The following is a 138173-nucleotide window of genomic DNA, read 5'->3' on the forward strand; positions in this document are numbered from 1 at the left end:
AAAACATCATAGTATAACAAATTATGTACAATAAATTATGAGTATTTCCAAAAGTTTGCAATATTACAACAAATAGTCAGGTAGTGCAAATATAACATAACCAAATGGTCCAAATATTAGAACGTGGTCCAAATATTACACCAAATACTAAGGTTGACAGGTACTCCGAATAATATATAATACAACATGATCAAAATATAACGTCACATACTCAGGTTGTCCATTAACTCCAAATAACACATAATACAATATGCTTCGAGTATTACAAACATAAGACACCATCCAATTATTAATACAACATGGAAACAATAATCCCTTGTTTATAGTCTCGTTTGAAGGTTTCTTCTTCTTCTTCGCCTTGAGTACCGGGACACGCCTAACCTCCTCGCCTAACGCAAGAGTGTCCACCGGATACTTATCTCACTGCCCCCTCGAATGCGGACCTCCGCATACTAGGCACTTCTTGCGGGGTCGTGCTCCCTCAGCATCGTTCATATCATTCCTGATACACCGAGTCTTGCGTCACCCCTTTATGTTGACCTTGTTGTTTCGATCTAGAATCCAATACGCACCATTTTCAGGTGGGTTCATGAAATCTTTTACCACCCGCCACCCAAGCAACTCGCCGGCTCAAGTGCTTTCTACAGCTTCCTAGCGGTAGTACAGTGACACGAAAAACTACGACTCTATGTTGCCCTTCGCGCAACAAGCAAGCACATGAGAGCAAGACAAATGCATCAGTGATGGCGTATTGCAAGTGCACTAGCACTTGTTGTTTGTTGGCCACAACATGTATTCCATTGTAATTTTCTGTCTTCCGATACCCAGTCCGCCCTTGTCACGCAACATCACCTCGAAGACATGCTGACGGTTTCCAACAACATGAACTATGTGGGACTTGCCATTCCCGCTCTTCTCTTCCATGTAAGTTGTTATCTTCTCCGTATACACCATTTGCGAGTTCCCCATATATAGCGTTGTCTTATTGTAATGCTCTCGAAGATACCGTTGCGTCCCACAAGTGACTTCCTCCATAATTGCCACCAATGGCAGACTTATTCCCCTTCATTACCCAATTGTAAACCTCTGCGAGGTTAGTTGTTATAATCCCATAACGTGAACCATCAATGTCTGCAATTAGTGCCCATTTCTCCAATGGTTCATATCTGATCCAGTCGAAGAAACATGTAACCCTCATTCCACCTTTCCTTCTCCTGGTCACACTCTGCAGCTCAAGTGGTAAAGGTTCTAGGCCTCAGGCTCCTCCTCCCTTGGTACAACTGGCTTCTTCAAAACTTCATCCATGTGCTTACCGGTTAGTTTATCCAGCTCTTCTGAAAGAGCATCAAACTTCCTCCTTTGGTTCTGGTTGCACAACTTCTTAAAAGGATCTATCAACCTCTTGCTCTTAAATTATTTGTAAAAGTTTGCTCCAAGATGTCGCATGCACCAATGGCTATGCAAATCTAGCCACGGTAATACCGTGTCTGCACCACACTACAATGTGTTGATAGCGTTCAACAAGCCTGCATGGTGATCGTGGAGGACACACACATTAGACCTGTTACCAACAACACATATATTTACCCACTACAAGAATCACAGCCAACTATTTGTAGACTCGTGTTCGACGAATGCAAAAGCCAAAGGCAGAACCTGGTTCTCACCATCTACCCTGATAGCTGTGAGTATCTGACCCTTATATTTGCCTATGAGGAATGTCCCGTCCACGCACATCATTGGTCGGTAATGTCGGAATGTCTCAATCATATAGCCGAATGACTAGAACGCCTGCTGAAGGACTCGATCTCCATCCTGATTCACGAAATCATGGGTAGCAATACAAGTGTCTGAGTTCCTCCCCTGAATAACCTCTAGCAATGAAGGTAGGTTATAGTATGAGTCCTTATATGTACCAAACCTCTTCTTTAACACATTCTGTTTCTCTCTCCATGCCATGTCGTACGAAATCTCATACCCAAATCTGTTGTCGATAGCATTCATAATTCCAAATGGGGACATACTAGTCTTTTTCACAATCTCTGGGTACATCTCCTTTGCAACATAATCAACAATCATGTTCCTATGTGCGCGTAGAGGTCGCCTCAAGTTGCAAGTATGCGGCTCAACAATTGACGCTACCCATACAGTGTCACACATCGGCAAGAATCCATAGACTCGGCATGTGCGACATTCACCTAAATATTTCACGTCGTATGTCCGAGGATTGAAAATTACCACCATGAACTCCCTCTGCCCCGAGAAACGCCATCTCTTCACTGCATGCTGCAAATGGACCTTGTCATGAAACACCTAGCCTTTGGTCACCATGATGGAATCGTACTCTCATTCCGACTCATGCCCATCATTCACCGTCAACTTTTTCAATGCAAAATTCAACGATTCCTCCTAGATTCCTGCACCTGAGTCCACAAATGTGCAGAACTTGTCGTCATCTGCCTCCATCTGGTTCACAAGTGCCTCGTCCCGCTCCCCCTGATCAGCACACATCATGACTTGATTATCTTCCCCGTTGTTATGTTCTTCTCTTGCCGTTTGTATCTAAACCAGTGCACCAGTCCGCAGGGCTTCCTTCACAACCACACTCTCCTACACCTCCTCATAGATAACATTTTCACCTACAGCTTCTACGATGCTAGATCTGGCTTCTGACGAACCAACATCGCTCACTTTTACAAGCATGCAGTGGGAAAAACCATGTCTCAACCCCGGTGACACAAATTGTTGCCATTACTTTAAACATGTAAGCTCTCAGAGCTCCCACTGCCAGCCGCTTTCTCGACGTCTAGGAATCAGAACTTTCACCATCAACCGTTGATGTGTTGGACTAAGTTACAGTAGATTATACAACTAACCTAACACTTAGACCCGCCGTAACTCTTCCATACTATTCAATTCTATGTCCACATACTGGAAGTTATTTAAATCCACCCTGTTGTCACAATGCATGACATACCTAGTGCCGTAAAAAACCCTAAACCACACTACATTTGACATCCCTGATTCAATATACAATATCAATATCTCGTTAGCTAAATTAACTCTAATTACCTTACCCATTATACTAAAATAACTATAAAATTCTAAGAAATATTGTGTTCAGCTACCTAATTTTTCCAACCGACAAATCAAATTTTAAACATACCGCATATTCCTATATACTCTCTATATTCCATATCTATAATTTTTACCAACATCTAGTACCTATTGCAAACATTCTCGTCTAGTTTTCTAAATTACCCTAAATATTGTAATCCTAGATTTCTACTAAATCAAAAATGAAGTACTACTACATAATACATTCTAAATAATTTCAACATTTTGAACATACTCCATTGTAACTATTCTACTTTACATATTCTATATTTCCTCTACTGTAAGTCTATGTCTCTATTGCTGTGTTTGTATTTAAATTTCTATAATCCTAAATTTTGTATATACATTTTCTATTCTAACCAAACCTATAAATTAATAATATATCGATGAATATTGATGTCACATTCTAGAATCAATGCTACATAAAATTACCAAATCAACCAAAACTATAAATTAATAATAAGCTGCACCTAATCAATAATATACCTAAAAATATTTTATCAAACACTACCAAATTTATCCCAACTCTTTAAATAAATATACCTAATTTATATTGTACTGAATCTTACCTATCTTAAATATATCAAATATTTCTACTCTGAATATACCAAAATTTCCTAAATTATAGGCCTACACTATTTCCTATTCTACATGTACCATAAATTTCTAAATATTCTACTAAAAAATTTATACATATTGTACCTACAAATTCTAGTCTAAAGATTCTTAACATTTAACTCTAAACATTCTATCTATATTGCGAAAATTCTACTCTAAATTTTCTATCCATACTACAAAAATCCTACACTAAAATTTCTAACCACTCTAAATATCGTACTCTAAATTTTCTATCTATTATTCTACACAACTATATCTCTAACCTAATTTTAATCTACCCGAATTTGTCTCTATTCTACCTACTACTATTCCTTTTCTAATCTAAATACAAAAGAAAAATATACCGGTGAATGTAGACGTACGGTGCCGCCGGTTCCTCCCTCGCGCACCGTCACTCCCTCTCCTGCTGCTGCACTGTAGCTCGCCACCATTGCGTGTCGCCTCACCGCCGCCTCGCGTGCCCGTGTGCGTATGGGGAAGACAGAATGTCGAGAGGGAAATCGGCGGCCGCCTAATTATTAGGTTTGTCGGCATTCTGCGTGCTGACAGGCATAAGCTATCATCTATCGACATGTGAAATGCTGACAGGTTATGAGGTGTTACCTGTCGGTATTACGCATGCCGATATGTTATAAGGTGTTATCTGTCGGCACGCGAAATACCGACAGACCACTACGCTGCACGAAAAGTCTACGTGGCACCCCTTTTAGTTGGACCCACCACCTGTCGGCTTTTCGCGTGCTAACAGGTCCTCAAGCCGAGTGTCACATTGGATGTCAGCATTCGACCAATCGGTACTCCGCGTACCGTCATATACCTATCCTTACAATTTTATAAATTTTACCATTATTTTTGTAATTTTCCAATAAAATAATACTATTAAAAAAATTGTCTTGCATCAGCATTGCTGCCATTCAACGTTCCTTACTCCTTAGAAACAAGAAAGCAGGTGCATTCTACATTGTTGCCAACTTGACATCACCAAGGATTTGCGGCTAGTTCTACTGTGTATCAAATGCAAGGCAAGAGAGATGCCGGAGAGGACGAATGGTTCCAGCCTCCGGCGAGTCCTGCACGCTCGTTCCCCGCCCCTTCACCTACTTCACTCTCCGGCGAGCCTCCATCGGCTGCTGTCCCCGCCCAACGCCTCCCTCCATAGCTCGTGAGAACACTGAAAGACGACGCCTTTCTTGGGTTGCAACGAGGCGGCCGAGGGAATGGAGCAGCGGGAGCATATCAGAAGGATCTAGGGCCTTGAGCGGGGGCCGTGCGCGGCCGGAGGCAGAAGCTGAGCGTGTGAACTCGACGGGGGCTCGCGTGGGACGCATGGCGGCGGAGGTTGCCGACGGCAGCGCGGCCTCGATCGTCGGCTACCATGCCGCCGGCTTCAAATTTTACAGATTAGCCCCGATCCATTATTTTACAAAATACACCCTATATTTTGCAGAAAGCCTCTAATTTAGATCACGATTATTAGGGTTTGTTAGTTTTTTTATTATGATTCTAGGATTCTAATTTTAAAATCAAATCGAAAATAAATATGCCGATTTTATAATGCAGATTCCACAATATAGAGGAAGATTATACCATAATTCATAATACAGGGAAATGCTGCTTTTTGATTGTGAACTGTGAATTATTACATATATTTACCCATATTACCATTACAAACATAATGTTTCGCTTTTTTCCTCCTTTCGCTCTCTCCCTGCTCTCTCTATTCGCTCTTGCTACCGCTCAGCTGAGCTGCCATAGCGGAGGTCGAATCCACCATTATCTACAGCAGCTCTCCACCATCAGGCTGACGCAAGATGGGTCGCTGGGAGTTCCTCATTCCATCCCTGGCCTCAGCTCCCTCTCCCTTACCGTGGGGATCGAGATCGAGGCCCTTCTTCCTCCACTCTGGCCATTAAGCTCACTCTGTCGACGTCGCTAAATCCTCCCTATCGAGCTTTGAGCCAAATCCCATCGCGCACATCTTCCTATCCTTCTTGCGCACCTCCTTGACCACTTCATGTCATGGATCCACAGCTGACCATGACACAGTCACCGTTTTCCCCGCCGTCGTGCTCTGCCAACCACCGTGGAGATGTACACCATAGACCGGCTAGTTTGGATCGTTGCGCATGTCTTCCTCACTCCATTTGCTCTCTCCCTGCTCTCTCGCATGACATCTTTCCTGCTTCTGCTCTCTGGTGCCATTGTCATCGAAGCCAGACGTCGTCGCCCACCATTGCCATTGCCGACGCTGCTCCACTAGTCGTCGTCTGCCAAGATCCACTTGGGAGAGTTTTCCTTGTCACCATCTCCTCCCTACCAGGTTGCATCTGATGCGGGATCCATGATTGCTACGTCAAATGCGGGGTCCCGTTGCCCCCATCGATGTCAGGCAGAGAAGATGGACGTTCCAGTGGTGGAGAGATGAGCGGTGGTGCGGCAATCTGGTGAGTGAAATCGGTAGAGGAGTTAGAGAGGAGCAGAGTGAGGTCATCGCATTAAAAGATATGGCTGGAGCCGCGACAATCGGTGACGACTGTGATGCTGCGTGGAGAGGGAGTTTGTAGGGGAGAGGGAGAGGGAAAAGATATTATAATAATTTGATATTGTTTGTTTTAGATTGTACAATCTAGATTCTACCGATCTAGATTTTAGATTGTTATAATTATAATCTGAATGGTTAGAAACATAGTAAAATACCAACAGTCACTTAATCGCGATCTGATATTTTGCCAAAAAAAAAACTTTTTTTTTGCAGAAAATGTCCTAATTTGGATTCCGATATTTTGCAAAACACCCCCTATTTTGGATCACCATCCGAATTTTTGCCAAAAGCCCCCTGGTTTGGATCCCGACCTCTCTCCTCCCTCGTCGGCTCCTCCTCCCGCTCGTCCGCCGCCCCCGTCCTCTACACCTCCCGTCCCAGCTTGAAGCGCAAGGCCCAAGGCCTCATCCTCCTCTCAAGCCCTAGCGCCAGCTCCCCACTCCACTCCTCTGTATCCCGCAGCAAAGGAGTGGAGGCGCGCGATTCGCCGCATCCGAGCGCCACGGCGGCGACCGCGCGCCCTCCGGCCCCTCCCGCCGCCGCGCACGTAGCACGGCCGCGCCGGATGCTCGGCCGCTTTCCGGTATCCCTCCTCCGGTCTCGCGGGTTACTGCGGGTGAGCAGCCGCCGCCGCGGCCTGTCCGCCATGGCCGGCGGCGGAGGAGTGGGTGAGGAGGGCCAGCTCGGAGACTTCTTCGAGTACATGGAGCGGCTGCGCAACTACGAGCGCTCCGGCGTGCCGCGTGGCGCCGGGACCGACTCCGACGACGGCTTCGACCTCGGTCGCATGCGCCGCCTCCTCCGCCGCCTCGGCGACCCCCACACCCACTTCCCGGTTAGCCCCCCATCGCCTCATCGAAGATAGCGTGTGAAATTTGCATTTTTGCCACTCTAAAGAGTGGACTTTCGCAGATTGGCAAAAATGCAAATTTCTCAGTGAATGCCAGGATGAAGCTGAATAGTTGTGTTTGTAGGCTGTTCATATCGCCGGCACCAAGGGGAAAGGTTCAACTGCTGCATTCCTGTCCAATATCATGAGGGAGCAAGGCTACAATGTGGGTTGCTACTCGAGGTACTCTTTAGTTCACTGTTATGGCTCGTCGATCATTTGTAGTCGTTGGATGAAAATTTTGTGCTAACCAGTATGATAAGGGATGGGGATGCAAATGAATTCGTGATTTTTTTGCCTGAACAACTTAGTCCGTAGGAAATAATTGCATGGAAACATGGGCTGGGGTGTCAACCGACATCAACTTTCACCAGAGAATATAAAATTGAAATTACAAAACATATGCAAGAAAGAAATAGCCTAAATGGGGCATTAGATACTAGATAGTTCAAAGTAGTATACTGGAGCAAAATGCATTATGTTTTAAGTAGCTTTGATCGTGTTCTTAGAGAGCAGGTTCTCGTTTTCTAGCAAATTAGTTTTTAACAGTATCTTTCTTCTTTCATGTTGAGCTGTATGTCAGGTGTTTACTTTCTGCATGAAAGTTATGAAATTGTAATCCTCTGCTCTGAATCTTTTGTAATTGTTCAGTTCCATTGTGTCTCTCTGAGTTTGGTCTGTATAAACAACCGCTATAATTCTGTTTTCTATGTAGCCCACATCTTCTAACAATTCGTGAACGCATTTCTGTTGGGAATGGTGGAGGCCCTGTCTCAGTTGGACTGTTGAGTGATCTGTTCGATGCGGCTAAGGAAACTATTGATGAATCCATAGAATCAGAAAATGGGGCCCTGACACATTTTGAGGTAGTTTGCTTATTGAAAATATATCCTACTTTTTCTTTCTGACTAGAATTTTTTACTGTTTTATATGTCCTAATAAGTGTATGCAAACACTAGGACCTAAAGTTTTATTACACATGCAGAAAGTTATTGCAAACAACTGATGGAAATTTTATTGGTCGACCCAAATACTGTTGGCATTGAATCTGTTCATGTTTTATTTCTCATAGAATCATAGTCATGAATTTCATAACTATCTGCATGCTTTTGCAGGTTTTTACTGCTCTCTCATTTCTCCTATTCTCAAGAAAAAATGTTGACATTGGCATCATTGAAGTAAGTTATTGAACATCTTATTACTACCTTATATCACCTTCCATGGTTTGTGCTCATCGCTGTTGAATGTCAAGGCTGGAATAGGAAGTAATGTTGTTGATAGCACATGATTGAGAAAAAATAAATTCCAATGAGATCTTTGCATGGATAGGCCTTGTCTTGGACCATTTCAAAATGATGACATGACATGTTGCTAACTGAAGAGGTGGTTGATAGCACAGGATTGAAAAAAAATCCGATGAGATCTTTGCATAGTTAGGCCTTGTCTTGGACCCTTTCAGAATGATGACATGTTGCTAACTGAAGACGTGGTCGATTAATTCTGCCAAATGTCATGCTACTGTATTGGTCCCGATAAGGTCTAATACTCTAATGTTGAGAGGGTCTCATAGGATGTTCTCCCTACTTGGATTGTCCTGCCATATTTAAGATAGGGATATGGACTTTATTATGCTGAACTGAAGTCACAAGAGTGCACTGCTAGGAATTTAGAAAGAGCAACTGATGTGTTTTGAGAGTTTAGACCAAATGGCCAATATGCAGAAGCACATGAGACAAGACTGAAAGAAACACAATGCGGGACTGTACTAGACTAACACTCTTAAGCTGAATAGAAACACACCTTTGCCCTGGGTTTTGTTTGTCAAAATATTGTAATAAGATAAAAGTTCTGCTTTGCTAGCACTTCCAATGATTGATTTCTGGATCACTTGTCTTGCTGTTGGAATTCGGTATAATATAGTGGTATCAAATGAACACGTAAACAACAGAAATAGGGAACCAGTTGGTCTTGAATGCAAAGGGCCTTGCTCAGAAAGTGAAACATGGAGGTGATACATACCCCAGTGGTATACGTTTATCAAAGTTGTGTCATATTCTTAATACCATTTGTCCTTGCTGATTCTGATGTACAGCGAACTTTAACTTTCGCGGTTGCAAAACCGACCACTAATGCTTGCATTTGTCTATTTATTTCCTAGGCAGGCCTTGGTGGAGCTAGAGACGCCACAAATGTCATACAAAGTACTGAATTAGCAGCATCTGTCATAACAACAATAGGGAAGGAACATCTGGCTGCTTTGGGTGGCACCCTGCAAAGCATAGCAGTAGCAAAGTCTGGAATCATTAAACAAGGACGACCAGTTATGTAATTCTCTCTTCTTTTTCCATTTGCATGCCTACTAGGATCTTGTTCCTGTTTGTACTTCGAGCTTTTAGTCAACTTTAATGTTTGCAGCGCTCATATTTTTCTTGAATCAAATGGTTGATATGTACGAATCTTGTACCTTAGTTGTTACCAAGCTTATTTGATCAATGCCATGAGAAAGATATCTTTTCTTGATTCTCTCTAATAGATTTTTAATGTCTAGTTGTGTAATATTATCTTTGTGTAAACCTTATATATATTAATGTTTTACATGACTAAACATGCAGCCATGCAGGTGCTTTCCTTATACTTGTTTAATTCTATGCTGTACTGATTGATTCTCAGATTTGTTGCTTTTAGCAATATTGCAGTTATTAGGTTTATAACATTGAATTGTGTGCTATGCCTCAAATTAGAGCTCGGGTGTTGTAATATTGCACTGTATTCAAGGAGGAGCAGTAGGAGGAACCCTTCCATTTTCAGTTTCCCCTAATTCACCTTCCTGAATCCATTCCAAACCTTAGAATTTGTTCTGAAATTTTGATCCTAAATCATTCCTTTTCTTATATTTCTACTTGGTAACATAGCATACATGGTCCAAATGAGGACACAATGCTCGAGCTCTCTACCTTGATACCAGCTTGGTTTCTAACCTGTACAAGTTGTGAGCTGGATATCAAACATTTTCAGGTTGTGATTGGTGGCCCTTTTTCGGCGGATATTGAGCAAATTATTCAGGATAGAGCATTCTTGACACAGTCCCCCGTCATATCTGCCTGTGATCCTGGCATCACAAGCATCACAAAATGTATTGGTTGGGACAACGGAAAGCCTTATCACAGCTGTGACATCAACATAAAGATTTCAAATGATATGCCATTGGTGAATTGCATTGTGAACCTCATCTATTTCATCTAAAATTGATAGGAGATTAAATCTTTTCACCATTCTTTTTTTTAAAACCCTCCCAAATGATTAGTGCAAATTATCCTTTTCAGTTCATTGACTTGCATGACGTAAGACTCCAGCTGCTGGGAGATCATCAGCGTCAGAACGCTGTTACAGCTTCTTGCACAGCTCTATGCCTCCGAAATCTAGGTAATAACACTACATAGCCAATTCGCAGACAGTCCATCCAGTTTCATTAAAGCAAAGTTACTTCAGCGTTAGTGGTGTGTTAAATTTCGATTCTTTACTTGAAGCTTGCTTTTGAATGGGGCTAAAATATTGAAAAAAGGCTGAAAATTAGCTGCTGTCTCTCTCTGGTTCTTTGTTCATTTCTCTACTTTTTGTTTATCACATGCATTGAATGATCTATTTTTCCTCCTATTGCATGGCTTTGGGAAGTTAAGGATGGGATATTTCTGAGGCTTCAATCCAAGCTGGCTTAGAGAAGACACAACTTCCTGGGAGAAGCCAGTTTCTTACACAAGAGGAGGCTTCAGTATTTGGGCTGGATGGATCATCCACCGTACTTATTGATGGAGGTTGGTTTGTGCTGTAACCTGCTCTTGACCTTTTCCCCTTCCAGTAACGTTATTACCATCCGCTTATGTTTTGAACATCTTCCAGCTCATACGGAGGCATCTGCAAAGGCCTTATCAGATGTGATCAAAACTGTCAAACCAGAAGGGCCTTTAGCTCTTGTTATTGGAATGGCTAATGACAAAGAGCATCTTGCATTTGCTGAACAGCTTCTCTCAGGTGTGACTTATCCCTTCTTGAACATTTGAAGTCTACACGCATTGGCTTTCTTGATGCATAATTTAAAGCTAATGCTGAAGCTCATGAATTGAAGAACATGACTTGTTTTCTTCCAAGTTTTGTGCAGGTCCAAGGCCCGACGTGGTCCTACTGACGGAGGCGAGCATTGCTGGAGGAAATTCCCGTGCTATGCCAGCTTCATCCCTGAAAGAAGTTTGGATGGCTGCTGCACAGGACCAGGGCATCGATTACGTGGATATAGGCACGGTCAACGGCATCGAAACTCCAGAGCGCATCAACAATCTGGCCGGTTCATCATCGAGTTCCGGGAAACCCACGCTGATCGGGTGCCAAGACGCGCCGCCGTTTTCGTGTGACCTGATCAAGGCTGCCTCCCAGCTACTCGAGAGCAGAAGAAGCGCAGCAGACGGCGCAGCTCCCGGCCTGATCTGTGTGACCGGCTCCTTGCATATGGTCGCAGGGGTACTGCAACAGCTCGCTCAGCATTAGCACACGCTGCGATTCATTGCATATCATACATACTCTGGTAGGCAGTTGTGCTGGTCAGATTCAGATTGAAGCTGAAGCTGAACAGAGTGGTACCCTTTGGCTGCTGCTCCTGATGGAGAGGATTCGAGATGGATGATGTTGCTGTGACGTGCATTTTGGGCAGTCAACTCTCTGAGCCAGTTAGCATGTGATACGCTTCTGTTTTGTGTTGTGTTTGTCGGAAGGAATCTTGTTGCATGGCCTTTTTTCGGCCAGACACTGCAAGCAAAATATCTCATATTTTGATAAGGTTTCTATGGATGCTTGGTTGGAAACTGTGACAGGTGCCCACTGTTTACGATATGGACGTTCTGGTCTCGTGGGCTGGCCCGCTTCTTAAAAACAAAATATATAAGTTGCCTTCCTTTAAATTGTACTGGTAGAAAGACTAAGAGATACTCCAACTGAAGCAGTGTGCAATCACATATTTTTTTTTTCCTTTTTCCGTGTGCCACGCCATCAACTCTGTTACTACGATAATGATACTTATAGAATAAAAAAAAAACTAAATTGGTGGTATAGAAATGATTATCATTCTTTCAGTGGTAAACTGAAATTTTCGTTAATATTACGGGGAATTGTCTTTTTGATGTTGATACCTATTTTGACCACCAGTTTCCATTGCATTATGTTTATAAAACCCATCAAACTTATAATATTACGAAAGTCAGAGTTTGGAAATTTGACGTATAAAATGAAACTCCAAGTATATGTGACCTATGGCGAGTCCAAGGCAGGTGGCATGCGGGCCCACCTGTCAGCCAGAGTAAGCTACAGCAGCTTAGGGGATAAAGAAACCGTGTACCAGACCCAGCCTCGGACGCCGTCGGTTTTGCCGAGGTGACAGCGACCGCCCCCTGTGACTCTCCACTGTCCATGGATTTGCATCGGTCCAGACCACCTTGCCATGGCACAGCCCACAGTTTTGCTGGAGTACTTCTGCTCCTCGTCTCATCCTCAGCTGCATATAGCCGCGTGCTGCTGCTGCCTTTTCTTCCCCCACCTGCTTGATTCTTGCTTCTTCTTCGATTCGTACGTGGCTCCTGCTGCGTGCGAGGTTGTTTGGTGCCAGAAAGGTCGGGTCTTGCGAGGTTGTTTGGTGCCAGAAAGGTCGGGTGTTGCGAGGTTCTTGACTCCGTGCGTGATCGATGAAGGTGGAGAGGGGCGCGGGGGGAGTGGAGGTGGAGGTGGTGGCGGAGCCCGCCGCCGCCATGGCCGTGGCGGCGGCGGAGGATCGCGCCGCAAAGAGGAGGCGCGTGGCGGGGGGCAGGAGGGCCGGAGGAGGAGGGGGCGTGGGTCGGCGCGCGAGGACGAGGCGCGTGCAGGCGGGTGCGGCGGCCATGCAACGGCTCTTCCAGGCGTGCCGCGCCGTGTTCAGGGGGCCAGGCACCGTGCCCGCGCCCGGCGAGGTCCACCTGCTCCGCGCCATGCTCGGTGCGTCACGTCTGTCGCCCTCTCTCTCCACTACTACTGCTACTTGCTCGCATTAGTAAGCTGCCTATGACTAGTAGCTATTTTGGCGTGGAAACTGGATGTGAAATTTCCTGAATTTTGGTCCATGGACCATGATGCGATAATCCATTCACAAAAGTTCATTTTGCGACTTTGTATGATCGGTAACAAACCGGCATGTTTGGAGGAACAGTATCTTGGATACGCATTGTTTCACTTGTTAGGTTTAAATTTACTGTAAAATGTTGCTTTCTGCTGAATATGTTCAGTGCGAATGGTTTAGTGAAAATTTTTAATTCACCATCTCGTCCTAGAAAACATTACGCATAATGTGATGTTTCAGTATGGATTAACTGAATTTGAAGTGCTGACGGTAATGTTTGCAGACAGAATGAAACCAGAAGATGTTGACCTGAGTCCAGACCTCAAATTCTTCAGGACTAGGGATGCTGCTGAAGGAACCCCAACAATTACACAAACGACAATATACAAATGTCCAAATTTTTCGGTAAGCAACAGTGTTGAAATTAACTGAACTCTGGTTAATAAGTCCTTCATATGTTGTCTAAGGCTCTAAGCTGAATTACGATATCAAAAATCATTTTTCTTTACTGATGCCCTTTGCTTGACAGATGGTTATCTTCTTCTTGCCACCAAATGCGGTCATCCCTCTTCACAATCACCCTGGAATGACGGTGTTCAGCAAACTGCTCCTCGGATCGATGCATATAAAGTCATATGACTGGGTTGATCCTGATCCTGATCCTTCCATGAGCAGCTGTTCATCGTCATCCGATGATCAATGTAAGCTTTTTATCACTGCATATTGTCACCAGTTTGTTTGTCTTTACTGTCATGCACCCTCCATGGCCCAAATGTTCTAAGATAAAGATTTATTTTCTGCAGTGAGATTGGCAAAAGTGGTGGTGGATGATGTTTTTACAGCGCCGTGCAATACCTCAGTCCTATATCCGACAGCAGGAGGGAACATGCACCGGTTTCGGGCCATTGTACCTTGTGCAATTCTCGACATTCTTGGTCCCCCGTACTCCATAGAAGAGGACAGGGACTGCACGTACTACACCGACATACCGTATACACACCATTCGAGTAAGTAGTCCAATTCAGACCTCAGAAATCTGTTGCGGCTTTAACTAGATTTAAAAGGCCAAGTTGGTGGTTCAGGGATTTATTTTCTGAGACATGCAGGAGTATTATATATCACTTTATTGCAAGTTGCAACATGTTGTTAATTGTTGGTTTATCAAAAACAATTGTTTTGCATAGAGCAGCCCACCGGATAGGGTATGCTAGTTAAATAACAACCTGCAAATGGCTTTGTTTGAAATTAAGGTACACTCCATCTTACAACCTACACACGTAATTAGCGGTTTAAGCACATGGTTTCGCGCGCGTTGGATACTTGGAATGTCGAAACCGCTCCAATATAAAGTAATTTAGCTTCACAACGATGATATTAGGTTCATGAACGGCATTAGATGACCACTAATTTGTATTTTGCAATGCTGCTGCTTCTGCTGATGAAATTTGTTCATCGATGCTGCTCGATCATGTGATGTTGCTGTCATGTTTCCTCTTTGACGTGAACCCTGGCATCGTTTTCATTCAATTACAAGCTGCGTATGAATTTTCTGCAAGTATGACTAACAGAGGTCTGATTCGCCTTTCTGCTTGCAGCAGCAGCAGACGGGGTCGGTGACCTCACCAGCGTCGAGCAAGATCGAGGTCGTCTGGCATGGCTGAAGGAGATTGACATGCCGGGGGAGCTGAAGATGTGCAGCGTCCATTATGGCGGCCCGCCGATCTCCGACAAGTGACCGCCGGCCGTCGCCGTGCACGCCCGCCCTCTTTCTCCGGCCGTTCTTCCTACTGTAGATGCAAATGCATGTCTGAAGTCAGAAAGAACACGTGATATTAGCAAAAAAGGAAAAAAAATTAGAAACACTCGTGTTGAAAAACAAATAAATGGAAACACATGTTTCACGCCAATAAACTGTTTTCCCTCGGATTTTTTTTAAAAAAAACTTTTTTCGAGATATACACATCATTTGCTGTTGGATTTTTTGTGTGTGAGAGAATTCACTTGGATGATTAGATTAGGGCGTCCGGCCCAAAATAAATCAGGCTAAGCATATGCAACCATCTCTGGGCTGGCCCAGTTGCTTGCCTTCCGGCCCATACATAATCGCTAACTAAAGGCCCATAATGCAGTTGGTCTCGTCTTCCCTCCACATGTGAAGCAGTCGGTTCTTTCCCTGAAAAAAAGTGAAACAGTCTGTCCCCTTCACTCAACAACAACCACCCCACCGGCAAATGCAGCCTCCGGCAGGCCGGCGTCGCTCGCCGGTGGCATGCCCTGGGCTGATCGGAGCAGCTACGGCCCGGTTCTAGTGGAGGGATTCTTCGCTCCAGGCGACGAAGAGTAGGAGCATGCAGGCGGTGTTAGGAGTTGAATCACTCAACCCCACTCTCTCTCTCTCTCAAAGGCACATATACTTGTGTTTCACACACACACAAGAAGACAAGAGAAAAAGAAGACGCTACGAGGGAGGGTCGGTGTGAAGCCAACGACGACGACCGCTGGGTTGGTGTGAAGCCAATGACAAGGGTGGTGCGGTTCCTCTAGAAGCTAGTGGTGGTGCGGTGCATAAATACAAGAAAGTAACATGTTTCTGCTTGCGTCATCCCAAAATTGAATTATACCTCTTGTTCATAGAATGTGGCTTGCACCTTTTTTATTTTTATTTTTGCACTCGACCAACCTTTGTACACTTATTTCCTAGTGAAAACTTTCAGTAAGTGTGTCGAACATATTCCACCACAAAACTTATGGCTTGTACTTTTTTTTAGCATAAGAAGTGTAACCACATGCGGTAAGTAAGAAGTGTAACAGCCATGACGCAGACAAGGATAAATGGATGGTTGTTTCATCAGATTTGGACTTGATGCGGAGCACCTCATTGATCTAATCAGTCAGCGTCTGAAGGCAATCCAATCCGATTGATATCGTTGTAGGCAATGCCACACTGGACATAACTTTTTGCCATAGTGGCTCCCAGTCGTCCCCACTCTGTCCTCTGCACACGTCTCCACCACACAGCTATCTAGAGGCCTTCTTCATTGTGCATGGCTCTTGATATGTGTTGGTTGTGCCGTTCCAGCTCCTATCGGACGATTTGAGCAAGTTCATTTGTTCCTTGCCTTGTTTGCCGTCTTTCTCTTCTTTTCCTGGCACATCAAGGTACTGTTTGATCTGTGCACAGTTGATTCTCTCACCTCATTGCTGGATTTCACTAATCAGCGTCGGTTCTGTTTGGTTATCTCTAACTTCCTCTCAAATTAGTCTCTTTTCCCCCATTCCATGGATATCTTCACTAGTTGCAGAGTAAACAAATAATTTCTTCCTTCGTGTGTGCTATTTCTTTTGGCTCAGTTCTTATGGAGATGAAATCTCGTAATTGAAGATTAATCATGACTTTCTTCTATCTGCTTGTTCTATACGTTGATGCCGTTTGTATTAAGTTTTTGTTTGTGTATCTGCCGATTTCTCTTCAACAGATCTCCGAATGGGTGGTCTAGCCTACAATTTCACAATTTGCAAGCATGGTGTTTTTAATTTTTGGTATGGCCTATTAAGTTTTTTCGTTCATTTCATTCTCCATTCTAAATGCCCGACCTTGTTCTTGCCTTGTCCAATTGACAATCGTTGGCACAACTCTTGTTTGATTGATTCATTTTTGTTGCAGATACTAGAATCCGAGCCCGTATCGCCTCCTGCTCCTCAATGGCATCGTCGGTGACAACATGGTGGCCCCTAGATCCAGCATAACTTCAAATTCAATTGTGTCATGCGATCATCCTACACCCATCTCGATGGTGAGCTATGTATGGATCTCACAAGAATTATATATATTGTTTCTGGTAATTCTAATTTCCTGGTAGGATACCGAAAGGGTGTTCGGTAAACACATCTTTCTCTCTCCCATGTCGCGCTGCCGGCCCCACCGCCTCACCTCTGCAAATCTGGGCACCATACCACTTTTTGGAATAAAGTTGGCATTCAACCAAATCAAATTGCATAAATACAAGGAAGTAACATGTCTCTGTTTGTTTGATCAAAACTTCATAGAATATGGCTTGCACACTTTTTTTTTTTTGCACACGCCCAACCTTTGTACACTCATTTTCTAGTGAAAACTTTCAACAAGTGTGTCAAACATTTGCCACCACACAAGTTATGGCTTGCACATTTTTTTGGCACAAGAAGTGTAACAATACGTGGTAAACAAGAAGTGTCACAACCATGACGCAGATAAGGATAATTGGATGGTTGTTTGATCGCAGTTGAATGTGTTTCGTGGTGGTTCATGAGGACCTCCTTGATGTGAAGCATCGTGTTGATCTCCTGTGTGTCCTCGTTGATCTAGTCGGCCAGCGTCTGGAGCCAATCCAACCTAATTTAGCCGTACGCAATGCCACAATAGACATGATTTTTTTTTTTGCCATGATGGCTCCCATCGTCCCCACTCTGTCCTCGGCACACATCTGCACCAAATGGTTATCCATAGACCTTCTTCGTAGTGCATGGCTCTGGATACGGGTTAGTTGTGAGGAAATGAAAAATTGTATGGGCTTGAGTACACATGGCTTATCTTAGCTGTCCATTCCTACCACCTGATACTCATCTATCCCTGATTCTTCTCATCTACCTTATAATTTTTTCACCTACTTTTCTAACATGAATCTCAATATAAATAAATAGTCCTGATAAGCCATGTGTGCGCATGCACATGTGAAAAATTCCCTTCCATTGGTTGTGTTGTTCCTGCTCCTATCAGATGATTTGAGCAAGTTTATCCATTCCTTGTCTTTCTCTATTGGTGTGCCATCTTCTTTTCCTGGTCCATCGAGGTACCGTTTGATCCACGCTCCACTGATTCTCTCACCTTGATGCTGGATTTTGCTAGTCAGTGTCGGTTATGTTTGGTTGTCTCTAACTTCCTCACAAATTCATATCTTTTCCCCCATTCCATGGATATCTTCACCGATCGCGTAGCCAATCGATTTCTTCCTTCATGTGTGTTGTTTCTTTTGGCTCACTATTTATGGAGATAAAAGCTTGTAACTGAAGATTAATCCTAACTTTCTTGTGTCTGCTTGTTCTATATGTTGTTGTCATTTGTATTAAGTTTTTTGTTTCTGCCAATTTCTCTTCAACAAATCTCCCGAATGGGTGGTCTGGCCTACGATTTCGCAGTTTGTGAGCATGATGTTTTAAATTTTTGGATTCGTATTCTCACACAAAGGCAAATTTTGCCGTTCGTTTCATCCTCCATTCTGAATGCTCGGCCTTGTTTTTCTGAGTCGTGGTACAAATACGATAGCATGTATGTGAGCCATACAACTTGATTCAAAATAAATGGACATAGATATACACAACATATGCAGACAAACAAAATATTATCATCACTCGAGCAATGAGTGTGAAAATAATAAAAATCATTTATTCAACAACATAGTAAGTATTCTCCATCCAGTATATCGCATGGTTAGGCGTTTCATTTAGGAAAACAAAGCTTTTCAGAATGTGATATTACAACAGTAGCACTTTTCAGGAGTCATTTCTCAACCAAAAGGTCATAGTTATGAGATGTCTAAAAAGGCATACCAGCTTGGGCTAGTGACAAGTAAAGTTCAATTGCACACATTCTTCCTTAGCCTTGACGGTCTAGTTCATTTGTCGAGCATGTCCAGAACGTTCCTAGTAGTATGGTGCAAAGTCATCTCACTCTGTTTTTTTTTTCTTTTGTCAGGGGAAGCCAAATCACTATATTACATCCTTTTGGGTAGAGAATCCAAATCCAATGTCCCCATTAGCGAATTCAGCAGGTTACAATGTTTCAAAATTCTAAAAAAACATGTATGTAGTGCACATAAAGTTAAGTAAACATGTAAAAAATAAGTGTCGAATTCATCCTAGATATCAAGAAACAAAATAGACAAGCAGTCAATCTGGCATTGTTCATCATGTGCTAACAGTACCACTTGTGAATATCTAAGATGAATTTGAATTTGAATTTGTTTCATGTTTACATAACTTTGTGTGTACTACATACATGAATTTTTTGGGATTTTTTAACATGGCAACATGTTGGATTATCGTATTTTTGCTAACGTACTGTACTATCTATAATACTTCAGAAAGGAAACATCTTTCTTACTTGATCATGAAAACATCCATAACAGGCATTAAGAAGTCTTCAGAAGAATACAAGATAAAGACAAGCAACACGATATTAGAAAAAGGCAACACGACACAATTGACATAGACATGTACCTGCCAACTTTGTTTGGTATAGTGCAAAGGGCATCCTATTCTCCATTGGTAGGACTTTCAGATTAGAATACATTGATGCGTGTGAAAAGATGATGGGAAAAAAAGAGAAGAAGGAAGAGGCTGCGTAGTGATGGATTTTTTTGTGCGTTCCGACTCATCATCACACCTTCTCTTTAGCTTTTCCATTTACAGCTAGCAGGTCTGTAAGTACTCTTGATTCATATTCTACCAAAATTTGAGAAATTCAATTAATATTGGTGGACGCATCAAGTGCAGCTTACTAACCCATTCGCACGAGTTGCTACTTGCTACCTGCTGAGGCTTTAGTTTATATTCAGTTTCTTTTGGGCTGATTGTACATGGAAGAACTAGTCTTAGCTATCGATCACTCCTGCTAGCTTAGGTGTTCCATCTATTGTGGCTTCGTTTGTACTACTACCTTGCATGGATAGTCACCATGGGGATTAAGAATTCATTCACTTGAATGGCACAAATTAGAAATGCTTAGATCATGGCTCACCATGCGACCATCTCAATCAAACAAGAACGGGGCAGCATCGACGAGATCATGGCTCACCATTCGACGACCAAACCTGCGCCTTCAGGCAAGCCTACAGCAGGAGCAGGGCGTCCTGATGTGGCTCCGGGCACCACTGCATCCGCCTTGGTTACTATGGAGATCGACCAGGTGGTGGATGAAGGAGATCGAGAGACTGTTAGAGCTGGGGGAAAATCCAAAGCTTGCAACCGTTGTTCCCAGAAAGGTCATGTGGCGGCAGAGTGCACCATGGAGTTATACTGTGTCATCTGTGACGGGCACGATCATGTCAATCATCGGTGTCCACTGCTAAAGCTCCCAAGACCGGTTGCTCACACTGTCGGATATTCGGTGGAGGGGCTGGGTTTTTATCATATCCCACACCCTCCGCTTCCGAGGAAGAAAGATACCAAAACAACTCTTGTCAAGGCCATTGGTAGTAATCTGTCACTTGATCAATTGGTGGCGCAGCTACAGAGAATTGTTCCGGGAAAGTGGAAGTGGGACCCGATGGTGCATGAGGAAAATTCATTCATCATTGCATTCCCATCCAAAGCCGAGCTGCAGCGGTCCATTGCATATGGTGGAACAGATGTTCGCGAGAATGGGGTTCCCACCGGTGTCCGTTTGCAATTCGAGGAATGGCATGTCAAGGAGGAGGGTTTCTTGCTCCCCAAAGTGTGGATTCATGTAACCGGTATACGTAAGAAGCTAAGGGAATTCATGAACCTTTGGGCCATAGGTTCAATGTTAGGGTCCACTCAAACGGTTGATATGGAAACCACTCGCAAGAACAACTTTGGTCGCATTTTTGTTGCCGTTTTGGATCCTAAATTAATCCCGACACGATTGGATGTGGTCATTGGGGACCATTACTTTGAGCTGAAATTTGAAATTGAGTGTCGTGGCTTTGATGAGAAGGGTGACGAAGTAGATGTGAACCACGGGGATAGTGATGACAGAGGAAACCGGGACATGGAGGAGGACACCTCTAATGAGCACCAAAATATGGATAGAGACTCGAAGAGGTCTCGGAATGATAACATGATCATCGAGGATAATGGTAATAGTTCTTCCTTTACCAATGACAGTGCTGCAAATAATCTGTCCATTGGGGTGGGTTTTGTTAACACTATGGAAGATGGGGCTGCTTTAGAAGGAAAAATTCAAAGGCTAGCGGATGAGATTTTGGACATGGCTGTGAACCGCACTTTAGAATTTTGTTGCGACAAAGTTCTATCTGAGGACGATGAGGAACTAGTAGATGGAATGGTGGAGGATGTGCTTACTGATGTGGAAGATAATCCGTTTGGTGCTGCTGAGATACCTGCCACGTACAAGGGAGGCGTTATGGCGGCGGGGGACGATGGCCTATTGCTGGACAAGGAGGCACAGGTGGACGCAGATGGTAATGTGAGCGGGCAAAATGCTGATGCAGCCGTGCACACTGCTGCTGCTGGTCTGCTCCCTTCGGCCTCGCATTCGAAGGACACTGCTGCCGTTATTTGCTGCGTGGCGAGTGAGGCAGCAAGAGACACGGCAGCACCGGTTGCTTGTCATATGGTGTGTGCTGAAGGTATAGGAGACACGATAGCAGCTGCTGGCCGCCCTGCTTTGCATGCTACAGCTAATGCCGTGCAAGCTATGGAAGGGGCTGCTGCAGCTAATGTCATGCAAGCTGTGGAAGGGGCTGCTGCAACAGCCCATGACGATCCACTGCCAGCGGCAGTTGTTGTTGCTGCAGCTATCACGGAGGCTACGACAACACCTACACGCTCTAGTCCGCAGCTTGCTAACAGTGACAAGCACGTGTTGACTAAGGCAAAAAAAGAGAAGAGGGCTGCTTGGAAAAACTTGGACTTCAGTGATGGTAACAAAACAAGTCTCTCTTTTGCTTCCTTTTCAGATTCTCTACTCACTTCAAAAATAATTGATCTAGGTGTAAACTTAGGCAAAAATTCTAGAGAAATATCAGAATCAGTTAGTAATTTAAAATCCCTTGAGTTGGATAGATTTACTTCACAACCATGCAACATAGAGACAGGGACCAACTCTGATTTGAAATTGGTAGATGATGAGGAGAATGATGACATGGAAAACCTCACTCTTGGTTACTTACGTGGTGACTTGATGGAGGAGGTAATGGATGAGGACAGCGATCACCTAAGTTGTGATTTTAAAACTGTCTTTAAAAAAAACAAATCGAGCTCATCCTATAGAAAGAAAAAACACCCTAAGATTAGGATGATAAAAATAAAAATAAAAATGGTTCACGATGAAAGGAATCTTTTGGAATAGCAGAGGTCTTAGTGACTTGGCTAAATTTAGGTTCCTTTCAGACACTTCGAGAGAGCAAAAGCTAGACTTCATTGCTCTTTTAGAAACGGGAAAGAAGGATTTCCCTAAAACCGTTCTGAACAATATTTGTGGTGGACAAGAATTTCTTTGGCACTGGACAGAACCTCATGGTCGATCTGGAGGCATTTTACTAGGTGTGAACCTAGAAGTCTTTGACATCGGTGCTATCGATGAAGGAGACTTTTATGTAAAGTTCCGCCTAAGGAATAAAGTTGACGGCTTCCAATGGATTCTTGTAGCAGTTTACGGGGTTGCACAAATTGAATTCAAGGAAGCATTTCTTGCGGAATTGGTTCAAACCTGCTCCAAGGAAACACACCCAATTCTTATCGGAGGTGATTTCAACATTATTAGGAATCCACGAGAGAAAAACAATGATAAATATGATGATAGATGGCCCTTTTTGTTTAATGCCGTTATAGATGGCTTGGACTTAAGGGAACTTGAACTATCTAATAGGAAGTTCACATGGGCAAATTCTAGGGAGGTACCTACTTACGAAAGACTTGATAGGATTTTGATGAGCACAGAATGGGAAGCTAAATTTCCTCTAGCGACAGTTCAAGCCTTAACTATGGAAATTTCAGACCATAGCCCACTCTTGCTTAGTGTCGGAAAAGGTACCCATAGCAACAAACAACCATTGTTCAAATTTGAACTTGGGTGGTTGTTGCGGGATGGGTTCTTTGAGTTGGTGGCTGACGTGTGGACAAAAGAAAAAAAGGGGAAAAACACCACTACAAAAATGGCAATTTAAAATTCAAAGACTTAGACAATTCCTAAGGGGTTGGGCTAAGAATGTGAGTGGTTCTTACAAGAAAGAAAAAGAAGAAATAATTAGGAAAGCAGATGAATTAGATAAGAAAGCCGAGACTCAACTCCTTGGCCCAATGGAGCTTGATTTAAAGCATTGTTTAAAAGAGAGATTAGTTTCCCTCTTAAGGGAAGAAGAGCTCAAATGGTACCAAAGAGCCAAGACAACTAAGTTGACACTTGGTGATTGCAATACTAAGTATTTTCAATTGGTAGCAAATGGCAAGCATAGAAAAACTAGAATTTTCCGGCTCGAACAAGAAGAGGGAACCATAGAAGGAGATGAAAACCTTAAACGCTATATCACCAACTATTACAAAGAGCTCTTTGGGGCGCCTGAGCGTAATAATTTTTCCATGTTGGAGTCCATGAGGGATGATATCCCTCAAGTGTCTGATACGGAAAACAGTATACTTACCATGGAATTCTCAGAAGAAGAGGTCAAAAAAGCTATTTTTCAAATGGAACATAACAAAGCACCAGGCCCGGACGGTTTTCCGGCTGAGTTTTATCAAGCATTTTGGGAACTTATTAAGGGTGACGTTATGGCTCTTTTTTGTGACTTTCATAAAGGTGATTTACCTCTTTTTAGTCTCAATTTTGGTATAATTACATTACTACCAAAACAAAAGGAGGCTGTACAAATTCAACAATTTAGGCCCATATGCATGTTAAATGTTAGCTTCAAAATTTTCACAAAGGTAATGATGAATAGAATAGCTTTAGTAGCTCAAAAAGTCATTAAACCTTCTCAAACCGCTTTTATGTCAGGCAGGAATATAATGGAAGGTGTTGTCATTTTACATGAGACCATTCATGAGATGCATAGGAAGAAGTTAAATGGGGTAATTTTAAAGCTAGACTTTGAAAAGGCCTATGATAAGGTTAATTGGGCTTTTCTCCAATAAACGTTGAGAATGAAAGGCTTCTCTCCTATTTGGTGCAAATGGATAGACCAAATTGTTAAAGGTGGCAGTGTTAGTATTAAGATTAATGATGAACTAGGCCACTACTTTCAAACTAAGAAAGGACTTCGACAAGGTGACCCTTTATCGCCGATCCTTTTTAACTTAGTAGCTGATATGTTGGCTATTTTAATTGAAAGAGCCAAGTCCAATGGAAAATTCAATGGAGTCGTTCCTCATCTTGTAGATGATGGTTTGTCGATTCTTCAGTACGCAGATGATACTATCCTCTTTATGGATCATGATATATTCCAAGCCAAAGATCTTAAACTAGTTTTAAGTACTTTTGAGCAATTATCGGGGTTAAAAATTAACTTCCATAAGAGTGAATTATTCTGCTATGGTAAAGCCAAGGAATTTGAGTATGAATATGCTCAACTTTTTGGTTGCAATATCGGGGGTTTTCCTTTTAAGTACTTGGGCATTCCTATGCATCGTCGTAAACTTTCTAACAAAGATTGGTTGACTGTTGAGGAGAAGTTCCAGAAAAAATTAAGTAGCTAGAAAGGGAAGCTTCTCTCAGTTGGAGGAAGGCTAGTGTTGATTAATTCGGTCTTAACTAGCTTAGCTATGTACATGCTCTCCTTTTTTGAAGTCCCAAAAGGTGTTCTCCAAAAGTTGGATTATTATCATTCTAGATTCTTTTGGCAATGTGATGGACATAAAAAGAAGTACAGACTCACTAAGTGGAGTGTACTTTGTAGGCCAAAAGAGTTTGGAGGTTTAGGTATCCAAAACTTAGAAATTCAGAATAAATGTCTTTTGAGCAAATGGTTGTTTAAACTTATTAATGAGGAGGGTGTTTGGCAAAGTCTCCTTAAGAGGAAATACTTGTCTAATAAAACACTCACACAAGTAAGAAAACAACCTGGAGACTCACATTTTTGGTCCAGCCTTATGAAAGTCAAGGACCAATTCTTGGAGTGTGGGTACTTCCAAATTCATGATGGAACTCAAACAAGATTTTGGGAAGATACTTGGATAGGAGATAAACCGCTTGGGGTTGTATACCCTTCCCTCTATAGAATTGTAAGAAGAAAAGATGCCACGGTATCACAAGTGCTAAGCACTACACCACTTAACGTATCTTTTAGAAGGGCTTTGGTAGGGATAAATTCAGATGCTTGGTATGATTTGGTATCAAAAGTTATTTCGGTCAATCTTACCTTTGGCAATGACACTTTTGTTTGGAGGTTACATAAAAGTGGTTCTTTCACGGTCCGCTCCATGTATATGTATATGATACAAGAGGGAGTGGTTCCTCATAAAAGTCCACTTTGGACCATTAAAGTACCATTGAAATTAAAAATTTTCTTTGGTATCTCTTAAAAGGTGTAACACTTACAAAGGATAACCTAGCAAAAAGAAATTGGCAAGGTAGTACAAAGTGTTGTTTTTTAGCTCTATGGAGACAATACAACATCTTTTCTTTGATTGTCATTTTGCTAGGTTTATTTGGAATACCGTACATATCACCTTTAGAATTCAACCCCCATCTAGCATAGCGAACATGTTTGATTCTTGGCTTCAAGGCATTCGGCCTAGACTCAAAAATCAAATTTTGGTAGGTGCTGCCGCACTATGTTGGGCTATGTGGTTGAATAGAAATGATATGGTATTCAATGGATCTAAATCTAACACCTTTTTACAGGTAATCTTCAGGGCGACATATTGGATCCAACAATGGTCATTGCTGCATAAAGATGATGCAAGAATAAGCCTCAAGAATGGTTGCCGGATTCTAGAGACGGTTATCATGGAAGTTTTTGCGAAGTTTGGTTGGAAATTTTGGAACAGAATTGAAGCGTAGCCTCAATCCTTTTCCCTTTTATCTAGCTTCTTGTTTTTTTATCTTGCACGATCTCTTTTTGAGTTTGGAGCATATCTGCTCGGATATGTAATGGACAGCTGTGTACTTGCCTACGGGAAAGTAGAAGCTGGAACTTTTTTTTGTTCCATTATCTAAAAAAAAAAGAACGGGGCAGCACAATATCGCACTGTATAAAGAGTAAAAGCCATGACAATTGACAGCGACATGTTGCCTGCCAACTTTGTTTACATTTGGTTTGGTTGGTATCGTGCAAAGGGCATCCTATTCTCCATTATTAGGACTTTAGGATATATCCGATATAATACATTGATTGATTGCGAAAAGATGATGGAAAAAAAAGATGGAAAAGACTCTGTGTATGAGTGTAGATCGAAATTATTGATGGGAGGAATCTTTATGCGTTCCAACTCATCTTCACGCGTTCTCTTTAGCTTTTCTTCCTCCTCCGATTCTTCTTGCACTCATCTTCCTCCTCCCTTCCAAGTTCCAACTCCATCAGCAAAAGTTAACTCCATCCCCGACACACCGGAAGCCACCACTTCTGCGCCATTGGGAGGCCACGCCAAGACGCTACCACTTGCTGCTAAGTAAGCCTTCCCTAACTCTATGTTGATTTCAATGTCCTTTACTTTAGTTCAAAGCTGGTGATTTCTATCTGATTTTCATTTTGACATTCGAGTTAAAAGTTTTTATTTTTTAAGCCAAAAGTTCTGAATCTATTGATTTGATTGTTTCATTTTGGAGCGGAAAGAAAACTGCACGCTAAGCCAAATTGAGAGCAAGCACAAGAAAGGAAAGGCGATGGAGGCTGCGGTGGTGAGCGTATCGCATGGCGCCATGGCCTCCCTGATTGGGAAGCTTGGTGATTTGCTCACGGACAAGTACAAACTGCTCAAAGGAGCTAAGAGACAGATCATGTTCCTTAAAGCTGAGTTCGAGACCATGCATGTGTTCCTGAAGAAGATGTCAGATACAGAGGACCCCGATGAGCAAGACAAGTGCTGGGCGAAGGAGGTTCGTGAGCTGTCCTACGACATTGACGACAGCATCGACGAGTTCCTGCATCGCGTCGAGCGCGAGTCCAACAGCAAGGGGTTCATGGAAAGGATTAAGAACTTTCTGACAACCATGAAAGCTCGGTATGAGATCGCCAATGAGTTCGAAGGCCTCATGAATCGTGTCACGGAGGTGAGCCAGCGACGCAAGAGGTACAAGATCGACGACGCTGTCTCAAAGCCAAATAGCACAACTATCGATCCTCGCTTGTTGGCACTCCATGCAGAGACGGCGGGCCTTGTGGGTATCGATGGGCCGAGGGACGAACTGATAAAGTTGATGGATGAAGAGGTTGCGCGTCAGCTAAAGGTGCTCTCTATTGTGGGATTTGGAGGTCTTGGAAAAACTACACTTGCGAATGATATTTATCGCAAGCTAGAGGGGCAGTTCCAATGTCGAGCATTTGTTTCTGTGTCCCAGAAACCAAACATAAGGAAGATTCTGAGAACTATACTATCTCAAGTTGGTTTTGCACACACCAACATAGAAACATGGGATGAGAATGAACTGATTAGTGCACTTAAAAGTTTTCTTTTGGACAAGAGGTACGCGGCTCTGGAAATAACTGTACCCTTAAACATTCTAACTAGCTTTCGCTTCCCTTTTGTAACCTTAGATTCGAGGAATCAATGTTTTACTAGTACACCTAGTTAGCATACAAATTACAAGGAACATGTTCTATAATCATGTACTTCATCAGATCCTTCAAAGCTTTGATATCACACAAAAACCAGAGAAACCATATAAGCATAAGTTTGGACAGTTAGAATTCTTAGAATTGATTTTTCATTTATGTTCCGCAAGTAACATTCTCCTCGAATCAACATTTCGGTTCTCACTAGCACCTAAGTAAGATTCACTGTTGACAACAGCCTTATACAGATTTGGCCCCAAGCAATATAGCCAAATTTATACTTTGATCAATTGAGTTTTGCTGTTGTTGTTTTGACCATTAGCGAGAATACTTTCATGTACATTTTAATTTGTCGTAGTGCTTGTTATATACTTATACTCCATATGTGCTTATTTGGTAGGTACTTTATTGTAATCGATGACATATGGGAAGCTTCTGCATGGGATATTATTAGATGTGCTCTTCCAGAAAGCATGAATTGTAGCAGAGTAATAACAACCACACGAATTGAGACCGTGGCTAGAACGTGCTGCATGAATCAATCTGAATATGTTCATAAGATGGAGCCGCTTAGTGAGCAAGATTCAAGAAGGCTATTTTTCAAAAGAATATTTGGTTCAGAGGATGCTTGTCCTCCATATTTGAAAGAAGTTTCAGCTGAAATTTTGAAAAAGTGTGGTGGTTTGCCACTTGCAATTATCACAATATCCAGCCTTCTTGCCTGTCAGCCTAACAAATTGAAGGAGCAATGGGAGTACGTACGGAACTCTTTGGGTTCCAGCTTGGGAGGATTGAAACAAATATTAAACCTCAGCTACATAGATCAAATATTAAACCTCAGCTACATAAATCTTCCTTGTTATTTGAAGACTTGCATGCTATATCTGGGTATTTATCCAGAGGACTATACAATTGACAGGGATGATTTGGCCAGGCAGTGGGTAGCTGAAGGTTTTATAAGTAAGGCTCATGGGATGGATCTGGAGGAGGTTGCAAAGAGTTATTTTAATGAGCTCATCAACAGGAGTATGATTCAGCCTTTAAAAACAGACTATAATGGTGAGGTGTTGTCTTGCAGGGTACATGATATGATGCTTGATCTTATCCTACATAAGTCCAGAGAAGAGAATTTTATCAGTGTAATAGATGATATACAAGACATGACAGGACAGCACGACAAGATCCGTCGACTGTCCCTGCACTTGGACGGTGCAATAGATGACAAAGTAGTGCGATCCGTCCAGCTATCCCAAACACGAACACTAGCAATATTTGGTACCTCTTCAGATTTACCTCCTTTTGTACCGTTCAATCATCTCCGTGTTTTAAGAATTGAAATTTCAGTTGGGTCCGGGAATTCGGCGTTACTTGACTTCAACGCATTATGCCATTTGTTTCAATTGAGATACTTAAAGATCTCAGGGGATGGGCATACTATACGATTATCTAGTAACATTGGGGGTCTGCTGCAATTGGAAACGCTTCAACTTGAAGGAGTAAGGCTTGAAGAATTTCCATCGGATTTTGTTCATATGAGCCGCTTACTCCATCTGATTGTTCCAGTGTGGACAAAATTGCCTGATGGGATTGGGAACATGAAATCCTTGCGTACTCTGCACTGCTTTGATTTGGGCATGAACTCACAAGACAACATCAAGGGTCTCGGAGAACTAACTAATTTGACAGATCTTCGAATCAGTTATAACATTGTCGAATACATAAGTGATGGTGAGTTGGCGGAGAGACGTAGGGAAGTTCTGCGCACTTGCCTTGAAAAGTTGTGCAACCTCAAATATCTAGAAATTAAATTTGAGGGTCGTCGCAATTTGGATGTATCGATTTCGGTACCTGCTGTTTTCTGCCGTCTCCAGAGATTCATTTGTTTTGATTGCTGGTTCTCGAGGGTTCCTGAGTGGATTGGCCAGCTCCATAGCCTGCATCAGCTGGTGCTTAAAGTTGAGGAGGTGTTGGAGGATGATGTTGAAATGCTTGCAAAGCTGCCCTCCCTTACCCACCTTTACTTGCCGATCCTCAGAGCTCCTAAGGATAAGATCATTATCCGTGGAAGTGGATTCCCTGTTCTCAAGCATTTTAGAGTTGGCTGTTGCAGGATATCGTGCCTGACATTCGAGGCAGGGGCAATGGCCAAGCTTGAAATGCTCCAGCTAGATGTCAACGCGCAGGGATGGGACAGGCATGGCGCTGCGCCTGCTGGTATCGAGCACCTATCCTGCGTCAAGGAAATCTCTGTAGATATTGGGTGCACTGGTGCCAGGGAATCCAACAGAAGAGCTGCAGAGTCCGCGTTGAGGAGCGTTGTTGACATGCACCCAGGTTGGTTCACATTTGATGACTTCGAACATGATGCGGAAGATGAGCGGGGGGAGTAGGAGGACAATTCGGGGTTTGTATCTGATGACGCGGAAGATGAGGGGGAGGAGGACGACGACGATGGAAGCTGCAGCAGTTGAAGGACAAATGCCAGCCGATATGTATCGACCTACTAGTTTATGTGTATGTTTGATGTAAAAAACAATCATTACTATTGAGTCTTTGTTTCTGTTGTCAATCTCTCGCTGATTTCCTCATGCCCCCTATATTCCTATCTGCATTACATATATGGAGTAGGATCGCTTAGTACCTTGTAATTAAAATTAATGGACGTTGCTTGGATTGTTGTCGACAGGATCATATCTCTGCGTCAAGTGCCAACCATGCCCGATTGTGAACTATTTTATATATCAAGAAACTAGCTGGAGAAGAGCTGCTGCTTAGTCTGCGCTTTTGTTCTGCTGGAGCCTTGTTATCTGCTGGCTTTCGTCTCGTTCCTGTCTTGGAACCTGTCTGTCTGGTTAATTAGTGGTTACTCACAGCAGACCAGACCTTGGTTGCTGATGTTCTTCTTATTTTACTTTTTTTTAAGCTGTTGTGGATTGTTAAGTTCATTTGGCTGTAATAATGGGTGCTTTACCCACACGCTGGGGATTCTTTACTCAGACCAGATCCGGTCCTGACATTTCGGTGGTCTGATACGAGATTAAAAATAGTGCTCTATTATTAAATATAAATCTTACAGACCTAATCTTTTTAGTTTTCTTTTAATCAATATACACAGTATATATATACATATAGGGCCTTTGAATTTTGAGGACTCGGGTCGGCCGCCCGCTCGACCCCCCAGGGCCGGCCCTGACCCAGACACTTGGTTTGGCTATTTATCTTTAGCAATTGGGTCTAGGGAGCCAGAGGAGGACCTTGCCGCCCTAGATTAATACTTCCTCTGTTAAAAAAAATAGTAGATCTATTTTTTTTTAAGGGTCAGTCTTTAAAATTATATTTTGACTAAAATTTTCTCATAAAATATATCATTTATAACTACAAAACTTATATAGTATGAAATCATTTTGAATTGTGAATCTAGTTATGTAATTTTTATATACTACATATTCTTATAATTTGATTAAATGTTAATTAAAATATATAAAATTTGACTTCTCTAAAAAAAAATACAAAAAGAGTAATGTGTTTTATCAAAGAAGATTGCGCCCTAGATTAGTCGTGCCATCATTTAACTCGTTATTGGTTATTGAATCTTAGCTATATCGCTACTGCTCCATGGTCGTCTATACGTTCATGTTCCGCGCCAAGGCCGCGCTCAACTATGACAGAGGCAGATGCCAGGAAGCGTTCGGCGACCAGCTCAAGTACCGCAGCTTCATCCGCGAGTTCCGGCCGTCGTCCGGTGGTGCTCCGCCGCAGCCCACTGGCACATTCACCCCGGGGAGCTCGGACGGCGGCGGTGGCAATCCACTTCTCTGGCCTGAATCACATCAATGGGCCTGGCCAATGGCCGTCTAGCTTCTCGAAATCTGCTATGGCCGATGCATTTAACCCGAGGGAGCGCAAATGGTGGAAGACACGTCGGGTTAGGTGAGAATGATTGCATATGGATAACATCTTCTAATTGAGGTGAAGAAATTTTTCATGTTTATCCTTTTCTGTTCCCACATCCAATTTCCCAGGGGAAAAAAGTGTCACAACGACACCTTTCACTCGCTGTATATCCATGTCTCATTTTTCTTTTTCTTTTTCTTTTTGGCTACATTTGATGTCTTTTCCTTACTTTCCAATTCAACATGCCATTTTCGTAGATGCCTACGCAATAATGCAGATATATATATCATTCGTTATTTATTTATTCCTTGAATAACTCAATTTCCTTTTGCTTCCAGAATGAAACTGTCGGCAGACAATTTTGGTTTGCCATGTTCATTCACCAAGCTAGAAATATGTAGGCAAACTCTGTACCAGAAATAGCCAATGAATGTTTAGACGACATTCTTGAAGCCAATGTTCAGAGGACATGTGTTAGAAGCAATGGAGATTTTCAGAGTAATATAATACAACCGATGAGTTTAATTTGGAGATTGAGCTGCATTTTTTTCAGACCCAAACAATCTGCATGCCAGGAGATTCTTAGAGTAAATATATATGGAGATCTTGCTAGACAAAACGCATAGTAATTATTTAAACAGCTTGAACCTTCCGTACCAATTCTTTTGAGATCTGATTGGTACATGCCGTGTGACACGCACGACTGCACGCAATCAAGCTGGAATATGACAAAACTTCTACGGCTCTACCTTGACTTGCGTTCTTTGATCGTATTATGAGTTTATTTTAAAAAAAAAATAGAAAGGCTTGCGTATTTACAATTTTTCAGAACTACTGAGAATTTCGGTCCAAACTAGCTAGCTTTAAACGCATTATTTGGTGTCCATTCATAACACATGATTTTTTTGGGATTATTCCTTCTGACCTCGAGGACCAATTAATTTGGAACATGTGAGTTTCCCAGGAATAAGAGCAAATTCACGTGTCCCAAACAGGTTTACCTATTTTTTGTATTAAGTTTGTGTGTTTTAAACAATTTCTTTTATTTAGAAGTTGGAACTTTATGTAATGCACTAATACCTAGCTATTTAAGAACCTCTTTCATGTTTGAACTATATTGTCGAGTATTTTGTTGAGTTTTTAATTTATGTTTGAGCTACTTTGAATTGGGATGTTTTAGCCATTTAGAACATATGTTTGTCCTGTTTTCCATTATGGAATGAGCTGACTCGCGAGCTTAACAAGCCGAGCCAACCTTTTGGCTCACTTTCTTAGCGAGTTGAGGCTGAAAGTACATCTAGTTCCTATGTGTGGTTTTGGTAATTAATGATAATACCTATGGACTAACAATGGTGTTGAGTTTGTTAGTAGGTTGTTCCATAGGTGATGCATGGATGAGAGATATGCATAAGCTCTAGGTAAATGGGGAGATTGAAAATGCATCGAGATGAATGAGCTCTAGGTGATGCTCGGGTAAGTGATGACAATGCCTATGTACTAACAATCATATTAAAAATTGTTATTAGGTTATTCTATAGGAGATGCATAAATGATGAAGCATGGATTCTTTGAGAAATGACATGAGTTCAAAGAATTGCATCAAAAGCCATTGAGATTTTAGTGATGCTCATAAGAAGAAGAAGAAGCTCAATAAGACTGACAATAAGCTTGAAGACTAAGTTACTTGTGAAGATCAAGTAACTAAAAGTATGACTTGTCAATAGAGTTTTATGGACTAACCCGTGTGCTATGTGTTTAAGAATGAATGGGATTAGGTTCTATAAGAAGATTGACAATATGCATGAAGACTAATAAGTTACTTGTAGAGATCAAGTAACTTAAGGTATAAATATTGTCATTTATGTTTTATGGACTAACCTATGTGCTTTGTGCTTGAGAGTGAGTTGGGGTTAGGATCCATAAGAAGGTATAAGTTGAATTAAAATCATATATGCCAAGAGTGAAGAACAAGAGTGGACGCCAAGAGTGGACTCCATTAAAATCATATATTCCTTGGAGATGTCGAATACAAAGTGTTTTTCTATGGTAAGACGGTGAAGGGCAAGCAAGACTCGGCTGCGATGGACCATCCGTGGTGAAAGGCAAGCAAATGGCTTGGCGCCGAAGGACCAAGGCGGTGGTGAAAAACAAGTAAAGGCTTTGCGCCGATGGACCGTGCGAGGCCATGGGAAGCTATGGATGATTCACATCAATCATATGAAGAATCAAGTGAAGAATATATGGAAGTTGGCAACCCTCAAGGTTTGAAAGAAAGAAGCGGTACTTGAAAGTTTTCAAATGCTCAAAGTGGTTCAAACGAGTTTTATCTTTGAATTTGAGTATAAGTATGACGCACTATTAAGAGGGATGCAGCGTGAGCTAATTATCGCGTCTCAGTGCTCAAGAGTTCCCAACCAAACCCAAAGTGAGAGTTTCTTATTAAGAGTCCGAAGCGGAAAATGTGGAAGTGTCTAAAATAGGTTTTAGAGTATTCCTAGTTTAATCCTATGTGTTTTAGGTCATGAATTCAGTTGGGATGTGTAGCCATCTGAATAAGCTTTCTATAGAGTCCAAAATCATCAAAATCGGGCTCCGGGATCAAAAGTTATCGCCGTTTTTCGGAGGTCAGCTGTGCTGTACTCGGAGACTCCGGTGAAGACCGGATTCTCCGGTACCTGGAGTGGCTGGAGACTCCGGTGTAGGCCGGATACTCCGGTAAAGTCCAAAAAAGAGCCTAACGGCTAGTTTTTTGAAGTAGGCTATTTATACCCCACTCACCCCATCCTTTGGGGCAGCTGCAAAGGCACAAAAAGAACATCCTCTAGAGCCAAAAGAACCTCTCCCACTCCATTCTAGTGTGTGATTGGAGAAGAAAAGTGAGTTGGGTTGAGAGATTGGAAGATTGAGTGCAAGTGAGCTAAAATTCAATCTTGAGCACTTGAGTTCTCGTCAAGAAGTTCGTCGTCGTGTTTGTTACTCTTGGAGGTGAAACCTCCTAGGCGGCTAGGCGTCGCCGACGAACACCCAAGGTTGTGGGTTGCTGCGGAAGTTTATGAAGGGCTCTATTTCACCTCCGCAAGGGAAGAAATCAAGAGTGGATCGAGGAAAGCGGTTGAAAGAGACCCGGCTCGTTGGAGCTTCCTCAACGGAGACGTAGGATTCACGGTGGTGAATCCGAACTTCGGGAAACAAATCTTGTGTCTCCTCTCTTGTTTCTTTACCTTTGAGTTCTTATTCAAATCTTTGTGCATATTGCTCGATCTACTTGTTTGTGTGTATTTGAGTGTAGGTTCTCCGTGGATCTACTTGGAATTATCTTCGGGAACACACGACATCATTTGGTTTGAGCTAGAACTCTCTACCCATCATTTATATTCAGTTTCGGGCTCAATTTTGTACAGAATCTGGACTTTACCGGAGATTCCAGACCTGTACAACCCGGAGACTCCGGTCTTCACCGGAGTATCCGGATAAACAGTAATTTCAGGTATATGAACAGTGTTTTTAGCTTTTTTCAATTTAAGTTTTATTACATATCTCTCGCTAGATTAGAGTAATTTTTGTCACCTTAGGATTGTAATTTTCACACTTATTTAGGGTGATTGTACACTAGTTGAGTCTAGCATATTTAGGTTTTTTACTTGTGAAAAATCCGTTAATTTATATTCCGCTGCAAGTTTAGATCAACGGTAAAAGGAAACGAATTTTTGTAAAATACTTATTCACTCCCCTCTAAGTGACATCGTTTGTAAACAGAATGTTTGCATTACCAAAGGGGGAGAAATGTATGCACTAAATCACAAAGAAGAATCTTGCATATGAAACTGTGCATTCATCAAGGGGGAATTTTTTAGATCTTATTAAGCTTTTGAGGTTTTTAGCTTCTCTTTACTTCTCTATCGGGCTTTTGTAATCTTTCCTATACCAAGTGATATATTTGCTCTTTCTTGAGTTTTTGATCACTTGGATGAGATTTTCTTGTTGAATTTCTTTAAACCAAAATCTTTGTGCTTTGAGGGTTGTGAATGCACTCATCAAGGGGGAGATTGAGAAACCAAGTTGAAATGTGCCTTGTTTTATATGTAATGAGTGATTAACAAGGTTGTTATTTTTGGTTTGATGATTTTGAGATTGCATGAGCATGCCTATGTACTGCAATTATGATCATGACTAACCAAAGTTGCAAAAAAAAATAAAGTTGGAGATTTTGTCTCTGAGTCCAGGCAAATTAAATCGGACGATCCGACGCTAGATATCTTGTACACGCTGGATGGTCCGGTGCTCAGGAAGGTTTCACACCGGAGCATTTCAATTCAAAGGCAAAAATTGATGTACACGCCGAAAGGTCCGGCGATGAGGTACTGTGCACGCTGGACTAATTTTTCCAGAGAGGTTGCAAAGCTGATCCGCTGAAGATGTACACGCCGGATGGTATGGTGATAGGGTGAAGTGAATTCCGGACTAATATCTCCAGAGAGGATGCAAGATGGCTTGTCTAGTGAGCATGTACACACAGGATGATCCGGTGATTGGATTTGCGAACGCCGGACTAATTCTTGCAAAGAGGTTGCAAAACGGTCTGTCTGGTGTGTTGAACATGCTGGATGGTCCGACGCTCAGGTGGAGTGTACACCGGATCATCCGGTGTTCACGAGTTTTTTGAAATGTGCTTTCAATTGAGGATTTTGATTTTGGCTAATCTATAATGGTGTTGGAGATGCATGTTTGCTTGTCTTACGTTGTGCATATGATGGATGCAACTTAGCGGTCGACGGCGGGATGATCGGGGCTAAGAGGGGTGCTTGGTGCCAGACGATCGAGGAGGCTGGGCAGAGTCGAGGGTTATCCTAGCTGTACACGTGGAGGTCAAGCAAAGCGTAAGAAGGTGGATGAAGACGGTGTGTTGACAAAGTCAAGCTAAGGGGATACCAGTGTAAGTGACAAGGCAACCCAAGAGATTGGAAGCGGGACTTGCCGACGATCAGGATTGCAAGATAGGGTACATGTGTCGACATAGGGAAACTTGCTTAAGGTTTAAGCAATTGATGGTGAGTCGCGCTTTGAGATGCATACAAGGCAGTTTCGCGGTTTGGTCTCAAAACCGTGGAAAGATGGAGTGCACATGGCATCATTGCTAAACTTGTGTTGAGGCAAAACTAAGTCATGAAGGTGTTATGGTCGTCTGATGGACGAGAAAAAAGTTAGACGAAAATACCATTGGTGGTAGGTAGGAGTGTATTGGAAGAGAGGGGTATTTTGGTAACAGTCTAAGAAACTTAGATGTCAAAAAACCTAGGCTATAAAGGGGATGGCTGTTTGAGCCCTTCGAGTCAGCTATATGAGAGCATTGTGCTATAGAGGAGAGAAAGATGTGAGCTTAGCTTATGTATTATGTGAGAGTTTTTGTGAGCAAAATACTTTATAATCTGCTGAAAATTGGGCTGTCCTTTGCAAGGAATGAAATTTATGTTTTATCTCATGCTTGTGTTGATCTCCTTTTAGTTTCCCTCTATTGGCTCCCTTGCTTTGGTTGCAAGTTTTTCGGTTTTTGTTGCATTTTTTATTTTGGTTTTTGAGCTATTTTTTTTCACCTTATGAGGTTATTCTTCTGTTTGCTAAAGGCATAAAATTCACATATAAAGTTGATGTTAAATTCTCTTGACTCTAGATTATCAATTTGGAGAGTTTCTTCCCCATATGCTTTCTTCTTTAGATTGAAGTGTTTTCCATTCAAGTTTCTATCTTTTATGTCTATGACTCTTAGAATAAGATTCAATAGAACCTAGGGTTCATATATATCTAAGAGAACCATGACTTCTTTGATGTTTTTAGTTACAACATGTTTTTCTCTCCGGTTTTGTTTCCGCTATTTGTTTTGAGTTGCATAGGATGAGAAAATAGTAGAAAGCCATCCATTTCGAAACAAATTGGTATGGAGTCTATTCACATTCTTTTAGTCATCGTTCTCGATCCTACTGTTGGTATAGTGCAAAGGGCATCCTATTCTCTATTGGTAGGACTTTCAGATTAGAATACATTGATGCGTGTGAAAAGATGATGGGAAAAAAGAGAGGAAGAGGCTGCGATTAGTGATGGATTTTTTTGTGCGTTCCGACTCATCATCACGCCTTCTCTTTAGCTTTTCTTCTCCACCGGTTCTCTTTAGCTTTTCCATTTACAGCTAGCAGGTCTGTAAGTACTCTTGAGTCATATTCTACCAAAATTTGAGAAATTCAATTAATATTGGTGGACGCATCAAGTGCAGCTTACTAACCCATTCGCACGAGCTTTAGTTTATATTCAGTTTCTTTTGGGCTGATTGTACATGGAACTATTCTTAGCTATCGATCACTCCTGCTACTTTAGGTGTTCGATCTATTATCGATCACTCCTTGCATGGATAGTCACCATGGGAATTAAGAATTCTTTGCACTTGAACGGCACAAATTAGAAATGCTTAGATCGTGGCCCACCATGCAACTATCTCCATCAAACAAGAACTGGGCAGCACAATATCACACTGTAGAAAATGCATTCGAAGAAAGTTGACACCGACATGTTGCCTGACAACTTTTTTACATTTGGTTTGGTTGATATCGTGAAAAAGGCATCCTATTCTCCATTATTAGGACTTTAGGATAGAATACATTGATATATTGCTTGTGAAAAGATGATGGAAAAAAAAGATGGAAAAGACTCTGTGTATGAGTGTAGATCGAAATTACTGATGGGAGGAATCTTTATGCGTTCCAACTCATCTTCACGCGTTCTCTTTAGCTTTTCTTCCTCCTCCGGTTCTTCTTGCACTCATCTTCCTCCTCCCTTCCAAGTTCCAACTCCATCAGCAAAAGTTTAACTCCATCCCCGACACACCGGAAGCCACCACTGCTGCGCCATTGGGAGGTCACGCCAAAGACGCCACCACTTGCTGCTAAGTAAGCCTTCCCTAACTCTAGGTTGATTTCAATGTCCTTTACTTTAGTTCAAAGCTGGTGATTTCTATCTGATTTTCTTTTTGAAATTCGAGTTAAAAGTTTTGATTTTTTTAAGCCAAAAGTTCTGAATCTATTGATTTGATTGTTTCATTTTGGAGCAGAAAGAAAACTGCACGCTAAGCCAAATTGAGAGCAAGCACCAGAAAGGAAAGGCGATGGAGGCTGCGGTGGTGAGCGTATCGCATGGCGCCATGGCCTCCCTGCTCGGGAAGCTTGGCGATTTGCTCACAGACAAGTACAAGCTGGTCAAAAGAGCCAAGGGACAGATCATGTTCCTTAAAGCTGAGCTCGAGAGCATGCATGCATTCCTGAAGAAGATGTCAGATACAGAGGACCCCGATGAGCAAGCCAAGTGCTGGGCGAAGCAGGTTCGTGAGCTGTCCTACGACATCGAGGACAGCATCGACGAGTTCCTGCGTCGCGTCGAGCGTGAGTCCAACAGCAAGCCACGTGGATTTAAGGGGTTCATGGAAAGGAGCATGAACTTGCTGACAACCATGAACACTCGATATAAGATCGCCAAAGAGCTCGAAGGCCTCATGAATCGTGTCACGGAGGTGAGCCAGCGACGCAAGAGGTACAAGATCGACGACGCTGTCTCAAAGCCAAACAGCACAACTATCGATCCTCGCTTGTTGGCACTCCATGCAGAGACGGCGGCCCTTGTGGGTATCGACGGGCCAAGGGACCAACTGATTGAGCTGATGAGTGAAGAGGCTGTGCATGCGCATCAGCTAAAGGTGCTCTCTATCGTGGGATTTGGAGGTCTTGGAAAGACTACACTTGCGAATGATATTTATTGCAAGCTAGGGGGACAGTTCCAATGTCGAGCATTTGTTTCTGTGTCCCAGAAACCAAACATAAGGAAGATTCTGAGAACTATACTATCTAAAGCTGGCTTTGAAGCCCCTAAGAACACCAACATAGAAACATGGCACTCCATGCAGAGACGGCGGGCCTTGTGGGTATCGATGGGCCGAGGGACGAACTGATAAAGTTGATGGATGAAGAGGTTGCGCGTCAGCTAAAGGTGCTCTCTATTGTGGGATTTGGAGGTCTTGGAAAAACTACACTTGCGAATGATATTTATCGCAAGCTAGAGGGGCAGTTCCAATGTCGAGCATTTGTTTCTGTGTCCCAGAAACCAAACATAAGGAAGATTCTGAGAACTATACTATCTCAAGTTGGTTTTGCACACACCAACATAGAAACATGGGATGAGAATGAACTGATTAGTGCACTTAAAAGTTTTCTTTTGGACAAGAGGTACGCGGCTCTGGAAATAACTGTACCCTTAAACATTCTAACTAGCTTTCGCTTCCCTTTTGTAACCTTAGATTCGAGGAATCAATGTTTTACTAGTACACCTAGTTAGCATACAAATTACAAGGAACATGTTCTAATCATGTACTTTATCAGATCCTTCAAAGCTTTGATATCACACAAAAACCAGAGAAACCATATAAGCATAAGTTTGGACAGTTAGAATTCTTAGAATTGATTTTTCATTTATGTTCCGCAAGTAACATTCCTCCTCGAATCAACATTTCGTTTCTCACTAGCACCTAAGAAAGATTCACTGTTGACAATAGCCTTATACAGATTTGGCCCCAAGCAATATAGCCAAATTTATACTTTGATCAATTGAGTTTTGCTGTTGTTGTTTTGACCATTAGCGAGAATACTTTCATGTACATTTTAATTTGTCGTAGTGCTTGTTATATACTTATACTCCATATGTGCTTATTTGGTAGGTACTTAATTGTAATCGATGACATATGGGAAGCTTCTGCATGGGATATTATTAGATGTGCTCTTCCAGAAAGCATGAATTGTAGCAGAGTAATAACAACCACACGAATTGAGACCGTGGCTAGAACGTGCTGCATGAATCAATCTGAATATGTTCATAAGATGGAGCCGCTTAGTGAGCAAGATTCAAGAAGGCTATTTTTCAAAAGAATATTTGGTTCAGAGGATGCTTGTCCTCCATATTTGAAAGAAGTTTCAGCTGAAATTTTGAAAAAGTGTGGTGGTTTGCCACTTGCAATTATCACAATATCCAGCCTTCTTGCCTGTCAGCCAAACAAATTGAAGGAGCAATGGGAGTACGTACGGAACTCTTTGGGTTCCAGCTTGGGAGGATTGAAACAAATATTAAACCTCAGCTACATAGATCAAATATTAAACCTCAGCTACATAAATCTTCCTTGTTATTTGAAGACTTGCATGCTATATCTGGGTATTTATCCAGAGGACTATACAATTGACAGGGATGATTTGGCCAGGCAGTGGGTAGCTGAAGGTTTTATAAGTAAGGCTCATGGGATGGATCTGGAGGAGGTTGCAAAGAGTTATTTTAATGAGCTCATCAACAGGAGTATGATTCAGCCTTTAAAAACAGACTATAATGGTGAGGTGTTGTCTTGCAGGGTACATGATATGATGCTTGATCTTATCCTACATAAGTCCAGAGAAGAGAATTTTATCAGTGTAATAGATGATATACAAGAGATGACAGGACAGCACGACAAGATCCGTCGACTGTCCCTGCACTTGGATGGTGCAATAGATGAGAAAGTAGTGCGATCCGTCCAGCTATCCCAAACGCGAACACTAGCAATATTTGGTACCTCTTCATATTTACCTCCTTTTCTACCGTTCAATCATCTCCGTGTTTTAAGAATTGAAACTTCAGATTGGTCCTGGAATTCGACGTTACTTGACTTCAATGAATTATGCCATTTGTTTCAATTGAGATACTTAAAGATCTCAGGGCATGGGCATACTATACGATTACCTAGTAACATTGGGGGTCTGCTGCAATTGGAAACGCTTCAACTTGAAGGAGTAAGGCTTGAAGAATTTCCATCGGATTTTGTTCATATGAGCCGCTTACTCCATCTGATTTTTCCAGTGGGGACAAAATTGCCTGATGGGATTGGGAACATGAAATCCTTGCGTACTCTGCACTGCTTTGATTTGGGCATGAACTCACAAGACAACATCAAGGGTCTCGGAGAACTAACTAATTTGACAGATCTTCAAATCAGTTATAACATTGTCGAATACATAAGTGATGGTGAGTTGGCGGAGAGACGTAGGGAAGTTCTGCGCACTTGCCTTGAAAAGTTGTGCAACCTCAAATATCTAGAAATTAAATTTGAATTTGAGGGTCGTCGCAATTTGGATGTATCGATTTCGGTACCTGCTGTTTTCTGCCGTCTCCAGAGATTCTTTATTTCCGATTGCTGGTTCTCGAGGGTTCCTGAGTGGATTGGCCAGCTCCATAGCCTCCATCAGCTGGTGCTTGATGTTGAGGAGGTGTTGGAGGATGATGTTGGAATGCTTGCAAAGCTGCCCTCCCTTACCCACCTTTACTTGCCGATCCGAGGAGCTCCTAAGGATAAGATCATTATCCGTGGAAGTGGATTCCCAGTTCTGAAGCATTTTAGAGTTGGCTGTGGCAGGATATCGTGCCTGACATTCGAGGCAGGGGCAATGCCCGAGCTTGAAACGCTCCAGCTACACTTCAATGCTCAGGGATGGGACAGGTATGGCGCTGCGCCTGCTGGTATCGAGCACCTATCCTGCCTCAAGGAAATCTTTGTATGGATTGGGGGATGCATTGAGGGCGCTGGTGCCAGGGAATCTGCAGAGTCGGCGTTTAGGAACTCAGTTGACATGCACCCAGGTCGTCCTACAGTCAACATCAAATGTCTCGGCTTAGTGTACATATTTGACGATGGAAGCTGCAGCAGTTGAAGGGCAAATGCCAGCCGGTATGTATCGACCTACTAGTTTATGTGTATGTTTGATGTAAAAAACAATCATTACTATTGAGTCTTTGTTTCTGATGTCAATCTCTCGCTGATTTCCTCATGCCCCCTATATTCCTATCTGCATTACATATATGGAGTAGGATTGCTTAGTACCTTGTAATTAAAATTAATGGACGTTGCTTGGATTGTTGTCGACAGGATCATGGGATGGATCTGGAGGAGGTTGCAAAGAGTTATTTTAATGAGCTCATCAACAGGAGTATGATTCAGCCTTTAAAAACAGACTATAATGGTGAGGTGTTGTCTTGCAGGGTACATGATATGATGCTTGATCTTATCCTACATAAGTCCAGAGAAGAGAATTTTATCACTGTAATAGATGATATACAAGACATGACAGGACAGCACGACAAGATCCGTCGACTGTCCCTGCACTTGGACGGTGCAATAGATGACAAAGTAGTGCGATCCGTCCAGCTATCCCAAACACGAACACTAGCAATATTTGGTACCTCTTCATATTTACCTCCTTTTCTACCGTTCAATCATCTCCGTGTTTTAAGAATTGAAATTTCAGCTGGGTCCTGGAATTCGGTGTTACTTGACTTGGCTAAATTATGCCATTTGTTTCAATTGAGATACTTAAAGATCTCAGGGAATAATCAGGCTATACGATTACCTAGTAACATTGGGGGTCTGCTGCAATTGGAAACGCTTCAACTTGAAAGAGTACGTCTTGAATTTCCATCGGATTTTGTTCATATGAGCCGCTTACTCCATCTGATTGTTCCAGTGTGGACAAAATTGCCTGATGGGATTGGGAACATGAAATCCTTGCGTACTCTGCACTTCTTTGATTACGGCATGAACTCACAAGACAACATCAAGGGTCTCGGAGAACTAACTAATTTGACAGATCTTCAAATCAGTCGTCACATTGACGGATACTCCAACATAAGTGGTGGTGAGTTGGCGGAGAGACGTAGGGAAGTTATGCGCACTTGCCTTGAAAAGTTGTGCAACCTCGAATATCTACAAATTAGATTTGAGGGTCTTCGCCATTTTGATGTATCGATTTCGGTACCTGCTGTTTTCTGCCGTCTCCAGAGATTCATTTGTTTTGATTGCTGGTTCTCGAGGGTTCCTGAGTGGATTGGCCAGCTCCATAGCCTCCATCAGCTGGTGCTTGTTGTTGAGGAGGTGTTGGAGGATGATGTTGGAATGCTTGCAAAGCTGCCCTCCCTTACCCACCTTTACTTGTCGATCCGAGGAGCTCCTAAGGATAAGATCATTATCCGTGGAAGTGGATTCCCAGTTCTGAAGCATTTTAGGGTTGCCTGTTGCAGGATATCGTTCCTGACATTCGAGGCAGGGGCAATGGCCGAGCTTGAAACGCTCGAGCTACGCTTCAATGCTCGGGGATGGGACAGGTATGGCGCTGCGCCTGCTGGTATCGAGCACCTATCCCGCCTCAAGGAAATCTTTGTACACATTGGGGGCGGTGGTGCCATGGATGTAAAGTCGGCGTTTAGGAACTCAGTTGACATGCACCCAGGTCGTCCTACAGTCAACATCCAATGTCACGGCGGATGGTACATATTTGATGATGCGAAAGATGAGCCGGAGTACAATTCGGGGTTTGTATCTGATGACGCGGAAAATGAGGGGGAGGAGGACGATTCGGGGTTTCTATCTGATGACGCGGAAGATGAGGGGGAGGAGGACGACGACGATGGAAGCTGCAGCAGTTGAAGGACAAATGCCAGCCGGTATGTATCGACCTACTAGTTTATGTGTATGTTTGATGTAAAAAACAATCATTACTATTGAGTCTTTGTTTCTGATGTCAATCTCTCGCTGATTTCCTCATGCCCCCTGTATTCCCAGCTCCATTACATATGGACGTTGCTTGGATTGTTGTCGACAGGATCATATCTCTGCGTCAAGTGCCAACCATGCCGGATTGTGAACTATTTTATATATATCAAGAAACTAGCTGGAGAAGAGCTGCTGCTTAGTCTGCGCTTTTGTTCTGCTGGATTCTTGTTATCTGCTAGCTTTCGTCTCGTTCCTGGCTTTTGTTTACCTATTTTTTTAATTAAGTTTGTGTGTTTTAAACAATTTCTTTTATTTAGAAGTTGGAACTTTATGTAATACACTAATACCTAGCTATTTAGAACCTCTTTCATGTTTGAACTATATTGTCGAGTATTCTGTTGAGTTTTTAATTTATGTTTGAGCTACTTTGAATTGGAATGTTTCAGTCATTTAGAACATATGTTTGTCCTGTTTTCCATTATGTCTTGCTCGTGAATCTAATGAGCTGACTCGCGAGCTTAACAAGCCGAGCTAACCTTTTGACTCATTTTCTTAGCGAGTCGAGGCGAGCCAACTCGTTATGTTAGGGCTTGTTTAGTTGCCTGGCCAAGCGCTCAGGTCAGGTCCGCGCCTGCTATTTCGCTGTGCCGGCCAGGCTCGCGGGAAATGGATTTCGATAGCGTTTCTCACGAGTCTAGCTCAATCAGTCCAACCTGAATACGTGTGTATTTTTTATTTAACTCTTGATTTTATTTAGAGGTACAAAATTAATCCAAAAATTCTAAATGTTTTCATGAGCAAACTAGATCTCACTAGCAACCCATTTTAATTGGTTTGATAAAAAAACCTAAACTAATATTTAATTAAAATTCTCTAAAGAAACCTATTTTTATAACTTATAGCAATTTTTGATGGCTCAAATAAATTCCCAAAATTCAGGAAAATTTCACTAATATTCTTATCATGTAATGTACTAATTTATAAAAATATTTCCAACCCTATGTTATTTGATGAAAAAATAAGTTTCTTTGTAATACAACATATACTCATACGATCAACCAAACACGATCACTTCTCAATCAGATTAAACACATACAACCAATCAAACAGACTCTATTACATCTTGCTATCCTAATTCGAACTCAATATGCCTAACTAGATATGAGCCCACCTGAACTATATGGGCAACCAAACGGTTAAGGACCGAGCTGAGCCGAGCAGGTTCGACACCCAGCCTAGTCTCTGCGCATATATCGTTGTGAGGCTGCCGGTGGGCAGGCAGGCGTGCCTGAGTTTGTGTGGAGTCGGGATGCTCGAATTTAAAAAAAAAAAATGCTGTGGGCTTCAGGTGCATGTGCATGTGCATGTGCAAAGGGCATCCTATTCTCCATCAGTAGGACTTCGAGGATTAGAATACATCGATGTGTGTGAAAAGATGGTGGGAAAAAAACGAAGAGACTATGTGCATCTATAAGTGATGGAGGCCATGGTTGGTTCGCATCTAAATTTGTCATGTTTAAAATTAGTCAAGTGTGACAAGCTAAAAAAATATAGCTAATAAATTTTTAGCCACAAGTATAACAAAATTAGTTAAAAAATTGAGTGTATGACATATGGCACAGAGGGCTAAAAAAGTATGACAAGCCACAGTTGTGACAACGAACCAAACAGTTGCCTAAAAATCTATAATGTGACTAACCTTAGACGTGATAACCTTAGATATGAACCAAACATGCCCGGAATTTTTTACGTTCCAACTTATCATCAGGTCTTCTCTTTAGCTTTTATTCCTCTGATTCTTCCACTCATCTTCCTCCCTTCCAAGTTCCAACTTGATCAGCAAAAGTTTAACTCCATCCTCTGTTGGTGTTTTGATCTCAGCCACCATCCTAACCAAAACCGTTTTCTAAGAGCCACCTCCCGCGCTTTGATCGAAAGCGCAGCAAATCGATGGTTGCGTTCCGTTTCACATGCGCCATACAAATAAAGGGAAGCTGGCACCTCACGATTTAAGGTTCCATGAGGCTTAGCCTCCCCAAACAACCCCAAAACCTAAAACGATCATCAAGGGGTGCATTAGTGAAGCGAAGACCGCCGTCACTGCACCTCGACGTCGACGTCGACATTGACGTCTTCACCAACATGAACAGTACCACGTCGCAGCTCTACACCAACTAAGTCAAGACCCGATGGTATCATCTGGATCAGGCCAGTGCTCACGCTTCTGCATAACGTAGGTGTTTGATCTAAGGGCTAGTGATCACGTGAATTAGTGCACAATTAGACCTAACATTTGGCATCAGAGCATCTAGCCCCTAATCAGACCTAATTAGGCTTAATTAAAGTTAGATTATGTTCGGATGATGCTGTTTTATGAACAATTAGTCCTAATTACTCTCGGTTCAAGTGAATTAGTCATCGATTAGTTGTTTTCAAGTTCAATTAGGCTTGGATCAATACAATTAGGTCACTTTTATGAGCACTTATTCATGAATTGGGGACATTTCGGGCTTGGATTGGGATTTCTAGGGCCTGGACATCAAGTAGAAGGAGAGGATTGGGGAATTTTTAAGAACTTTAAGGTCAAATCCTAAGTTCTATCCCTAAATCTGAAACTCTAGAACCCCTTTTTGCCCAAAATCCCTAAAATCTATCCAAATACCCATTCAAGCCCTAGATCCATGAGGAGAGGCGGGGTTACTTACGTGTTCTTGCTCATGTCATCGATGTTGCCGTCGTCAAAGCCGTTGTGGAGCACCTTTTGCTTTCGGCAGCATGCGGACACCTCAACTTCTGCCGTTGTGCGCTTCCCTCTCGCCACACGCAAGCCACCACCTTCTCATGTGCCATCGCAAAACTGCTCGACGAAGCCGCGCGCGACCTCAGTTGCACGCGTGCGCCAGCGAGCGGATCCATGGGAGCACCGCTCCACTGCTTCAGCGTCGTCGCTTTCTCTCACTCATGGCTGCTCCACTCATCTCTCTCTCTCTCTTTCTCTCTTTCGCCGGTGGCGTTGCGCCGCCAAAGCTCTCACACACGCGGCCATCGGAGCGGAGTGGTGTGATGATTAGGGTTAGTTTTTTTGCCGGCGTTGCGGTTTTGTCGCGGGTGAAATTGATGGCGAGTCGTCGAATCTGATCGGACATCCAAGATCACGTCCTCGTGTCGCTTCAGGCCGGCGTGCGAGGAGGCAGCAGATCATGCCAGGAACTGCCATTGTCGGTCGACGTGGGCACGTGAAGATTGTAGGCCACCACTAGTGTTGCGGGCCGACACGCGTTTTGGGCCGCGCGCGAGGTTCTTGGGTCGATGGGGCGGTTTTAATGAATTGAGGTTTTTCCATTATTTCTAATGTTTATCCCTTTTTCCCTTTTTCCAGTGAATTAAATTGTGTTTAACTGCCCAAATTATGAAGTGTTTTGCACTGAGAAAATTCATGAAAATTATGTATTTAAATTCGAACCAATGGGAAGATTTATTTGGAAAATTTTAATGTTAACTTTATGTAGACTCGTAATTATATTTCTGACCAACGTTGATTGTAATTATATGTCATTTATATGTTTATTAAGTTCTTTTCCGTTTTCTGCCCAACGGTGATACAGACTGGAACTGTATTTTTGCATGATTTTAATCGGACCAAGATAGGGTTAATTTTGTGCAAATATTATTTTATGATATTTTACTAATTAGGCCCAATATTTTGTTCATTTGTTAATGCTTCGAATGTTGCCCACAATTGACGGCATCGAACAGCTCACGGGAAGCAAATTCCCCTCTTAGAAAGAAAAAGTTTAAGCTGTCCTTGCCATTCTGGACCTGGAATATGCCTTGAGAGTTAACGCTCCCACTCCTCCCACTGTTGGTGAGGAAAATTATGATGAGAAAAAGAAAACTTACGAGGCGAATGCTGAAAAGTGGGAGCGATCCAACCACATGTCCTTAATGATTATTAAGAGCTCAATCTCAGTTGGGATGAGAGGAGCAATCCCTGAGTCTGATAATGCTAAGTAGTACTTGGAGTTCGTTGAGGAGCAATTCAAAGGCTCCTCGAAGATTTATGCCGGTACTTTAATTCAGAAGCTCTTAACCACAAAGTATGACGGGTCCAGTAGCATAAGAGAGCACATAATGATGATGACTACTGGAAAGCTAAGGGTATGGATATAGAGATTTCTGAGAGATTTCTTGTCCATTTCATTATGACCTCCTTGCCTTCTGGGTTCATTGCTTTTAAGACCAATTATAATACTCACAAGGAGAAATAGAGCATGAGTGATTTGATCGCTATGTGTGTCCAAAAGGAGGAGATATTAAGGGTCGAAAAGAAAGATTATGTGCATCATATTAGCGGTCCCAGCAAAAAAAAATTTCAAGGGACTTCAAGTCTAAGAAAAACTTCTACGGCTCTACCTTGACTTGCGTTCTTTGATCGTATTATGCGTTTATTTTTTTTAAAAAAATAGAAAGGCTTGCATATTAACAATTTTTCAGAACTACTGAGAATTTCGGTCCAAACTAGCTAGCTTTAAATGCATTATTTGGTGTCCATTCATAACACATGATTTTTTTTTTATTCCTTCTGACCTGGAGGACCAATTAATTTGGAACATGTGAGTTTCGTAGGAATAAGAGTGAATTCGCGTGTCCCAAACAGGTTTACCTAATCTTTTGTATTAAATTTGTGTGTTTTAAACTTCTTACCAGTATTGCAAACTGTGCAAAAATCTTGATGCAAACGTAGTACTTTTTCTCCCATGAGATGGGCATGCAGTGAATTGCAGCCGCTGGAATGATTTTCTTAAATTTGAAGCAATTGGAAGAATTAGGCATAGGGAGGAGGGGAGCATCAGTTAATCAGCTGTAGAGCATGATTAATTCTAATTTTCAAGCAGGCCTATCGGATAAGAATGAATTATTTGACCACGTTGGATTCGATGTTGATGGCTCTCTTGCTTTCTGGGGTATATATATGTTTCTTTTAGCTAGTTTGAATGCTACGATTACTCAGAATCTAGAATGTTGCATTACACGTTATTGAAGTATAAATAAATTATCTAGGTGTTTAGAACATACAGCTCAATACGTGTCATCCCAAGATGACAATTGTGAGACAATGACGTCTCTGAGTATCCTATTATTTCTACAGGAAATTTTCTGGGCATGAAGTTTTCTTGGCACTGTTGGTTGAGTCTGTTTCATGGAGAAATGAAGGGCGCCCTTAGTTTACTACCTTTTACAACATGGGATTTTCTCTCTCTCTTGTTGCATGTAGAAATTCAAACGTGTGCTGTGATTTTCCTTTTCATTTCAAATAGAGCAAATCAAATTGATTATACGCAAAATGAAAATGATGTTTAGTCAGGATGAACCAAGAGCAGAAGATGAGAAGAGACAAATAAGCTGCATCACATAATTTTATTTTGAGGCAGGAACAAATAATAAAGCTCCAACTCCTTCGCAAAAAAATAAAGCTCCAACAAAATTATCCACTGATTACTGATCGAGTAAAGGTTATTTGTATTTTTGTGATCATGAATTAGGAAACTGTTTGGAATGCCAAAATCCAAAAGAATTAAGCAAATATTACAGGGTGCAATCTGTTCTTACAGAAATCTCCTAATGTTCCAACAGTGTCTGAGCTGAGATCCCATGGGAAATTATTCGACGAAACATGTGCACATGCATGATGATGTAAAATGCAGATACATGGGCGTACATCTACACCATTTTTGTATATCAATACATATACATCTACGCTCGTACTCCACCATTTTTGTATATCATTTTGGTATGCATCTGTACCTGTCGGCGGCTGTCACATGGGCACACGAACCTAGCTAGATGAATGGCAAAGCTGATATTTTTTGGCACCATTGCCTGCAATCTTGATGTCTCCAAGCTGATACACTGTTCTGAGTTTCTACGGCTCCAATAAAGAAAAATATCTTTTCTTGCCGTCCTTGGAACACGCACATTGTAGTTTTGGTGAGAGAAGATGTCAACACGGCATTGCTAATGAGCCTTTTGATTGCGTCCAAAAAGAATCAGTTGACCCTACTAATTGGGCAGATCAGACTGTAACGACATCACTAGATATAGGAAGTGAATTTGGAACACAAAGAACTTTTTAGGAATTCTGTAAGAATTTCACATCAAATAGTTCGGTTCTTGTGGCATGTACCGCTACCCACGGTATTATTTGGAGAGGTATGGAGAAATAATTTAACTTTTAGTCTAGGCCAAGTCGAATTTAATTGAGTATGCTTAGATGGCAAACAAAAAAGGAATTTAAGATTGCAGCATTTGAAAATCACAATTGTTGTACAGCTTTGAGAAATGCAAAGTGACAACTTTGAGAAATGCAAAGTGAGAAAATCACAACTGTTATACAACTAATAAGGTCTTTTTGGAATGCAAGATTTTCAAAATGCAGGAATAGTAAAAACATAAGTTTAGAGTTGTCACTTGCAATCCTACTCCAATTTAGAACGCGGGAAAGTTTATAATAAAACGTTTGAATGTAACACGAAAAAAACACAAGAATTTAGGAGAAAGATTGACACAAAGGAAACTTTGTAAGAGGTTGAACCTCTTGCTAGAATTTCTCCAAACTTTCTACGAAACAAGATATTTTATAGGAATTTTGAAAGGATTTGTAGGAACACAATCCTTTGTTTCAAAGGACTCATAGGAAAGTTTTCTATAGAATTCAAATTCTCCAAAAAAAAATCTACTTTTCGTGTGTTCCAAAAAGAGCCTAACATATCTTACTAACATACTCAATATACCACACGCAATATACCATAATAACCAAAGCCACAAAAAATAATATTTTCGAGTTTACTAAGCCGATTGAGCATCGGCACGCCATCAAAGAACAAGACGACTCTGCTCTACTCCATCCTCCCCTCCCAAGAATCCCCTCTGCCCAAGCTCAAGCAAGGAGAGGCGGCAGCGGCAGCCGGCGGGGAGCGGCAGCGCGCCACGCGCGCGAGGACCAGTAGCTAGCTCTAGCTAGCTCGATCCTGCCCTCCTCGTCCTCGTCCCTTCCCCTGATCGAGCTGTGCGTGTGGAAAAACCGCGCCTTTTTGTTGGGTGCTTCGTGGGATCGCGCGCGAACCTATGGGGTTCGAGGAGGCGGCCGCCGGGATGGGCGGCGGGGTCCGGGCGCTGATGCGGCGGAAGCAGGTGGACTCCGAGCGGGCGCGCGCCGCCGGCGGGCACCAGCTCCGCAAGGAGCTCTCCATCACCCAGCTGGTTGCCATCGGTCCGACCTCTCTGCCTTCATTTTTCTCCTGAGCGTTTTTGTTCGGTTAATTTGGTAGATCTTTGCGCGGATTCTGTTGTAAAGCTGCGAGCTTTTTGTGCTTGGATCCAGGTGCTTTTCTGCGTTGGAACCTGTTGTGGTTTTGTGAATTGGCGGTGAACTAACTGCGTTCACAGGTTAAATAGTTACGATTTCCCTGGAAACTCTCAGTATTAGATTTGCCGGCTCCAGTGAACTGCTGAATCCTAGAGCTGCTGATACTGAACTCAAGCTAGAGTTGTAGTATTAGTCTGGAATTTCAATCAGAAAGTTTTTATCTGCACATGCGGCAATTCACTCTTCCAATTTGTAAAATATAGTCTCATTTGATTCATAGTTGCCAATGAATGTTGAGAGGTACCTGAATTCTGAAATGGATAGCGCTGCTTTGTCTAGTTCTTGCTTGTTTTTTTTTTAATACGGGGATACCCCATTTCCATTACCAAGTAACGGAACAGACAGTTTCACGTCTTACAACCATGCAGAAAGGATAGGAACAAGACATAGAAGTTCAGACTGGTAACAGACTAGAACATGGTTTTACAGCTAGACCAATATCAACAGTACCACAAACGGGCTTGTAGCCCAGTGGGAAGGCACGGTGGTGCCTTGGCCACTGCCATGGTTCGATCCCTGGAGTTTGCACGGGAGCTGGTGAGCCGATTTAGGCTCCTGAGGCCAGCTCTCGGGGGAGCGATCTGGGTTCGATCCCCAGCGCTTCCCCCCTGGAGGCGCCCCTCAGTCCCTTTGTGGCTGGGGGGTGTGGCCCCCTTTGTGAAAAAAAAAATATCAACAGTACCAGAAACGGAAGACACATTCAAGTTCAGCCAACAGAGAAACACCAAGACATCAAAGATCACTGGTTCTCCTCATCAGGATCATCCCGCTCTGCTGCTGGTCCTCATCATCCGTTTGATCTTCAGAGACAGTCACCAGGTTGCTTGGGAGAGCTCTAGACGACGACTGGTGTTGATCAGCTAGCACATTCATTACCGTATTCAGCAGACCTTGAGCGCCCTGCATCGATTCCTCCGTACTCATACTCTTAAGCAGATCTGCCCGTGATTTTAAAAAAGAAATAGCATGAAAGATAATCTCAGTAGGATCCTGAATGATCTTTTTTCTCAAAACAAGCCTTATTACGCGCTTTCCAAATTACCCAACAAACAACAGCAAAACCAAGCACATGAAACACCTTCCCTTGAGGAAGAAAAGAGTTAATCCAATTATAGTATTGATTAACAGAACTAGGAATAGAATCAGCACCAATGAAGAGGGCAACAAAACCCCATACAGCCTTAGCCACAGGACAAAGGAAAAAAATGTGGATGCAAGATTCTTGCTGGGTACAGAAATAGCATGTATCATCGCCCACCCAATTACGTTTCAGCATATTATCTTTTGTGAGAAGGGCTTTCTGCTCTAGCAACCAAAGGAAAACTTTGATTTTCAGAGGGATCTTAGCCTTTCAAATATGATTATAAGAAATGTTAGGAGAACCTCTCACTAACCAACGATACATAGATTTGACAGTAAAGATGCCTTTTTTCTCAAAGGCCCATGTTATCAAGTCTTCGGAGTTATTTAAGTGTACTGACGTAACCATATTTTTGACAAAATCCCACCGGGATTCAAGTTCATTACTAAACCATCTTTTAAAAGATAGATCCCAAGATCTATCATAAGCATCACTGACAAGAATGTGGGGATCATTGCAAATATTATAAAGAGCAGCGAACAGCTCACACAAGGGCTTAGGAGTAATCCAAGCATCCTCCCAAAATCTGGCATTTCTATCATTTTGAACTTTCACCCTTCTACCTTGAAGGTAATACTGCCTGACTTTAAGGAGATCATACCAACAAGGAGAATCTCCTTGTTTGTGTTTAACAGAAGGTAAAATGGAAGATTGCAGGTACTTTAGTTTAACAATTTGCTGCCAAAGACCCTCTTTTTTATCCAACTTCCACCACCATTTACAAAGAAGAGCCACATTCATTTTAGCCAAATTCTTTATACCCAAACCTCCTTTTTTCTTTGGCTTACAAATGTTGTCCCATTTTACCAAATGATACCTTTTCTTGGTACCACCACCCTGCCAGAAGAATCTTCTTCTAGCTTTGTCAATATATCAATCGCAGTTTTAGGAAGTAAATACATAGACATATGATATGTAGGAACACTGGAAATGCTAGCATTAATCAAGACAATCCTACCACCAATAGAGAGCAAGTCACATTTCCAAACATCCAACTTTTTAAGCATCTTTTCAACCAATTTCACCCAATCAATGATATGGAGTCTGCTATGACTAACTGGTACCCCTAGATATCTAATAGGGAAGTACCCAATTTGACAATGAAACAACTCAGCATAACAGTTCAAAATATCAGAATCACCACCAATAACAAGAACTTCACTTTTCTGAAAATTAATCTTAAGACCAACATAAGCTCATAAAGGTAAAGTAGCAACTTGAGATTATTAGCTTTAGTCAAATCATGTTGCAAACAAAGAATAGTGTAATCAGCATATTGTAAAACAACAACACCCCCCTCAAAAAGATGAGGAATTAAACCAGTAATACTACCAGCCCTTTGAGCAGCATGTATCATCTTGGACAAACAATCAGCAGCTAGGTTAAACAAAAAGGGTGATAGGGGATCCCCTTGTCTAACCCCTTTGCAGCTCTTGAAGTAAGGGCCCAACTGGTTATTCAACTTCACACTTAAAGTACCATTACTTACAACAGTTTTAACCCACTGTTGCTACTTGGGACTAAAGCCTCTTATGTTCAAACAATTGAATAAGAAATCCCAGTTGACTTTATCATAAGTTTTCTCAAAGTCCAATTTAAGGATAATCCCAGTCTGATTAATTCTTTTAGTTTCATGCATAATCTCACGAAGAGCCATGACCCCACTCATAATATTTCTATTTTTCATAAAAGCATTTTGACAAGTACTAATGAGCTTATCCATAAAGGGTTCAATCCCGAGTCAACACTTTAGTTATCAGCTTATAGGAACAATTTAACAAACAGATAGGTCTAAACTGATGAACCTTATCTGCCACAGCCACTTTTGGTAACAGTGTTATAACTCCATAATTCAATCAACTCACATCAAGAGAGCCAGAATAAAAGTCATGAAAAAGGTTCATCAAGTCATTTTTAATCAGCTCCCAATATTTCTGGAAAAATTTCACAGGGAAACCATCAGGACCGGAAGCTTTGTTTTCATTTATCTGAAAGAGAGATCTAGTTCTTGCTTGTGCTTCTTCTACTTGGTTGTTGTTGGGACAGTTTTGTTAAGGTAGGTGGTTGGCCCCTTACTGTCCCATACCATTGGTACCCTGATGATGTAAATTATCACTGTGTGACGTATGCTAAATATGTAAAGCATCTAGCTCATAAAGTAGCACAAGACGAAATATCACGAGTTTGTCTTGGTGTACAAATGTTTACATGCTTCCGAAGTTCACGAAGTGTTCTCCCTAAAATTTGTAGAGCTTATGTGGATGGCTTGTTTGCTGGACTAAATATAGTATTTTAGACCAAAAGATTACCCATCTTTATTACTAATAAGAGTCTCATTAGTGAAATCGTTGATCATGGTACCTTTGTGTTATGCCGCAGGTGTTGGTTCGACGATTGGTGCTGGTGTGTATGTCCTTGTGGGAACTGTTGCCCGGGAGCATTCTGGGCCAGCATTGACACTTTCATTTCTGATAGCTGGAATAGCAGCTGCACTTTCGGCGTTCTGTTATGCGGAGCTTGCTAGTCGTTGCCCTTCTGCAGGAAGTGCCTACCATTACTCATACATCTGCGTTGGGGAAGGGTAATTTACTGACATGATGGAGTGAACATTGTTCATGCAGAGCATGTCTTGTGCTGTTGAGTTCGTGTTCTCACATTGTTCAATGTTTCATTATCCAGAGTTGCATGGTTGATCGGTTGGGCTTTGATACTGGAATATACAATTGGTGGATCAGCTGTTGCCCGTGGCATATCTCCCAATCTTGTAAGTGGGATTTCCCCTGCATCTGGCTTGTTCACGCGGCATATTGATCAATAGTTAAATTTCTGCATCTCTCCTTACAAACTCTATGTTTTCAGGCCTTATTTTTTGGAGGACCGGATAGTCTGCCATGGATTTTAGCACGCCATGAGATCCCATGTCTTGATGTTGTTGTTGATCCTTGTGCTGCATTCCTGGTTTTTTTTGTCACTGGTCTACTGTGCGTCGGGATAAAAGAGGTTGCTGGCTTCTCCAATTCAGTAGCATCTTCCTTGTTCCTTTCTCAAGTAGTATGGCATGTGATCTTTGTTCTCTTTGATTTTTTTTCACAGAGCTCATTCATACAAGGAGTTGTGACAGTCCTGAATTGCTTTGTGATGCTATTTGTTATTATAGCCGGTAGTTACATTGGCTTCCAAACAGGATGGGTCGGCTATAAAGTCGCTGGCGGGTAATGCAAAAAAAAACTGCTGCTTTTTTTTCAAGCCGGCAAGTGGTGCACTTACTCTTTCCTTTTTTTTCAGATTTTTCCCATATGGGGTGAATGGAATGCTTGCTGGGTCAGCAACTGTTTTCTTTGCCTACATAGGCTTCGATTCAGTTGCTAGCACTGCTGAGGAGGTAAGGAAAGGTCCTATTTCCTAATAGATTTTGCCCTCTTATTTGCTGGATCATTGGCACTGGTGAAAATCCTAATTCTTTCATGTTAACTTCTAACAGGTGAAAAATCCACAGCGAGATCTGCCATTGGGAATAGGAACAGCATTGTCAATTTGCTGTTCCTTGTACATGTTGGTTTCCGTTGTTATTGTCGGTCTGGTGCCATACTTTGCTATGGACCCAGATACCCCTATTTCGTCTGCCTTTGCAAAACATGGAATGCACTGGGCAATGTAAGGACTCCTCCCATTTCACCATAGCTGATCTATTGTGCTTCCCACTGAGACTAAGACTGCTTATCTTGTTTTAGGTATCTTGTAACAACTGGTGCTGTTCTTGCTCTCTGTTCAACCTTGATGGGATCAATACTACCACAGGTATACAGATACTTAATCAGTTTATGATTCAAACTTCTTCTCTAATTGCACTCTACGGAAAATGAGCCAGGTCATATAACATGCTTTACATTATTGACTATGTAGACACATTGGCCATATGAATCAGAATCTGAGTCAAATGGGTAATTTAAGCTAAAACGATTTTCAACAACCCCAGAAGGCCAGAAACTTGATTGCTTCCTATACTCCATGAAAAGCTGGATAAATTGTCCATCCTCTATTCTGCACCCTTTCTGAATACCATGACCCAGACATCATCTAGATAGAGATTCACAGTTCTTGTTTATTTGTTCTCTCAGTTGAAATATGCATGATACAACTTTTCTTATGCTGCTATAGATATTTAAAGTTCTCATTTGACATTTTACTCACAGCCAAGAATATTGATGGCCATGGCACGAGATGGCCTGTTACCATCCTTCTTCTGTGATGTCAACAAGAAGACACAAGTTCCTGTCAAGAGCACAATTGTCACTGGCATCTGCGCAGCTGCTCTGGCTTTCTTCATGGATGTCTCTCAACTGGCAGGAATGGTAAGGATTTAAGAACCACTAAAACAGTTGTTATTTTTATTTTTTTAATGGCTTTGGCTCAAGATGTGATTTAATTAGTGAACCTTGTCTGTAGAGAACAGACGAGATATTTTGTAATAGTATGTGTGAGCATTATTAAAGAATGTAGCGTGTGGAGCTAAAAGGGTTGTTTCTTGTTGCAGGTCAGTGTAGGCACACTCCTCGCGTTCACTATAGTTGCTGTATCCATTTTGATTCTCAGGTATGTTCCTCCAGATGAGGTACCCCTGCCATCTTCCCTGCAAGCATCATTCCGTTTGAGCCAAGAAAATGATGAGGAAAAGATGGGGGGTCCTCTTGGAGATGAGAATCACGAACAGGGGGCATCTGAAATAGATGATGTGATTGTAGTAGAATCAATTAAGGACCCCCTTATCGAGAAGCAGCTATATGCAAGTATGTCTAGGCCATTGCATGTCAACTTAATATGTTCTAAATTTCTGAATATGTGCATTTCAGTTAAGGTGATAATAAATTTGTCTGATAATTCTAGGCAAGTTGAACGAAACAAAGCGGCGCAAGACCGCTGCTTGCAGCATTGCATCTGTCTGCGTAGGGGTTCTGGCCTTCACATCCTCAGCTTCTGTGACATTCTTGCCCTTGTAAGTACGCAAGGTGTGCAATGTGGTAGGCCAGAGCACACCGCAAACGTCCCTCCCACGGTGAACTTTTGTGTGTCCGCATAACACTCATCAGTCTCACATATACATCTCTCCCATGCCATATCAGCCTGGTGCAATGCTTCATCTGCGTCTTTGGTGGCCTGCTCCTCCTGGCTAGTCTGGGGATGCTCTGCTGGATTGACCAAGACGATGGAAGGCACTCATTTGGTCATTCTGGAGGTACTCACATTATGGCACGCTTCTGTGACTCCCGATACTAGATCCTATTGGTGAATTTACTTGGCATTACACATGTTGCTGCTGCTTCTACCCGCAGGATTCATCTGCCCATGTGTTCCATTGCTGCCAGTGATGTGTATCCTCATAAACACATACTTGCTGATAAATCTGGGGTGAGTACCTAATCCACTGATCTGATGATCTATACCCTACTTTTCGATAGCATGTTCAGAGCTGAAACATGAACACATGTCTGAACCTTGTCGATTCTCCCTTGTGTTCTTCAGTGGTGGGACATGGATGCGAGTCGGGGTGTGGCTTGTGATAGGGGTGCTCGTATACATTTTCTATGGCCGCACCCACAGCTCATTGACGGATGTCGTGTATGTCCCGGTGGCACAGGCGAACGAGATTTACGGGTCTTCATCATCTTCAGGGTTTGTGGCTTAAGGAGGCATGGAGGGGAGACATTGTTTCAGCCCATCCTTGAGCTATTATATGTTCCAGAATCCATTTCACAGAACCACGACCCTACTGCGGAGGCCCTGCCACTGCATAGTAGGCATGGATTTGAAGAATTCAATTCAAGTGTCAATTTTTAAACTGTGCGTGTGTAAATTGTAATGTGCAGCTATACGCCTGTGCCTTTGTAGGCAGAATGTAAATACTACATAGATTATAGATGGGACTATTAAGGAAGACGATTGGAAGAGGGGGATTGCCCTAGAAAATTTTAGCATTTAGTTGAAATTTGTACTAAGTTCTAAGGATTTGGGTTATAATCCCATCTCTCCAAATAGGCTTGTATAAAGTGTGTAATGTGTTCAAAGCTTCGAACATGTTTTATACTACCGGAGTGGGTATTACCAAGTGTGGTCTTGTAGGAGGCACCTCCATATCATAATCAGATTGTTGTTTGTCATACAAGCATGTGTCAACATGACATGAATAGAGCTCTTGTTTGAAAATGCAAATCACTTTTCGAACTCTGAGTTTGATTATACATCAACCAAATACAAATTTTGCACCAGACCAACTACATCACAAATTCACAACACACGACAAAGAAAAACTTCATAATAGTACAGTAGTATCAAGCTACCTGTTTTTCAGATTCGATGCAACCTGTTTCTACCAGGTTCATAGTAAGCACCAGACCAACTACATCACAAATTCACAACACACGACAAAGAAAAACTTCATAATAGTACAGTAGTATCAAGCTACCTGTTTTTCAGATTCGATGCAACCTGTTTCTACCAGGTTCATAGTAGTATCAGGCTACCTGTTTTTCAGATTCGATGCACCCTGTTTTTACCAGGTTCTTGGATAACTTGCCTGGGAGTCTTCTCCTTCTGTTTACCCCAGATTTTCTGAAAATTTGTACCCTTCTGTGTTCCCCAAGTTTTATGAAAACCTGCCTAGGAGATGTTCTTGTGTAGGGTGTAAAAGATAGATCCATCAATTGTCTCCATAGTCAATTGATTCAGCCGCAACAGTATAAGCAAGTAGGATCTTCCTTTGCGCCCTACAAGGAACAAAAGCGGAAGGAAACACCACAAAACATTAGCTACATTTAACAGCTGAAATTCATCAAGAGCATGCGTCAATGGAACAGTAACCAGGCAAAAAGATTTTGTTTAGCATGCTATAACATTTGATATTTTCTAATCTACGGGCTAAGAGCAGTAAGTGCACATACCCAACCCAATTGCTCCGACATCATCTTGATTCAATGCAACGCTTCCCTGAGCTTTGTCACCACCGAAGTATGAATTTAGTTTGGACACTGCCTCCTGCAATTCCTGATGTAAGGAAAAGACACAAAAGTAAGAAATACAGTAAATTGCTTTGAGGTAGCATGACTAAGACAACACAGCTAGTGTCATGGCTCATGAATCACGATACCACAGGTAGATTGATGATCAAGAATGCAATGACGAAAACAAGCAACTACTTGTTGAAAAAGGATGCGAAGGCGTTGCAGAATATTTTCCTTCGAGTGATTTTCTTATAGAGTAAAGTAATCTACTAAATTTCAAGGACTGCATGCTGTAATTTGCGACTATTAATAGCCAATATGCAAAAAAGTACTATGGGAAGAACTCCCTACTCCCAAGTAGTTAAATAAATCCAGACCTCCCATGATGCTAGAGTCTTCATGTAAGGAGGAAGTTGCTCATACTCCTCCTTTGATGCCCTTATCGGTACTTGGAAAGCATTACCTTCATGGAGTCAACAGCAGAAAAAAAAACAGAATGAGCAAGAATTAACTAGTCATTAAAACCTCAAGACATTCTTGCCGATCACCTTGACCATTTGTTTCTTTTTGGGGAGGTATGAACTCAGTTTCCTTGGCAATATTTTGGCCGTCATCAGCACTGAACAGTATAGAGCATTAAACAAATTGGTCAGTTTAAAGATAAGACTAAAATAAGAAACATCAGAAGTTAAAAAAAAAAGAACAGTGGGAAAACCGGGAGAGCAGATAGCAATAGATATATGTAAGCAATTCCTTCATTTACCTTTCAGGTTTCTTGTAGAGCTTCTTTGGGCTTCCAGCGAAATCTGTGGCTGCAAAATCCCAACAAATTATCATAATTCAACACAACAATGAGCAGCCAGCAAGAAATACTAATACTAAATGCATAATGCGATTTAACCAGTTGAAGTAGCAAAATTATTGTGTTGCATACCTTCAGAGGAAAGAGTAGCTAGACAAGCATCCGAAAGCCCAAGATTCTTCAGTGACATGGACTCCTCAAATCTTATGAGTAGTCAAGAAAGAACACAATACAGTTCCTACTTCCTAGTGATGAAGAGTACCAGCTAGTGACAGACTTTTGAGAGAAATAGATAATAAGTTATCTCAGGCCTCAGGTATAAGTCCATGATCCATTCAGTTCCTACTTAGTGATAACATGCCAGAATAAATAGCTCCTCAAACTTGTAAAGAGACAAGCTCTTACAATTCAATGCATCGTTGCCTAGTGCTTCAATTTGGAGCCGACGCATGTCGAGATGCAGCATCTACTCATTCCATCAGTTTTTTTTTTTAGATAATGGAATAAAACTCATCCCATCAGTTAGAATGTTGTATTATATGTTCACACCAGAAGCAACCAAAAATCTATTAGTCGGAACAAAATCAAACCCAGCGAGAAGGATACAGTGTATCGTCGTCTTGGAACCGCCCCCTACTGGAGGTGAGCACTGAACTCGACCCACCCAAGCAGCTATTCCCAGGCCACGCAATCTCCCTGACGTCTCCATCTTCAACCTCCACATCGGCCTCAGGCTCCACCTCTGGCAGCGCACCAACAGCTGTTATCAACCGAACGAAACAAACGCCGCGGAGCTTGGACGACGAAATGAAGTGGCAGGATTTTCTCGCGTTGTTACCGGGGGGCTCGTAGCCGAAGGAGGCGAGGCGGGTCTGGATGGCGTCGGCGTGGCGCGCGTAGACGTTAAGCGCCTCGCCGCAGTGGCCGAGGAGCTCCTCGAAGGAGACGGCGCCGAAGGCCATGGACTCGAGGCGCTGCAGGTCGGCGCCCGCCGCCTCCGCCAGCCGGTCCAGCTTCTGCAGGAACGCGCTCGTCGCCGACTCTGCGAGACCCGCCGCCGTGAGCACCCCGAAGAAGTTAAGTATACGGGGAGGGGGGGGGGGGAGGGAGAGGTGCGGTGGTTACCGAGGTGGATGGGGCGGCGGGAGACGGCGTCGACGAGGGCACGGGAGGAGGAGTCGGCGTGGTCGAGCACCGCCGAGAGGGAGCCGCACAGGGCCGAGATAGACTTCTCCATCTCTCCTCCCATGGCGGAGGCGGGGGCGGCGAAGAGGGGAGGAGGGTTTGGGGAATTTCGCTTCAAAAAAATTTGATGAGGGGGACGCGGGTTAAACTGCTGATTTTCTGGCAGGTGGGCCAGCATTAGTAAATGGGCCCACTGGATGTTATTGGGCCGTTACGGGCCAAATGTGATTTTTTTTTTTTTGGGAATTAGAAAAAATTGTACGTTCATTTTGATTTACAGATTTATACGCTTCTTTTGCTAATTCCGAAAAATAAAAATATAAAAATATAAAAAGTTGGCCAAATATTGCTCTGTTGTTTGACTGACATACATCCCTTTTAATATTCTTTGTCGCGCCGTTGTCTTGCCTTGATTAAGACACCGTAACCTACATTAGCGGCACTAATTGATCAGACAAGCGTCTTTTAAAAAGTTAATCACGTATCACCTTGGTTAATCTTCAGCGTAACTGAGATTAGCGCCACTAATTAATCATGCTCGAAAAAGATTAAAAATTCGGCAAGGAAAGTTTGGCTCTAAACCAAATGCTAGCTTGGAAATTTCACCAACTGCCAATTGGCATAGTTGCAGTCACAGGGTAATCAACTGATAACAATAACTTGCTCTTGCAGACGCAATTCACAAGATCATCAACACATGTATCCTAGCTCGCGAGCATTTAACTCGAAACGGAGTGTCAGATCAGATCATTTTTCCTTTTCCAAGCATTAGTAGAAACTACAGATTAAGCAGCAGCAGCAAGGTGCTCATATGCGATGCAAACCCACATGTGATTAAGTTCCAACTGAAACTAGTGGTAATTAACGGAGAAAATGCATGCCTAGTTTAACCAAGAAAGGTAAGGTAATCTATCTTCGTCTTTGATGTTCTTGTGTCTTTCTGCAGATATTCTGTGGACCTGTGTGCTATCTTCTTAGGAGATCAGTTACTGCTAGCTAGTTAACGGTGAGCCAAAACTTCACTAGCGATCCGACGATTCCTCGGAGCTCGTCAGCGTTGGATCAGTAGGAGCGAGTCGCCATCGACAGCGCCAGTTCGGTGCCCACGTTGCCGCTTCCGGCGTCGAGCATCAGCGCCTTCTTCCCGGCTTCCGGCAGGCACGGCACCGACGACGAAGACGAGTCCTGCGGCAGTGGCAATGGCCAGACAGATGAGAGATCGATCCATCACTTTCGTGTTCGTTTGCATGCAGCTCCTGCTTGACGCATACGAGCTACGAGTGGCGCCAAGGTTGAAGTTTGAACGAGAGGAAGGGCGAGAGCGAGCTCACCGTGTGCCGGAGCTGCAAGTCGAGGCCGCCGAAGTAAGGCTGCACTGCCTGCAGGTCATCATCCCAGGCCACGGTGCTGGATGGCAGTGGCGGCGGCTGGACCTGGACTGCCGAGGCCGGGGCGGGCAGCAGCGGGAGCTTCGCAGAGGCGGCGTTGGTGGACGACGCGGACGTCGGCGTGGGGAGGCCGCCAACCGCCAGGTACTCCTCCACGGACGGCGGTGCGAGGTTGTACATCACGGCGTCAAAGTTGGCGACGACCAGGTCCCCGCCGGGTGTCAGCGGCTCTGGCAGCGCTGAGGGGCTGCAGGCTTCACCGTTGACCGTGTCAACAGCCGTGTTCAGCCACTGGAACGTCCCCTGCGGCTTGCAGATGCGCACGCTGCACTTCCTCGACGTCCTCTTCTCGCTGCCACGGACGCCATCGCCACCGTTGCTGCTAGCGGTGGCGTTGCTTGCACCGGCGGCAGCATGGCCCAGCGCGTTGCCGGTACTGGCTTCTTGCTTGTCAATGTCAGCTTTGGAAGGCTCTTTGACACAGAGGTCAGCTTGTTCTAGCAACAGCATGTGTTGTTCTCCACCTCCAGGGTTCTGCAAGAGCAAGTCTTCCTGTACATACAGTCCAATGCAAAATTTGAGCATGTTTTATCAGCTAATTGCTGATTGATACTGCCAATATGCAATCAGACACATCATTCAAAGCTAAGTGAAACCAAGAAATCATAGAGCCTTGGATGCATCTGATGCACTTGCACTGCAGTCAGTAACTAGTGAATGTACCTGAAGGAACTGGAAACAAGTGGATATGGCAACCATCTGCTCCTCCAGTTTGGCATTCTTCTCAACCATACTCTCACATTTTTCCTAGAAAGTAGATTAAGAAGAGATATGTGGAAGACAGATAGCATTCGGTTAAGCTTCAGATAACATCACTGATTAACACTGACGAGGCACAAATTCAGAAGATTGATTTGATGTACCTTCAGGAACAACAGCTCCTCTCTCAGCTCGCCATTTGCCTGTGTTGCATTGTCGTACTTCTCCTGAAAACAAAACCAGCAACATGCTTGAGCATGCCCAAATGAAGGTAGCATACAATTGATTGTATCAGGCAGATAAATCTTGTACCTCCAAGGACAGCACCTCCTTTTCCAGGTTTTCATTGGCCTTCATCATACAGTCATACCCCTGCAAACAAGATCATCATGATTCACGAACATATGTACATGACCAGGCGTAGCTGACTATATACATTGAAATGCTACATATATAGAACAGGGAAAAGAGTATGAACATGGTATTTTTAAAGTTATTCCGGTACTATTGGAAATACGAAACAGACATGCAGATTAATACTCTCTCTGTGCAAGTATTGTTCCAATGTTTGTGCAAAACTACTGATTAACAGGGGATCTGTCTAAACATCCATCCACCTTAAGATGAATGAATCAATGTGAGAAGCAAAGCACAGACCTGAGTATGATGAATGTTCATGCAGTGCCTTCAGACTTGAGAGAGGTGACAAAGAATTACAAATGGACTATTGCAAAGAAAAATCTGCGCCTACTGCCGTTGTCGCTTTTTTTATGCACAGCACAATGTGCATTACAAAATCTAATTCAAGACTTGCCACTTGTGAGAACTCCAATATTAACCAAGAACTAGACATGTCCACACCATTACAAGTGCATAGCATAACCATGTGCGATTGAGTTTCACACATGCATATTTTTCAGTTTTCAGCTTTGCAGTTCACACTACAAGTTTACAACAAAAAATGGCTATCTACGTTGAGACACTACTTAAAACAAACAAAAAATGGATATGATATTCTTCAAGTTCTACCAGTACTATTGGAAACAGACATGCAGATTAATACTCTGTGCTAGTGTTGATCTAGTGTAGGAGCAGAATTGCAGATTAGAAGGCGCTTTGGCTAAACATCGATCCACCTTAAGCTGTACGAAGCAATGTGAGAAGCAAAAGGGAAGAATTTATGTTAGTGTGCTGAAGTTCATGCAGTGCCTTCAGACTTCAGAGAGGTGACACAGAGCTACAAGTTTTGCAATTCGCACTACAAGTTTACAAGAAAAATTGCACATTGTAAGACATGAACGAGTTTCATGTCAAGGGATGATGTATGATCACCTGCCAAGAAATGTAAGCTTCCTTGCTCACTTGAATCAGATTGGAACTGAGCTCCTTCATATGCCTGCACATTATCATGAACATGGTTCACAGCATCACAAGTTAATTTCAGCAAAAAAATAGATTGCAACTTACTCTGTGCAAGAATATAAACAAGATAGTATCAGCAGTGCAGGAAGTAGAAAATGGATTGCAAGAGAAGAGAGGAAGAAAAAGGAGACCTTTTTACGACGGCGAGCTCCCCGGCAAGCTCCTCCACCTTCTTCTTCACCTCGAGCGCGCAGGCCTCCGGCGATACGGGGTCTCCGGGCTTCCACCCGGGCGGCGGCACCCAGTACGGGTCATCCACCCCGGCCTCCCGGCGCACGGCCGCGAGCCCCGCCGGCTCCAGCCAGTACTCCAGGGTGCCGTCCGCGTTGTACCGGCGGCGTAACCGCTCGGTGCTGCCGGCCGGGACCTTGTCGGTGACGTGCCTGAGGAGGTGGTCGAGGAGGCCGGTGTCACCGATGTGCCGGCGCGCCTCCGCCCGCAGCTCGCCGCGCTGCAAGGGCTTGCCTTCTCTGGCGCCGCGCGCGCGCAGGATGTCGAGCAGCGCAACCTCGGCAGCCGCGTACCGCCGGGCCGACCACCGGTCGACCTTGCCGCGCGGTGAGCCGGGCTTGGGAGCGGGAGCGGCGGTCTTGCTCTCTTCCTCGCGCTTGGCGGCGTCGCGGCGACGGCGATGGCCACTCCTCGTCTTCTCCATCTTGACCACCTCGAGCATCTCTGGGCTGCTCTCTTCTGCCGCTGGCGCCGCCGCCTCCTCCTTCGGTCGCTTCCTCTTCCTGCCACCATTCCACTCCTCGTCCTCCCCCTTCAACACCCGCGGGACCTTCTTGGCGCGCCTGGCGGCGTCGCGGCCACGGCCACTCCTCGTCCTCTTCCTGCTCCTCGTCTTCTCCGTCCTGACCACCACGCGATTGTCTTTCTGACTGGTCTCCACCGCCGCCGCCTCGTCCTTCCCCATCTCCTCCAGCCGCTTCCGCTTCTTGGCGCCGCTCGATCTCTCCTCATCCTTGTCCCCGTCCCCACACTGCACCGCCGCCCGCCGCTTCATCTCCTCGACGACGGCCTGGGGAGGAGCACCACAGACTGCCCGGCGCCGGCGGGAGTACTGGATGTGCTTCCTCACGCCCCACCCCGCGCAGCTGCCCTGCAGGGTGAGGAGGCACGGACCGCACGGCGTCGGTTTCGGCTCCGGCGGAGGTGAACGCCGCGCGGCGGGGGGCGACGGCGGCCGCGGAGACTGCTCCTGCTGCTGCTGGGAGAAGTCGTAGAGGCGGGGCGCGCCTGCCCAGAACGCGTCGCCGTCGTCGCCCATGTCCTCGCCGGCCACGCGGCGGCGCAGGACGCGCGCCGCGGGGATGCCGCCGCTCATGGATCGCAAGCGCGCGCCCTGAGCACCGAATGGAAGGCGTAACGGGGAGAGGAGGGACGGGAAGGGAAGGGAGGAATGAGAGAAAGGACAAAACTTCGCAAGAAGCAGAGCTGGAGAAGGAGAAGAGGCGAAGGTGCGGGTGGGCGACAGGGCGAGGAGCGGGGATCAGAATGCAGCAGAGCAGAGCAGAACAAGGGGAGGGTGGTTGGAGGTGGCAGAGCAGCAGAGAGGTTGCTGCCTCGGCCTCCGTGCTAATCACCTGTCTCTGCCCAAGCAACAGCAACACCATTGCACTGGTGACTGCATGGCTGATCCCTGGAATAAGGACAAGAAAACACAATATCTGTTTTCCTTCTCCCGCTCCTTTATTTTCTGGCATTTCTTATTCACAGTATCTCTAATAGACTACTAAATTCTACTTTTTTATATTTTTATTTAATTACTATTTAAAAAAATTTCTCTATGTATTCTTTACACTCTAGCATACTAGCTCAATCTCATTCTCTATATTTCATCCTAATTACCTATAATTATTCGTAACAGCTAGTTTTGTAACTATTATTTTTGCGACAGCTAATTTTTTTCAATGGTTATTTCTTACCATGACTGCTCTTATGCCGAATACACCAGCAGCTCCAGCTCCCCGCGGCCTCGGCGACGGTGCGGCGGGGACGGCGCACGGCGATCCGACATGTGATGAGGCGCGCGCGGCGAGGAGGCGCTCGGCAGGGAGGTGCTCGGTGAGGTGGGGAATGGCGTACAGGGGTGGGAACGATTGCAGGGGCGGATGGCGAGACTATAGTGGACGGCTAAACTTAGCGAGCCGAAAGAGCTAAGATGACGAGACGTATGGCTATTTTACCGTAGCTATGTTTTTTACTTGATGTATAAATTTGCTTATGACGAGTCGGATGGCCACCCTGAAGATGCTCTGATGAGACATGGATTTGATCCCTATGATACGACTAATGAAAATATCTTGGGAAGTGCATCAACACCTAATAAAGACCAACAACGCCCTGATTATTGTTTCATGCGTCAACATTGGATACCTGGACCGGTTGATCGAGCGAGTAAAGTTTGCTGCACTTGTACTGGAGTAGTACTTGGGTTCGGCTGTGGCGGTGTGGCCTGCCCTGTCCGCAGCAGCAGCACAAAAGCCAGCTGCCAGACCCCTGCCATGCCATCAGGCAAGCAGGGGACTTGCTTTTAGTAGCCCATTGACTGCAAGCGTTACCTTCCAGGTTCCAATCCAAACAAATTAGACCAACAAAGGTCTCTCACCAAATTTTAAGCCAGCGAAAAACAAACAACAGGGGTAAACCAGATTGCAAGAGACTGGATGCAAGAATTGTTCTTCTCTTTTTTCAGAACCAGTGCTCCATAAATTACCATCCAAGCGCAAGAGATCCTGTATGATAATTCACACAGGCTCCAAGGCTCCAAAATTACAAAAACACCTGTAGATGATACACAGCAAGTTTTACAAAATGCAGCAGTCCAAGTTTCAGGATTCTTTGACGTGGAGGCTGCACAGACAGCAAAAAAAGCCACCTTCTTCTCCCGCTGAACAGAAGTGGTTGCACTCGCACAGAAGAACCACCCTCCCTTCTCGCTCGGCTACTATGTTTCGGGGTGTTGCGGCTCGAGTTCACACGGTCGTGTACGCGACGTACTCGCCGTCCGTGTAGCTGAGGCGCCGAAGCGAGGCGGAGTGCAAGGACGGAACCAGCACAGCGTCAGGGACGCCGAACGATGCACGACCGTCGGAGGGCGGCGCCTCAGGCGGAGCGTTCGTGCCCATGGAGTTGAGGGCAACGTTCAAGCCCATCGACGACGGCTCAGTAGCGATTCTGCGAGAAACGGAGGAAATTTAGCTCATAACTAGGGGTCCCAACAGGCGACATCAGGGAGGGGGGAATGCGCGTACGTTAGATCGAAGCTTGCGTCTGAGCTCATAGCAGCGCAGATTCCAGAGACAACCCATGGTGGAAGAACCGCGTCCTTTATCTCCAAGCTGTAGCAGATATTGCCCGTCGAAGGAGCAAAGGCTGATCCCAGCTCGGTGTCAAACCCACCGGAATAGAGCAGCCCCGTATCAGCTTTCCTCATCTCCCTGCATTTCACCTGCAAAATGCATGAATTCAGATGATCAGATTTTCAAATCAAGCCTTACAGTTATGCAATGCAGCTTATGACAAATAGACATATCAAAATTGCACGTTCCATTAGGAACCAAAACGATTTTAAAAAAAACCCCATGATGTGGCAGATTCAAAATCAGGTAGATGTCAAAGCAATAAGGACTTCTGCATGAACCAGGTTGCATCTATAATAGTGAGCCACATTAACAAGGTTTTTTTCATAAAACACTTGAAGACTTAAAGTTGTCTTGTAACAAAAAAAAAGGACCTCAAAAAGAGCAGGGGTAAAATAAAGAAGACTACAGAAATAAGATGACCTCTGGAATATGTAGACAGCCATTTTGAAATGGCTGCGGTGAATATAAGACTGGGACGTCTGCAGCAGATAAAGAGTTCAGCAAGGACCTGAAGAATCACAAGATCAGATTATACAGGGAAACTTTTGAGGGAAACAAGAATGAGATAAGGCAATATTAAGAAGCACCCTACTTGTAGTTCAACAAAACATCATATAAGCCGTGAACGCTCTCCTTGCCAGTAAAAGAAAGGAGTGACTGTGTGGTGTTGTCCACATCAGATAAAGCATCTAAATGGAGTGCCTGCAAGTTCAATGATTGTATTTTTTACAACCGGTCGGTGCCTGCAAGCATCTAAATCAAACCAAGGAAAATTGGAAGGAAATTAAACCTGGCCCAGATTGCGCCTTTGGATTTCTGAAAGTTCAATAAGGTCATCTTCAGTAACCTGCTCCACTTCAGCATTGCAAAGAGGCATAGAAAAGCAGACACCCTACAACAATGCAAAGTCATATGGTTACAATGATGAACCTAGCAAACAACATGATTTCAAAGCTGGTACGAAACTCAAAAACAAGTTAGTTTGGCTTGGATTGTCTCCGCTACTTTGATGCAATTAATCCTGTGGAAATGGTACTGAAATAGAAAAAAAAAATCAAAAAGAACAACTCACATATTTCCGTAGTAATGAGCGTAGGCCACGTGTAGATTGTGATAAGTAGGCACTACAGGACTGCTTTTTCTCCAAACACTTTCCACCGATGAAGAGAGCAACAAATTGTGTCGTATAAACTAGGACAACAAAGGTTAGACATAGAACAATAGTCCAATTGAACGATAAAATTCAGAAATGCCAAGGCACACAAAATGGATCTGCAGATGAAGGTGGCCTTGAGCAAAATGTATCAGCATGTGCTCATTCATATTTCGAAGAAAGCGCAAGGCACACAGAAATTCGTATTGTTTACTGAATTACTAATGGAAATGCAACTTCCCTGCATGTAGAAAATAGAAATGCAGTTCGTTGCATACCATAGAGAAACGGTAGGTATTTGCATAAATTATAGTGAGCTACTGCATTTTTGTAACAAAAAGAACATTGCGTTATTTTTTTGTGCATATAGGCATACATATATAGTGGAACAAACAAATAATATGAGTTCTGTGGAGTAAGGGTACCATAAAATATATTCAACATATTCTTCCGGAGCATGTAGTAAAGATTCTGAAACGAATCTTCCCAGTCCTGATGCCTTTTGAGAAGAAAGTCGCTTTCTACATGGCAGAAGAATAAACCACTTGTACAGAATTATGTCCACAAAAAGAAAAATGAATAATTCAGGTCTTGTAACTACCTCCTCGTGCAGTTGATGAGAGCATGACAGATATGATGGAAGAAGGCAACAATGATTGCGGATATACCCATGATTGTAGTGCCTTCGAGAACAAGAACTCCTTTTTGCTCTCAGGTCTTGGGCACTCTAAATTTTGACACCCACGACGACAGCTCTGAGCAATGGCTCCAGTGATGCTGCTCCTACCAAAACTTGTATTGAGCTTGTGACACCTGTTACAAGCAATAGGAGTTATTGACAGTCAGTATTTTGCAAGTCAGTACTGCATCCTAAGAGGCTATAATTGGCACATAATCATTTGTCAAATATACTTTTCAGAATGCCAATTGAGGATATGTCACAGGTTCAAGCAAAATAGACACAGGAGATTTCTTAGGAGTATGATTTCCAACTGGCAAAGTTTGAAGACAAAAGAGAAATGCAAAAGAAGCTAGTGCGCACCCACCATTTCACAGACGATGATGAAACAAACTGCAAAGTAGTTTTCAAGGTAAAATCCAAAGGAGCTCTTTTTCCTGGAATGGTGATCTTAGAAGGGCACATGTCTGATGACTTCAGCACAGCATCACCAACTTGTACGTTAGGGGCATTGAGCCTAGAAACCACAAAAGAATCACGAGCTCCAAACCCTTTCAATACTTTTTCCTATCATAAGGCATTAAAAATATTAGCCGACATGGAAACATATACTAAACAGCAAAAGATGAATGATTATTACCATATCAAATTTGTTAGAACCAGTCTGCTTCTCATCGCCAACATGAAGCTCAGATACACTCCGCAAAGCATTTTCACTGCATTTCTCAACTTTCTTGAAACCTGGTTTTGCCGCCTCCGTCGTTGATGGAACAGAAGACTCCAACTTAGCAGAGTCACCATGACCACTGAAATGATAAACAAATCAAAAAAGAGCTTGAACGTGATAGGCAAAAAAAAACATGCACCTAAAGTTCCAGAGTCAAATCATTACCATGGAAGTGAAGATGATGCAAAATTTGAAGTCGTCGTAGCATCAACAGACTTAGGAACCTTATCATTATTCTGCAAGGTATCCTACAGGATGTTACATTTAGGACCGAACCAATTATCCAACGTGATGCCTTAAAAGACTTATTGAGCATCAATAAGTACATCAAAATGATTAACATCTCAAACTCTAACCTTACAATTTTCCTTTCCAAGGTTTCTTGGTTTTTTCACAGGGAACACCTCCGTAACACGAGTGTTGATGTATTTGGATATCTTTTGTTGTTCTGTATTCCGAAGTCCATTGCTTGACCTACAACCACACAAGATAGTTGTCACCTTTGTCAGGGAAAAACATTAGAGCCTAAGAGGACCATCACCAAGGTTAATTACAAGGAAGCTACCTATCAAATGCAGTAGAAGGCGGTAACTGATCATTCGCTGGCTTTTCAGAAGTGTGCCGCTTCAATTGCTCACCCTGCAACAAATAATTATTGACATATTTTCAGTGTTTATCTGCACTCAGTACTATATTATGCTTACAATAAGATGTGGAATATTCAGTGTTACTGTGCATCTATGTAATGTTCATCTGCAACTCTGTGGTATACGATGCTTACTTTAGGACGTGTTCAAGTAGCAGTGTTTAGTCAGGTTCCTGTGCGGGCTGTCCTCAACATCAACAAATCAAATATGGTGACAAAACATGCATGATGCATTTCCCTCGTATTTCCTATATCTAGCATGGTTATCCAAAATTGCATTTGAAGTGATAATCCAGTCAGATTTTATTCAATCAGCTATATAACCAAGAACGATAAATATCACTTAGATGGCACGCTATGTGCTTGTACATTGAGGACGAATTTGAACTAGACCGATGCAAAATAACAAAGCTAATTCATTAACATTGGGGCAATCCCTTAGAAAGCATGGCAATAAGGATATGGACTACAGAAGGTCGTATTAAATAGCACATTTCTATCACATTTAAGCTCACATAGACTATTAACAGGTGTAACATTTCAGGAATGACTGGAAACATTGTGGTATGGCGATCCGTTTTGGAATTTGTTGCGATGGCATTCACATTTCACGAAGCATTTGATCCGGTTGCATGTTCCTCGTGACAATAAAGTAACCATTGTTGAACCTAATAACCTATAGAGGAAGGGAAGCAAGGCATTACTCTCAGTTCCGAGGGTGTCTTCCTCTTCATCCTTGGAACCACCGTCTGCCTCCCAATCAATGAGCCACCACTCAGAGCGGATTCAACAGCAGCCTGCGCCATTATAAAATCCAATCCTCTATCCCCACATGTCTCCGTCTACCTCGTCGCCTACCCCTACCTTTCACTCCCTGAACCTACACAAGAAGAATAATATAACAAAAGCATAAACTTGGAGATGGTTTGCTTCTCGTTGTAGAATGAAATGAGGAGGTATACACATCGTAAACCCAGTCAAAGGATTTCTTTTATAGAAGTACTATATAGATAGGCGGGCATACTGGATCTGACCCCTAAATCACAGAAATACCCTAAAACCAGATCGCGCCTAAAATGGGGACGAAGGTGCGTTGCGGCATTCGCCGATAGACGCTGTCGAGCGCCGATCCCGTGGCCGCGCGGTGCGCTCCGCCTCCACCGCCGCGGGACCGGCGGCGCCCAACCAGGGCCGTAAGGGCGGCCGCGGGAGCGAGGCTAGGGTTTGGAGGCTGGTACAGTAGGAAGAGGAAGCGACGGCGGCGGGGTGGGTAGAGGAGGCGGAGCAGCGGCGATGCGGGAGCACGGGGGGCAGCCGCGGCGGGCGGGCGGGCGGGCGAGGGGGGCGCGGTGGATCGGGGGCGCCGATGGCGATGCGGGTGGGGAGCCCACCGCGAGGAAGAGCACGAGATAGATGTGCGTCTTGCGATGAGGACTGAGAGAGCGGTGACTGACCTGAAGCCGGGGAGGGGATGAGGGCGCCCGCGGGGCGCGGGAGACGGAGATGGGGATGGTGAGGAGGGCAGAGAAAGGTGGAGGAGGGAGGGATTTGAAAAGGCGGAGAAGCGGCTGTGCTGTGCTGTCCCTGTGCCTGGGGGGTTGCAGGAGGGAGGGATTGGGAACCCCCGGGAGCCCAAAATTTTTGGGGGTTTTGAGTTTTGAACCCCCGCCAGCGAGGGAGCTTTCTGCAAACGAAAATTTCCCTCCAGGCGGCACCCTGGGCTGGGCCGTGGGTGATCATGGGCCTGCAAAACTAGTTTCGTTTCGGTCCAATTCGTGTCAAGAGATCGCGACGGGCCGGCAGCTCGGCAACGGAATCAAGGCCTATTGCGGGATTTTTTCTCGAATTCTGTGTTTTTCCTGTCAAATTGAACTGATTTCCATAAAATTCTTATATCATTTTTATGAAATTCCTATGTTCCAAAGAAGCTCTAAGTATATTTTTATAACAAGTATAGGAAAAAGTTTATTTTGACTCCCTGAACTCTTGGTCGGGTCCAATTTTCCTTTTTAAATCAAAAAATTAGATATTGAAGCTCACGGAACAATTGAAACCGGTTGTTTTTCTCCCCGAGTGGGTTGGACAGTGGTTTCATCCGATGTGGCGCGTGACAACTATCCTCGTTGGCACATACCACTCGCTAAGGTAGCCAGCCGCATTGATTAAAACACGCCGAACCAAATCAAGTCACCATTGACGCGTCATTCCCCATCTCACCCTAAAATCCTATCTGTTTGTCACAAGTGGTAGGCGGTGGCAGCAACGACACAAAGGGAGATTGAGGCGGCGGGTGGATGAAATTGGCTCAGTACACGGTGAGTTCAATGAGCATTAGCTTATTGAAGCACTTCGGGTTATCCTCGGTGCTTAAAACTATTATTATATCAATCCCTGTATCAGTCGCTAGCAATTAAAAGTCTTACAACATATGATATCATAGTCATACAAAATGAGGGGCGGTGAAATAGCACCATTAGCATAATAAAACATACAACACTACACAGCAGTGCACAAACACAAAGGTCCACGACATCAGAGTACGCAACAGAGATAGCATGATGAACACATCACTCCACATGCAATTCGGATGCGGGTGTGATCAAGCCTACTCGCCAGCATCACTGTCTATCTCGTTGAAGTCCGGATCGTCCTCTGAAAGCACAAGCTGCTATCGAGTAGTTAACAGTGGAATCATTGGAAGTTAACACTGTAAAAAGCACCAAACAATTCAATTCCGCATCATTTACAGGTTTTAGAAGGAAAAAAAAAGAAGAAGATTTACAGTTCTATCTGTTGTGGCATCTCTCTACAGACAAGGTACATATCTCATTGCCTATGTATCTACAGCCAGTTGCCAGAGAATTACAACAGTGGATACCATACCAATCCGATCTTATATGGTAATGGTCTCTGTGCTAGCTATCACTTATTTGCATTGTGCTTCTCATCCTTCAGGTGAAGAAGCTTCCATGTAACTCTTCATCTCACCAGTAATTCTTGTCATTCGGCTTGCACTTGACCATAAAAACTGGCTCTTAATCTGCTCACTGACTGGGCAAACAAGCTCCAGACGAGACGTGCAGGTTCATTGCCACACACCATCACTGTTCAAAGCCTGCTGAGGAGTTTCAGTTTCTGACTTACAAAACTGAAGAACAGTACAGTATTAGTTCTTCTCATTGTTGAACAAGAAACATTCAGCAGATTACCAATGGGACACTACCTATCTTGTTGGGGTAATATGCTGCTTTAGTGCATGCATGCTCTCAAGATTTTGAAGACTGCAAAGGATCCTCGTTGTGTTTTGTTATCAGATCGTAGTTCATCGACGCTAACTGGGAGATGTTCTGCAGGTCACAAAAAGGAAGGCAAAAAGTTCAGTCACCAAGGACAAGGTTCAAACGTTGGAGGCGGTTCCAGATTAAAAAAATGTTAACAGTAAGAAATTCAGATAATGGTTTTACCTTGAATGAGAAGTTGCTGAATGAATACTTCACCGACAGCGATGGCGCTCCGAATTCTTCCATGCTACCACACTCATCACCCTGACCATTTTTCGCGCTCAAAAGATAAATTAAAACCCCATGAGGTGATAATTGATCAGTGCTACGAAATGACTTGAACATCTGAATCACAAGGGGAAATTAATTAATCAAGAGGGATCAGATTATGATCTAGCACACATACATCTTCTTCGTAGTCACAGCTCTGTGGGCTGCTGCCGCAGCTCATGCTGCTGGTCTCACTCCTGTCGTCGTACTCGTTGCAGGCCGCATTGACATGCTCGTCGGCGCTGCCCCAGGCGTGGCGGCAGGCGAAGTAGCTCGTGTCGTACTCATCATCTGTAGAAGGGATAAATGCAACCTACAAAGAAGAAGAACATAGTAAGTGACTGACTCTTTGGAGGCAGTTTCTTGAGCTGCCTGAATTTTTGTAGTGTTGTGCAGCAGCAACAGCAGTCTAAATCATATATAACCTTTTGTCTGGCAAGCATGTCCCAGTTGATGTCTTTGAAGAACGGATGAGCCTTTACCTGCTCTAATAGCGTATTTCAGTTAGTGTAGTGTACATAAGAGATATGGTCTTTGAAGAAGAAAATATGAAATAAGAACAAGCAAAAAGAGTACCTCTCCAGCACCTGTTGCGCCTAATCTTTGCACTGGGTTTTCGATGAGCAACCTGGTATGAAAACAAAATGAGTTGAAATAACATTTTCAGCATGGGAGGTCTAATTAGCGCATTTAAATGTAATTCTAACATAAAATGCTGATGAAAGAAATGCATAATTACATTTGACAAATAGCAATTTTCCCCCAAAACAACATTTTCTTTTTGACTTACTTATCAATCAAGTCATATGCTTCAAAACTCAGTTCCTCTGGTACATGTGGCCACGGTATTTCCCGATTCATTATATTGTCAAATATTATCTGCCAGGGATCAATATTGTCAATTAATATAATTGCAGAAAATACCATTCGGAAGCATAATCAACACGCCGAATTCATAAAAAAACTCGATGGTATATGTAATCTTCCCCTTTTTCAGTAAATCAAGCATATTCCTCATTATATACTTTCACTTCTGAATTTTTATTGCACCACCTTTGTCTGAATATTCCACATTCTTAATCATACAATTGGACAATTGGTGTTCTACCTGCGGGTGCTCAGCATTGAACGGAGGAATTCCCACAAGAAGCTCAAAGAGGATGATGCCAACTGACCACCAATCTGCAGTTGGACCTGCACGAAAAAGAAACAGAAAGAATGTCAGTGAATGTGAATCTCACATAACATTTCTCTATTGAATGGAGCAAAAGATGAAAGAAAGAAAGAAAGCAGCAGTGGATGACGAAGACGAACCATGGGTCATGCCCAGCAGTATCTCGGGGGCCAAGTAGTCAGGAGTGCCCACGGCTGTCTGCCTCTGCCTCTGCTCCCGCTTCAGAGCTCGCTGCTCTGCATCTGTCGGCTGATGGTCACCCACCAGAGCGCTGCTCACATCTGGCCCGGACAGATCGTCCGTGCTGTTGATCAGACCAACTTTTGACAGCCCGAAATCAGTCAGCTTTATATGGCCATCACGAGAGATCAACAGGTTGTCAGGCTTCAGATCACGGTGGATCACATTCATAGAATGCAGGTACTCCAGTGCAAGAACCTGCAGACAGAAATTAAATGGCTACAATTTCAGAATTTTAAAAAGAAAGGCTAAGGATAGAGAGATCATCGATCTATGTTTTCTCCTGCGTGACAGTCACAGGAAAATCACAGGATTGGCAAGAAAAATGTCTCACTGGAAACTCACAAGTTCAGCAATGTAGGTTCTTGCCATGTCTTCGTCCAGGCAACCCAGGTTCCTGAGCAGGGAGTAGAGGTCTCCCCCGTTGATGTACTCCATGACGAGATAGAGGTTTTCCCTACATGTGAAGGAGTAGAAAAATCGGACCTGTCCATTACCAGATTTTCAGTTAAGCGACAGGTGATGATTTCAGCAGCACAGCACAGCACGCCGATCGTGTGCTCAAGAGAAGAGGCTGCTCACCACGAACGGGTTGCGCGCCGAGATGAGGATGTCGCGCTCCGCCAGGATGCCCTCCACCGCGTTCTTCCGGATCATGTCCGCTTTCTTCAGCACCTGCAATGCGTCCACCTCCACGGCGATGGTGTCAACTACGTCTGGTATGGTTTACCTGTCATCTAGGACATGGACATGGTCTCTGCATACGCACCTTGATGGCGAAGAGGTCTCCAGTTACCCTCTTCTTGGCGAGGAAGACGCGTCCGAACGCGCCGCGGCTGATGGGCTTTATGATCTCGAAGTCCTCGATCGACGTCCGGTCCTTGAATTTCACATTCAGCGCCTGGCTCGTTCTTGAGCTCACACTGCTCTCCATGGGCCCGTCCTCATCGATCGGACCCAACGGATCGGTGTTCATGTCGTCGATTTGCCCACACAGCTGCATAAATTTCTCCCTGAAAGATCGAGGCCGATCACAATGTCAACAGCACGATCAAGATTTATTTCTACTTGGCTCTGTGGCATCGAAAGATCTCGACTTCGGCAAGCAATTGTAGTAAGATCTTACTGTAGTAGCTTGGCGATCCGTCGTCCGAACGTCTCGACGACGAGGGCGTCGACCTTCCTCGTGTCGATGACGGCGTTGAGGTCCTCGAGGTAGGAGCTGAGGTCCTCCAGCGAGCTGTACTCGGAGTTCTTGATGCTCTCGATGCCACGAGCGATGGCCAGCAGGCTCTCGATCTGCTGGTAGTTCTCGAGCTCCGCGAACCCCTTGTGCTTCGTCAGCTGCGACTCCGCGTGGCTGGTCCGTGGCGTCAGCAATGGCGACTGCGGCAGGCTCCCCGACGCCGGCGTCAGCGCCCCCTGCCGAGTTCATTCATGGACATGACACGATGGTCAGAAGAGGAGAGCTCGTGACCGTCTGATTTGGAGTGGACGGCTAGGATGGAATGGCTACCTCTGAGAAGAGCTCGGTCGACGGCGCGGTCAGCAAGTGGGACAAATTGTCGTGGTCGGCGTTGGAGTTGGACACGTCGGACTCCGTCGGCGACGACGTGCTCGCCCTGCCGCCGTCGATCTCCGTCGCGGCGGCGGGGGCGTGGGGGCTCCGGTACTCGAAGCAGGTGAGCACGCGGTCGAGCACCTCGGCGACCCGCAGCAGGCGCTGGTCGGCGCTGAGGCCCTTGGCGTCGCAGCGGTCGGCGAGCGTGCACACCACGAAGTGGCCCTCGGCGCACGCCATGGGGATCTCGAAGTCGCAGATGCGGCAGATCATCCGCGGCTTCCCGTCCACGATGATCTGCTGCGCCTCCGGGTACTCGGACGGGATCGCCAGCTGCAGCGCCGCGTCGCCCAGGCACGCCAGCCCGTCCGGGTGGATGCTCGCGGCGTCGACGCGCTCCACGATCTCGTCCACGGTCACCTTGCTGTTCCGGGTGATCACCTTCTTCTTCGTCGGGGTGTCGTCGGCCACCTTGGTGGCGTCGACGGCGCCGGCGGTGGAATTCTTGTTGCCGTTGCTCTTGTTCTTCTCGGCGGGCGAGGGGAGCTTCTTCCAAGACGCCATCTTGCCGGTGGGTGAGTGGTCAGCGGCTGCGTCCCCGGAGAAGAGCCTCGCCGGGGAGAAGTCGACGGTGAGCTGCTTGTGCTCAAGCATCCGGCGGCGGATGAGCCGCTCCTTGAGCTCGGTGAGGCTGGAGGTGCTCTTGCGGCCGAGGTCCCCGGAGGCGCCGCCGGCGACGTGGAACGGGTAGAGTCCGAGGTCGCTGAGCTGGTGCAGGCCGAGCACGTGCTGCTTGTCGTCGTCGTCGTCGTAGCGGCATCCGCCGCCGGCCTCCTTGCGGAACTGCAGGAGGCGGGTGCATCGCGTGAGGATGAAGAGGATGCGGGTGTGCGCCTGCTTGGGCACGCCAGCGGCGAGCTCCTGGCGGCGGTCGTCGAGGCTCTGCACGATGCCCTCGCACCTGGTCCAGAACTCCTCGGGGCTCATCTCCGCGCACCGCTGCGCCACCACCAGCAGGTCCTCCAGCGCGACGCGCCACTCCTCCGGCTGCTCGCCCCGCGCCAGCGCGCCGACGAGGTCGCCCGCGAACACGCCGAGCTCGCAGTCCACCTCCTCCTTGAGCCGGATGAACTTGGTCCGGATGGCGCCGATGAACTCCTCGGGGGTGGTGCTGAGCCCCGCGCCGCGCACCAGCTTCCGCATGGCCGCTGGGACGCCCCCACGCGCGTTCAGCTCGTGCGAGAAGCTCTTCACTTCCGGCGCGCGCTTCCGGCGGCCGCTCGTGGCGCGCAGGATCGCGCGGAACCGCGGCGAGTCCATCTCCCGCCCGCCGTCCACCATCGCCGGCCGCCCCCGCGCGCCACCGCCGTCCTTCTGCGGATCAGACATAGCATCAAGCAAATGTGACGTACGTGCGTGGCCACCGCATTCCTCAATTATTATTTACCTCCATGATCGCAACGTGCGCGCAGGTCAACAAATTCCTCACCCGCCAGCATCTTACATGCTTCAAACAGATTGATAAAAATCGATCAACTTTATAAAATCGGATCAGATTGGCATTTGAACTGAACAAACGCAGATGGTATGGAAGGAGAGAAACCGCAGAATTTTGCAACAAAAATCGAAGACACACCATGGCGGTATCTCAAAGAACAGTTTCCATAACATTACATTTTTTTTAGCACGACGACTTAAAGTTCAAAATTCTCCTACCCAGCAGGAATATATATATGAAATCGAGTGCAATGGATTCATGCCTACCTGATAAAAAGGGAAGAAGAAGAAACCAATCGATCCGCTGCTAATTTTTCTCGAGATATGGAATACTGAGCTTTTCTTCTAGAATGAAAAGGGAGCTAATTTTAACATCAGGTGCCTACTGTTGTCAGAGCAGGAACTAAAAAGAGGGAGGGATAAAAGAATGTGTGGCCCCACATGTCAGCACCCCACCGGAAACGGGCGCCCCGTCCTCCATGGACATGGAGCGGACTAACGGGTTCCCAGCCGCGAAACCCGCGTGGATGGGTGGGACCCGAACCCGCTTTATATACGGCTCCCGCCTCGCGCATGCCGCAACCGCCTCCTCTCCGGTGCTCTCTGCCTGCGCGTATCCTCTCCCGGCCGGCCGGCCGGCCGTTTCACCTCCTCCGCCCGAATCTCGAAGTGATGGCGCCGCTCCCCGGTCTCTGACACGACGACGGCCGAGGCTAGGGTGCACCACCACGACCACCGGCGCGCCGCGTCGGCGTCGGCGTCCCCTGCCATGTCGGTGGAGGAGGACCGGCGCCTTCGGCGGTCCCCGCCGGTGGATATGCGGCCGGAGCGCGAGCGGCGGCGCGAGCGGGAGCAGCCGCGGTGCAGGGAGGTGGCGGGCGGGACGGCGGCCGAGTGCGCCGCCGTGTGCTGCTGCTTCCCGTGCGCCGTCGTCGAGCTCGTCGCCCTCTCCGCAGTGCGCGTGCCCGCCGCGCTCTGCCGCCGCGCCTTCCTCGCGAGGCGCCGGCGCCGGCGCGCCGCGGCCAAGAGGAAGGAGATGGAGGAGCTCCTCGCCGCAGACGCCGCCTCCCTCAGGTCTCGCGCCACCGCAGCGGCCAAGGCCAGCAAGAAGGCGGATGCGACGGAGCACTGGCCGGACATGCACTCGACGGGAGAGCTCGCCGAGGTGGAGAAGGAGGTCTGGGCCAGCTTCCAGGGCGCCGGTTTCTGGCGGAGCCCGTCGCAGCGCGAGGTCAGGAGGTGATCGCCGGCGCCGCCGTCTCTCCCTTATCCTTCGGTTTCTTGCACTCGACCCTTCGCCAACCCAACCCCCATAGGAAAAAGATGAACTTCTTGCGATCAATTGGTTGCAAATCACAACTACTGCTCCATTGCTCGCGTTTTTCTTTTTCCAATTTTTTGTCCAATGGGAGGAGAAAGATGTTGAGAAAAAACATAAATTTCTATGTTTCTTTTGGGCCCTTCTCTGTGCTAGACCGTCTGGTCCAATTGTCTTTTGGTCTCCAGGTTCATACGGTGCTGGATAAATGAGCTGGACATTGGTTCGGCTAGGGTAAACAAAAAGGAGAGAGCAGACAGATAGATGGCAGTAGCCGTATGCTGCGGTGACGGCGCCATTTCCATGCGGTTTCTTTGAGAGTCGTGGGTGGTGGAAGGCGCAGATGCCTCTATTGCTAGACCGGCGCTCTCTCTCTCCGGAGTGCAGAGGAAAATTTCTTCCTTTGATGTGGATTTGAATCCTCTCATTTTCTCTTGTTTTTTATATGATCTCCTTCTTCCTGCTACGATTCACCACCTCTGAGCCGAGCTGAGAGCTAATCAGTCTTTGGCTTTGGTGGTGCTATGGTTAAAGGGATTGACTGGAGGAGCATTTGTGTTGGATTTGACCGGAGCTGTGAATGTTGAGGCTCGCTCGCACGCGTCATGTGGTATGTACGATTTTGTATCTTCATCTTACTCATCGGTGATAACAGTGGCGAATAGGATTTCTAAGATATCGATCTTCAAGTCGTACCTTGCCTATATTGATTTGCTTTTAAGTGCATCTTACTATAAGTATTTCAATTTTACTTCTCTTTTCTATCTCTCTGGTCGGCTTGATTAAAATAAAATGCTCTGTTATATCCATGGTACACTGAAATTAGTAATGTGATCTAGTTTTTTTATCGACGCACATTAAACAACAAAAGAAACCATTTACGATTTGGGAAGCCAAGAGCAAACTCTGCTTCTTGATCGGCGCGCACTGTGCTAGTGTTCGTCTTCTTTTTCTTGTTCTGATTCTAATGGAGAAAGATTGATTTTCCCCCCGAGGTGGACTGTATATATTTACACACAATCAATGTTATATTGAAAATTAAACCTCTAAATCCAAAATAAAGTGTTAAAAAAGTTTCCTGATCCTCTAATTAAGGACTTCATCGTGCTGTTACGAGTGGAGTATATTCGTAAGCAACAGTAAATGTTAAGATCGATGGTAACCGTCATGCATCATCAGCGATTGCGACGTTACAACAGTAGTTAGTTATCCTAATGAACTCTTCAAACAAATTTAAATTAACTTCATTCATGGCATGCGTAGACTATGAGTATTTGGATGCATGGCTGCGCGTGAAATCCAAGTTACTCGTATGATTTTGAATGACAAGTAGACGCAGGAATTAAACGTGTATCCGTGTCTGACCCTTTTTCGAGGATGAATACAAATCTGTGGTCAATTCAAAGCGGCGTTGGTTCGACACTCCCTGATGCACATGATGGTAAAAAGTATATACAGTACGTGCCAGTCAAATTAATCGTCAAGTTCAGTGCAAATGATGGTCTTTGTTCACTCTTTAATTCTCTTTTATTTATTTTCTTCCAACTGATAAGCTTTGTTTTGTATCCGCCGGGCACCGTCTCATCTGAGGGGCTTGTTGGGCTCAATGCTGCAGCCGGGCCACAAGCCTGTTCAGGGCTTCGAGGGAAGACTCCTGCTTGGAAGCCCGTAAGGGTGTAGGCCCATTGACTTGAACAAACGATTTTTTTAAATAAATATGTACGATAGCGGTCTGTTATATTAATAAAAACGGATAGACAAATATTCTATATAAAATCATCCTAACCCTAACAGAAAGCTCCTCTCACGCTAAAAAGCGCTTAAGACCATCGCCAACGGATGAGGAGGTTTCTACTGCTACAATACCCCGAAAATACTGTAGCACTCGAATTTTCTCGAGAACAGATACGGTATCCAGTACTATATGTTGAGAAGAGAGAATCTGGTACTGTAAATAAAGAGTAGTATCTGTTGAAAATAGACTAGATAACACGTTCCGCCAAAAACGTAAACAGAGACTTCAAGAGGGACTTCGTCCTTGATAAGACGGATGATCCCAGCTGAGGCCAGCTCTTGTGGTAAAAGATGCACCGATTGTGTTATTTCTAAATCTCTCAGGAAGCAAGCAGAAGAAGAGACTTGATCGTTTTCTACAGGGTCTTACGTGCATTAGCATTAGCCATTGCCCGTCACTATTGATGCACGGAGTCTGATGGCAACCATTGACTTAGGTGAATTGCACGACACCTACTTTTGCTGACTCGATTGATCATGGAGTAAGAGGGAGAAAACGCGATCAGATTCTCCCGTCCATAATTATAGCGGCGAAGAAAACACACAAGTACCTACATCCATACTGTGTCAGCCGTCGTAAAAGACGAAAAGGCAGAGGTTTGTGACATAGAAACAACACATCAAAGGGTTAGTTTGGTAGGAATTTAGATCCTTCAAAAAACGTTTTGGTTGTGGGTTCTTTTTAAAATATTTTTTAACGATGGATTAGAATCATCTCTAGAAATCTAGGATGAACATGAAGGGGATAAATCTCGTCCCGTTTCAATTCATTTTCTATATTTTTCTCAACTATTTTTTGATTTTTGGACTTGCACGGAAATGTGATAAAAACGGTTTTGCTATTTTCTCGACCGTATTGTCGATATCTCATTTTTAATCGGGAATTTTCTATTTTTTCAATTGAGGTCAAACTTCACACATCACAATGTAGCCACAGGCAAAGCATGACCAGCCAGCCCAAACATCACTTAAAAGACAATAATATCGTCTAGAGGGGATGTGAATATGCGTTTTTGAAAATTTCATTCAATAGTTGGGCTAAACTTGCAGTAAAAATAAAACAATAATTTTTTTCATAAATAAAAAACTTAAATATAATAGACTCAACTAGTGCACAATCACCTTAAATAAATGTGAATATTACAACCTTAGAGTGGTAAGGATTATTCAAATCTAGTAAGATATTCAAAATACTTTAATCAGAAGGTTCAATACTATTCATTGGATATTTTGAACTGTTCATTGAATGTTCTTATATATTTAAAAATAGCTAGATTTAATCTCACAAAATTAACTCAATGCGCACATATATAAGAATACAAACAATTAAATCAATGTAATACATAAGAGTAAGGATATATGGAGACAAATGATTTGTTAACGAAGTTCGGATATCCACCGATATCCTACGTTTTCATTGAGAAAGCCCGATCACACTTGAGCCGGGTTTCTTTCAACCATTTTCCTCACGAGGTTTCACAAAGCATTCATTGTCTTCACTATGGCCAACTCTTCATCCACTCCGGAGATGGTGAGTTCCGCTATCACTTTCGGATCTCATCACAATTTTCACTTGAGAAGATCGCCGGTAATCCACTACCAAGACTTTTAGGAGACGGTGGTCTCCAAGAGTAACAAACCTCCTGATTTGCATACGATCAACGCCGAGTGCTCCAACACACGAAACTAATGCGCCAACTGTGAGTTACCAAAGCACCATACCACTCACCCCCTCTCTCTACTCACTAAGTCACAAAGACCTTGATATCACAAAGCAATCATAGAAAGAGAAAGAGAGCACTCAAAGATGAAACACCAAGTCCCAACACTTCTCAAGCCTTTTCAAGTATCAGAAAAACACTTTCAAAACCCTTCCAAAGTCTGTGTTCTTGTGGGCTTTCTCTCTGTCCGTCGTGCTTGCTTATGTGTGGGCTGCCGTTGCGCTAGTGTGCGTGTGCCGCTGGCAGGCCGCCGTCGTTCTGATAGTTGGCTGCTATGTCTCAATGGCTAGCATGGTGGTGCCATTGTTGTTCTGTGTTAGCCAGCTGGTGTGATCCTTTATCACCATGTATTCTGTGCTGGTAGCTGGCTGGTGCATACATGTGTGTTGTTGTTCTGTCACCGGTCGAGGTGCTTGCTCGCTGGTGATTTGGCTCCCAGTTGATGCTGTCGTCCATGTGCCATGTGTGCTCCGGCTGGTCGTATGTGTATCGATCGCCGTTGAGATTGGTCGTAGGGTGCCCCGCGTTTTCTTGTGTTGGACGGAGCAAGGCTGCGCCGATGAGCTGAGTGGCCTCCTCAGTTGGAGCACGACGACGGGCTCCGATGTGGGGTAGCGTAGGCTCCGACTCAATGCATCGAGTCGGCTCGTTTGCTAGCCTTTTTTCTTTTCTTTTCTTTTCTAAAAACCTCAATAGTGTCGGTTGTTAAGTTGTCACTGATAGCTCTCGATTATCAGTGCCGGCTGCAAAATCGGTACTGATAGCGGTTTTCAACCGGCACCGTTGATCTTTTTTGTTGTAGTGATTGACACATCGATTTCATGAGAATTTGGTAGGTTTCTAACATGATTCCTACTGATTCACGTGAAATCCAGTAAATTTCCCTCAAACAGACCACGGACATTCGTTCCATTAGGCTCTCGATCGACCTGTAAAAAAACACGCGCGCGCGCAGACAGAGAAAGACACCACGTACTGCATTCAGCAGGGACGTCGTGCGGATGCACGTGCGGCGCGCAGATATTATGTTCACGCATGCATGAACGGACGCGCGCGCACGTACGTACTGCATTCAGCAGGGACGACATCACGCACGCACGCGCGACATGGCTCCTGCACCGCGTCCTCTCATCACAGTCTCACGCACGCGGAAGCACGGACGTGGCTGTCACCTCCACCGATCACCTCGCTCGGTCGTCGCGTCGCACGCATGAAACGCTATGTCGCTCATCATTGGATGTCTGGATTTGACACAGATTAAAGCTGCACACTTGTTCGGTCGATCTCAAGAGCAAATCATTCACTGTGTGCCTTGGAAGCTGCTGCGACATGAATCAGCAGCAGCTGCTGGTGGCTTCTCTGCAGCCGTCGCACAAGTAATACGCCTGCTGGAAGCTTGTTGTGCAGCCAGTGATCCATCAGCGTCAGTACTGAATTAATTAGCTAGATTAATATAATTCGATCTTACATAGATACTACTACTAGCTTACACAGAGATTAATATAATTCGATCTGGTGGCATATACGCTACAAGCTAGCTTAGCCATACATGGATGCATGGTACGTACGTTCTTGAATGCATGCACGTGATAGCTTGCGATAACCGATCCAATGCCTTGGAATTCACTGCTCTAAATATCTACCTGTAAGCCTGCAACTGCAACTGCATTGCAACGCGCGGGTTTTAATTCGAGACCTGCGACATCTGATACGGCATCTTCTTCAGAATTCAGATGTCAGGCAAGCCCAGCCAGCATGTGTCGCCCGGGGGCCGCGCACGGAATGAAGCGGCCGTTTTTCTGTAGGGGACCAGCCGGCAGGCCGGCTGGATTGCCATGTGCTCTCCCTGGCCGGAATCAACCTCGACCTGAACCTGATCCTGAACCTGCCCTTAATTAGTTACTAGCTCTGACACAGTTAGGTTGCGTGGAGAACCGGGTGGTGATTCTGAGCTGAGCATGCCAATGCCGCTGACTGAATATTGATTGGTGTCACTTACACTTACTAGCTGCTGGTTACCTCCTCTTCCTTTCTATTCTGAGGCAGAATGCTTCACTGCTTGTTCATCGTATTAATCCACATGATGCACGGGGTACGTGGTCAAGCTCATCCTGATCTCACTCCAGGAATTAAAGTGCTGCTGTGAATTGTGATATGTATGGTACTGTACTTTAGGTCTGGTACCACTTGCATTGCCACTTGGAATGGCACCGAACATATGAGTACTGCTTGTTGCCACTTGGAATGGTACCACTTGCATTGCTTGTTCATTCACACAAGGCATGCATGCTATGGTCCAGGCATTCACTGCCACTGTAACTGATGAAATAAGAGGCCATGATTACTGCTAGTTAGTCTTCATTAGCATGCATATGCTGTTTATTTTTAGATAATGGAAGTACACAGCTCCCGAAACATATATATGGTGTTTGTGTCGACGCGATGTGAGATTGGGGTTGTCAGGCATGTGAGAGCGTGGAAACACTCCTAATACGTTTAAGGCCAGCCATACACTCGCTCTCATTTGTGAAAGGATTGCTACTTCCTTTAAAAAAAAAAAAAAACTATGTCTAGGTCCTTAATGAACAAACTCAGTTTTCATATTGTATATTCATGCAAAATGTAACCGTCTAGCTAACAGCTACCTGATGGACATGATGAACATTTCTTCCATGCATGTTGCAATATATGCATCCATTGTAATGTTTGGATTTGGTTCTGAATTAATCAGTGTCAAAATTGTGCGCGCTTATGTGTGCAGATGTAAATTAACCAATAACTAGCTAAAGTTCAACTGCAATTGATCATCCATAGATATATAGTGATCAGAAGGAGTTCGATAAATATCTCGCTCTGAGTAAATAAGAAAAGGAAGCCGGCTGGATATGATATGGAATATGAAGTTGGTGACTAGAATCACGAACAAATAAACGAGCACAAGTAAACTAATCTATGTATGTGACCTCATAACCTATCTACAAAAAACCTAAGTTATCACACTACTACATGAAGGATTATCCCTGTCCCTCTTTTACTACCGGTTCATTAATAACCGACAGTGATAATATATTAATACCAGTTCGTAAACCCCAGGCGCACATAAAAAATCGAGTCAGTAATAACCAGCAGTGATAGTAATTATCATTGTCGGTTCGTAACACGAAACCGATAGTAACAGTCAAATTATCACTGTTAGTTCATAAAAAGACGAGCCTTTAATAACAGACAGTGATAATATTTAGCTCAACCGGTTCATATTCTAAACCAGCGGTGATAATATTTATCACTGTCGGTTCAATAAGTCAAACCGACTGAGCAATAATTGACGAAGACAAACCGGCAGGGATAGTCAAAATTATCATTACCGGTTCTTAAAAAGGTATGCATAAAAAGACGTGTCATTAATAATCGGCATTGATAATATTTAGTTTAACCGGTTCGGATTCTAAACTGACAGTGATAATATTTATCACTGTCGGTTCATAAATCAAACCGGTAATGATAATTCTTCTATAAATAGAACCCGTCTCCCTCAGCTGCCCCCATCTCATTTTGCTCTCCCAAAGCTGCTCCCGAGGGTAGTGACGGTCGAAGTGGAGCGGTGGTCACCGTCTCCACTGCGGCCGCCTCTACCCCTTGTGCCTAGCTTCAACACATCCTTCGAGCCGTAGCCACCTCGCGTTCGTTGAGTCACCGTCTCCTGAGCCAATGCATGGTCGCATGCCTTCCCCTTCTCCTCATCTCCTTTCCCCATGGTCTCCTCATCTCCTCTCACCATCTCCACGGCATTCGTCCTCCGTCCTCCGAGCTGTAGCCACCTCACGTTCATTGAGCCCGCCATCTGCCGAGCTCCAAGCCGTAACCACCTTGTGTTCACTAAGCCTGCCATCCGCCAAGCCAATGTGTGGCCGTGCACCTTCCTCGTCTCTTTGTCTCCTCTCTTCGTATATCTAAACGAATGGCAAAAAACACATTTGCTTCAAGTTAAATTTGAGTATTAAAGATTGTGATTTTGCCATTCATTTAGACTTACTATAGTTACTCGACTAGCGCAAGATATACAACAGATTACTATGTTAGAATAGCTTATTAGTGACGGGCGATAACCCTTATTAGTGATGGGTAAAATCCCCATCATTTTGAATACGTTACTAATGTGTCCACATTAGTGACGGGTTTAGACCTGTCACAAATAACTATATGTTAATGATGGGTCTAGATTTAGACCCATCACTAAGGACATATATCAGTGATGGTTCTGGATCTAGACCTATCACTAATGACTATATGTCAGTGACGGGTCGGGTCTAGATCCATCACTAATGACTAACCATCAATGACGTGTCAGGTCTAGACCCGTCATTGACGTGTTTTTAAAGAACAAAGAATATATAAAATGGGAATTAGAAATAGGTTTTATTCTTCCTCTATTATGTACATACATACACATAAATCAATCCACATCCATCATAACACATCTCAAAACTCAACTTGAATTTATCTGAGTTTATATTTGAATTCATAAGGAAGAACAAGAACATACAGATTACTGAACTATTGTGTCCATGTAAGGCAAGACAACAGTTTAGCAAATTGCTGAACATACATAAACTGGCACAAATGACTACTGATAGAGACAAGAATTGTAGCATTGCTTGAAAAATGAGTCTCACTAGTTTCTAGAAAAGCAAGAAACAAGCCATTCCCAACAAGACAACAAAGATCAATTGAATAATAGTCTTGACTGCAAGTGTGGTTCATCGGGCACGAAAAATCTGGGGCATTCATCTTCGATCATGCCCTCTCTTCTCCCTCTTCAATCACTACAAGAGTGTGGTTCATCGGGCCACAAACAAAAAATTCATCATAACAGTCAGACCTTGGTTCATCGTTGGAATTCAGATCAAGATTGTTCTGCCAATGCAAGGCTACATGGAGTCTGTTACTGCCAGTTCTAGCTCGAGGAAAATTTATATTCAAATTGTGGTGATTAGTGCCACATACCCAGGATGCGAAAAAATTATTTCTATTCGGCACCGCGTTGTATAAACATACCAAGTTCTACTACAACATGAGCAAAATAGGAATTCGGAAGAGGAAGGGGAGCAGGAGGCTTCACCATGATGCAGAGTGGAACTAGGCGCTTCCTTCTAGATCTGGACGTAGGGCTTGCAAGGGAGATGACGAGTGGCCTGCAGCGGAGCTAGCTTCTTGTTCTTCCTTCATGTAAGACCCCTTTCCTGGGATATCCTATGCCTCATGTATTAGTCCTTGCATCCAATAGCTAATACGCATAGTATAATAATTGTAGCATCACAGTTAAACATCGTACATAAAGTATTAATGTTACAGAGTACAAAAAGATCTACAAACCATATTGTATATTACAGACCTAGTCTAACGGCCATCAAAAGCACAACGGAAACAACTACCCCAAAGTCACATGCAACTAGGGTGTGAACGTGATTTCTAACTCTACTCTTCATCCATGCCTCCATCTTCGACATAGTCGACATCAGCTTTCTCATATGAATGATAGCAAGAGTGAGTATGGAAGGTACTTAGTAAGTCCTATACTACTTTAAGATGTTTGATAGATGCATAAGGGATGAATCAAGAACAAGGCTTTACGATTTAGTTTTAAGCGTAAAACAGTTTTATGCAGGTATTCAGTTGTATTATGTAATGTTAACCTTTAAAATAGTTTGAACAAGATAATATGTAACAAGGTATATCTAGTGTTTTTTGTCCTGGGAGGGACTACACCTTGATCCGCAGTCTCTATCATTATATCTGGTGTACCTCTAGCACCACATAACTCCGAGTGGATTGAGCCAGTAACCTCATCACATGGACATCTAGTCCACACACTCACTCATCAAGACACACACACCCCTGAGTCTAACCAAGCATGACCATGCTTTCGCATGTCCATAATTGTGGACATGGCTATTCGAATATATTATGCTCTGTAGAGGTTGCACTATAGCTACGCGATATGCTTAGCCTTCAACTGTTGCAAGCGGAGGAGCGAATCATACCGAGACACTTTATCATGTTCCGATACCATAATCATGTAATTAAGTCTAATTATATGACATTAGGGTCATGATTAATTTCGAGGCAATTTATATTTTGGCACATCAGAACACTTTGATTTGAATCAATCGGATGAGAGAAAAGAATAGATTTTGCAGTTAAAATCGGATGAGAGCATAGAGAGGCGGTCGACGGTGAGAAGGTGCGACGCGGCATCTCGATCGAACATCACGATGGCGCCCACATAAAATTGCGCGGCACGACCGCTCTAAGTCGACCATGCGTGTGCGTGGTCGCCGAAGTTGCGCGGCGTGCCAGGGGGCCTCGTGTTGTGCGTGGGAGAGCAGAGGGAGGGAGGGAGAGAGAGAGAGGGAGGTGGTGAGGAAGTCGATGGCACATTGGATGTGTCGGCCGTTGCGGTGGCGGGGTGGACAGAGCGGCGACATCGCGCTAGTAGAGGAGATGACTGGCGTCGGTCAGGCATGCGTGTCAGCAGGGCGAGAGTGAGTGGAGGTGAACGCGCGGTCGGATTGTCGATGCATGGATGGCATGGCGCTTGCGCGCGCGTGTGCGGTTGGGTTTCGCAGGCGTGCAAGGAATAGGCCAGGAGGCGTGTTTGGGGGCCGAGTGTAGGGAGCAGAGGGTGGAAAACGAAGCTGGACCGGCTGGCTGTTTGTTGGGCTGTGCAAAGAGGGAGGGGGAGAGATTGAGCCCGGGGAGGAAGAAAAATGAAAAATGAAAAAGGGTTTTGGGATAAATTCAATGGAGTATTTGAATTTGGATATGACATTAATTCAAATAAGTATATTTGAATCACGATTTGGATTTGGATCTTGAGATCTAGGAGAGGATTTGAATTCAAAAGCCCTGAATTCAATTCGGACTTTGAACTGGAAGGAAACTAAGACTAGATTCAAATTTGAGAGACATTCAATTCAAATCTCCACTCAAAGAACCATAAAACCATAAACCAATGCATATGATTTAATTAATGCATGGAAAAATTTAGAATTTAATTTAGTGCACTTTGGAATACTTAGCCAAAATAATATATATGAATATATACATACACGTATATACATATTCCTATACATATTTCCTTGATTTTATGCTGGTTTAATAATTACAAATTTTTTAAATTAGAGTGAATTTTGTTATAATCTATATGCTAAAACTTGGGATGTTACACTTCTCCATGGTGAGGGCTTGCAGCGGAGGAGGGAGGCTGTCGCCATCTACGACGCGGGCGGTGAGTGCGCCATAGGGGTGGAGGGAGGTGGTTGCTGGCACGGGTCGACGACCTCGGCGTACTCTAGTACACGTCGGCCATCGCAGGTGGCTGACTGGAGCGGGGCAGGAGGTTCTAGATTCACCCAGAAGGGGGAGTGCGTGGCGGCGTAGCGGCAAGAAAAGGCAAGGCCGGCGGTGTAATGGCGTGGTAGGGGTGGCAGCTGAGCGAGGAAACCTAACCCTAACTGACGTTCGTGCACCTTTTATTCACGTGCGAGCGCACGTGCGTACCCCTTCTGGACTAGCTCAAAGGCCACAACAGCCTAGGCCCAAGTTGTACTCAGCACTGAAAGGTTATACACGAAAGCCCAGGACACTAGTGATGAGGCCACATTAGTGACTGGTGTATTTTAAAAAAATAGGAATAGACATAGTCAGACTTTGAAGTGACCCGTCACTACTATCTTTAGTCGGGTTGTTTCCTCGCTCGTCACTAATGATCCTTTATTAGTGACGGGTCTTGGTTGGATCCCAACCCAGGATCACATTAGTGACACATCGTCATTGAACCCGTCACTAATAGGGCATTAGTGACGGGTTCTTGTTGTCCATCACTAATGCAGTGTCACCAATGTTGGGTTCTTACATAGTGGATGGCCCATGACTACTATATCAGGAGCTCTTTGACTTGGAACATCAGAAGAGCTCTTGGTACAGTAGCTTCGTAACATCTGTTTCTATTTGTAGACTTATATATAAAATACTCTACCATGAATATTTCGGTATGAGGGCTTCTGTCTTAAGTTTGATCCTCATGCTGAAGAGTTCGTGGTAGAGTATTTTTTGCATATGTGGAATGATTATCACTGTTTGTTCAAAGCATGAAACAACAGTGATAACCCAATTATCACTGTCGGTTAAAAAATCGGCAGTGATGCCAATTTTGAACCGGTAGTGATGACCTTTTCTGTAGTAGTGTCGATACACAATTATGTATATATGAGCTAAAAACCTAAAATATGTGCTTCATTGAACAGTTCCCTCTCTTAGAGTATATCTCTAGAACAAGAGGTTCTCACAGAAATTCACACCACAACAATGTGGTCAAATGATTATTTATTAAGCTGTTTCCTTCAACCCAGTGTCTAGTAGCAATCCATGTGATTGTATGTTTCACTTCCCATTTATCGCTCGCTCTATGTACATACATCTCCACAAGCTTTTCACCCATGAATAAGGTAAAATAGTAACTTAATTTTCCTTTTTGCTTAATTATTCTTTATTCACATTATATTTTGTGATAATAATTCTTGCATTCGTGCTGGTTGAGCTCGCACATCTATCAGTAGAAACTTGTATCTTCTTAGGAGCCGCCGCGGCTGTGACAGTCTCATCGATAAGCTTCTTGCCACCCTCTCGGCCAGGGCTTAGCCCGAAATGGATATTTGGATAATGCGCCCACTGCAATAATATGTCAAAGAAATAATATTAATATATCTTTTTCTCTTATTGAAATTTCTCTCAATACTATGATTATAAATTACAGTACTAGTGATCGAAGGAACGCACATATATAAATATGCATTCTTTGTAAGAGAAATGGTGGTAATTAAACATGGAGTGCTAAATTGGGGGGAGATATAAGGCGAAAGATGTACAAAGTTGTCTCAAAAGTCAAAAGAATGCATATAGAATATTCCCCTTTCCAAACGTGGATAAACCTGGATTCCATTGAAAAATTTAACGGGTTTACAGATTCTCCGAATTTAATGACATGAACTTAGAAACAAAATTGTAAATAAACTAGCTAGAATGACATGTAAGATCGATGAACATGCTTACGTTCTTGGCTGCTGTGCTGAAAGCTTCCCTGTGGCTAATGTCGGGGTTGTTTGATTTGATCCTTTGTATCTCTTCCCTGCGTGATTACATATGTACACGATGCTTAATTCAATCAAAGCTAAGTTGCGTGGTCTCAATAGAAAATATACAGGGCAAATAAGCAAGGCCGATCGATGAAGGAGAGTAAACTCACTTGATGAATCTGTTATACGCCGAAGGAACCCGTTGCCTCTTCTCCGGAGCTGTTGTTTCAAGCAAGGAATATATGCAGAAAAATTAATAAAGTCAAATTGATTGACTCATGATTGCATGAAAGCTAGGAGATCAGCTCTGAGAAGTATATCTAGAGTATTCTCTATATGTTCAATCCAATTAAAGAAATAATGCAACTTACGACGATCATTTAGCACTTGTTCCTGGTGATCATTTTGTGCCGAGTACATCATAGGCAGCCGGAACTTTGAGGACGAAGAACCGAACTCCAAATGGCCGCATTGATCACGCAAGGCGCCATTGATGCTATGGACCTTGTTGATGTTCTCCTGGGAATTGAACTTAATATATGTTGTCACGAAAGATCATACATACTTCGACAAAATTTATTTATTTATTTGCTAAGTTATTGTGACGCAATAATTTATGAGCTGAGGCCAACTTACAATTAACTAGGTTAAGTACGTACGGTGTAGCATACCAGTTTTGCAAAAACATATGCGTGCTGTAAAATTCTTCTCTAGACAAAATGCTGCTACTACCAAACAGTGCAAGTACGGTTTGGCTTGTACGTGTGCTACTGTTTGAAAAAGACTGCGAAGTGACTGGTGCAGGCATGTGTAATGTGTTGCCTTTCTGCTAGCACCCAGCGGCTACTGCAGGCTAATTAGAGAGTTTGATTGGCCAGCACTTTATCTCAACATGATCGAGTTCATCAACTCATCCATGCATGATGTTTTGAAGTATATGTACATATGCTACTTGGTTCTAGAAAAGCAATTTGTTAACCTGGAGATGATCTTGCACTGGGGGTGAGTGCATCAGTCCTCTCAAGTTCATCGACAATAGATTTGTGCAGTGTCCACACCGAACTGTCACAATGTTGAGCATGCTATTCCCCGGGACACTAACCTGCATTGACGGTCAATCATAAATCAAATATATATGGACATGAGTGAGAGAGAGAGAGAGAGAGAGAGAGAGAGAGAGAGAGAGAGAGAGAGAGAGAGAGAGAGAGAGAGAGAGAGAGAGCATGCTCGTTGTAAACAGTAACAAGTCCCAGCATCCAGAGAAAGAGCATGTACAAGGAAAAACAATTGGGAAAAATCAAACATCAAGGTAGATCGAAAAGGACTGGAGTGAGATTTTATCAGGTAGCTTTTCCTGCCCTACTTTGGTTGTTATCACTTTAACCAGCTGCATCAAACAGCTGGTCCAACTTATGACTTTTATCAGAGGCTTGCTACCAGCTGCATGCTGATCACTTTTCTTCTCTTGTTTCCCATTCTCTTTTCTCTTTTTTGGGAGCACCTCCCAGGCACACACAATCTGAGGTTAGAATCATAGCTCAGTTTGATTCTATTCACCCTCTTTCTGGGCACTCACTCCCATAAGAAATACTAACTCCGTTCAGAATTAGATGTCGTATTGAACTCTTGTACACAGAACAAGACAGTGATAATCAGCGTTGGATTGGACCTGTCTGTCCCTATTTAATAAACCCTCACTCACTCTGTTACTCCACCGTCTCATTCACCATTAATCCAGACCCAAATCCCAACAACCTAGGGGTCATGAACGGGGTTGGCCTTGGTTGTCTCGAGCGATGGACCATGCTCATGCAGCTCTTGCGTCGATAGGAGTTGCAAGCAGATGGACTATGCACTGATGAGCGAAGCCAATGAGTTGCCTTGCTTGCTAGGTAGTGGAGCGAGCCAAACCTGAGCGTGACCCTACAGAGTAGCGAGATGAGAGCCTGAGCACAATCATGTGGTGGAGGTCATGGTTGAGGGAAGCCAAAGCGGCGACCAAACACATTGCACTGGCAAGGCCGACGGCAAGGATCACTATGGCCATGATTACTTTTAATATCTCATTTTCTCGCTTGACCTTAGTTTGATTTGTTTCATCTTCTTGCTTCACTTTGGCCTTGTTTTTCTTTTCATCTTTAGTCCTGACATCATCGTGGATACTTTGTGCATAGTGGATACTTCGAGCTTTGCGTTCAAATCATACCGGTACTATTTGGTGCTAAGTGTGTTTATAGCTAATAATGCAATCATACACGAATGAGTACACACAGAGGTGTGGTTTATTAGTTTTTCCTGGAAACATACGAGTATGGTTGAGAATATTGGAGTTGATTTAGAGTTGTGGCATTTATATCCACCAGCTTTTAATAGGGGCTATGTGGGAAGAGGATGCATAGAAACCCGAGAACCAGAACGAAACCAAAATCCTAAAATGACATTAAAAAGAATGGAGATAGTAAAAAAAAAGTCGATGCATGACCCCTACCAATGATTGTGTATGTGGGTGTGTTTGGCCCATGCACATGTACACACACAAATGGCCAAGATGGATTGCCGCCTGCCATGCTGTGTGTCTGAGCTGAGATGGAAGAAAGTGAGAGGGTGTGTGCAGTGATGTACTACTGCAAAATAAGGCAGAGATATTGAGCATGCTAGCTCATTGGCCACAGGGATGACAAAATAGTCAAGGCAGTAGAGACGTGCCCCCTACACTAGAGGAAAGAAGCAGAAGACAGTGACACTTCACACAAACCCACTTCACACAAACTCACATGCAGAAGCTGCCATGCACGGTATATTATCTACACAGTACAAGGTGCTGCTTCACATGGTTTAGATTTATCTCACTTTTTTTTCCTCTTACAAAGATCTCTAAGCTTAGCAAAATTATTAATAGAACATCTATGCAAAATTTTCTTTTGATAAACCTACCTTAAAGAAAGCCCTAGCACACTTGTACGTAAATCCATAAGCCTAAATAAAAAATATAAGCTGACCATTTAACTTTAGTTTAGTTGAATTTATCTTAGTGATAAGATCGCAAGTTTAAACCCAAGCTAGACATATTATGCATCCTCATTCCGTCAAAAATATTGTGCATCCTCAAGAGATTTAAATGAAGATCGGGTGCCCATCTCTCAATGCTCATGAAGAGATATTGTCAAACCTGTTGTGTGTTTCTTATTTGAAACCCCTGGAGTAATTCACATGCACATTATTATGAAGCTAATGATGTATACAAATGATTATTTCTTTCTTCTAAACCTTCTACATGTATGAACTATTGATCACACATGATCATTTAGCTTACCGGTCGACGTACGTATACTACATTGACGTGTAGCCATTTGTTCAGGTCAATTAAGCTTGAACCAATGAACCCGAGAAGTCAGAACTGAATTACGGTACATGTACGACATAATATCTATATACATATGTTGATAATTAAATGCGTGATCTTAAGTACAACTAGGGTGAAAACCTATTTACTAGAAGCCAAATTACTACGATTTAACCAAAACTTTGACACCCATGGAAAGCTAGGTTGAGACGAATGGTGATGCATTCATCATTATTAGCAACTAAGCAAGAAATACAACGAGACTATTGACCCATAATTATGAGTCTAATCACTTCTCAAGATATATACATGCTTACATGGAACCAAAGCATGATCTAAAAACAAAAAATCCTCCCTATAATCTATTTCGTTTAACCCTTTGTAATATTCATCGTTTGTACACTAACTTAGTATATGTAATTACCTTTTGTTTATCATATATGATTCGAAAACTCTGAGCTGACCTTTCTTATCTTACTCAAATACCATATATGTACACAGCAGTGTAGTCGTCTTGCTGTGGTATATACTGAAAATCCGCGTACAAGAATTCCTCACTAAATATTTCAAGCATATCTACTGCCGCGATATATTAATGATCATTACTCAGAAGAAAATAAGAGATCTAAAATGCAACTCTATCGGTGCCTTTTTTTCGATGGACTTCTGTACATCAAAAATCAACGGCTGGAAAATTTCAAGAAAAAGTAAACGAAGAAGAGGGAGAGAGTTTCAATTCAAGAAAAAAAGAAGAGAGAGAGAGAGAGAGAGAGAGAGAGAGAGAGAGAGAGAGAGAGAGAGAGAGAGAGAATATGGAAGATCATTTACCAGCTAGGTTAGAATCCATTCTAGTACTATTTCCCCCATTAAGTTCTTCTTTGGAGCGCGGGCAAGGGTTTATGCAATAAGAAAGCAAAAGCAGTAGAAGCAGGGATATGTGCTTAATTAACCTCAAAAAAGGATTGTTATCATTCCATGTTGCTAATTAAGGGAAATTCGAATTGTATATGTGTACAACAACTAGACCTAGTGAGAGTATATGGAAAAAAGATGATTTCAGAAAATAAATTTAAAGATCTCTCGGTAAAAGAACTTGAAAAGAAACGGATGAATATAGCCAAGATATTAAATTTATTTATTTATTGGAAATATCTTTCTACATGTGTGCAGTTATGCACAATTAGCCGTGTATATAATATAATTCTTTTTTGGAAAATTATGCATAGTATTCATGCTCGCACATGCATGTATATACAGTACTACAGTTGTCTTTAATTTCTGTATAGTGGGACACTGTTCAACACTAGTTTCAGGCTATTAAAATCAACGGATTCAACTCTCTCTCTCTCTCTAAAAAAAAGCAACGGAGTAAAGAGGGTGCAACACGAGGAGAATGCTGAGTTTTTGCTGTATTGCCACAAGTGTTATATACAGAGCACCGAAACTAAATCTAAAAGGCACAGGTTTTAGGAGGTATTTTAATTGAACTTTCTTCGGCAAATTGATGCACCTGGCCTCAAACAATTAATAAAACCACAAAATGGGAATTTTAACTCTTAAAGAGAAATTTAGGAACAAAATTTGAAGAAAGAACTAGCCATAAGGTAGCAGGAGAGATATGATTCTCTCTCCTTTTGTTTTGGTTGAGAGACTCTTCTCCAACCAATTAACAAAAAGAATCACGGAGAAACCAATTAAAAAGTGTAGCAAATCAAGAAGAATCGGTTAATTTTGTAGGTGAGGTCAATTGTGAGGGTACTCGCCCAATCACTTCATCAAATCTCTCTTTTGAAGGCAGATAATTATCACGGAGAGAGAGGGAGAGAGAGAGAGAGCTAGAGAGATCATACGCACACAACATATATAGATCTTACAGCGAGAACTGTGTTGCAGAAGTTGCAGTGCACATAGCACACATGGTCTGCCGAAGCGATCTGCGCCGACATTCCTTCTGATCGGTCTCCGCCGCCGCCTTGCCTCGCCGTGTGAAGGACAGTCTACCGGCAACCAGGAAGAAGAAGAGGAGAAGGAAGAATCAAGGAGGAGCAACAGGTAAAGTTTGCAGCGGTGGTAGCTAGACAGGCAGGTTAGGTTTGCACATCCTACTGATATATCTCAAGCATATATGTGTGTTTAGAGAGAGAGAGAGAGAGGGGGGGGGGGGGTATGGGAGAGGAGGAAGGAGAGATTGAGCTATCCCGCTTTCCTCTTTTCCTTTTCTTGTTTTTGGGTGTGTGTGTGTGTGTGTGTGTGTGTGTGTGTGTGTGTGAGAGAGAGAGAGAGAGAGAGAGAGAGAGAGAGAGAGAGAGAGAGAGAGAGAGGCTAGTGCTTTTATTTGTTGTTGTGGGTCATGCGGAGGCAGCAATATGCTGTAGGGTGTGCTGAGAAATGCCATGATTGCAACAATGAGTGGGTGGGAGATAACCTCCTATCATGCCTATCTTGCAAGCATGTATATTCATCAGCTGTATGCACTCATAAATTGTCCACCTGCACAAAAATCTTATTCAATCTCACTAAATTGTTCAGGTACATGCAAGGTTCACCCCATACATCCAATTCCAGTTCTCGTTGGTACGATGGGCCCCGGTACCGGTTTCTAGCGGGGAATATTGAAGAAGATCGATAAACAAAAAAGAGCAAAATAGTTTGCAATGAATAGTTATTTATACATGTGGTGTATTTTATAATATTGAATTTTTATGTAAAACTAATATATTTTTTAATACTTAGTTAAGGTTCCAGACGCCCAATATGGACCATGGTAATTCATTGTGAATCATATGCTTATATATTTGTCAGATGAAGGAATATACAACACTATAATCATGCATGCCTTTTGCTTTTGATCTGATACATAGATTTTCGAGATGCTTTAAAAACATATTTACAAAATCGATCGGGTTAATAATAGGAGTATGGTACATGATGAACTGAAGGGTTAGATATATATGTCAAATGTAAGGACAGATAAGAGAGCTTTAGGGAGAAAAAGTGAGGAGAAGTGGGCGACTTATCTAATGTAATGTGACATTATATTGCCTTGTTTGGTACTAGGATTATATAACTAACTGCTGCTGGTCTTAAAAAAACTGTGGCACAGCAAGCAGCTTTGTTTAATAAGACTTAGGCTACAGGAAGGAATCACAGATTTTTTAAGGTCCCATATATTATCCTATTTAGTTTCTTGTCTATTTTTTTGGAACCATGAGTTCTTGTCTAATTATAGCACGTCTTGAATGGACTTCCAAAAGATGGATTTATCATAGGATTTTTTTACTACTCTACTTCCCGTACAATTCCTGTATCATTCCGGCCTTAAGTTACCGCTGCATATACAAACACATACATACGTACATATGCATATATACATACATATACATGCATACATACATATATAGCATCGCTTGCACGTCATTCCCACAACCTAGCTAGTAGCCAACATAATTTTATTCCTGCATATCTTTTGTGCTCCTCTTTTCTTTTCTTGGCCGGCCAATACATGGCTTTTTGTGTTGTGTCTGTGCCCAACTCATGGTCAGCTAGGCTAAGATATGCATGATCCATCCATCCAATGGATTATAGATCACTGTGGCCGGATCATGCCCCATGCCGGCGGTACATTGACGACTGCAGGCACCACCACATGGTGTTGATTGAAGTCCCTTTGTGCCTCTACCAGGTGGGCCCTCACTCCATTGCTGCAGCTTGGTCGATGCATGCCATACCTTCATTCATCCGGTCGGTACTGCTAGTTGATGAATATGCATACAAGAAATTCAATTCAATTATGATATATGTATCTAAAGAGAGATTAATTAATTAAGCACGCTGAACTATTACATTATTTCTAACATTTCTTGTCGTCACTTTTTATATCGGCAACTTAATTGTATACTCTCTCTGTGCATTTTTATTACACTGGAAACACCGTTGGCTATACGAGAAAATTATTGTACAAGTGTAGTAATTGTGGATAGGAGAAACTATAGATCTTCTAAATGTTTCACATATACTACCTAGTAAATAAGTTTCTGCTGAATTTTTTATGGGAAGGTTGAGCGAGCGGAAATAAACGTTTCACATAGTACAGATGGGGATATGATGCATATATGTCTTGTTTTTGTCAAGACTTTGTTGCGTGGTTGTAATTTCGCGATGTTGGGGATGACAATGTTGATCAAGACTCTGTGAGAGTTACACAGATGCAATCCAACACACTCATAATTAATCTCTTGTCCTTGGAGCCAGAAATGGAAAGTTTGGTGGCAGGAAGGAACACCCAAGGAAGACTTTGATGCCTCCCATGTCCAAATCCTACAAGTGATCTTCACAGGACGTTCGTGCAATCCTATCTATCCTCTTGTCATGTGTAAGACCTATGGACCACGGCGCTTGTCCAATCTCCAATCCAGTCTAGTCTTTGGATTTGACAAAACAGCATGCATTAAGCTAGATTGATTCCTAGCCTATCTGATCATGTACTTTGGTGATGGCGGTATTATTCTTGTTCGATATATGTGTTCAGTTCCAAGACGATCGAGTTCCAAGACGGAATCTATATTATATTCACAAGAAGCTAGTCGGGTATCCTGCACAATTACGTCGATAACTTTGTAACATATATAATTCTCATACGTGCTTATTTGCCGTTGTTCTTAGTTCGCTCTCAAAAGTTGGTAAAAGAACTGCACGGGTCTGAATTACTTTTACACGATCGAGTTGTCGCCCTCAATTGTAGTCGTGCAAAACCAACGTTGCTCGATCTTGTCGTACAAAAAGATGGAAGCGGTTAATTTCACAGTACAGACCTGTCTGGCCGGATGCTCACTAAGGTATGTGTTGTCTATTTTCAGTTCAATTAAGTGATATTGACTCCACAAGAGGCTACAGGCAATTAATCTGACGCGTCTATTACATGTAATCAGATGATCAATTGATTGATTCTCAAACTCACACTAGCGAATGGGAAACAAAGATATATGACCTCGATCTAATCCCATTAAATAACTGGGATAAGGACTTGGCTATTTTCTTTAGTTTTAGTGTCTACTATTGTTTTTTTCGTTTAGGCATACTCTTGTGCTGTTGTATAAACTTTAAGTAAAGATAGGAGTTAATAAAACTTCCTTTTTTTTAAAAAAAAAGACTTGGATCTACTGCAGTGTATATTCAGCGCTAGCACATGAAAAATAGCGCACTATATATCTATAGTTTATTTTTAGATAATGGAATGGTTTCAAGAATTTTCCGTGGCCTCTGGGTCATGAGATGCACACAACCATTATTACAATATTGGGGGCACACAGCTCGAAAGTGCAAACTAGCTAAAGCTAATAACTCAAAAGATTATAACAAGCCTAAGAAGTTTAACAATTCAAACAACACACTGTTTGTTGCTAATTCAATCTCCATCCACGCGTGGCATATTTTTCTTATCACCCTCAATTTTTCTCCGAGGAAATTATTCACCTTTGATTTATTTGATTGGCTTTGCTAATTTTCAGTCCACTGGAAATTACTTATCTCTCAATCATATATCTATAACTGCAATTACGTGCACACAGCTTAATTAAAATCGCATTGCTATGCCAGGTTAATTAGAAAAGTGGCTGGAATGCAACAAAATTTCAATCCCTTGAAATTTTCAAGCTGGAAACAATCAAATGCTACTGATCGACCATTCCTGCAGTGAATTGAAGCTACCCGGCCCAGGTAGCATTGCTATGCCGATGGAGGACGTACGACATAACTGCGCGCGCTAACTGAATCGCGATTTCAATTCCGAATGAAAGAATTAGTCTGATGGAGCGACGGAATGCATGAGGTATATATATAACCATAAATTAATATTGAACTAGGCTTGTGTATCGCAACATCATGCTGCAGCCATCGTGTGGTTTTTGAAAACACCAGTACAACTCGTAAATATATGCACACACTTATACCACCACACGCAAGCACTCATGTAACGTTTATTGAAGACCAAAACTGTAGAGTTTGAAGATAATGAAGTCATCATATACGTCTCACTGTCTACAAGTATATCATTTATTACTGAAAAAAATTCCGTATTAGTGAGACACGGTCATGTATCATGTCTGGTACATGGCCTACACGCACGTAGCACTTGTTCTAGTAGCTAGCTTGCTGTATTTGTTTTCGTCTCCACTCATTCAACCCCAGCTGCGAGCTGCTTGTTAAGATCGGAGCTTGTATGTGGTCGATCACTTCTTGCAGTTTTTTTTTTTTTTTTGCACGTTACGACATACTCTCTACGTATTACTTCTGTCGAACCAAGTTATTTTACAGGTCAGGCATGGTTAGATCCATGGACGAGCTTCCATCCAAGTGATTATATTATATTTGAGCCATTCAACACTATCACAGAAACAAAAACAGCACACACAGCGTCACAGACGGTTACTTAAAAACCGTCACTGATAAATTACGCACAAATGATTGACAGAAAAAGATGTATGTGATATTCTGGTTAGAGAAAATAACACTTTCAGATTTAATTTAATTTAATTTCTGATATAACATGAATAAGAACATATGCAGATAATCAATATCAATTGCGTTTCGACTAGCTCCGACGAGCCTCGACTAGATACTAGAGTAGGATTTCGACTAAACCTAAAGAACATCGACTAGATACTTGAGCAGGATTTCGACTAACCCAAAAAGGCTCGACTAGATACTTGAGCAGGATTTTGACTAACCTAAAGAGGCTTGACTAGATACTCGAATAGAGTTCAACTAGATAGCAATGTACGTACCTGATGACGACGTGTGATGTAGAGACCCCCGTGACGTCGAAGGTAGACGATGACGAATATGATGAAGTAGTCGAAGTAGACCACGATGATGCGGAGAAAGCAAATCGTGAGCAATCGTGACGAGCGCTTCTCAAAAATCTTATTCGTCCTCTCCTGGTGCAGGATCCCTAGAGCATTGGGTTCTGGAAACCTGCTCTCCTGGTGCCGGCGCGGCGGGATAGAGTAGACTACATGCGACGACGCATAAGAGAGAAATTGGTAAAACCCTAATTGTGTATATGATTTGTGGCGATGGCTGACAGATATATATAGAGGAAGAATCGCAAGGTTGAGACGTGCCACGATTAGACTTTGTTATGTGCCACGATCGGACTCTTAACTGACATGATTTTCATATATTTATCTGTTTACCAACGCAATAAAAGAATAAAACTAAAAAAAAGGTCATACCTGAACCCAATTTTGGCGAACCATTCATACAGGTGTCATGCGCCCGCGCCCTGCCCCGCCTCGGCGAGGTGAGCGAGTGTACGTTTGTTCTCATAGTCCTCTCATCCACACATACAAAGTGAGAGAAGGAAAGAATCCTTTTTAAGTTAGTCTTCCTCCAACTCCACTAGCAAGATGAGACTAAAAGGTACACACCCACCTTCACATGGTTGGGCCTTTGAGATTTATTTTGAATTACACAAATATAATGGGTCAAGCCCATTTATTCTAACAATCTCTCACTAGATCTCAAAGTCCTATGAATATTTACCTTTTTTCTTAATACTGTTTGATATACCAGTATTTCGATGGAGACCTGTTAGGGTTGAACATCTACCTAAAATATTAAGCTAAATTCATTCACAACTTAGACAATGGACTAAGCCTTGGATTACAAGTTTTGTGTAAACAAGTTTCACTTAAAGTCAGAGCTGATACTTGGGTGCCAATAGGCCATCCCTTAGGTGGAGCATATAAGTCATACTCCATGATCTCTTCATGAGTTTATTAGAGATCACTCAAGTCTTATAAACTGTGACCAACAATCAGGTTCATATATGTGTGTTCTTATAAGAATGCCCCATAGGATAGTACTTTCACTAATTAAAGCCAATAGAACACATTAAGGCAATAGCCAACCTGCCTTACAGATTTCGAGAGTGTTGCATACTCACTCAAGTGAGTTGTGTGGTACTCTCCTTTAGTTAACCAACAACTTGTTCTTCCTAGATCCTAATTCACGGAATCTCCGATCACATAGGTTGGGTTACCACTATGGTATAACTCACATATGTCTCGTACTCATCTCCTTCGATGCATTATCTATCACATTTTGTGATAGTCCTTTTGTAAATTGATATGCCAGATTCTTAGCTGTTTGGATACAATCCAACGTTATCACTCCAGATTTTCTTAGTTTTTTTGCTCTTTTCATGTCTTGATGATTTCATGTTGTTCTTAGAACTGTTCACTTTGATAATAAACGTTTGATTATCATAATTCATAAGGATAGTTGGTATCATTTTTTCAACCGCTAACAAATCCATCAAGAGCTCACGTAGCCATTCTACCTCGACAGTGGATGTGTCTAACATTATAAGTTCTGCCTTCATGGTTGACCTCGTTAATATGGTCTGTTTGCAAGATTTTCATGAGACATCATCACCGGTAAGAGTGAATACATATCCACTTGTGACCTTGATCTCATCAATATCGGATATCCAATTTGAATCACTATAACCCTCTAGTATTAATGGGCACCTAGTATAGTAAAGTCTATAATTCATAGTGCCTAGCAAGTAGCGCATGACTTGCTCAAGCACATACCAATAATCATCACCTGGGTTAGAAGTAAACCGGCTTAATTTGCTCATAGCAAATGAGATATCAGGCCTTGTGGCACTAGTTAGGTATATGAGTGATCCGATTATCTAGGAGTATCTCAGTTGATCTCTAGCGATCATTTTATTCTTTCAAATTATTAAGCTAGGGTCATAAAGTATTAGAGTGATCTTGTTGTCCATGTAGACAAAGCGGTTCAAGATCTTTTTCACATAATGAAATTGCAAAAGTGTAATCTCATTCTCACCTTTGATCAACTTGATGTGTAAGATGACATCAGCCTCTCCCAAAACTTTCATATCAAAATTTTTAGATAGGTACGACTTAACTTCATAAATCACATCAAGATTTATCCTAAAAATCAGTATGTCATCAACATACAGGCACAATAACTCCCTCACCCCCCAACATGGCGATAATAAACACAGCTATCGCATTCATTAACTCTAAAGCCCACAGATGTTAAAGTTCTATCAAACTTCTCATGCTATTGCTTAGGAGCTTGTTTGAGACCATACAAATATTTTAACAACTTACATACTTTGTCCTCCTGACCTTTTAATACAAATACATCAGGCTGATCCATATAGATTTTCTTATCAAACTCTCTATTAAGGAAAGTTGTCTTAACGTCTATCTGATGAATGAGAAGACCATGCGAGGTAGCTAAGGAAAATAATACTCTAATCATGGTCATTCTAGTGACAAGTGAATAAGTGTCAAAGAAATCTTCTCCTTCTTTTTGAGTATAACCCTTGGCTACAAGCCGAGCCTTATACTTTTTGATAGTACCATCAGGCCTAAGCTTCCTTTTAAACACCCACTTGCAACCTACAGGTTTACAACCATAAGATCGATTTGTGACTTCCAAGTCCCGTTGGTGAGAATGGAATCCAACTCGCTACGAACTGCCTCCTTCCAGTAATCTGCGTTTAGAGATGCATATGCTTCTAAAATATATTTGGGAGTATCATCCATAAGGTACATAGTGAAATCATCACCAAAATTTTTTTTATTGTACTTTGTCTCTTACTCCTTCTCAGAGCCTCACTGTCATCCTCCTCAGGAACTAACTCATGTGTATGTTCAGAATACTCAGGTGTTACGGTAGGTTCATGAATTATCTCAGAGGATTGACTAGAAGTTTTATGTATATTTTTTATGAAAAAATATTCTAAAAAAGTAGTATCTCTAGACTCTATAATTGTATCGACAAACATATCAGATACCTTAGATTTTACTACTAAAACCTATAGGCAATGCTTCGATGAGCATATCCCAGAAAGACACAATCCACTGTTTTAGATCCAAACTTGTGCTTTTTAGTTATTGGTACATTTACTTTCGTCAAACATCCCCAAGTGCTCAAATAAGAAAGTGATAGTTTTCTCTCTTTCTATTATTCATATGGGGTTTTCTCCTTATTCTTAGTAGAAACTCTATTTGGAACATGACACAAAGTTGACAAGACCTCCCCTACCATGTCTTAGATAAACCCGTGGTGTCTAACATGTCATTAATTAAGTCAGTCAGCATACGGTTCTTCCTCTCTGCTAGCCTGTTTGATTGGGGCAAATAGGGAGACATTCTCTCATGAATAATTCCATATTCCTTATAGAATAAGTTAAAATCACTAGAGAAATATTCTCCACCATGATCTGACCTAAGTCTATTGATTTTTCTTTCCAATTGATTTTAAACTTCTATCATATAGATTTTAAAGTAGTCTAGAGACTCTTCTTTAGATTTCAACAAATACACATAATAAAATTTAGATGCATCATCAATTGAAGTCATGAAATATGTTTTCTCACCCTTCATCAATACACCATTCATTTTTTATAGATCTGAATGTATGAGTTTTAATGGTGTAAGTTTCTCTCCTCATCTGCCTTGAGGCTTACGAGGTTGCTTAGATTGTACACAACTTTGGCACTTAGAACATTTGATAATGGAAAAAATTGGAATTAAATTCAGCTAGAATGCCGAGTCATAGAACCAAAGTTTATGTGACATAACTATGAGTGCCAAACACTAGCCTCGTCTCTATTAATATTGTCATAAATACAGTTCACATATTTATTATAGAAATCAAAAAGGAAAAAAACGAAACAAGCCTCCGCACTTATAGCCTTTACCAATAAAAAGTCCATACTTAGACACAACTACTTTATTAGACTCTAATACCACCATAAACCCGTCTCTACAGAGAAGGGAACCGCTAACTAGATTCTTGTTTATTGAAGGGACATGTTGCACGTTCCTCAGCTGCCTGAGACGCATTCCCCATTAAGATGAAAGAATCCCAAGCGACCTGATAAGATGAGAACATTTAAATATTAGCACATACGTGTACATTAGTCTCAGTATCAATCCACCATCTGGTAGACTGATTCACTGAAAAAATAATAGGTAAATTACCATTCCCACTAGCTTCATCTCCAGTGTTGTCAATGGTCATATTGACAGACTTGATGTTCTTTCCTTGATTAACCTTTTTCCCTTTGCATCGTTGACAATCTTTAGCCCAATAACCGAACTCACCGCACACGAAGCAAGGTTTATTATCTTTGTTCATCATCTTCTTCTTCAAGTTGGTGGTTTGTTTGACCTTGTTATTTTTCTTTTTGAATCTGCTGTTAGAGGACTGTTGCACCACATTTGCGCTAGACTATCCATCGCCGCTTTTGTTATGCACATCCTTAGCCCGAGCTTTCTCCTCAACATCAAGAGACACGATCAGACTCTCAACACAGATTTCTCGTCTCTTGTATTTTAGAGTAGTGGCAAAATTCCTCCACGATATAGGCAATTTGGCAATGATGCCACCAACCACAAACTTATCGGTAAGGCACACTTTAGGAGTTCAAGTTCCTTTACAATGAACTGTATCTCATGAGCCTGCTCGACTACCGCTCAATTATCGATCATCTTGTAGTCATGATACTGCTCCATGATATACAATTCACTACCTGCATCTGACGCACCAAATTTTGCATTCAGCGTGTCCCACAACTTCTATGCGTCCTTTATGTGCATGTACACATCACAGAGACAATCGACAAGAGCGCTAAGAACACATTCTAGAAAGAGTGTATTAGCTTCCTCGAACTTCTTCTCCTCATCAGAGGAAAGAGTTCCTTCATGCCCGCCAGACGCAACCCAGTAGCTGTTCATAGATGTAAGCCACATAGTGGCATTTACTTACCATCTCTTAAAGTGCACACTGGTAAATTTGTCCGGCCTCAGCGCATCGGCAAAACCAGCCATTGTTAAATCAAAGTGACTACAATGAGGTTTTTGGATTGTTGGAGAAAATAGCACTTTCAGATTTAATTTAATTCAAATCCAGATATAACATGAATAAGAACATATGCAAATAATCAATATCGATTGGGTTTCGATTAGCTCCGATAAGCCTCGACTAGATACTCGAGCAGAATTTCAACTAAACCTAAAGAGGCTCGACTAGATACTCGAGCGGGATTTTAACTAACCCAAAGAGGCTCGATTAGATATTTGAGTAGGATTTTAACTAACCTAAAGAGGCTCGACTAGATACTTGAATAGGGTTTGAGTAGATAGCAATGTATGTACCCAATTGCGACGTGTGATGCATAGGCCCCCATGATATCGAAACAGTAGACGGTGACGAAGATGATGAAGTAGTTGAAGTAGATCGTGATGATGTAGAGGAATCAGATCGTGAGCAATCGCGACGAGCGCTTCCTAAAAACTTTATTCGCTCTCTCCCGGTGCAGGATCCCAAGAGTGACTGATTCCGGAGACTCGCTCTCTCGTTCGTCGGTGCACGCTGGCACAGTGGGATGAAATAGACTACGTGCGATGGCGCAATAGAGAGAAATTGGAAAAATCCTAATTGCTTATATGCTTTGTGACAGTTGGTAGATGTATATATAGGGAGGATCATGCGGTTCAGATGCGCCACGATTGAACACTGTTTTACGCGCCACGATCGAACTCTTAATCAACATGATTCCCATGTATTTATTTGTTTGCCTACGTAGCAAAAGAATAAAACTACAAAAAGAGGCCGCACCTGGACCTGATTTTAGCAAATCATTCACGTAGGTGCTGCGCGCCCACGCCCTTTGCCCCCGCCATGGCTCGATGAGATGAGGCAAGCTAGTGCGCGTGTGTTCTCCTAGTGCTCTCATCCACACATGCTAAATGATGGGAGGAGTGAATCCCTTTTAAGTTGGTCTTCCTCCACCTTCACTAGCAGAGTGAGACTAAAAAATATACTCCCACCTCCACATAGTTAAGAATTTAATTATTTAGGAATTACACAAATATAATGAGTCAAACGCATATATTCTAACTATTCCTAATCATCTAGGAGAGCGAGAACACACATATGATTTTACTAAAATACCTTCTGTGTGTTGATGGCTCCTAGACACAAACGGGTTTCCTAAAAAAATCGTCTATGTGTTGTTGAATGACACATACGGCTCTGTACGAAAAACCATCTGCTTCTAGTAGCCGTCTACATACAGACGATCTTTTAGTAAAACCATCTTTGTGTTCTCGCTCTCCTAGATATATACGGTTTTTAAATAAATATCTGTCTGTATCTAGATGATCAACACAAACGGATTTTATAAATATCCGTCTATAGTATATATTTGAAAATTCATAAAATATTTATACGAAGTTGGATAAAGAAACTTTTTATATAAAAATTATAGTTTTCAACAAGATCTACATCTTTGTAGTTTATAATTTTTTCATTTAAAGTTATTTAGATGTCTAAATAATTGTCTAAAGTTTTGGACAACAAGGATCAAAAGGATAAAATATCCTATTATTATTTGCAATGATATATATGTGAGATGGTAAGGAAGCTACGCGCGAAATATGAGGTTATGAGTTCGATGTCTACAAATCGCACGTGTGAGAAAAATTGCATGAGTTGTGACTTGCAACCCCGCGGAGTGGCATAGGTGTAAAAATATTTTTTTATTTTTCCTATGTTGAAAATATTTTTTTCTAAAAATAATATCAGAGACAGTTCTTATTGAAAACCGTATGTACTATATCATATTACACATGAATGTTATCTGTATATGACAAACTCAATATCACAAGCACTTTTACGTAGACAACTTTATATCTCATCTATAATATGCGTTAAAAACTGTCTAGAATAACATGATCTGTCGTAGCATAAACCTTGAGTACTAGGTAGTAAGTATACATATAGCAGCGTTAGGAGTTGCTTGTGTGTAAGTGCCTGACCGGTGATGTTATAACCTCGATCAGCTCCTTGGGATTTTGTGGATCATTGATTTGTACACTACTTTATATTCTTATGTTTTGAGCAGGCTAGCTGATTAACGACATCATTTTAGCATTCATCTCTCTCTCTCGCCGACAGGCTGACACGTAGGTGCTTGTACGGGCCAATCAGGTTGCGAGATCTGAAGCGTAGGCGATGACCAATGATCGAGTTCGGTGAATATAGTATGTATCCTCGATCGTGTGCTGACGTGAGTGCTGACAAGACAGGCATGCACGTGCCCAGCTAGCTCAACAAGGATCGATCAGCTAGAGAGAGAGCTATCCATGCATACTCCTCTTCTCGAAACTATAATAGATAAAGACATGTAACATATATAATAGATAAATTTTCTGTAAAATTAAATCTCATAAAATTTTCTTTCCCTCTTCCCTCCCCTTCACTCCCGTTGACTAGCCAACGCCTCATTCTTCCAGTGGTATGGCCTATGGACCGTTGATATTGGGACGAACGAACGGAATCCGATCATGGTGCAACCTAGCTAACTCATTTGTTCATCATTTCCTAGATTCACTTGCTTGACTAGGTATAATATCGTCATTCTGTAGCCGTGTCAACGGTTTGACAGCTGAAAAGAGCATCGGATGAAGCAAATCGACCACGATATAATACATATCGCGATGATCGATCAATTATTTCAATCATATATGCGTCCATCGATCGTCCTTCAGTTTTGGCCACGCATCGAAAGGTAACCCGAATTATTGAATCATCTGAAACTGTTGAATCAACAATGTTCAGTCCGTAACAAAGGTTAATCATTTTGGAACTTATAGTACAGACACGAAGAATATAATCACTTTCCGACGATGGCAAATAGTCCACAGTGAAAGTTTGATCACATCGACATGCCACACTCGACTGTGGAGGCCGCACAAGGCACATCATGCATTTTGACTAAAGAAAGAAACAATATACATCCTGTTAAAGATGGCATGCATGCATTCTCCATACATAACCTGATTGATCTTAACATGCATGAATCAGCACATTGACTGACCTGAGCTTCTTTTTCTCCATGTAAAAAAAAAACATCCTCATGAAATGCAAGGACAGAAAAAGAACACACACATATATGACTTAGCTCAATCAGCAAACTAAATGAATACATGCATGATTCGTCCAAACTAATATTATTGAAAAAAATCCTGGTTGAAAAGTACTTTTCCTTCTGGTTGAAAAATAGTTTTTGATTTGCGAAAAGTATGGAAATTCAAACAATGGCGAAAGTGATCTCTAATAAGCTCAAGCTCAGCGCATCAAAAGTGCACTTTTCATATACACAAACACATTGAAGTGAAAAGAAATTAAGAAGAGGAAAAATGGATTTCAGTTGTTTTTCCCACATCAAATCAAGCACAGTAGCACGCACTGCAGCATAGCTATACTGTAGACTATAGCAGGAGATTCTTCCCGGCACATGGAGCAGATCGAGAGGGACACACACGCGCTGGTGAAGGCTGACGTGTGACAAGTACGACACCCAACCCATGATGCGTCACTTCGACACGACAGTTTTGAACACTTCCCTCTCTCTCCTCCTCCTCCTCCGGTGCTCTCTTCAATCATGCATGCTGCACTGCTGAGATTCATTATCTATTTATCTCGATGCAAATTTATAAACAAAATAGATTTCTTGCATATATATGCACGGCAGCACGGGGATAATTACTAGTATATGCATGCATTTTTTCATTACTTTGCCACTTGTGAGAGCCTTGTTTGGAACACAGGATAATAATTATTCTCTATCGTGAGAAATTTTAATTCCTACCAGGTTTTTGTAACTAGTGATTGACGTGGACGCATATACGCAGAAAGCTAGAGGTGCTCTTAATCAGACTCGATGTCCTTGTCTAAAACGATAAATGAGATTACAAATTATTGGTTCAGGAGTGAACAAATTCCTCCACATACTGTTGCAACTAGTGTTTCATTTTTATTGAGGATAGTTTTCATACATTTAATGTATAAAAACAACTTTACTTTCTCGAGTGTAAAACTACCATTAATTATTCGAGAAAAAGGTGAACAAGTGTGTAACCCTTGTCCTGCATGGTTGTGTTGGATTCATCACCCCGTACAGTACAATCGCTGCTAGGTGTGCTAAGTGACCAAATTAAAATTGACGTAAGGAAGTTTAGAAGGCTTATGTATGGCTCGGAAGTTATCGAGCAATCAGCTGCCCTTAAGTTCGACTGAGTTGATGGTCAATGGCGATGCCAGATAAAAATAAAAAGTATACCCTTCACCCAAGGTGGCATTTTGGACAAATACAGCTTGGACCACGCACCCGCATTTGTTGTGTCATTGTCTGCCTACTCGATCTTCACTCGATTTCGATAGCCAAAGTTAAAGCTTATAATTACATGCATTTCAAAGCCCACTTTCTCCCTGTCGGCGCGGAAAGAGGTAGCTCATGCTCAAGGAAAGAAATTTGGCACGAGGTTGGTAGAGAGAGTGATACAAGGGTATCTACGTTCCGATTGCCTTCTTTCTCTCTCTGAATAAGAGAAAGAGAGAGAGGGAAACGAAGGGAGCTGCGTGCTGTACTGCTGTAGCGTAAACTGTAGTAGATCCATGGAGGCACGAGGGCGGCAACGGCAACAAGGAGGAGGCCGGCTGTCCTCTCTCTCTCTCTCTCTCTGGAACCTGCAGATGCCGGCCGGCAGGCAGATGGACGGAAGGTGTTTGTTGCACGCGTCAAATCGACAGGGCGCGCGTGCGTGACAGCAGAGAGACGACACACACGCGGCTAGGCCGCTAGAGAGAGAGAGAGAGAGAGAGAGAGAGGGACGAAGGTGACTTTACTTTTTCGCCGTTGCTGTGACGGGTCACGTCGCCATAGACGTCTCCACTGTACTGCTGGTCGCCAGAATTTGGGCTACCAGATTCTGCTCGTCGACCGGCTTTCAGCTCAGCTCCCTGCGGCCTCCAACGGTGGCCTGCAATTTTGGGGGCTGACTAACACCCACTGGAGTTGCAGAGACACAGTATTACTCTACTCTCGACAACGGTACTAACTGTTGAGAAAATCTGGGCTGATTTATTCCCATGGTAACGACATGAACCAACATTTATCACGATCAATTACATATGTCAAGAAAAAGGAGGGGACCTGTATGGGAACTACTACAAGAAATTATCTCCCACGCCTCTGGACCCTAGAAAATCTTGGGTGAGAAACATGTATAGTATCAACCTACAACAGCCTGCCTGCGGCGCCTTTGTACCTCCTCATTGTACACGCAGATGATCCATGTCAGGATGCTGGAAACAACCACCTCTCCCACCTGTAGTACTATCCCTGTCACTCACAAAATGATGGTTGCTGCTGCCGTCTCTTCCTTAAATCGACATAAATCAGCTGCAAACATCCGATTTTTTGGCAGCAGAACTATCCCCCAACCAAAGAACTGTACAATGTCTGGGACTCTGGGCTCAAAATTCGCCACAGCTCCTCATGAATTCAATCAGTATCCATTCCCGTTTCTGTATCTAAGCTACCATCCTGTATCCGCCTGTAAAAAAGAACATAAGCTGCCGATGTCTTTATACTATCCTCGGTTATAGGACCCACATGACGGTCATCGAAGTCGCACCACCCCCTTTTCCCTTCATGCTGCACCAAAGAAAGCACATCATAAGAGGCCTGCTCTATCTTAGAGCTCAAAATGTGAAACAAACGCTGCATCAAGGGAGGAACAGTACATGAGCTTGTCAATGATGTAAACATGCAAGTCAATCAAGGGGGAGAACACTTACATAAACATAAGCTGTGTAGTGACCACCTCCCATGCTTCCATAGTGGTTACTGATAGCATACAGTCGATAATGGTGCGAAATTTCTTGGCTTCTGTTACCAATATACTTTGAAAGGTCAAGATCATGAATCGGAAAGTCCACAAATGTCTCTAGCTTGTTTTTTGTGAACCGGCTGTATGAAAATCTTTTTAGGTGTATTATAAGGATTTCTGGTAACCTCCAAAGGTCTAACTTCTTACTAGCTTGTCGATGCTCTTTACACCCTGGGCAATACCTGTAAAATAGAATGAAAAGAAACTTACAAACAATCAAAGGACAGGAATAAGCTTACAGTATAAGTCTGAAAGTTTCGCCATCATCAAGACAAAATTATTTTTACTTTCTTTCATCACCATGGTTCCAAAGTTACTTCTTTTTGTTAAAAGGTTTTGTGAGCTGACACTACAAAAGAGTGTGTAAAAAAACTACAATAGGAAAAAAACACTAATGGTGAGGGGGGAAATACCACATGTCTTCTGGACCTAATGGTTCCTCTCTTATAAAAGCTTCAAGACATGCATATAGAGAGCAGGTGTCCTGTGGTCTCCTTGCAAATAACACAGCTTTGTAAATCTCTGGAAGAGAATCCAAAGAACCAAGATTGTATTGCTCCAGTCCATTGTCCTGCCAACACACAACCACATGCAGACGCTTCTGCAAACCTTTCAGTGTAACAGGTTGATCCATTTCAATCTTCAGGCGTTGGTCTGGGAATTTTTCATTAATCAGGAAAAATTGCATTGCATCTTCAGTCACTGTTTCATCCTCAATAAAATTGTTGTTTATGCTGGTGCACTCTGAGGCATCAGTGCTCATATCGATTTCTACAGTTTCATTAACTAGACTGCTTTCGCCAATTGTTTGATCAGAATCTGAAACATCTTTCGATACTCTGAATGGAGTCAGAACCTTTTGGAAAATATTGCAGATAGTACTTCCAGTTATTGTATCAGGAAGACTTGACACAAGAGGAGTGCCAAAAGTCTTCCAAGACTTCCTGCCAAAACTAGAGAGGGACAACCTGCATATCAAAAGATGATTTTGTTGCAAAATGGGTTCTCTATGCACTTCATAACAATAAATGAGGGAAAGCTGAAATGAATGTGTCAAGGTGCAGATTTAGTTTCAATGTTCAACCATTATATATTTCATATCCAATCAACACAACATAGAAAATGAGAAGATTGTCCTTACTCCATACGCTGGTTTCTGAACACCACTATAGGAGCATCTTCACTGTCTTTCGGAAGCCGATATGCAACCAAACGATCTCCATCTCTGATCAAGGAGATGACTTCAGAAGGTTCGTCCAAGTACCGGATAATGGAACTATTGTAGATCTACATGGTGATCATCAAGCAATAAGGTAAAACATGAGAGCATGTTTAGCAGCTTTCAAAATGATAATGATACTGCAGGAATAAGGAATACCTCAGCAACCAGGAGGCGCTCATCATCTCTCAACGAACAAGCATTGCTTAATGCATTCACAAGTGTCTTAGTATCTCCAGATTTTGGAACACTAACAGTGTAAGGAGATGGCCCAGTAGTGCCATCGGTGCTGAAGACTGTTATGGTCATTGTTCTCATTGTTGTTGAAGGCAGGGGCAAAGATAAATACATAAATGGGTCAAATGTTACAGAAACTTTCTTGCAAATGGGGCAAACTAATGTTGACTTGTATTGACCCTGTCAATGAAGCACCAAAGACAATAAGTAGAAGATAAAAGCATGTACATTAAAGTAGCCACAAAAGAAAAGCTGTCTCACTACACAATTCGTACCACTGCACAAATATTGGGCATGATATATTGATAAATCTCAGAGCCAGCACATGAACTACAAGGGTGTGAAAAAGGAATGTGTTTTGTTCTGCCCATATATTATATGTATCTACCAGAATAACAGCTATTGATATGTAAGTGCCATCAGCTAATCAAATGAACCAGGCCAAGTCCTTGTGGACATTGGACAACAAGGAGTCCAAGAAGGGTGTTGACTTAATACGTCCCAACCATACCATATCCATCACCAGAGTAACTACATACGAGAATGCCCAGCCGAAGGGCTTGGAAACCTCCTTGTTTGTTTAGGATCCAGGTTGATAAACTGAGAATGGTATGATTGTGTTGGACTGTACAGCAAGAAGTGATTTGCATAGTTTGATGAAAAGCTACATCAAGTATCCAATGTAGCGAGACATTTGGAGAGCTAGTGTAATATGGTAGTGTTCATGTGCAGACGGGTGCTGCAGTGATACTCTCCCCTTTCTTTTACAAATTTGATAACATATATTTTTGGGGCGAAACTGCAAAACTTCCATTCAACTATGGGAATACAAATCGACTGCAATAAAACGTTAGCTAATGTTCCTGGAGTATACCTATCTGACTAGAGGGAATTTCTGATCTTGCACTATTCATTGGGCTGAAACTTGAAAAATTATGTATCACAGTTCACAGGTCCCTTGTCTAGATCACATATATATCTACTCTGCACACTGGTATAACAGATATGTACAGTTCAAGGTTCAATCTACAGCCGTATAAGGTACTGATCCCAAGGAATATACCCATAATTTCTCCACTTGTGCTCCTATATCAGTAGATTTATAAAAGCTGCTTGCATAAGCATGGAACGTAGTATATACCAAGAAGAAAAAAAGGAAAAGTAGTAATTTGCAATATCCTACGCAGGTAATAGAAGATATAGAAAAAGACTCAATCGGGCGGTGACAACCTTTGTTATAGAAGAATATGGAGGTCCGTACGTATCTTAGAAAATAGAGCAACTACAAACATTCAAAACTAACCTGGCAGATATCAACTATGATAGAATCATTTCGGGCTAAATGGTTGCCCCAGTACTCATCTGCGACCTCTTCAACCGCACGGCCATCTGAATCCTTTGCTTCAGAATATGGTTTACATTTTACACGATTCAAATCTTCATGGAGTCCATCCAATAGGAAAGCAAGGAGCTCCTACAAACAGCACACAAATATAATCTGAGAAACGTTTCATTGGCATTGCAAAACATTTGAGGTATGTAATATACAAGTTATTGCTAAAAAGCTAAGTAACTATAAACAAGGAGATATAAATGTACAATACCCCAACAAGTAGAAATCACCCTTTATAAACACCATAGAGTTTGGATATTGCAAACAAACAACAGGATTAACACATTAGCACCGTATCTTGGGGCTTCAGGTTACTTGACCCTGAAGCTGATACTAGTAGGATCAAGTCAGCTAATATATAGCTAGCTATTGCATGGGGCCTACTTTAAGAAATATTTTGGAGTGTTTGTGTTTTGGGGTTGGGACATCGGTGTCTTTTCGAAAATAAAAAAAGCCAACAAACCTGTGAATCGTGTTGGTTGAAGCCACTGAATTGGGGGGCAAAGCGTGCAAGTTTGGCCTTAAATTGGCGAGGCGCAACTGGGGTTCTATCAACAGCCCATAGCTTCCTCAACAAATCTCCAAATGCATAAGCGAGTTCCCCCTATTTAAGAAACATTTTCCAATTGAGTCCAGGAAACAAAATTAATAATAAGTTCCATGAATAAATAAACTGTATTAACTGTAAAAGAAACTTCAACATGCCTTCATCCCCAGTGGGTTATGAGGGTTTATTTCTTTGTAGTAATCACCAAGGAAATAGTCAACCAGCTTTGAAGTATGAGTCAAGCACTGGACTGCACTGTTCATGAAACATGTGTTTCCAAGATTGTCTAACCCTGTTAAACCAGAGCCAACTTTCTTAGAGATCCTACTTGATGAATCCAGATCCATGCACATGGTACTGCCGTTGCTAAAAATTGAGCTACCCATTGTTAATGCTAAATCGCTTTTTTTCCCATCAGCACCATTAGCCATAGGCTCTGACAAATCATAAATGTGTATTTGTAGAGACATCTGAAAATGTGAAGCAAAGTATAAGCAACATATACTACAAAAGTGAATACTATATGAGAAGATAATATCGCAAGACTGAAACTGTTAGAAAACTTAGTTCGGAATAAGTGCATGCTAGGTTGGTGAATCTCAACAAACAACTGGGAGAAAAGGTCTGATTGACCACTCAGACAGGTCACTCTGGATAAGCTAGCAGAAACCAACTCATCATCTATATAGGCCTGGGGATGGGTCAAAGCCCCCATGGCCCCAATAAAAAAGTATATGGTTGACAGCCAACACAATGAAAGCACCGAATAAGAAAACAATGAATACTGAAACTAAAATATAATAACTCATGCACTAGTTCTACAAACTTCCTAGTTTACTCTGGAATCATATATAACTCTATTTTCTTATATAATTTACAATTACAAAATCCTGTTAGCAAGTCAAAAGAAGAAATATACAACTTCCAGGCAGTATTCAAAAAAGTGCTAGGTGCTAGGCAGGTGGTTGGGTGGCACCTAGCGCTTTGGCGGCCTAGGTGGCCGATTTTTTTAAGCAGTGCTACCAAGAATGTGGAAGAACATATATGTAAAATAGAAAATAAAGGTCAAATAGCAAGACACAGATACCACAAAAAAGAAATAAACAGAACGAGCTAAGTGCACCTTTTCTTTAAGGTATCCTGGCCCTTTGTTTCAGGTTCTACAAGTAACATGCATCCTCTGTTCAAGGAACTTTACAGGGACATGACGAAAGATCTAGGTCTACGAGAGAAATTGAAGTGAATTGGTGTCTATCCATGCTCAGTATACGAGACAACTAATTCAATGGAAAGGAGTTCAATCGACAAAAGGGGGATTTCAACAACAATAACAAAAACAACAAAGCCTTTTAGTTCCAAGCAAGTTGGGTTAGGCTAGCGATGAAACCCAACAAGAGCCACAAACAAAGAGGATGTAAAAAAGTAAAAGAGGTACTAGTAATAGAGCCACAAACAAAAGTGGGATTTTGACACATAACTCAATTATAGAAGCACTAATTTAGTACAGAATAAATGTGTCTACTTCAGAAGAGAAGATAAGAACCTTGACACACTAAACATTCAGAAGCGAGTGGTACGTGGGACTAAATTAATAAAAATAATCAACAATGACATTTTATGCACTAATTTAGCGAGAGGGCCAAGAAATAGGTAGCAGAACAATGCAATCGTGTACAATTTATAGCAATAAGCAATAAGGTGGCAGACTTAATGGAGAAGATACCTCCTGATCTGCGGATTTTGGGTCTTGGGGCATTCGGTTCCATTCATTCATCAATATGTATGTTGTTCGCCCAGAAAAATCCCATATGTGAACCTAAATTGAACATGCAGTAAAAAGGAAAGAACTTTAGCATTCCACCATAACTAAGTGGGCAAAAGGACTGTCAGAAAAATACCGGCTCAGAGTCTGCTGTCAGAATCTTGTTTGCTCTTTTAAAGTTCTCGGGCGAGTTGTCCTGATTATGTCAAAAAGAAGATAAAAACACAAGATATGTTACTGAAGGAAAGATCATCCTTAAAAGATAAAGAATATTAAGATCCTTAAGTAAACAAGCTCTCTTAAGAAACCTCTCTTCCAAACTACAAGAATAGAGCGGAACGTAAGTACGTAACACGTACCTTTTTGCCAATCTTCACAGTTAGCGCATTGGTATCTCGTGTGGCTGAAACTCTGAGCATTATAGGGTAAATATTTACTGAGCCCTCTTCAATAAGTGGCAATTTTTTGCCTGCCAACTTGGCAGAATCAACATGCCTGCATGACAAAATTAAGATATAGATTAAGCTGCAAGGAAGAAAATAGTAGAAACGTCACATGAGCAAAAATAAATTAAGTATAGGCAGTTAAGCATACAATTTAGTAATTGCTAGCCTTAACTATTAAGTGCAGCATTGCGTTAAGATGTTAACGTCCAAAGGGTTTCTTTTTATCCCATTCAAGAAACTTTTCGATAGTTTTTAGACTCAAAACATTAAAAAAAAAAAGGCAGCACAAGACTTTGTTCTCTCAGCCATCCACCTAATGAAGGCTTCCAATGCACCACCAGATTTCTTGCTCTGACTCGCTTGAGGCTTAAGGCATTCCTTCAATGTAGTTTAAACTTTGGAGCAACCACGGGCTATTAATCCAACTCAAGCTTCATGGAGAGTCTCCATAAAAGTTGGATTTGCGTTGATCACATCTAGGTTCTAACACATATGGATGAACCAAGGATTTAATGCACGGTTAAAAAAAGGATTTCTAAAATTACACTATGGTCTCCTTATGGAAGCTAAATGTGTTTTTCTTTTGAGAGAGAGATCTATGGAAGCAAATATGGCGCCTTCAATAAGGACACTAGACATTTAATAACCCATCATATGCCGTTATAGTTGCCATGAACTTTCCATGTAACACCAGGTGCACCACCTCCAGAGCTTATCATGCTTAGGCATACTAGTACTCCCTGAATACATGCATAACGCTAAACTACTGTGTGCACGAGCCGTTACTAGACAGTTGGCAATTTGAAGTCATCCTGAGCGGTAATTTATTCAACTAGCAAACAGCTTGGTGGCGTGTAAGAGGCCTGCACATCAGCCAATCATCAGTAGAGCGCACGAACATGAATGAGCAACAGACGGTTAGTCGGTTACCCTATATTATCCATCTCACTCACTTTCAGCAACAAGTATAACACTTTGAAATCCCATTCTAGGGCCGCCATAACCAAGTCACGTAGCACGATTACCAGTACAATGCGGATGCTACCTACAGTACATACCCTACGCTGCTTTGTTACGAATCAATCATCCAAGCTTGATCCTACGCATTAGTCCATGGCTATCTCACAAGCAAATAGCACAGCCAAAATAAATCTCGCGACTCGCAGAGGTACACAAAGGCATTCAATCCTATTATATTCTTACCCCAAAGTAAGGGAAACAAAAGAAAAGAGCGGGCTTTCTCACCATTCGCGCGCCTTGGTGAACAGGTCGGCGGCGACGAGCGCGTAGCTCCTCCCCGCCGAGGCGACGGAGGCGTCGGGGGCCAGGAGGAGGAGGTCGTCTGCGCGGCGGAGGGTGAAGGCCTGGTCGGAGTTGAACATGCTGAACACCTTCATGCCGTAGGAGGTGGGACCCGCTGGCGCGGCAGCGTAGGGTACCCCGGGCGCCTCGATCGCTGCTCCCTCCTGCGCCTCCCTCCACCACCTGCGCCCACCGCATCGCATCTCGTCAGCAGGCCGAGGCGCCACCCAGGGGGGCTGGGGGCTCTGATCGGGGACCGGGCGAGCTAGGGTTAGGGCTCTACTGACCTCCGGGGCACTAGGAACACGCGGTCGTCCTCCTCATCGGCGGAGCCGGAGGGGGCGGGCGCGGGCGCAGGATCCGGGACCGGGGCGTCGCCGTCGGCGGAGCGGGGCGGGTCCGGGGACGCGGGCATTGGGTCCCGAGCTCCGTGGCAAGGCGGCGCCGCTCGGGATTTGGATCGCCGGAGGAAGGGGGGGGGAGATGGCGCCGGAACTGGAATGCGAAGCGGTCGGCAGCGAGCCGGAGTGCGGAGCCCGAAGAAGAAGAGGACGGTGAGCACGAGCCGCCCCCCGCCCACTGAGTCTCGTGGCTGGTCCGGTCCGGTCGGGTCGGGTCGGATCGGTGTCCGGTTGGACCAGGAACAGGGGCGAGGCGACCACGGTAGCCACCGGAAGAAAATAGTTGGGTAGGGCCCGCATGTCAGTGTAACTTGAAGGACATCCGCATTGCGAGTAGTATGCGATTTTCATTTTATTATTTCCCTCCTGTGTGTATCAAGCTTGTGCCTACCAATTTTGCTGGGGTTTTACATCTGATTTCTAGTATAGTTTTTTTACGAAGCGTATCTATGATACCGTAGGTAGAATGTAAAGGTTTTTATGGGACAGTAGTATAGATTTACGTTGTACCGTGATAGTAAACGGATTTTTCTTTAAGTATCCAACTATCATCAAATGAGTGTAAAGACAAGTTACTTCGATGTTTAAGTTGACTTTGTCCTAAAACCATTAGGCCTTATTTGAAAACTAATTTAATCCTTGTTGTTGTAGTAGATGGATGGCTTTCGACTATGGGATCCAATTTTAAGGAATGCGTTCTGACAAAACTAAGGCATGGTCTCAACTTTATACTTTTTTTTAGCTCATGCTCTAACTTCTCTTTGAAGGCTTTAAAGTTAAAAGCTGATGCATAAGTAGAATCACGCTTTACCTCTGCATGTCACTTTTTTTAGTTGAGTCTTGAACACTTTTATTCCTCTTCCAGTTATCCTCCCCTTAATTGCATTATTATATTCTTTTTCATCTTCCATCTATCATCTCTTTTTTTATATTCCAAATCCGCTTGTCCTCACCTTATTCGCATAGTGGGGGCTAATCTTCTACAAGGTTGTGATAACCTTTTGTAAGTGGTAATAATGTCACACAAACATCTCACGTTAGGTCACGGCGAGAGGTCAAAGAGGTCATGATGCTTTTCATCTCATAGAACTCAAACAGTGATACATAACCTCACATATGCCAATGAGACTTAATGTGAGGTGATATTTATAACGCGTCAAGTGAGAGTATAAGTGAAACTCGCTACATAATTAAAATTTTATTGTATAATTTGCAATGACACATACAAACTAGCTAGCACCAGCTCCATGTGAGCCCTAGCTTCACAAAAACTTAGAGCTCGACCATTTTGCCAAGTGAGAGGAACACAAGGGAGAACTTGACACTTTTATTCCAATCCTAGTTATCCTCACCTTAATTAAATTATTATATTCTTCTTCGTCTTACATCCATCTTCTCCTTTTTTTTCATACTCCAAAATTGCTTGTCCTCTCCTTTTTCTCATTGCATGGTGGGTGGTGATCTTCTGCAAGGTTGTGGCAGCTTTTGTAAACGGCAACGATGTCACACGACCATCCCCACACTAGGTCAGAGTGACAGGTCAAGCAGGCCATAATGTCCTTTAGTTCTCGTAGAGCTAACCGAATACATAACCGCGCATATGCCAAGGAAACTTCAATATGAGGTCGGATTTATAGTTGGTCGAGTAAGAGTATTAGATCATGTTTGGTATAGTTTTTGCTGGTAGATTTTGGAGAATTTCGTAGAAATTATGTTAAATGATAGGATTTTACAGTAGATTATCAATAAGTGGATTCTAAGAATGAATTGCACAATTTAAAATAGCATAATATATTTTTCACAGAATTCTCCGAGAAACGGATTGTGTAGAAGTACAGGTTATACCAAATAGAGATTTAAAGGTATTTGGTATGATTTCAGCTCCAATTTTGCTATACATATCTATAGTGGAGTAAATTTTTCAGTAGATTGATGACAAAAATAGGTAATATCCCCTTAATTTGGTGGATTAGTTGGTTTTCACATGACATATCTATATTTAGAGCAATATTTTGATAGCTCTACAGAATTGCATAGGGAAGTGAAGAGATTCATAAAATTATAGAGTAACCTTGTTTGGCAGGGTTTCACCTAGATCTATCGTGGATCCTAGATCTAGAGCCCTGTCAAGAGGCTATTTGGTATGAATCTAGATAAAAAAAAGGGTAATATCACCTTAATTTGGTGAACTGGTTGGTTTTTACGGGGCGGATCCATATTTAGAGCAATATTTTGATAGCTCTACAGAATTATATAGGGAAGTGGGGAGATTTATAAAATTGTAGAGTCGCCCTGTTTGGTAGGGCTTCACCAAAATCTATCGTGGATCCTAGATTTGGAGCCCTATCAAGGAGCTATTTGGTATGGATCTAGATCTTAGGTTTCTCGAAACTGATCATATTCTGCTATAAGAAATTCAAGATCTAGAATTATGAGTGGATTGAAGGTATTTGATTGAAACATTTATTTTTTATTTTGAATAAAAATAAATATTTAAATTATTTTATTTTATTATGCAAACTTTAGATCCAATATAGATCTCGGATCTAGAACTATATCAAATAAAACCTATTGTACGATTATAATTTTATTGTATATTTGAAACGACACATACAAGTAGCTAGCACCAGCTCCATATGAGCCCGTAACTTCACAAAATCTTAGAGCTCGACCGTTGGCCAAGTGAGAGGAACACAGTGGAGAGCTTGGCGTGTACATCAAACAAATAAAACGTGACATGTGGAGCATGGGATCCTCTCATGGATATTCTCGGAGAGAGAATAGAATAGCTCCGGGAATATCCGTAACGGATAATGGCGTGACGTGATTGGGCGCATGATGCGGGAATGACTCGTCGGCCAACTTGCAACGGTTATTTCCCGGTCGGGCCTCCACGTAAGCTCCACCCTGGCGGACTTAGTGGACTTGATTAATGGGCCAGGCCCATAAAACATCCTCTTGCCTAGAATTTTTTATTTTTTATTTCAAAAATAAAAATGTGCAAGAATAGACGTACGTTTGATTTTTATTTTTTTTTGTAAAACTAGACTATTGCTTGGATTTTTTAAGAGCTACATCATAGTATTCTCTACACCACCAAATTTTTTCATGACTATTTCGATAGTGTTGTTAATTTTGAGATCAATGAAACACATTATTTTTTTATTTTTAAACATGTCGTCATCTTTTTTTTATTTTTAAACATGTCATCATCTTTCCAACGTGCGACAATAGTCTAGTTCCACAACGTTTTTCAAATGCATGCTTATTTTTACAAAAAATTTATTTTCCAAGTATAAAAATTAAAAAGTTCTCTTGCCTAACATTAACACAGGGCAAGCTGCTAAGCTTGTCTCCTTTTTTTTCGAATCACAAGCCCAGCTCTTCTTTTCTCTCTTTGTTCTTTTTTTCTTTTAGGAAAAAGGGAGAGCTCTTCTTCCACATCATTTCGATAGAAGAAGAAAAAGATGAACGGTTCAAGGACATAAAGTGTTTTTCAGTTGAGGTTATCACGCTAGCTTTTGTTGTTCCCTCGATCTTTGATGCCTAAATAGTCAACATTGTTAGGCAGGTGGTTTTATCTGAATTTAGAGTCAATTTCACAAAACTACAATAATATTGAATAAACTATCATAAAACTATATTTTAAAAACCATTTTTACAAAACTATATATTAAAACTACACTTTTAGTAACCAATTTCACAAAACTACATTTTTTATTACTACACGTCACAAAACTATATATACGCGCTCATTCCCTATCGTAAAAATATAATTTTTCTAGGTTTAAAAGTGTAGTTTTGCGATACAGAGTTAATATAAATATGTCGTTTTGTGATATGATATGATTATAGAAGTGTAGTTTTGTGAAGTTGATTTTTAAAAGTGTAATTTTGTGATATAGACTCTCCATAAAAGTGTAGTTTCATGAAAGTGGTTTTTAAAAGTGTAATTTTCGATAGTTTTTTCAATTTTAATAGAGTTTTGTGAAATTCACTCATAAATTTACATGGTGATGGCCGAATTTGTTGGGCGCTATTCTTTCTGCATCATATTCCATGCCTAGGATGCAGAATCTGGCACATAACCAACCACATATAGGCCAAATTTCGTTATCAACTAATAGATGGGCAAATTTCTAGGTTCATATGACCACATTTTAGTTCTCGACACACGAGGGCTATCAGTGAACAGCCCCGTTGTTCATTTCAGGGTCCAGAATTCCTTCACGATGAGATTTTCGTTCCCTTCAGCGTTCTAACGGTTTTCCTTCACGATTTCCGTCACGAAGGGATTTTCAGAGTCATTCTATTCAGGACGAGATTGATTCTCTCTTATTTTCCTTCATGATTCCCCTCAAAGAAAAGCTGTTGAAGATGAGAGAAAACAAAGAGAATAAGAACAGAGAAAGGAATCGAAAAAGAACGAAATGAAAGAAATATGATTAACAAGCGAAATAAAACGAATTCAGCTATCGCTGTGCAAAGAATTCTACACAGCTAGCTTGTACCGTCAACAGGATTGATCACCTTAGTTATACAGCATACATTTAATTTATATTACTCTCCAAACGTAAATTTAGCCTGCATTTGCAAAAGAATCTCCAAAAGAAAATTTAGCCAGCATTGGCTTTCTGCCTTCTGTTTGCCGCTTAACAGTTGAGAGCAACATTCCAATTACAGCATACGATCCGTCCAACAATTACAAATTTACAATGGCGTCAATTAACGACCTCAAGTTATTTTTTGTTTCCCTCCATGAACACAGTTCGCAAGTGAGCAAAGAGCAATAAATAAAAAGAATTTATTCAATCATACAAACTAAACTTAGTGTTGATCTGAGTAATTACTTCACCAAACAGAACAGGCAAACACCATGAATTAAAACCCTTGATTCCAAATATAATCTTACAACTGTTACTTCAACCGGAAATCATGTCTGAATGTTGCAAGATTTTGAGTGAATCTGTCTCGGTTCTTTGGTTCCAAGTTCCTGTTGACATCAGTCATGAGCTTATGGAAACATTGTGGAAGGCGTTGTTGCTGTTCTACCGATTGCAAACAAATGGTGTCCTAAGTAAATTGTAAGTGTTTTAGTGATTAATGATAATTATTATTATAATTAATAAATTTGTTTTGAAGGGTTTTTAAAAATTTAGTTTATAATAATGTTGGATGATCTTGATCCCTATTTTGTTTTGAATGAATGATCATATCATATGATCGTCAAGGTTATAGGTCTTTTAGTTTTAAGTTTATAAGTAGATGAAGGATATTTAAAATAGTATATGTTCTCTTTTTTAGTTATTTAATCGTATTATAAAGAGGGGCTAAGATAGTAGCTTGATCTAGTTGAGTCTAGATTTGGTTAGATGCACACACTTAAAATTCTAATACTAAGTAGCTCACAGAAGCCCATATTTAAGTTGACGAGAAGCTTGAACTTAAAGAAGTTTGAATTGTACAAGTTTTGGAAAAACTCTACATATCAGATGGTTCGGCGATGAGGTGTTTATACATATCGGAGCATTTTTCCCTTGTCACTTTTGTACATGTCGAATGGTCCGGTAGTTTGAAGATGGCTTTGTCGGATTATTTTTCAGAAGTTGATATTCAAGGTTGTACATGTCGGATGGTCTGGCGCACACATTAAGTACTTCGACGGAGTAAAGTTCAGAGGAATTCCCTATGTTGACTGGAATATGGACTTATACACATCAGGTGGTCTGGCGTATATATCGGAGACTTTGTCGGAGTAATTTTGACACTATAACGGCTAGTTTTGGTGAAAGATTCACACCGGGTGATCCAGTGTTTGGAGCCAGTGCACACCAGATCATTTGTCGTTCACGAAAAATGTGGGTGGTTGAGCAATAGCTAGTTTTTGACCTCTAGACTATATACGCCCTCATTTCGTCTCACTGGTTAACCTTGTGATTCAGAAGAGCTGAAACACTTAGTGTGTTATTAAGAGATAAGTGAGTGTACTAGAGTGATTTGCAAAATTCTTAATTGAAGATTAAGGATATCATTAGTGTAAAGAGAGTAGCAAGTGTGTATCTAGCTATAGTCTAGCCTTGATTGAGGTCAAGCGAACCTATTTGTTTGTTACCCTTAGTGATTGGCAACACCTAGCCAGTCTTGGTGATTAGAGATGTCTTGGTGAGCTCTTGAAGTTCTTGTAGGAATCCTAAGAGAGACTTTGTGCTTGGTTTGAAGCATTTCAATCCGAAGATGGAGAAGTGGCTATCATGAGAGAGCACTTGAGTCTTAGTGGCTCAAGGGGAACGATATCCTTAATGGATGCTTCAACGAGGATTAGGGGGAGTGCTAACTCCTCGAGACATTGGGAAAAAAATTCAGTTTCTTCTTGCTCATCTCTTTACTTTCCTGCATTTATCTTGAGCGTTTACTTTCTTGCAAGCTAATATTCCGTAATTCACTTCGTGTTGTAGTTTGTATATATTCTTGCTTAACATTCTATCTAATTTGGGCGTTATAGTTGCTTTACTATTCATCTAGAATAAGGTTGTTTACTTGTTCTAGAGTTTGGTTGAAATAGTTTTATTTAGGACTCAATTTACCCTCTCTTGGGCCATTCGATCTTTTCAATTGGTATCAGAGTCTCGTGCTCTTAATAGACTTAAAATTCTAGAGCAATGCCCCCTAAGAATGACAGTAATGTGACAAAGTTCAAGAGAAAGAACTTTACATATTGGAAAGTTCGCATGGCAAGATATCCTGAGACTATTTTCCCTAAATTTTGGTTAGCCACCTCCATCGAGTTTGATCAGCCTTTTACCTAACAACAAATTAGATGAAATGCTAAGGCTAAAATGTTATTTTTGAGGGAATTAGTGAAGAAGTTTTCTATAGAGTAAGAAGCGAGGAGTTAGCACATGATATTTGGACCGATCTATGTGAAATTCATGAGGGTTCAAGTAAAATTCGAGAAGAAAGATATCATGTGCTAATGAACAATTTTAATCAATTTAAGATGTTCCCAATGAGTTGTGCAATGATATGTATTCTTGTATGAACATTCTTATTGAGGAAATTAACTCACTTGAGCTTACTTAATTGTCTTAAGAAGACATCATTTATAGAATCTTGATGGTGCTTTCAAACCACAATACAATATTGTCATCTTTCTACCTAACGAAAGAGACATCAATGATATGACCATCATCGATGCTATAGGGAAGATTCATGCTTATGACATATTCTTGTTTGGAGATCAAGGTGAAGAATCTTACTCTCAAGGCCAAGATAGTTGAGGAAGACAAGAAGAAGAAGAAGAAGAAGAAGATGAAGATTCTATTATCAAGTGAAAGTGATGAAGATGATGATGATGACTCCAGCACCAAGCTTGTTCTCCTCATGAGAAAAAGTGAAGAACCACAAGGATGATAAGTTGGGCAACAATGGTTACAACTATGATACCAAGAAGAACAAATTTCGCTCAAAGAAATTTGATAAGTCCGGTGACGGAGACAAGAAGAAGTGGTACAATTGTGGTTACTATTTCTATATGTTATATAATTGTTCTCGTCCCGATAAGAGAAACAAGAACAAAGAGTATGATTCAAGTGATGATGAGGACAAGAACACGAAGAAAGATCAAGATAATAAGAAAAAGAAAAATCTCTTCAACAAGAAGGGTGTAGGCCGCAAAGCCTACATTATTGGTGAAAAAAATCTCTTCAACAAGAAGGATGTAGGTCACAAAACCTACATTATTGTTGAATGGGTATCCGACGAGAGCTCAAATAATGATTCAAGTGACGATGAAGACGAGAAACTCGTGGGTCTCACCATCACCAATGAGTATCTACCACTTCCTCCACCACCTACGCGCCTCATGACAAAAGGTAACAACAAGGTGAGTAGCAAGGAAGATGATAGTAATAGTAATGATGATAGTCTTTCACCTTATAATATATCTTAGCTCATGAATGACCATTCTACTATAATCAAGAAGCAAAAAGTTAAAATCAAATCTCTTGAAAATGTACATGCTAAGTTTAGCTCTAGTCATAATAAGTTACTTGCTAAATGCAACAGTTTGCTTAAAAAAATATGATGAAGTAGTTGCATCTAGTAAGTCACTTGAAGAAAGCAACAAGAAGCTTAAATTTAAGCATGTAGACTTAAAATTCAAATACCAAGAATTTGAGTTAGCTTATGATGCCATTGACCCTAGCACTAATGAGTCGGCTAACGTTGATATTGTTAAGGTCAATGTATCTAATTCTTGCGGAGATCTTATTGATATACCATGCTCTTCTTGATATGATATTATGTCATCTTCTAAGACTAACCATGCAAAGGAGCAACGGCTCAAAGATGAGATTGCAAGTCTCAATTCATATGTGGTCCGATTAACCAAAGGGGGATACAAGCACAATGAAATGCCTGTAAAGAATGCGATGTACTTCAACAAGAGAGACCTTGGGTGCTTCTCCATCCCAGTGGAAAGCATCATCAAGTCACCAAAAATTAAGAATTGCTTCATCAAGGAAGTTGTTTCATATTGCCAACATTGTGAGGTCACTGGCCACAACACAAGGAAGTGTCCAATTCCTACTCAACCCCTCCCTACTTTGGCATACAACATACGCTTTGATAAATCCAAACAAATCTTGGGGTAGAAAAAAGGAGAAATGCCTTCTAAGTACAAGTCCACTTTTAATAAAAATCATTTCTTGTTGCATAAGCTTAAAAATGGTAAAATTATGACAAAGTTCATTGAAACTCAGGTTAAGAGCAACTTTCCTAGACAACTTTAGGTGCCTAAAGCTCTTTTATCTCAGGTCAAAGGTACTAAACTTGTTTGGTTACCTAACAAAAAACTTGATCTCTTATGTATAGGTGAACTACAAAGCCGATGACAAGCATTGAGTATTTGATAATGGGTATTTCCAATGCAATTTGGTGGGTGGAATGGTGGGGCCACATGTTAGAGAAAATAGGTATTTTTAATGCAATTTTTATTCTTTTCTCCCTCAATTTTCTTCTCTCATCCAAATGATTTTTAACAAAGGGCATTAGTGCTTCGAATTACTATTACGTAAATTTAAGCATAATACTTAAGAAGCATGATTTTGCTTAAATGCGTGATTAAGAATTTGGGATGTGACATCATACCCATATAAGCCTCATGATTGCATCATTGTGCCGGGTTATAGGCTTCACAAATCGATCCTTAGGATCCCAAGCAGGTACTACCATCAACCCACAGCGCATACCTACACCATCATCATACCACCTCCTCCTCAGAATCCCTATGTTCCATGTTGCTAAAAAGATTATCAGACCAGCTCATGTTCCATAGACCATTAAACAGATTAACATTTAAACCCCCAATTTGACAACACAACTAAGCAATTCTATCCATGACACCAAAACTACAACACAAGTGGCAAGGATAATCATGGAGGAATCTAGTAAACCCTAGTCATGGGATTCATATTGATAAGCATGCAATAGAAATGAAAGAAATACTTTCGTACAATGGGATCAATATGATCAAGGACACTTTCCTTTATCGTAGTGCTACTCAATGTTGTCAAAATCTTGATTGAAGCCTCTCAAACTGTTCCGAAATGTAATCGACTAATCGCGGAAACTACCGACAAACAACAAAAAGGGAAAACTAAGAACAACATACCAAACAGTAGCAATGTGCTATTAAAAAGCCTACAAATAGAAAGTACGTTACTACAATCGTATGAGCGCAAGAATCGCCTAAAACGGAGCTATGACGAAAAAGTTAAAAAGGTTTTAAGCTGCAGAGGTCTTTTTTAAAAGAACCGGGACTATTTGCTAAAAATATAAAAGTCTAGGGCTTATTTGTAAAACTTTAGGGCATATATGTAAATAAATAAATCTACATGGGATATATGTAAAAAATAGTAGTTGACAAGTTTTTTTAAAACAAAAAATAGGGACTTAAATGCGAAATTACCTAATTAAAAGAATTAATAGATTAGTTTTTAACTATAAACCCTACTTATTGCGTCATACTAACGTCAGCACGTTGACTGGCTCAGGAGGCTAATGTGGACCGACACGTGACGCTGACTGGACCGCCATGTGGGACAAAGATGCCGATGTGGCTCACTGGCGTGGCTTCACTTAGACGCAGTCATCAAAGTGGACACATGGCATTATCCTATTAGCTCGTGGAGGGGTATCTTACCTTTTAATCTCAGGCATTGGTCTATGATCGGGCAGTGGATGGCGAGCTACCTTGGCTCTGGCGTAAGGGTGACGGTGACGGCAAGCAGACATGGAGGCCGATCTTCGACGGCAAGCAGAGGAGCACGGAGAGGAGACGACAACGAACCTGTTTGATGGCTCGAACTATGCCGGGGCACACCGGAGAAGCTTAATGACATTTAGGCTTCAATGGCGGCTTCAGTGGCCTCTGGAGTTATGTGCAATAGTTGGAATTCAATAGAGATCGGTTGCGGTCAACGAGATGCTGACGAAGAACACCGGCGAAGGCTCATACGGTGTCAGGATAACGCGAATCAACTCGGCAATGGCGGCGGGGTGCGGTGAAGGTTCGATGACGACGCACAAGCTCTCTAGTGGGGGAAATCCGATGAAACTTGGGGGCTTGGGCGCGGTGAGGCAAAGGGAGGCTCGGCCGGGGGTCAGGGATGGGTTTATAGCCATGGGAGGGGCGGTTGCTAAGTTGGGGATGTGCGAGCACTTCGGAACGTGGGGGGGGGGGGAGGGGGTTCGGCCGGCGGAGTGGGTCAGCTTGGGAGGTTGGGGATGATGAGCGGGGCCTGAACAACAGAGAGATCAAAGAGAGGGAGAATAACAAACCTCACAGGGGGCGGGGCGGGGGCGGGGGAGCTGTAGATTGCAGGGTGAGGATTAAAGGATGGTGCGGGGGATGGAGGCTGCTGCGATGGGGGTGGATCTTTGGGCTGAGGGGCGAAGTGGAGAGGAACACGAGCAGGGAGGTGAGGAGTGGAACGTGGTTTCGGGCGGAACCAAGGGGCGGAGCGAAACACGCTGACGAGTGGAACCTGCGGGAGGGTAAAGGCACGATTGGACAAACGATGTGTGTGGGTGAGCGGGCAGGCGGACAGGGGATTGACAGACGGACGATGCGTGCGGGGCAGACCAAGGGCGGGCGAGCGGACACGAGGGCAAAATAAAAGCTAACGATATATGGATTAAGAATTTTTTTAAGTAGGAGAGATGTGCCTCCCAATGCCACAACAAATATCCATGTGCATTAAAAAAAAACAGATGCATCATGGGCCATGACCTAAAGCTCTGAAATTTTCCTATGCATTCAACAAAAAACAAACGCATTGAGCCATGACCTAAAGCTCAGAATTCATATGTCCATCCAATTTCCAACTAGTTTCGCTACTCAACCGGAGAACACCAAAAAGAAGAAACATAATACAAGTATCTCGCAGAATTAAAAAAAAGGAGCACATGCCAAAAAAAAAAAAAAAAACAAGAGGAGGGAAAGAGGATGAGAAAGAGGTGGAGGTCATCGGGATGTCAAGAGTAGTATCGCCCCGAGGATGGTGGTGACGAAGGAACTCCTTCGCCGGTGCCTAGAACCTCATTTGAGATTTATGACGCTGAATGTAGGAAGCATGTAGTATATATATATTTGTACCACTCGGTCCAACATCGATCTTGAGATAATTAGAAGAACAAAATTAACCAAAGTCCATGACTACATGGATCGATCTACTCTCTATTGTTTCTTGTACTACTGATTGTTGTTGCAAATTGCAGTGCTCGTCTATTGCATGCCGCCACAAAAAGACTGCTATAGTCTAATTGCAGGCCAGAGAACCAGCACCGGCACAGCAGAGCTGTCCATATTCACTCCGTTTTAATTTATACCTTTGGTCAACAAGAGCTGTTCATCGGCTGCTGCACGGAGCCGGTCGAACTGCTCGCATCCGTCGGCGTCGATCTCATTGAACGCCTCAACGAGCCGCGGCACCACATTGGCGAGCGCGAGCCTGAACCCCACCGAGCACGGCCGCTTCCTGCTCAGCTCCGTGGCACGCGCCTCGCCATCGAGCGTGCCGACCAGGCAGCCAGCCAAGTACGCCTCGCACGCCCGGAGCACGTGCCGCCCGCGGTGGTGGAAATGGTGCCTGACAAACGCCTCGAAGCCCGCCGGTGGCCGGCGCAGCAAGTGCAGCATGGTCTGGAGGGTGAGCAGGTAGGTGTTCTCGCTGTATGGAAGCTCGTTGCGGCGACCCTCCGGCGTGCCGACCTGAGCAGCGTAGCCGGCCTCGTTGTAGTAGGGCTGGGCGGTGAGCACGAGACCCTGGATGGAGACGACAACCTGGAGCACGTTCGACGCCTCCGGTGACCAGAGCTCGGTGCCCTTGCCGCCAAAGGTGTCGAGTAGGCTCAGGCACACCGTGCCGGACTGGTAGAGGTTGGGGTTCACACGGAGTCCAAATGAGCGGTAGTTCACCAGCGGTGGCACGGCGGGGTATGACGGCGGCAGCTGCAGGTCAAAGAAGAAGAGGCCGTCGTGGTATGGCGTCCCGCTGGCGCCCACCATCGCCACCCGGAGCAGGTCCATGCGGTCCTCAAACGCCCGCAAGTAGATGGTGTCTGCAAATTTCATTCAGATACGTACGTGTCAAAATCAAAAGTGTTGTTTGTACGTGGCCGGGGTTTGATGCCAATCGAATTCTAATGCAACAGTAGAAGTTTTCTCACAGTTTACCGGGCAAGTTATTCTCAAGAATTTTCCATTCCTTTTGTACTCTTTTTATCCACTTCCTTCCACCACCAGTGCCCTGTTAATCCATCAATGCAATATATATGAAAAACACGAACAGCAATTAGCTAGCAGTCAGCACCGATAAATTGGTATATATGACAAATCACTTACAAAAATGTAGATTAAGTATTTGAAAATGATACAGGGCAAATAGGACATCAGTTACGACGATATATATATATATGTGGTATAGCAAAAATTTAATGGCCAAATTAAGTTACATCATCTTCACTTTGAAAAGTTTAAAATGAAGTTAGTTCTGCCAATTCATCAACTTACGTAGATAAACATATGACTACCTACAGCAAGTCTCTTTTACTTGTTGCTTACTACATTAACATGATATACAGCACACACGTATGTAACAAAGTGTACTGAAAATGTAGTAACACTGTTGTATAAAGTAAAAAATATGTTTTCCTAAGTGCTAACCATTAGATTAGTATTGAGATATGCTTGCTTCTAACTTTGATCTTGATCCATGGCCATGGGTGACTATTAAGCAACCCCAGCCCTCACGTATATCGATAGTCAAAGGGTTTTATTCAAGGTCGTACTAGCTAACCAGTTACTCACCTGCTCCAAGTTGTTGAGGTAATGGTGATCCGGAGGGCTCTGCACGACCTCAAAATGAAGGAAGCGAAACGAGTCGTCACCACCACCGGTGGCATCTGCCTCGGCCTTCCCTTGCCCGGCAGAGCCATCTCCTCCGTTGTCGCTTGCCGATGCCACAGCAGCGGCAGCTTCCTTGTCATCTCCTCCACCGGACACTGGCGCGGGTGTCTCGATGTTCACCGTGGTAGCACGTCCTAATCTCGAGGCCAGTGCCGCCGACCCGTTCACCAGATACCTCTTGCCCTGGGCAAGCACTTCACCGTATAGTCGGATCATTGCTTGGGCGACAGCATCCGCCAAGCCTGTTGTCCTCGCCGCTGCAGGGCCATCCTCGCCGTCACTGTCGCTGCTAGAATCGTCATCTGCTTCGTCATCAGCGGCGGCGAGCTCTTGAGGCGTGTCCTCTTGTGCCTTGTCAACGGCATCGTCCTCGTCTCCATCCTCGTACACCCAATCACCCAAGTCATGGAGCATCTTGTCGACACTTTGTGGTTTGACTACGGCAATCTCATGAGGCAACACCTGCATATATGGTTGTGATTAAAAAGCCAACGCACTGGATAACAACCCCTTTTCTAGAAACATTATATTGTTTTATGAAACACATGATAATTTTGCATTTGACGATCGATGTTTACCTTTGACGTGTTGCCGTCACCCCACTTGACTTGGAGGTATTTTGCATCACAAAGATCAACGATATGTCCGACCCATGAAAGATCATCGGCGGCACCCTTTTTCTTGTTCCGCTGTGCCGGCACTGGCTCTTCCGTGCTTCTGCCACCATCGCCGTCGACCCTGGCTGAATCTGTTGGCTGCAGGCGAACGACAATATTTCCGTAGAATAACTTGTGGTCGAAACTCCGGCGCAGATTATCGTATACACTCATGGTTTCGTCGCAGTCGACCTCTGGGTACTCCCCTGCGCACGTCGCCGCCTTCAACCAAGACACACACACGGTTTGGTCCTTGTAATTGAGGCTTCTGACGATGCCAAAACGTGCTGCGGCCGGTCCAGCTGCATCCAAGTCCGTAGCAGTAGTTGGAGCGGCGACGTGCGACGGCGTACTGCGGATGACGCGCTGCCCCGGGAAGAAGTCTCGCTCGTTCCGGTGCCAGATGGGGTGCAGCGTTGCCGATGGCACGCCGTACTGCCGCGTTCCATCCTGCCACAACACGTCGACCGTCGTGCGGACATCGGCGACGGACATTGACAGCTCGAACTCTGCGCGCCTCCGATCTAGTCGCCGCATCCGCTTGACCCCCATCCTCAGCCGATTACGGTGCGTCCTTGTTAGCCCACGGGCAGCAGCAGATGGTGATTCCTGACCATCCTCATCTGCTGTTGCGGTAGATGCAGGCGGTAACGACGACTCATACAGATTGCTGGCAGTGGCAGTGGTTCTACAAGTAGTAGGTGCGCGGCCGCGGCAGTGGGGGGAGCGAAAGAAGCAACGCTCGCTCACAATCCAGAGCCGGACCAGGAGGCCATCGCCGGAGCAGAAGAATGTTAGGTTGTGAGAGTTGTGCTGGTACGCCGGAGGTGCGGACGCCTGGAAGAGGGACCTCTCGGTGCCCATCTGCGACGAGGCGACCCAGTAGACGAGCACGCCGGCCATCTCGACCTTGGCAACGGTGCCTTTCACGCGGGTTGGCTTCCAGTAGCCCTTGAGCCATCGGGAGGCCTTAAAGACGGTTCCATGGCCGACGACAGGTTGCCCCGGGTAGAAATAATCACTGTTTCCTTTGTCCTTGTCCATGGTGGCTTCAAGTTCTCTGCCCGGCCGACTGACAGTGACCCTGCAGACGGCTCCGTCGTCAAACAATACGTCCACGTCGAGGGACGCTTCAAGAACCCGGCCGAGCCACGGCCCGGAAACGACGTAGTCGCCCGGGTTGAGCTCCCTGACGCGCTGCACCTCAGCTGGCGACACGTCCCTAGCGACAACCGTCGGTTCGCCGTCGAGCTGAACCAGGTCGAGCGCCGTGGAGACGCCCGTGACGACCCCGGCCTGGCCACTGAGGTCCGACGCCGAGGCGACGGCCATGCCTGGGTATAAGAAGCTCCGATCGACGACGGTGATGTCGCGAGCCTTCTGGACCACCTCGGTGCCGTCGACGCACAACACGCTAAGCCTCTTGCCGGGCATGACCTCCATCACCACCCCGCGGTCTCCGTGCGCGCCTGTCTTCTTGAACATCACAGTGTCGAAGTAACACAGTGCCAGCCCCGCCGCGTCCTTCATCGTTATTAGTTGTGTCTTTGGATTGATCAAGTCGGCGGTAGGATCAATCTTTTCAACCCTAGCTTGCTGATCAAGTATCTCTGGATTACGATTAGTCTTCAGCTAGTTGTGATCTATTTATATATGGCCACGCGCGTGGTGTTGTAGCCGGTGCCGTG

At 43.0% G+C, this 138173-nt stretch overlaps 13 protein-coding genes and 1 pseudogene across 28 annotated transcripts; 7 read left to right on the forward strand and 7 right to left on the reverse strand.

Annotated features, from left to right (window-relative positions):
• Nucleotides 1-6325: 6325 nt before the first annotated feature.
• Nucleotides 6326-12019, forward strand: LOC133904924 (dihydrofolate synthetase). 2 transcript variants are annotated; one of them, XM_062346575.1, is made up of 10 exons: nucleotides 6326-7112; nucleotides 7252-7349; nucleotides 7882-8032; nucleotides 8282-8344; nucleotides 9325-9486; nucleotides 10182-10373; nucleotides 10490-10589; nucleotides 10844-10978; nucleotides 11064-11195; nucleotides 11313-12019. In XM_062346575.1, the coding sequence occupies exons 1-10, from the start codon at nucleotides 6843-6845 to the stop codon at nucleotides 11570-11572; spliced, it is 1563 nt and encodes a 520-aa protein (XP_062202559.1). In that variant the 5' UTR covers nucleotides 6326-6842; the 3' UTR covers nucleotides 11573-12019. The 2 variants fall into 2 exon arrangements, with proteins under 2 accessions (XP_062202559.1, XP_062202558.1); XM_062346574.1 differs by having other exon boundaries at nucleotides 6331-7112; nucleotides 11323-12019.
• Nucleotides 12020-12556: 537 nt separating this feature from the next.
• On the forward strand, nucleotides 12557-15259 carry LOC133905166 (plant cysteine oxidase 2-like). 5 transcript variants are annotated; one of them, XM_062346890.1, is made up of 6 exons: nucleotides 12559-12835; nucleotides 12870-13178; nucleotides 13583-13704; nucleotides 13829-14000; nucleotides 14088-14306; nucleotides 14895-15259. In XM_062346890.1, exons 2-6 carry the CDS (start codon nucleotides 12893-12895, stop codon nucleotides 15032-15034), a joined length of 939 nt encoding a protein of 312 aa, XP_062202874.1. In that variant the 5' UTR covers nucleotides 12559-12835; nucleotides 12870-12892; the 3' UTR covers nucleotides 15035-15259. The 5 variants fall into 5 exon arrangements, with proteins under 5 accessions (XP_062202875.1, XP_062202874.1, XP_062202873.1 ...); XM_062346891.1 differs by having other exon boundaries at nucleotides 12557-13178; nucleotides 14898-15259; XM_062346889.1 differs by having other exon boundaries at nucleotides 12559-13178.
• Nucleotides 15260-20065: 4806 nt separating this feature from the next.
• On the forward strand, nucleotides 20066-26038 carry LOC133904629 (uncharacterized; annotated as a pseudogene).
• A 314-nt stretch (nucleotides 26039-26352) lies between these two features.
• LOC133904383 (disease resistance protein RGA5-like) lies at nucleotides 26353-44484 on the forward strand. Of its 4 annotated transcripts, XM_062345853.1 has the most exons (6): nucleotides 26354-26646; nucleotides 26804-27660; nucleotides 28150-29943; nucleotides 30025-30083; nucleotides 42333-42420; nucleotides 44348-44484. In XM_062345853.1, exons 2-5 carry the CDS (start codon nucleotides 26861-26863, stop codon nucleotides 42401-42403), a joined length of 2724 nt encoding a protein of 907 aa, XP_062201837.1. In that variant the 5' UTR covers nucleotides 26354-26646; nucleotides 26804-26860; the 3' UTR covers nucleotides 42404-42420; nucleotides 44348-44484. The 4 variants fall into 4 exon arrangements, with proteins under 4 accessions (XP_062201836.1, XP_062201837.1, XP_062201834.1 ...); XM_062345852.1 differs by having other exon boundaries at nucleotides 26353-26646; nucleotides 26811-27660; nucleotides 28150-30083; XM_062345850.1 differs by having other exon boundaries at nucleotides 28150-30083.
• On the forward strand, nucleotides 38240-44670 carry LOC133904382 (disease resistance protein RGA5-like). Its single transcript, XM_062345849.1, has 6 exons — nucleotides 38240-38578; nucleotides 38740-39553; nucleotides 39835-39904; nucleotides 40393-42322; nucleotides 44126-44189; nucleotides 44308-44670. Exons 2-6 carry the CDS (start codon nucleotides 38794-38796, stop codon nucleotides 44436-44438), a joined length of 2955 nt encoding a protein of 984 aa, XP_062201833.1. The 5' UTR covers nucleotides 38240-38578; nucleotides 38740-38793; the 3' UTR covers nucleotides 44439-44670.
• Nucleotides 44671-51109: 6439 nt separating this feature from the next.
• LOC133905538 (cationic amino acid transporter 3, mitochondrial-like) lies at nucleotides 51110-58908 on the forward strand. The gene is made up of 14 exons (XM_062347353.1): nucleotides 51110-51508; nucleotides 55185-55386; nucleotides 55485-55569; nucleotides 55665-55805; nucleotides 55899-56017; nucleotides 56091-56187; nucleotides 56287-56459; nucleotides 56537-56603; nucleotides 56999-57157; nucleotides 57340-57592; nucleotides 57690-57798; nucleotides 57926-58038; nucleotides 58136-58211; nucleotides 58326-58908. The coding sequence occupies exons 1-14, from the start codon at nucleotides 51364-51366 to the stop codon at nucleotides 58486-58488; spliced, it is 1902 nt and encodes a 633-aa protein (XP_062203337.1). The 5' UTR covers nucleotides 51110-51363; the 3' UTR covers nucleotides 58489-58908.
• Nucleotides 58031-61915, reverse strand: LOC133905539 (uncharacterized). 3 transcript variants are annotated; one of them, XM_062347355.1, is made up of 10 exons: nucleotides 61728-61915; nucleotides 61441-61644; nucleotides 61209-61344; nucleotides 60735-60805; nucleotides 60564-60612; nucleotides 60349-60419; nucleotides 60178-60263; nucleotides 59725-59843; nucleotides 59655-59692; nucleotides 58031-58929 (listed from the first exon to the last, which is right to left on the reverse strand). In XM_062347355.1, the coding sequence occupies exons 1-10, from the start codon at nucleotides 61849-61851 to the stop codon at nucleotides 58802-58804; spliced, it is 1026 nt and encodes a 341-aa protein (XP_062203339.1). In that variant the 5' UTR covers nucleotides 61852-61915; the 3' UTR covers nucleotides 58031-58801. The 3 variants fall into 3 exon arrangements, 2 of the variants coding, with proteins under 2 accessions (XP_062203339.1, XP_062203340.1); XR_009907637.1 differs by lacking the exons at nucleotides 58031-58929; nucleotides 59655-59692 and adding an exon at nucleotides 59188-59566 and having other exon boundaries at nucleotides 59741-59843; nucleotides 60152-60263; XM_062347356.1 differs by lacking the exons at nucleotides 58031-58929; nucleotides 59655-59692 and adding an exon at nucleotides 59188-59566 and having other exon boundaries at nucleotides 59741-59843; nucleotides 61728-61914.
• Nucleotides 61916-62427: 512 nt separating this feature from the next.
• On the reverse strand, nucleotides 62428-66895 carry LOC133905039 (protein AMEIOTIC 1 homolog). The gene is made up of 7 exons (XM_062346735.1): nucleotides 65488-66895; nucleotides 65267-65330; nucleotides 64247-64306; nucleotides 64099-64161; nucleotides 63899-63982; nucleotides 63119-63727; nucleotides 62428-62972 (listed from the first exon to the last, which is right to left on the reverse strand). The coding sequence occupies exons 1-7, from the start codon at nucleotides 66681-66683 to the stop codon at nucleotides 62850-62852; spliced, it is 2199 nt and encodes a 732-aa protein (XP_062202719.1). The 5' UTR covers nucleotides 66684-66895; the 3' UTR covers nucleotides 62428-62849.
• A 1124-nt stretch (nucleotides 66896-68019) lies between these two features.
• Nucleotides 68020-73548, reverse strand: LOC133905501 (uncharacterized). 2 transcript variants are annotated; one of them, XM_062347307.1, is made up of 15 exons: nucleotides 73384-73548; nucleotides 72634-72809; nucleotides 71849-71922; nucleotides 71640-71757; nucleotides 71449-71519; nucleotides 71197-71362; nucleotides 70924-71123; nucleotides 70479-70690; nucleotides 70303-70398; nucleotides 69797-69915; nucleotides 69515-69616; nucleotides 69317-69426; nucleotides 69145-69232; nucleotides 68614-68810; nucleotides 68020-68536 (listed from the first exon to the last, which is right to left on the reverse strand). In XM_062347307.1, the coding sequence occupies exons 2-15, from the start codon at nucleotides 72733-72735 to the stop codon at nucleotides 68335-68337; spliced, it is 1857 nt and encodes a 618-aa protein (XP_062203291.1). In that variant the 5' UTR covers nucleotides 72736-72809; nucleotides 73384-73548; the 3' UTR covers nucleotides 68020-68334. The 2 variants fall into 2 exon arrangements, with proteins under 2 accessions (XP_062203291.1, XP_062203290.1); XM_062347306.1 differs by having other exon boundaries at nucleotides 71449-71531.
• Nucleotides 73549-74468: 920 nt separating this feature from the next.
• On the reverse strand, nucleotides 74469-80322 carry LOC133904357 (probable serine/threonine protein kinase IRE). 3 transcript variants are annotated; one of them, XM_062345825.1, is made up of 16 exons: nucleotides 80220-80322; nucleotides 79903-79962; nucleotides 78411-79829; nucleotides 78021-78316; nucleotides 77664-77907; nucleotides 77477-77569; nucleotides 77240-77380; nucleotides 76795-77092; nucleotides 76589-76674; nucleotides 76271-76359; nucleotides 76057-76108; nucleotides 75906-75962; nucleotides 75617-75793; nucleotides 75394-75474; nucleotides 75153-75276; nucleotides 74470-75077 (listed from the first exon to the last, which is right to left on the reverse strand). In XM_062345825.1, exons 2-15 carry the CDS (start codon nucleotides 79906-79908, stop codon nucleotides 75196-75198), a joined length of 3120 nt encoding a protein of 1039 aa, XP_062201809.1. In that variant the 5' UTR covers nucleotides 79909-79962; nucleotides 80220-80322; the 3' UTR covers nucleotides 74470-75077; nucleotides 75153-75195. The 3 variants fall into 3 exon arrangements, 2 of the variants coding, with proteins under 2 accessions (XP_062201807.1, XP_062201809.1); XM_062345823.1 differs by having other exon boundaries at nucleotides 74469-75276; XR_009907463.1 differs by lacking the exons at nucleotides 74470-75077; nucleotides 75153-75276; nucleotides 75394-75474 and having other exon boundaries at nucleotides 75719-75793; nucleotides 75906-75967.
• A 399-nt stretch (nucleotides 80323-80721) lies between these two features.
• On the forward strand, nucleotides 80722-81405 carry LOC133904630 (uncharacterized). Its single transcript, XM_062346098.1, has one exon. It carries the CDS (start codon nucleotides 80722-80724, stop codon nucleotides 81193-81195), a length of 474 nt encoding a protein of 157 aa, XP_062202082.1. The 3' UTR covers nucleotides 81196-81405.
• Nucleotides 81406-93138: 11733 nt separating this feature from the next.
• Nucleotides 93139-99590, reverse strand: LOC133905230 (protein YABBY 6-like). Of its 2 annotated transcripts, none has more exons than XM_062346964.1 (6): nucleotides 99137-99590; nucleotides 94899-95021; nucleotides 94291-94438; nucleotides 94090-94138; nucleotides 93897-93972; nucleotides 93139-93515 (listed from the first exon to the last, which is right to left on the reverse strand). In XM_062346964.1, exons 1-6 carry the CDS (start codon nucleotides 99206-99208, stop codon nucleotides 93327-93329), a joined length of 657 nt encoding a protein of 218 aa, XP_062202948.1. In that variant the 5' UTR covers nucleotides 99209-99590; the 3' UTR covers nucleotides 93139-93326. The 2 variants fall into 2 exon arrangements, with proteins under 2 accessions (XP_062202948.1, XP_062202949.1); XM_062346965.1 differs by lacking the exon at nucleotides 99137-99590 and adding an exon at nucleotides 98091-98579.
• Nucleotides 99591-114223: 14633 nt separating this feature from the next.
• LOC133904967 (ubiquitin carboxyl-terminal hydrolase 8-like) lies at nucleotides 114224-122484 on the reverse strand. 2 transcript variants are annotated; one of them, XM_062346642.1, is made up of 13 exons: nucleotides 122248-122484; nucleotides 121904-122143; nucleotides 120572-120707; nucleotides 120349-120408; nucleotides 120174-120266; nucleotides 118609-118920; nucleotides 118367-118507; nucleotides 117814-117984; nucleotides 116433-116690; nucleotides 116196-116341; nucleotides 115468-116007; nucleotides 114963-115236; nucleotides 114224-114819 (listed from the first exon to the last, which is right to left on the reverse strand). In XM_062346642.1, exons 1-13 carry the CDS (start codon nucleotides 122373-122375, stop codon nucleotides 114667-114669), a joined length of 2652 nt encoding a protein of 883 aa, XP_062202626.1. In that variant the 5' UTR covers nucleotides 122376-122484; the 3' UTR covers nucleotides 114224-114666. The 2 variants fall into 2 exon arrangements, with proteins under 2 accessions (XP_062202626.1, XP_062202625.1); XM_062346641.1 differs by having other exon boundaries at nucleotides 115468-116022; nucleotides 122248-122483.
• An 11472-nt stretch (nucleotides 122485-133956) lies between these two features.
• LOC133904631 (probable ubiquitin-conjugating enzyme E2 23) lies at nucleotides 133957-138015 on the reverse strand. The gene is made up of 4 exons (XM_062346100.1): nucleotides 136408-138015; nucleotides 135731-136291; nucleotides 135098-135170; nucleotides 133957-134982 (listed from the first exon to the last, which is right to left on the reverse strand). The coding sequence occupies exons 1-4, from the start codon at nucleotides 138013-138015 to the stop codon at nucleotides 134240-134242; spliced, it is 2985 nt and encodes a 994-aa protein (XP_062202084.1). The 3' UTR covers nucleotides 133957-134239.
• Nucleotides 138016-138173: the final 158 nt, after the last annotated feature.

This window comes from Phragmites australis, chromosome 22 (assembly GCF_958298935.1).
Source record: "Phragmites australis chromosome 22, lpPhrAust1.1, whole genome shotgun sequence".
Taxonomy (NCBI): domain Eukaryota; kingdom Viridiplantae; phylum Streptophyta; class Magnoliopsida; order Poales; family Poaceae; genus Phragmites; species Phragmites australis.

What these genes read in the sequence shown, in the direction of transcription:
- LOC133905166 (XM_062346889.1), top strand. Translation starts at nt 12,893, where the DNA reads ATGAAGGTGGAGAGGGGCGCGGGGGGAGTGGAGGTGGAGGTGGTGGCG. An exon ending in ATCGTCATCCGATGATCAAT is followed by an intron (nt 14,001 to 14,087) that starts GTAAGCTTTTTA and finishes TCTAAGATAAAG; the next exon opens with ATTTATTTTCTGCAGTGAGA. An exon ending in ACCGTATACACACCATTCGA is followed by an intron (nt 14,307 to 14,894) that starts GTAAGTAGTCCA and finishes TTCTGCTTGCAG; the next exon opens with CAGCAGCAGACGGGGTCGGT.
- LOC133905501 (XM_062347306.1), bottom strand. Translation starts at nt 72,735, where the DNA reads ATGGCGCAGGCTGCTGTTGAATCCGCTCTGAGTGGTGGCTCATTGATT. An exon ending in AGACACCCTCGGAACTGAGA is followed by an intron (nt 71,923 to 72,633) that starts GTAATGCCTTGC and finishes TATTTGTTGCAG; the next exon opens with GGTGAGCAATTGAAGCGGCA. An exon ending in GATGTTTTGTTGAACTACAA is followed by an intron (nt 69,233 to 69,316) that starts GTAGGGTGCTTC and finishes GTGATTCTTCAG; the next exon opens with GTCCTTGCTGAACTCTTTAT.
- LOC133904924 (XM_062346574.1), top strand. Translation starts at nt 6,843, where the DNA reads ATGCTCGGCCGCTTTCCGGTATCCCTCCTCCGGTCTCGCGGGTTACTG. An exon ending in GGGCCCTGACACATTTTGAG is followed by an intron (nt 8,033 to 8,281) that starts GTAGTTTGCTTA and finishes ATGCTTTTGCAG; the next exon opens with GTTTTTACTGCTCTCTCATT. An exon ending in TTTCAAATGATATGCCATTG is followed by an intron (nt 10,374 to 10,489) that starts GTGAATTGCATT and finishes TATCCTTTTCAG; the next exon opens with TTCATTGACTTGCATGACGT.
- LOC133905230 (XM_062346964.1), bottom strand. Translation starts at nt 99,208, where the DNA reads ATGTCGGCGCAGATCGCTTCGGCAGACCATGTGTGCTATGTGCACTGC. An exon ending in TCTGCAACACAGTTCTCGCT is followed by an intron (nt 95,022 to 99,136) that starts GTAAGATCTATA and finishes CCGTCAATGCAG; the next exon opens with GTTAGTGTCCCGGGGAATAG. An exon ending in ACAAGTGCTAAATGATCGTC is followed by an intron (nt 94,139 to 94,290) that starts GTAAGTTGCATT and finishes TTGAAACAACAG; the next exon opens with CTCCGGAGAAGAGGCAACGG.
- LOC133905539 (XM_062347355.1), bottom strand. Translation starts at nt 61,851, where the DNA reads ATGGGAGGAGAGATGGAGAAGTCTATCTCGGCCCTGTGCGGCTCCCTC. An exon ending in CCGCCGCCCCATCCACCTCG is followed by an intron (nt 61,645 to 61,727) that starts GTAACCACCGCA and finishes CGGGTCTCGCAG; the next exon opens with AGTCGGCGACGAGCGCGTTC. An exon ending in CTCTACAAGAAACCTGAAAG is followed by an intron (nt 60,420 to 60,563) that starts GTAAATGAAGGA and finishes TATACTGTTCAG; the next exon opens with TGCTGATGACGGCCAAAATA.
- LOC133904630 (XM_062346098.1), top strand. Translation starts at nt 80,722, where the DNA reads ATGTCGGTGGAGGAGGACCGGCGCCTTCGGCGGTCCCCGCCGGTGGAT.
- LOC133904383 (XM_062345852.1), top strand. Translation starts at nt 26,861, where the DNA reads ATGGAGGCTGCGGTGGTGAGCGTATCGCATGGCGCCATGGCCTCCCTG. An exon ending in AGTTTTCTTTTGGACAAGAG is followed by an intron (nt 27,661 to 28,149) that starts GTACGCGGCTCT and finishes CTTATTTGGTAG; the next exon opens with GTACTTTATTGTAATCGATG. An exon ending in CGTTGTTGACATGCACCCAG is followed by an intron (nt 30,084 to 42,332) that starts GTTGGTTCACAT and finishes ACATGCACCCAG; the next exon opens with GTCGTCCTACAGTCAACATC.
- LOC133905039 (XM_062346735.1), bottom strand. Translation starts at nt 66,683, where the DNA reads ATGAGCGGCGGCATCCCCGCGGCGCGCGTCCTGCGCCGCCGCGTGGCC. An exon ending in CTTGTTTCCAGTTCCTTCAG is followed by an intron (nt 63,728 to 63,898) that starts GTACATTCACTA and finishes CTGTATGTACAG; the next exon opens with GAAGACTTGCTCTTGCAGAA. An exon ending in ACTTGCAGCTCCGGCACACG is followed by an intron (nt 62,973 to 63,118) that starts GTGAGCTCGCTC and finishes CCACTGCCGCAG; the next exon opens with GACTCGTCTTCGTCGTCGGT.
- LOC133905538 (XM_062347353.1), top strand. Translation starts at nt 51,364, where the DNA reads ATGGGGTTCGAGGAGGCGGCCGCCGGGATGGGCGGCGGGGTCCGGGCG. An exon ending in TGTGCGTCGGGATAAAAGAG is followed by an intron (nt 55,806 to 55,898) that starts GTTGCTGGCTTC and finishes TTTTTTTCACAG; the next exon opens with AGCTCATTCATACAAGGAGT. An exon ending in TACTTGCTGATAAATCTGGG is followed by an intron (nt 58,212 to 58,325) that starts GTGAGTACCTAA and finishes TGTGTTCTTCAG; the next exon opens with TGGTGGGACATGGATGCGAG.
- LOC133904382 (XM_062345849.1), top strand. Translation starts at nt 38,794, where the DNA reads ATGGAGGCTGCGGTGGTGAGCGTATCGCATGGCGCCATGGCCTCCCTG. An exon ending in TGGCTTTGAAGCCCCTAAGA is followed by an intron (nt 39,554 to 39,834) that starts ACACCAACATAG and finishes TTGGTTTTGCAC; the next exon opens with ACACCAACATAGAAACATGG. An exon ending in CGTTTAGGAACTCAGTTGAC is followed by an intron (nt 42,323 to 44,125) that starts ATGCACCCAGGT and finishes CTGATGACGCGG; the next exon opens with AAGATGAGGGGGAGGAGGAC.
- LOC133904357 (XM_062345823.1), bottom strand. An exon ending in GAACCTACATTGCTGAACTT is followed by an intron (nt 77,093 to 77,239) that starts GTGAGTTTCCAG and finishes TTCTGTCTGCAG; the next exon opens with GTTCTTGCACTGGAGTACCT. An exon ending in GCTGTGACTACGAAGAAGAT is followed by an intron (nt 75,475 to 75,616) that starts GTATGTGTGCTA and finishes AAAAATGGTCAG; the next exon opens with GGTGATGAGTGTGGTAGCAT.
- LOC133904631 (XM_062346100.1), bottom strand. Translation starts at nt 138,015, where the DNA reads ATGAAGGACGCGGCGGGGCTGGCACTGTGTTACTTCGACACTGTGATG. An exon ending in GTGACGGCAACACGTCAAAG is followed by an intron (nt 136,292 to 136,407) that starts GTAAACATCGAT and finishes CCATATATGCAG; the next exon opens with GTGTTGCCTCATGAGATTGC. An exon ending in ACCTCAACAACTTGGAGCAG is followed by an intron (nt 135,171 to 135,730) that starts GTGAGTAACTGG and finishes ATGGATTAACAG; the next exon opens with GGCACTGGTGGTGGAAGGAA.
- LOC133904967 (XM_062346641.1), bottom strand. Translation starts at nt 122,375, where the DNA reads ATGCCCGCGTCCCCGGACCCGCCCCGCTCCGCCGACGGCGACGCCCCG. An exon ending in TCATAGTTGATATCTGCCAG is followed by an intron (nt 116,691 to 117,813) that starts GTTAGTTTTGAA and finishes CTTCATTGACAG; the next exon opens with GGTCAATACAAGTCAACATT. An exon ending in ACTACACAGCTTATGTTTAT is followed by an intron (nt 114,820 to 114,962) that starts GTAAGTGTTCTC and finishes TCTTTGGTGCAG; the next exon opens with CATGAAGGGAAAAGGGGGTG.